The 144,179-nt window shown below is 45.2% G+C and overlaps 2 protein-coding genes across 18 annotated transcripts in view; one reads left to right on the plus strand and one right to left on the minus strand.

Moving 5' to 3' along the window:
• Positions 1-28,561: 28,561 nt before the first annotated feature.
• On the minus strand, positions 28,562-114,245 carry EFCAB5 (EF-hand calcium binding domain 5). Of its 14 annotated transcripts, XR_012800420.1 has the most exons (23): positions 106,661-106,836; positions 104,737-104,797; positions 83,664-84,223; positions 80,906-81,062; positions 78,423-78,486; positions 72,440-72,507; positions 71,633-71,788; positions 70,062-70,164; positions 68,566-69,894; positions 67,530-67,622; positions 66,098-66,190; positions 56,834-57,048; positions 55,220-55,376; positions 48,560-48,846; positions 47,940-48,109; positions 47,423-47,651; positions 46,964-47,116; positions 45,442-45,548; positions 39,927-40,183; positions 34,986-35,215; positions 34,027-34,123; positions 30,788-30,860; positions 29,906-29,967 (listed from the first exon to the last, which is right to left on the minus strand). XR_012800420.1 is itself a non-coding variant. In XM_075594219.1 (22 exons), exons 3-22 carry the CDS (start codon positions 84,215-84,217, stop codon positions 29,792-29,794), a joined length of 4,695 nt encoding a protein of 1,564 aa, XP_075450334.1. In that variant the 5' UTR covers positions 84,218-84,223; positions 104,737-104,797; positions 113,436-114,245; the 3' UTR covers positions 28,562-29,791. The 14 variants fall into 14 exon arrangements, 13 of the variants coding, with proteins under 13 accessions (XP_075450334.1, XP_075450333.1, XP_075450337.1 ...); XM_075594219.1 differs by lacking the exons at positions 30,788-30,860; positions 106,661-106,836 and adding an exon at positions 113,436-114,245 and having other exon boundaries at positions 28,562-29,967; XM_075594218.1 differs by lacking the exons at positions 30,788-30,860; positions 106,661-106,836 and adding an exon at positions 107,038-107,057 and having other exon boundaries at positions 28,562-29,967.
• A 4,758-nt stretch (positions 114,246-119,003) lies between these two features.
• SSH2 (slingshot protein phosphatase 2) overlaps positions 119,004-144,179 on the plus strand; it is a 227,903-nt gene continuing 202,727 nt past the window's right edge. For all 4 annotated transcript variants that reach the window (XM_075594229.1, XM_075594231.1, XM_075594232.1 and 1 more), the window contains exon 1: positions 119,004-119,261. In XM_075594229.1, the coding sequence (XP_075450344.1) occupies positions 119,199-119,261 (63 nt within the window). In that variant the 5' untranslated portion in view covers positions 119,004-119,198. The remainder of the gene's footprint in view (positions 119,262-144,179) is intronic.

Below are 144,179 nucleotides of genomic sequence, written 5' to 3' on the forward strand. Positions count from 1 at the left end.
CAGGCTTTAATGTGCAAGCTATTTAAGTATATGGCTATTTAAGTGGTCCTCACTCTCCGTCGGTCCGTTATCCATCGAATGGATTATCCGACGCCAGAAAATGCATGCCGCTGGCTCCGCAATCAGACGGTCTGCCATCCGGGACGGATTCCGGCAGATAACCGAGGACCGCCTGTATAGTAAAGCATCCATATTCAAAATAGATAAGCAGTAAAAGTGATACTCTCAGGGTGCTTGTTTTGTAAGCCTTCACGTAGAATACATCTGCAGTTTAACGACTGTATGATATTTAGAGGCTCTTTGTGAAAGACATACACATGCATTCATGAGTTTTCTGTATTTGCTAGGAAATTTCCCTAATAAGACTTGAGATATACTGTATGCAATCCCATGTAATTGGCAAAAAAACTTTTTTTTTTTTACGCAACTAAGCCATTTCATTGGCTTCCTTCAACCAATGTACCATGCTAAATGTAAGATTTTGTTTGTTTGTACATGAATGACAAATTGCATCTCTCAGGGGCCTCTGAGTGGGGGAGTGTTTGTCATTCAATTGTTTTCATTACCATTAGCCCACCTGGTCTTTATCCCAGAGCCAATAAAGATAAGGAGCAGTAGAAAGAGGGAGCTCTGGCTGTTGTGTATACATTCGATGAACATTGGGACAGTATACAAAAGGGAGTAGCCAACGGAAATCAAACCCCTCACAAGTCTATGTTTATCATGTACTAACTTTTTTTTAAAGTATCTAAAATACTTATAAGCTTAATTCTATCAGTTCGCATGACTGTCTGCGCGACTGTCTGAGAAGCACACAAAGCATTTATTAGAGGTACGTTCATTAAAAAAATGAATGAAGATTGTAGAGTTAATCTCACAGCAATCCTAGTTGGAAGCTGGCCACAAACGCAATCACTCTGGGGACCTCCTAGCACAAATAATTAAGGTTTGAGGAGGATTACATTTGTGTCTATCAGATAAAACTGAACAGGCCCTGAGATGGACCGCCCAGAAATGTTATGATAGGGAGAAAAAAAACCATACTATGTTAGCCAGGAAATTTAGGAACACCTTCTCTGCTCACAACATACATGCCCTCCTCTGCTCACAACATACATGCCCTCCTCCACTCACAACATACATGCCCTCCTCCACTCACAACATACATACACTCCTCCGCTAACAACATACATGCCCTTCTCAAAAATAGTACCCTGACATACGATCCTGTCCAGATTGTAGAGGAATTTCAACAATTCTACCAAGGTCTCTACAATGGTGTAATAAAAATGGCAGGGGATATTAGGTATATTAATCAATCTGGTACTTCAGAGGTTAATGTTAGGGACTCTGGGGGCCTCAAGCCCATGGGGGTCTGCTCCAGGGAGAATTGGAGGATGCCATGCTGTATGCCCAATAAACATGCCATTGTACCAGCTATAATGTGTGGTCATTGTGAAGGAGAATTGCCTGTGGGGACCGTCCTGCTTCCAGCAGGATCCTCATGGGATGGAGGCGCTGCACCCTGAGAAGGAAAAGCCTGCCCTGTTGCCGCTCCCACACAACACCCGCGGAGTCCCACACAACTCAGACCTCCTGTAACCAGCATGTGAGCTACAGCACCAGGGAAACACCCATGTAGTGGCCAGATCTCCATTGGGAGGGGGGAATAGGTGCTACATTTGGAGGCGCTGCTGAGATGAGCAACAGGGGCAGCTAATATGGCTGGGATACATGCTGAAGGAGAAGTGAATGGGGGCACTCACCGTATCCAGGCCAGAGTACTCCCAGCTGTTTGCTAGAGGGGTACCCACAGATGGTACCCGCTCATGATGGAAACCCCACCCGCTACCGCATGAGAGGTGTCTGAGCCACACTGTATCAAGGCCATCAGGCATGCTAATGCTGCTTGACAGGGAAGAGAAGTTCCTGCATTACGTCTGTCTCATTTGCGGTGGTCCAGGAGGTGAGATAGGAGATGATGCCAATTGCCAACGGTGCGATGTAGCCTATCTGCAACCATGGCTGCCATCCAGCGACTGGCCCATATCAGCCCTATCCCTGGCGGAGGTGCGGAGTTGGGTCAAACTGATTCGTGCGTTCCAGCGGGTGGCAGAGAATTCTTCTGCAGACGCAGAGAGGGACTGCCTAACAATGCTGTCTGATCTCTTCCACTCCAGCCGCAACGCTCCCAGCATCGTCCTTCGTGGGAAGTACTGCAACTCCAGCCCGGACTCAGGAGCGGAGTCCCTGGGCGCTCACCACCTCCAAGAGAGCGGTGTTACCAGCCCGGTGGAGCCACGAGAAGCTAAGCAGGACTTACCTGTTTCCACGTTGGCCGGCGTGAGAGGCCCCGAGTCCTTCTCGTTCACTTTGGTGGAGTCGTTGCCCAGCTGTGCCCACCCTGCAGCCTGTGATCGATCTCCAGCTTGAGGTAAACCCGACGGTGATCCCAGCATCCAGGTGGACGATCGGCGAGGATGCGTCCATCATCGAGGTAACGGACGGTGCCTCCATCACTCCCGATATGACGACCGTCTCCGTGAATTCAGCTCCAGATGACTATCCGGCAATGGTGATCCAGGATACCAATCCAGCATGGGCAGCAGGACACGAGAACGCCCACCGCTTCCTACAGCGGCACCAGGAGATGCAGCAGGCACAAGTCCCTGCGGAAGCCTACATGGCCGCCGCTGAGGAGAGCGTGTGGAGGAATACCTATGACGCGAGCAGGCCGTGAGCGTGCTTCAGCGCTGCAGACCGATGCAGAGGTGTCTCCGATCATAGTACTGGCCGGTACTACTTCTGTTGCTGCTTCTACAACTCCTCCGGCGCTGCCAGTGGGGACTATTCCGTCTGATGCCTTCATTCATCAGGATCTTCCGAGTGACCCTCCTGCTCCGGTGAGTTCTTCCGCAGTACAACCTGTGGTGTTGCGGTTGTGGGAGCGAGACCAATTGCTGGTTAAGGCCAGTACTGAGGCCGTGGTCCCAGAGACTCGGGGCCTGAAAGGCCCGGACCAGAACTGTCCAATGTCCAAAGCCACTCGAGGGCGTGGACAAAAGAGCGCTTTTATTCTCGCAAGCTGTGCACGCTATGTAGCGGAGTGTGATCCGTTTGAACTGTCCTGTTTTTCTGCTGACCAAGATGGGGTCCAGAACACTGTTCTTTCTCCGGGTACGGAGGTGGCTGATGCTACTCCAGTCATGGACAAAAAGGTGCCAGCCCAATCCTGTTCTGCCCATTCTACTGTCCCCACCATCTGCCCAGAGACCTAATAAATGGTCCCTTCGGCCACAATCACCCACCATGCCCGTGGCACCCAAGTGTAATGTTGAAAATGTATATAATATGTATGTTTCTTCTGAAGTTAATGATTTTTACCGGTGGTGGGATCCTATGTTCAGGGGTTATGTGCCGCACTTAGACGGGCGAGCCGGTAGATCACTGGTGGGAGAACGGAAAATTTAACCCAGAGCATGAGGCAGAGATTATGGAAAGCGTAGCCAACGTATGGACCAGGGGCTGTTAGCGCAACCAGAGAAGGAGGAGGATTTTTATGCTTTCCCCCGGGAGGGACCACTATTCTGGGTGTTGCCAGGCAGGGTGTGTGGGCAGAATCCCATGAAGAGTAGCCGTGCAGAGCTAGGTCAGCGGTTCAGGCACTCTCATGGGTATGACTACCCTTATCTCCCTGAAGCACTCATGAGAACCACAGAAGCTCATAGGGATGAGTGGGTAAGGGCGGCAGTAGTAGAATATATGGCTCCTAAATATAATACCTTGGTATTCAGGGAGGGTCGTGCAGAATACCTGGTCAAGGTCTGGCAGGTGGGAAGAAATATTCACGTGGATAGTGTGGAATATTTTAGTGAGTACCGCAAGAAGAGGTACGGCAGTGACAGTGCCTGATAAGAGGGTAAGCTTGTACAGAAGCCAGACCCTGATCACTACTATTGATACGGCAGGGGCGGTGCTGCAAATTGTAAAGGGAGATTCAGCAGGAAATGTACTGCATGTTGAGGCAGGAGGTACCTACAGCAGTAACTGTACTGCAACCGGGCGAAAGGTTCTCTTGGCTAAGAGGAACCAATTATGCTGCAAATGTTATTGTATTGTATTCTATGTGTTTTGTATTTCTCTGGGCCGGCACAATTATTGGTGGTGCATAATTATGCTCCTCATATGGGGTCGTGAGGAGATTTTCACAAGAGGGAGGATTTAGCCTTGTGCCCCTGGCTATAGCCTTCCACTGGCCTCAACACTATAAGTCCTGCTGGAACAGGCAGTGTTTGGGTTAAACTCCTGCGCAGGGCCTAGCCTGCAGTTGCAGCCTGGATGGGTACTATGTTGCCTTATCCAGGGGCAGGCCTAAACCGGCAGTTGGAGTGTCATACCTGGGGAGGGTACAGACTGGGTCACATGTATATGGTGTGATGCCTGTCAGTACCTGGACCTGCCCTGTTATGAGGCGGGGTTACAAGCCTTTCCCCCCAGGTATAAAAGCTGACACTCCACCAAATTGAAGGAGCTGTGTGTTAGGTGGGGTATGGTGTGATTCCCTTTTCCCTGCAAGAGGGTAAAAGAGCTGAGGAGGGACTCTGGGGGGCCTCAAGCCCATGGGGGTCTGCTCCAGGGAGAATTGGAGGATGCCATGCTGTATGCCCAATAAACATGCCGTTGTACCAGCTATAATGTGTGGTCATTGTGAAGGAGAATTGCTTGTGGGGACCATTCTGCTTCCAGCAGGATCCTCATGGGATGGAGGCGCTGCACCCTGAGAAGGAAAAGCCTGTCCTGTTGCTGCTCCCACATTACATCCGCGGAGCAACTCAGACCTCCTGTAACCAGCAGGTGAGCAAAAGCACCATAGAAACACCCATGTAGTGGCCAGATCTCCCGTGGGAGGGGGGAACAGGTGCTACATAGACAAGGGTTTAATCTTCATTACTCAACTTATATTATTGTGCTCTCATTCATATAGCAAATGTGCATACATGCCGAAATGGGAGGAAGAGCTGGGCGACATGTTGGACGTAGAGGACTGGGGTAGGGTTGCCAGGTGTCCGGTATTGAACCGAACTGTCCTGTATTTGGGGACACTGTAGAGTAGAAAATGAGAGGTAATATTGGACATGTATGTGTCCGGTATTACCTCTCTGGACATACTGTAGTGACCTGACTGGGTTGGGGGGCTGCAGGATTTCCCTGAGCAGGGAGAGAGCTGGGCTGTTGCTAGGGGGCAGGGCAGCTTCCTCCATCCTGGTTGACTGCTGGGTAATACAGCCAATCAGGAGGAGGTGTCAGGAGCCTGGAAGTGGGGCCAAGAAGAGGAGGAAACAGCATGGAGTGGAGAGACGTGTGTGTGTCTCGAGCGCGTGGCACATTTCACCATTGTGTCCAGTATTTTTGGAGAAGCCACCTGGCATCCCTAGACTGGGGGGATATCTGGGAGGCGGTGGCCAGCTCAATATGCACGGTTATTAATGAAAACACTTATAAATGATTATTTTTATGGTATTTAACTCCGTCATGTTTACACGCCATCAACAACACGAATTCCTCTGCCTGTTTTAGAGGCCGTGGCCAAAATGGATCCCTCTCTTACCACCTCTCTGGGTGGTTCTGCCCAGTTGTAGCTCCAATTTGGAGATAAGTACTTCACCTTCATTAATTCCTTATTGAATACTTATGTAGCCAGGTCCCACCTTCCGTTGCAGACCCCCCCCTCCTCGTACTCACTGCGGCCGTTCGCGGGGAGGTGTTGGAGCATGTGCGCGAGCAGCGCGCTATCCTCCGACGCGGCTGGTTGCCGGGGATGCGTGCGGGCGGTTGCCGGGGACGCGATCGCGTAGCGAGGCTCCCTGCGGTTCCCGAAGCAGGGCGCCGCCATTTCGCATTGCCTTGTGCATGCGCAGTGAGAGCCAAGCGCCGGGAGGCCCACAAACAGCTTGCGCATGCGCAGTGATAAGCGCACGAACGCTAGCCTACCAGGGAAGGCTCTTGGAAGGGACTACAAGTCCCATGAGCCTCAGCCGCGCCCCACGTGACCCCAGGGAGCCAATAGGGCTACAGCATCTCCCTGCAGGGGAGAATAGATACATTTCGCGGGCTTGGAGCACACTAGTCAGTCAGTGCCAGGAGCAGCCAGGGGAAGGAGGTAGGGTGCAGGAGTCAGTGACTCCCTGCACTAGGCCAGTAGCCCAGAGGCCCGAGATAGCCCTGAGCCACCCAGTAGTGTAAGTTGTGTCAGGGACAGGCCCCAGGTTAGGGAACCTGCCCCTTACTATTCAGAGTCAGTTAGGGACTCAGCAGATGCTGCGCGTCCGTCCAGAGGTTTGAGCGCAGACCTTCGTTGTTGCTGCAGCAGTCATCCGGGTGGGATCTCCCCAGACGGCAGTTCCTGTGTTCAGCAGACATCAGGATCCTTTGTGAAGTTCCGTTGCAGGCCCGGGCACCGGAGTGCCCGGCAGGTAACAATCAACAAGTGCACCAACGAGTCATATCACATTCTCACGGGACATAGTGGCTGCGCAGTCACGCATATCTATCTCACTTGAGGGTGGGGTGATACTGTGTGGGGGTACTGGACACTGGGTGAAATCATCCGGTGGAGGTGCAGGTGGAGGTAGCGTCCTGCGAGACGCATTAGTTAGTGTCTCCTCTAGGGAGGGACACCTGTTGAATTGTTGTATTGTGATGCATGAGTACGGTCATCTAGTAAAGGCATTAGTTGTTATCCATACTGTGTGTTGAGTGATATATATTGTCCTGCGAGGAACCACTTCCCCTCTGGTGGGAGCCATCGCAGGTGGAGGCGCTGCACAGAGTAAAGGGTTACTCATATTATACTTGCCCCAGGTTTCCCACGGCGGAAGCTCAGCCCTCCTGTGAGCCTAACAGGTAAAGCACCACACCAGGTAACATTTGGTTCCCCTTACATACGCCATATATGCGATTGGCTGGGGAAATACCCATTACATTTGGAGGCGCTGCTGAGATAATCAGGACAGGCTTTCAGCGACGCAAAACAGAAAGATTGAAAGTATGCTTCCAGAACAAGTGCTGTTGAAAGGGGGAAGTCTATGGGTAGTCAGGAGAACGAAAAACCTCGCAAAGCACGCCCTAGACTGCCCTAAAGGGTGAATATGTCTGGAGATAAGGCTATTGCTGTTCTAGTCAAACCTGAGGTGGGTAGTCAGGATGCCTAGGGGGTGGCCTGGTTAACGCAGTTAAGAGGGACCCCTGGATAGGATCCACGATACGGGCAGCAAAGGGGGGAGACACGAGTACTGCACAGGGAAGAGCCCAGAGTACTACTAGCCAGTAGCCAGACTATGAACCACAGAGCACGTGTATGGACTGTCATCGTGTGCAGTATACAAAGGAAGAGTTTTGCCTAGCCTGGGGTATGCCGAGTTTACCACTTGCCAGAGGCTACATGTATTGCAGTGTTCACAAGAGAGCGAATTTCCTGCCAAACAGTGAGGGTTGCGCTACAGTGAAAATTGTGGGTTCACCTAAGATGGCGGCTGCTATATGCGATAGTGCACCGCGCGGTGCGAAGAAGCTAAAATGGCGGTTCCTGCCGAGTCTGGATGGCGCACGTGCTGCGTGCAAAAAGACTGTGAGCAGAGTATTTGCAGAGATTTGTCCGGGTCTGGCGCAAAAGCTAGAGCCCCGCCTATGTGCAGGAAGTAGCGCGAAAGCAGGAGCCGCGGCCCCCTGCCCTGTGACTGGCTCAGCGAAGAGTCCACGTCATGAGGTAACACCCAGTGACCCTCCTCTAATCTCCACCAGAGGGAGGGGTCACAGTGAAAGCCAGAGTCACGCCTTACTACCTAGAGCCCCTCCTCTGATCTCCACCAGAGGGAGGGGGCACAATGAGAGACAATCCCAGAGCTTTACCCAAACCAAAGGAGGAGCTGGATGCGAGCTGCCTCAACCTCAGACTGATGGAACATGACGGGCCAGAGGAGTGAGTTACCTCTTTCTTTTGTGCCTGTGTATACATAAAGTAAGAGCAGGCGATATGGACTTTGCCTATTACTCGCTGCCAGAAGGTTTCCTGGATGTACTCACTGATGGGATCACCAGCTTGCGGTGTTTGGGCCCTGACTGTGCATGCCTGGGAGAAGACCTTGTTTGGGGGGCTATTTTCTTTGTGAATGGGGCAAGCCATCTTGTGTCTAGCCCGCTAATGCCTACCATTGGGGTGTACCAAGCCCCGACGACTGAGACAAGGCCCGAGCCGGTTCCAGAGACCGCAACCCAAATGCTACCGGGTGAGGTGATCGAACCTGATGAGGCCAGAGCCGGTGACCCAGCGGTTATGCTATGCGATGTGGGCCATGTCGATGCTACCCATGCGGAGGGCCCGTGCGCCCCAACAAACGTTCCAGGGGGTCCATGCACTCCGGTTCCAGAAGCGGAACTCACGATGGTGGAACCCAAGGAAGAGACAGTGACTGCCCAGGGAGGATGGGGATCGCTATCGCTGGTGGCGCAGAAGCGGGACCGCTTCGTGCCGATTGCCGCCAGTGACTGCGAGGGGCCCCAATGTCATTCCCCTGCGGAGATGTCCCTACCTGCCTCGTCGGACGACGAGCGTTATAGCAGTTCAGCGGGGGTGATGCGCCTACCGGCGGACCCCTGCAGCGGTGCTGCAAGAAGAGAGCCACTTGCCTGTGATGTGGAGCGGGTGAGCCCAGATGTCTCCCGACAGCAGGCGCTGGTGCGGCCGGAGCTGCGTAGCAGTCCCACGGCCGTGGTGAGTCCCAGTGTGTCGGAGGAGTCCGGAGACGAGGCTCATCCCAGCGCCTACTTCCGCATGAAGGACAGCGTTGAGCTCCCGGTACCCCATCCTGCGGATGACGTACTTCCTGTGCGGGACCTGACACAAGATGACGCGACCTCGCGAGAGGATGACGTAACTTACAAGGCGACCTCCGGAGCGGACTGGGACTGTGCTGCGACCGCTCCGGTGAGTAGCACCCTCTCCAGGCGAGAAATGGACCACTACATTTACATCTACTCGGTGGTAGACCGAGGGAAACGCTGGCCTGTCGTGGCTGCGTCCAAGCAGCACCCGTCCCCTGCGGTAGGCCGTGGCCTTGCTGAAGCCAAGGACTGTTGCTTCCTATGCCCCAGTCTCTGGCCCCATTACCCCTGCCATTGCCCCTGTCCCTGTCCCATCTGGTTCGGATTCCAGATACAGTCACCACGGGTCACTGGGTGAACAGCGGGTCCCCAAGCCAATCACTGATTACAGGGACTGGCTGGGTTTGGTTCAGGACTCTGGGGATTTGGGTAATGATGTTGTTCATATTGTGCCTGTTGCTCGGGTAAAACCCTATGTGCCTCCAGTGTCTGACAGAGTTGTCAGAAATCCCCAAAAGTCATTACTTTATTTTCACCACTCAGTAGAGGGGGGGGATTGCGTTTGAAATGGGTGCCACTGATGAGGACAGGGGATATAGTTCTGATGATGAGGAAAGATCAGACGAGGAAAATTGGGATACTAATAGCTCCCTAGAGAATTGGTATAATGAAGAAAGGGTGCCTTACATCTCCAGGAGATGCCTTGAGAAAGTGTATGGGCATGATCCTCTCCGACCATTAGCACCCATGTCTAAATTATGGGATGGTTGTAGGTGTTCAGTATGCCACCCATAGTGTTATGGTACTTCTGCTCTAAACCCAGTGGACCATGCTGTGCGCACGCCACCCTAAAAGGGTATAGCTAGTACAAGTGAATACATATCCTGAGGGTAGTAAAGGAACCTGATCCCAGGTATTACTGTTAGTAGCGGATTCCCCACGTTGGGAGTAATCCTAGTTCTTTTGTGTCACCATCTAAGGAGGGTGTATTGTGACGATCGAGAGGATTTGGCCAGGGATTAAAGGGGTTACACCCCAATTGGCCACCCTCTAACCTCATCAGGGAGGCAAGGGGTTAACTGGGCTGAGGTCCAGAAATGTGATTTAACCCTTGTTATAACATGAAAATGTATATTCCCCTGTGTAAATGTATTGTGTTATCCTAGTGTTTGCACCCACACATACACTAGGGTTGCTGCGGGAGGGAAAGGGTTAATGTTAAAACAGTGATTCTAGCCCTTTGTTTAAATTACCCTCAAAGATGCCTGCCTACTAAATGCAAATGGTCAGGAGAGCTACCAAATGGTTAGGAAACAGCCCTGATCAAAGGCCCAGCCACTCTACCTGTTTGCAGAAAGCTAGAGTGGGGGGTGAGCGTTATAACTCACACTTACAAACCATAGTATCCTGCCATGTGGTAGACTGGCCAAACGCCTCTGATTTAGGAGTGGGGCTACAGAATAAGTGACCTTATTAAATATAAGAATATTATGAGATGTCCTTGGCTGAACGTGCTAAGAGTTACATAGGTGTATTCGTGGGATTTACCCGCAACTAACGGATACAGACACCTAAGGTTTAACAGATACTAAGAGGCAGATATTAATATCTCTTAATTTTAGTATTACGCGGTAATATTTAGTCTCGTTGGGAGCGTCATGTGTGACGGAATGTATTAATATGTCTCGCGTGCCAGTAAGTAATACTGAACTGAAGTTATGAAGTTATTTACAGTGTATATGGGATTTTGAATCTGTTGTGAAAACTGCAAACTCCCTCTGTTATGGTAATAGGCAAGCAGAACATCTTGCTAGAATTTACATAGCCTGGTGATCAAAGGCTAAATTGCCTAATTGTTTATGTTGGAGGCAGGAACCAAGAAACTGAATGTTTTTTTAAATGTGATACTTCACACTAAACAAGGGAAGTCCAAAAGCTGCTTCAGGAAGCTTCAAAGACTTTTGCTAGCCTTTTTGGCATCTAGGGTTAAGAGATGAGTTTGACATGGTATTTAAGTCAGAGTCACCCTTACTCAAATGTCTTTCATGCCTGTGTCTTCATGCATGAGTCTTCATTCATGGGCTGCATGTATTGCTGTGATGTCAACTGAAATATGGAAGAAATGGCCCATCCTGTATCCTGATGGCTTTCTTGTCATAATCTTTAAGTAAGTGTCTATATTTTGCCTGTTATTTGTATATTTTGTGTGTTCACCTTTATCAAGGAATAAATTACATTTTATCATATCTAAGTCTCGTACCAGTTCAACCCAGTTATATATATTTTTGGTGTATTATTAATAGCCTGTCGCAAAGCTCCCGTCACATGTATAACCTGCAAATGTAATAACACTGTATTATGGTGAATAATATGTCATGTCATTTTGTTTTGTACAGGTTGTTCACCTGCAGGATGGACCCACAAATTTAGGTCCAAGTGGGGACCATTGGATTCCACCAGAGGGAGAGTATAGCCCTGGTAGGTTTGGGCTATTATTCTGTCCTCCTTCTGTGCAATAATCCCTGGTAAGGGCAGGTTTGCCAGAAGTTAAAATGGGTTCTCCCCACTCACTGCAGATCAGTGAGGCAGAGAAAGCAGTGCAGTCAGGCCTGTGTCCAATAAGGGACAGGGGCAGGCTCTTGTTGTATCTGTCTTAATGATCTGCATTTCCTGTATTGAGTCAGTTGCTCCTACCCTGAGAGGAGCTGAGTCTTACCTAACCGAGCTGTCAGGGACCTGGCAGGCTTGAGGCCCTCCCCCTGGGAGAGGCTGGTAGACTTTTCCCACTACTCTGATAGGGGGTAGTGGAAGAGCTAGGCCTGCTTCCAGGGCCCTGACTGGGAGTGAAGGGCCAGGGTCATCCTGAGGGAGAACTTCTGAGAAGTACTGCTGTGACTGTGTATGCTGTACAGTGTGCTGTAGAGGAAATAAAGTGTTCCTGATTATAAAGAAGCGGTTGTGAGACTGGAGTCTCTCATCCCTGAGTGGGACGTTCTATTCCAGGGATTCCACCCCATATCCTGGGGCCTGCAATAGATGGAGGCACTGTCACCGTGAGTACGTACTGGGTATGTCCCCAGAAGCCTGTCCTGACCTTCCCCATAATACCATCAAGCGGGAGACTCAGGAGTCCTGTAAGCCAGCAGGTGCGCCACACTATTATGCCTTGTAACCAGAGTAGCATTTCCCCTAGGAGACCCTATTTGCGATTGGGTGGGGGAATACCCGTTACACTTATTTGAAGCCAAATTCATGGACCACCTGGCTTGGCAAAACACCGCCCGATTTACTTAAATACACATCTAGACTTGTCACTCTTATTCTCCCTGCAATCAGATGTTGTAGTGCAGCCTTCTGGAGCAAACAATTGATCCCTGATCTAAGGCCTGGATTATACTCCACGCTGGCATGCGTCCGCGCACGCTCATCGCATAGCAGGTGCCTCTTGCCCGAGCGATGTGTGAATATAAGCAGGAAGCGATTGGGGAGGCGTGGCGAACGCGTCACAAGGCTGGCTCGCCGTGATTGGCTGAACCGCTCACGTGACGCGGCCACCGACGTGGTAATTGCTTTATGTCTTTTCAAAACGCGATCCTGCCATCGCGCTCCGTCATGCTCACGCTCTACGGGCGGCAACATAGGGATTCAGCAATTCGTTCTTGTGGTGCGAGCGCCATCACATGGACTATAATCCCAGCCAAAGGCTGCATCCCCGCTAGCGCTGAGCGGGCGGCGCTTGCGGCGGTTACTTACATACATAGATATATGTAAGTCCCCGCTCACGCTGTGCGCGTGCGCTCGTGCACACACGCTCAGTGCTTAGGTAAACAAAAAAATTATACTTTCCAGCACGTTCAACTACCCGCAATGCCCCCCCCCCTCCGCGCGCGCTTACATGCAGGACACCTGGCGCTCATGCTTGGAGCGCTCTCCAAGCATGAGCGTGCTCAGCGCCATCGGGGGCTCAGCCTTAGTCTCATTAAACACAGAATTTGGCATGTGTTGATCATGGAGAGAATCACAACCTTTCTGAGAGAGAAGTGCCATAAATTCATAGGAATCCCTGATCTCTGATGAATCGCATGTTGTGGCTGCATTTTCCCCCTTTTCCAGATACCCACTCTTTTGGTATAACTTGTTATATTTTTATTATGTATGTTTGTTTTCCTTAGGTTGGGGCCATGGTGCCTTCTCCCGTGTGGAGGCGCACGGAGGCTGAGGGAAAGCGGGTGCTTTCCCTGGCCATGCTAGACGGGCCATGGTGGGCGTTCCTGGGGGCGTTTCTAGTGACATCACGGTGCTGATTCGCCCTCATTGAGCGAACCGCTCACGTGACCTATCGGTCTCGCTGAAAAATCAGTTTAACTGATTTCTCACGCAATGCGCGCCCCCTCCCACTTTCGCCCGCACGCCGCATGGACGCAAACACTGCCTTAAGGCAGTCTGTTCACGCGTCTGCACGGTCTGTCCATGTCCGAGGCCTTATTCCTCTTTTCTTATGTACCCCATAAAATATGCAAATGTATAAACAGTTAAATAATAATAATAAAAAGATATCTACTTATAGGTGTTAGCTTTTATTTAAAAAAAAACATCCGTTACCACCTTAAATGTCACTGCCATCAGGACACTTTGGTTCTAGGATGGATTGCCTGTTTATGAGCCCAGTGCTTCTATGCAGTTAATAATGCAATATCTGCCATGGAAAGTTTCCATTCATCCTCCTTGCACCCACAAATTACTTGTCTGCGTTGTGTTGACATTACAATTCATTCTTAGAATATGGAAGAAAAGAGAGAAATCCCTGGTTGTTCTCAGATTGATGTTCTGTGATTGCAGGCTCCACTCCTGACGTCATCCATACAGGGGCCCCTGGAAGATACAGTGCAAGATGGGCACACTCCGAAAAGGAAATAAATAATGACATTTCCTATAAACTGTGAGCTTTCGCTTGTTTATTTTTGTATCATCTTGTTGATTAATGTGCATATGTTCGAAGGTTAGGGAGCCTCTGCAGAGTTCAGTTCACTTTTAACTGAATCACTGCTGAATTTTATGAAATGAGGTGTATTTGTAGTGCACACATGCATTTATTTTTGGGCTACATAGAGGTCAATTCTTATTCATTTTCCATTCAGTCTATAACTCTGGAATCCAATTGCTTTTAAATCAATACACGTATTATTGATGTTAACATGTTAGCGACGCTTAACTCATTCGCAGGGAATTAAATCAATTGGAATAACTTAACCCTTTCTTTGCCAGCGGGGCCAGCAATGCATTGCTTTGAAGTGCCTTGGAGGCGCCTGTGACAGGGTGAAGTCCGCCTGGACAGCCTAGGCCTCACCCCAGAGACCTACCGACAGCGATTCCGCACAGTAAAATATACGACCAAAGACAGATCCCGGGTCAGAGCACACCGCTTAGCGGACTTATGTACCAAGTGGATACAACCCGAACAGTTTGTGCTTGAACAGTTCATTCAGATACTGACCCCCTCCTCCCGCTCATGGGTAAAATGGCATGCTGCCTCTTCTCTTCTTCTCTGAACGTAGCAGTCCGCCTGGTGGAACATTTTCTTGGGGATGACAACCAAGAGGGTAGCGGGGACCTACCCGCGCAAACACCAGCTGCTTCCAAAGACGCCAGACGGAGGAGAGCAGATAATCATGGAATCTACCACCCGCTAGATCGTGGTCACCAAGCAACCCGGTCGGAAGACCCTTTCCCATCATGGAGGAGTCCTGATTCAAATATTCTCTGACCCGCGTGTCCGGCATCAGACGTCGGATCACCAGAGGAAGGAAGCTCCAGGGGACCGCCAACCCAAGTACCCCCCAAGACCCTGGAGTTCAGTCGCCTATCCGGTGGAGAGGAATCCACAACCAACCCGAAGGGAGGATACCAACCCGAAGGGAGGATCCCTTCCACAGCGGAAAGTTCCGAATACCGATTTCCATTGAGAGATCCGGCTAACGACCGAGTTTGCGACTTGGGGGAGGATGAGAGAGATTGTTCATACGGCAGGACAATTGTCAGTGCTTCTCTCTGAGGAGACTATGAGCCGTGGTTGGTCCCAGCATCGGTGAAGGGGAAAACAGTAAAAGGTCTGGTCGACTCAGGATCTGGAAAAAAAACATATCTTACAGGGTCTACTCCCACTCGAACGACTATCCTATGACTCTCCATGGAGTATTGCGTGTATCCATGGCGATACATAAAGATACCCAACGGCGGATATCATCCTCCAGGTTAATGGTCGACAGGCTTGGCTCCTAGTTGGAGTCGCTCCCTGGCTCCCTGCTCCTGTTCTGCTTGGCCAAGACTGGCCCTACTTTAGGTCATTGTTGGCCCCTGCTCAGAAGGAGCTACTTCTCCGGTACCGGAAAAGCCCGGGGACTTGTTCCCCTTTTCCTCAGAGCTCTACCCCCATAGACACAGGGTCCCAAAAATGCATAAAACGGGACTGGTTAAGAAAGTCTGGGACTCTGGGTAAACTTAGTCAGCCCAACAGACTTCAAGTAATGGCGGGAAATGACCAGGATGGGGAACAGACAGATATGGGAATTTTGCCAGACCTGGCTCTTCCTGACTTCCGTCAGAGGCAAAGGGAAGACCCAGCTCTGGCTAGACAATATGAGAAGGTGGTACGGGTCAACGATAACATAGTGAATGAACAAGGTTTAAGAGCGTTCCCACATTTCGAATGACATCCTATATCAAGTGAATAAGGTTACACAAACAGGGGAGGTCGTTCGACAAATATTAGTCCCTAGGGTCTTTATTTAAACAGTGTTTACCCTAGCCCATATTCTCTCATGATGTGGTCATCTGGGCAGAGATAAGACCACGGACCGGATCTCGTCCAGGTTCTACTGGCCAATTATACACTGTGATATCATGAAACTATGTGAGACATGGCCTGAATGCAAGTTGACTATCCAGAAGGGACAGAAGCCGGCCCCCTTGGTTCCTCTACCCTTGGTCTCGGCCCTATTTGAGAGGATTGGTGTAGATCTGGTAGGACCTTTCAAACCCTCTGCGAATTGACATAAATTCATACTAGTTGTTGTGGATTATGCCACCAGATATTCTGAGGCCTTCCCTCTGAGAACAGCAGCTGCTAAACAGGTGGCTCACAGGCTGTTAGAGCTGTTCTCTCAGGTCAGATTGCCCCAGGCAAGTTGACCGAACAGGGAACTAACTTCATGATGAAGTTAATGCAGGATGTCCTGAATTATGTTAAATGCGTCAGGACCTCGGTCTACCCATCCTCAGACTGATGCATTGGTAGAGAGGTTTAACCGAACTTTAAAAAATGTGTTTAGAAAGTTTGTGGACACTGAAAAGCGAGTTTGGGATGAATTTCCCCCTTTCCTATTGTTTGCAGTACGAGAAGTTCCCCAAGCCTCCACAGGTTTCTCCCCGTTTGAGCTCCTATATGGACACCAACCCCGGGGTATTCTGGACCTACTAAAGGAATCCTGGGAGGAAGAGCCCCCCCTTCAAAGTATGTAATAGACCTTAGAAATCGCCTAGACATGGTAGGTCGGTTTGCTAAGGAAAATCTTAAGTCTGCTCAAGAATGTCAAGAGAGGCAAAATGCTCCTATTGGAGGTAGCTCTTCCTTTTAATATGGTACACATTATTGCTATTTACTAGGCTTCTAATGTCTCATATTAGTCAGATTTCTTTCTAGCAATGTTTAGCTATTGTTATCGAATGTATTTATTGGCGCTACTCCCCCTTTCGTTTTTTTAAATATATATATACATACATACATACACACAAGGGAGAGTGATAACAGTAGGATAAAATCTACAAGGCTTAATCAAGTGGGCAGGTGAGCGAGTAATCATAATTTAGTAAGGGGAGGATGTAGGAGATGTGTGCAGAGATTTAATCCAGGAGACTGCTTTTCAAAAATAAATGTAGTCCTTATTTCGCCCCAAAGCTTTAACCACAAAAATAGAGGCTTTTCCTAGAAAATAAAATGCAGCAACAAAAAGAGCAGAATCCAATAGCAGATTAAAGTCTACAGGCATCTGTGCAGGTACCTGGTGTCCCTATGTATCAAGGACACGCACCTGTGGTCTGCACGGCTCAGCCATCCTTGCCCGAGTTCCTGAGGCCAGAGTCTAGCAGCATAAAGTCCGGGGTTTTCAATGGCCAAAGTTCCTCTGCATCAATAACTCGCAGGTACAGATGGGATGTCCTGGTGTCCCTCTGTATCAAGGACATGTACATGTGGTCTGCACGCCCTGGTATGCCTCTGTATCAAGGACATGTACATGTGGTCTGCACGCAGACCAGGGATGAGAGACACAAACACTTCCCTTACCTCCCTTTTAAACCATTGCTACACTCAAGTGGTTCGTTAGGCGCCCTACCTTCCTGCAGACATGGATTAACTACTACCTGGCAGACACCCGACAGCTCTATCTGTTGGTATCAGGCTTGCCACTGTTACAGAGGGTATCAGTAGTGTGGTGTAGTAGAAAGATGATAAAGGAAGATGCAGTAGAGAAAAGTGAAACATTCACCAACAATCGCAAACTTGAATCCATTATAACCTTTCGCAACTTTAGAATTAGTTAATTATAAACTTCAGCAAAATAGCCCAACGTTGATATCTTACTCGGATCAAATGTAAAAATTGCAAAACTTTTGGCAAAACTCGCCGTGGCAAATATTAGTTTATGCCAAGGTAAAAAAAAAAAAAACGGCTATTTCACCTCGGTGCAATTTTCTCAGGACACTTGAAGAAAATACTTTGGGGTTTCAAAAGTTCTGCACACTATTATTTAATCTATGAAGAACTGTAATGTTGCTCCCATATAAGGAGCCACAGCCTACAACATATCTACATTTCGCCAGGACCATTTCAATTCTAAATTACTCAAAACTTCCTGGGACAATTTGGCATATATCTTCTTCTCGGGTATAGTGTATAATAAATCCTAAAAGCAGTGTCTTGGTATTGTTTTTTTTTTTTTAATTATTATTTTTATTTAAATATAAGCACAATGGCATTTTCAGGTACGTCTTTCTTGTGTGCTTTTGGAGTTACCTTTCCAAATGAATGTACATTAGGAAACATATTCGCCCACAGGTCTACTATCATTAGGGTCTTCCTCGTGTCCTTTCCTCCGTTCCCAGTGTCCACATCTTTCCTATACTTCTTCATGAAGTCCATGGTTCCTTTTTGTGTTCTCTTCACATTTGAACGTCTGGTTTTTACCTAACATGAGCCAGATTTTTTCATTTTGGAAAGAAAAGCCTCGTAAGAACTTCAAATAATTTTTTTTCTACTCATTGGAAAATCAGACAGATACGTTCTTATAGGCATACGTTCTTCTTCTTTCTACAGGAAACCACATCTGTCAAGATTAATTTGGGGGTTATAGCCTGTGGGATAGAAAGTTAAGAAAGAGACATTCAGACGTAGAGTTATAGTGATTTTATGTCATTTTCCATAGGAAACTAAGCTAAAATGTGACTGTTTATATAATTCTTTCTCTCACTCTTTGTAAATATATGTATCCATCAATGAGCAGCTCATTTATTATTTTTTATATTAGTCACATTCTTGCTTCCCCCCTCACCCCCACCCTTATTCTTAACTACAGAAACCATAATATGGAGAAAACAAATATTTCTGAAGTTATGAAGACATAATTAACCTTTTGCCACTTACTTGGATTGGGGTTTATCGTCTAACATAAAGCTTTTTTCGTCATGGAGTTGTCATTGGCCAACTTGCTGACTCTGGCTCAGATCCAAAAGAAAAAGGTGCTAAGCTTTAGCACGCCATCCATGGGAATGGGAGTGGAGGCGTGCTAAAGCTTAGCACCCTATTGTGGACCTGGGCCTATGAGAGCAGTATAATAGTTGGAAAAATCAATACTGAAAGGTTTTATACACAGCTTTGAGAAAACCTTTAACGCAGCATCCCAGTTCCACCACAGAACTTAGTGTTCCCATAAGATATTTTACTCCCACCATAAAACACCTTCTGGTGTCAGAGGACAACTCATGACCCCTTCACCTGAAAGAGCCCAGAGGTGTCTTCCGGATGAGCCCCACTTAGTAGATATGGGCCAAAATGGTCATGAATTCAAGCACAAAAAAAATAAGTTTTGTAGCAGGGAAGAAAGTGAAAGAAATCATTCCGCCATATAAATTGTAACATATTTTTGGGTGCTCATTTGCACATCCGTGCCCAGGATCTTGATAACGGTTTAAACACGATGTGATGTTTGGGGGCCAGTAACAGTTGGTGAACACGCGTAAAACGGCAAAACATTTTTTTGTAGCTCTACCATATTCATTGGCAGGTACAATATTCTCCTTTTTTCTCACCCACAATATGACTGTATCTGGTTTGCTTCCGGTTTAGATTCAGGCCTCGGCCAGGGTGGCGCTGAGCGGTAACTTGTGATAGGATATAATATACACCAAATATCTGGGTTGAATTGAACACGACTTAGATATAATAAATATAGTTTATTCCTTAAAGAAAGAGAACACACAAGATGATACAAATAACAGACAAGAAATAGCACTTACTTAAGGGTTGGACAATGAAGCAATCAGGTACAGGATTGGCAATTCATTCAGCAATACAGGTTCAAATGAAGACATCACGAAAGACACTGGGCATAGAGCTTACACTCGTTTATATGGAGTTTCAGCCCCATACCCTAACAGGAGGTGCAAGACATTGGATGACAATTATCTGCACCCAATCCCTCCTTGCCACCTCACTTGAGAGGCAAAGTAATACCTGCCCTCTGGGTGAGCATTATTCTAATCAGGGGCTCATTTCCCTAGCCCCCCTTCCACAAGGCTGGCGTCGCCCAGTCTGCTTGGGACAGGAAACTTTTGTCCCAAGGTGTGAAACACAACACTTATCACAAGTACCCACGTCCTGCTTTCCTTTGTGCTAGCATACACAAGCAGGGTGAGGGAGCCTTTGATCAGGGGGTTTATTGTAGACCACTTGTCTCCCCTCTGAGCATTAACATACCATATGGGCTCTAGCCTTCCCGGGCTTTTACCCTGGACCCAAAATACAATACATTCCTTAATATCTAAATATATTAAAATAATCAGTTCTGTGGGTCTGAGCGGGCTAAAATTTCCAGGTCCTCAAGCCGGAGGACCCTTGCCATAGTGGCCAAATATTAGCCTTCCATGACCCCCAGAACCGGAGATACAAAAATCAAGTTAAAATCCCCTATTAACTTTAATGCAGGATTCTCCGCTATAAGCTCAAAGAAATCTCTGCGTTTCACTCTCCCATTGAAATCAATGGGCTCCGCCGCTATAGGCTTTCAATAGAGCAACTCCGCCATTGAAGTCAATGGAAAAACCACAATTTTCACATTTGCCCATACTCCGTCTGGTTGATCGGAGAGGGCTGGAAATGGCCATGCAGTCATGCCGGAGCAGTGACTACATGCGACCAAAATCCCAGCCCTCTGGTACTCACAGAACCGGAGATATAGGTTTACACTTTATACACTTTCGGACTTAGCCGTTTCAAAGCCACGCGGCTTTCCTCCATTAGAATCAATATGGCCGGCGCCTCCTTACGAAATGCATGGGCCGGCACCGCCATAGGATTCAATGGGACCTCCGCTACCATTAGAGTCACTGGCGCGACCCTCGTGGCAAGCGCGACCCTTTACAGGGGTCCTTAATCCTCGGACCCGGTGGTGGTCGAGTGTGGGGGTTCCTAGGGTCTAGGGGCAAAAATAATTTTATTCCTGGATGCCCTAGAACCTAAGTTTCCCACGCCAATTGTATTTGAACTTGAACTAGTGTGATCAAAAGCTCTTTTTTAGATATTGTATCCGCTTCTGCGGTTTGCGGTTTGGATGTCTGCCAACTCGTTCATGGAGGTCGGCGTCGAGGAATCCCATTGAAATTAATGGCTCCATTGACTTACAATGGGGAACCGCCGCTCCTCCTCTCGGGCACCACCTGCAGGTCTTCTCTAAGAATGCAGACAAAAAAATCACCCTTACCGGAGGGGGGGGGGGGGGGGGGTGGATCAGTAGGCACCACTATGTAGGAAAGAGATGCAGACGGCTGGACTGGGCTAAAAAATACTTTATCTCTTTGAGAAAGCCCAAACTTGGGTGAAACGCGTTAGAGGTGCAGGGGATTGCTCCCCTCCTCTTGGTTTTTTAATCCATGTTCCAATAAAGTATTTTTAGCACAGTCTAGCCGTCTGCATCTCTTTCCTGCATAGTGGTGCCTGCTGATCCACCCTCCCCCCCACCCCCCCTCCGGTAAGGGTGATTTTTTTGTCTGCATCTATCTACAGCAAGGAGCACACTGATCCGGTTGCAACAATGGACTAATGTGAGTACATCACGTTTATTATTTGTGGGAGCTGCCCCAGGTTCATTTGATCATATAGCTGCTGGAATTACCAAGGGGTCTGGGAGGGTCTCAGGACCTCTCCCTGACATCCCTTATTCCCTAGCCAGATCGTGTTCCAACTAGGGGTCAATGCATATAGCTCCACACAGCACTTTAATACAACTACAATCCGGATGCAGCATTCATCTCCACAAGTGGGTTATATGCTTTGCAGCACCAGTAATTGAGGGTCTACCTCAATTTGCTTCTCTGAGAATGGGCCCAAATCGCCGGAATCCCCATAGGATTGTATGGAGCTGCCATGGCGGCCTATGGGGAAACTGCAAAATGGGAAAAGGGACAAAGGGCCACAAACACAAAATTAACGTTAACCCTTTCCCTCCCGCATAGATCCCAGTGTAGGTGGTGGTGCAGACACTGGAATGGGAACAATGCATATTCACAGGGGGATACACAGTTGGTGCTGAAGCAGTGGCATAACTACAGTACTGGACATCATTCCAGTTAAACCCTCGCCTCCCAGGTGAGAGCAGGGGGTGGCCAAATGGGGTGTAACCCCTTTAATACCAGGCCAAACCCCCTCTCCCATGACAGGCGCTGAGTGGCCGCGATGAAACACATTGAGGCAATGTGTGTGGCCAGCGTGAGCCTGTGCCCGCTCCGCGCTTAGCTGCTTGCAGAGCATGCAAATTTAAATTTGCCGCTCGCAAGCGTGTCACGTGAGAGGTTCGCCCAATGAGGGCGAACTAGCTCAGTGATGTCGTGGCCGCGCCCCCAGGCGAGCATGCAACTAGCCGGCCACAAGTCGCCCGGCCAAGCAGGGCTCAGCGCACGAGCGCCAGAGCGCACGCACCCTGCCTGGCCGCAGCCTCAGGCTTCAGAGTACAGAGGCAGATTGACAAGTGTAAAATATGCGTAACAGCTATTTCTAATTAGTTTGCGCAAAAAGGTTCTTAAAAGCTGTTGTTTTTTATGCTTTCAGTTTTCATACATTTAACCTAACCTATGAATAGCAGAAAAAATGCAGTTTGGAGAGATCATTATCTTCAGATTTGCAGGATTCTCAATTTGTGTCAACGTTGGATAGAGTTACTGTATACTCGCCGCAGGGACATCTTTCCGCCGGCCATTTCGCTGCCAAGGTAAGAGCCTAACTTTACCGTTAAATCCCTAATCTTAACCCCTAATAGTAACGCTTCCACCTGCCTTAAAAACCCTAATACTAACGCTACCCCTACCCTAAAGACCTTACCCTAATTCCCTACCCTAAACCCCCTATTCTTAAGCCCCTACCCTACCCGCTATATCCCTTTAAATTAACTTGACTTATTTGCAAAACGGCTGGCCGCTGTGTCCAACGGTGGAGCGGTTGCGGCCAAGAGTCCACTGGTGACCAAACATCAGCGCCGACGGCCGCGGAAAAACGGCCACGACCAAATGTCAGATTCCGTTCTGGGAGTTCAACTATAGATCAGTTAATGTGCATAGTGTTGGGATTGTAACAGTTTTGTCCTATTTTGCAGCAATTAAGGAGTCTTTCAGATGGGGTCCCTTCCATTCTCGGATTCCACTCGCCACTTTGCGTGTGTTTATTGGATTCACAGTGACCGGTAAGGGCACAACATCCACATCTCAGCATTATTATCTTTCTCTTTTCACATGATTCCATTTCACAAATTTGTAGTGTCACTGTTGTGTTGTGTGCACAGTATGTGTAGTTTCAATTCAAACTATTTGTTTGATTTAAAGCAATTCACAGTGCACAAAGATTTAAGAGATTTGTTATTACGATTTCACAGTCTGGGGTAGAGAATGGCAATTATAGTCCTAACACTAGCTATTCAAGCAGCAAAACGTGAAATCTTATGGGGTTTTTTAATGAATCAGTTCTGTAGTAATAGTCATTTTTAATGAGTTTTAAATAGTGATGTACCCGGCGTTACCCGGCACTTTTCAGCTACCCGGAAATTACCCGGACCCGGCAGCTGGAAAGTGGACCTGGCGCCGGGTATCCGGGTAATGTCAGGGTAGGTGAAAAGTATAACTTACTTACCTGCTGGAAGCCGGCGGTGACATCTTAACAGGTAAGCAGAGGTGCGGGGGCGGTGCGGCGGCATCAGCGTCAGTGTGGAGCCCGCGCGGCAGCTGCAGGACTCCATACTGCACTGTGAGCTGGGACCATGTGACCGGAGCAGGAGACAGCCGGCTGTCCAATAGGAAAGCTTCTTCTCCTGCTCCGGTCACATGGTCCCAGCTCACAGTGCAGTATGGAGTCCTGCAGCTCCCGCGTGGGCTCCACACTGACGCTGATGGTGCCCCACCACCCCCGCACCTCTGCTTACCTGTTCAGATGTCGCCACGGGCCTCCTCCACCCCATGTACGTTTCCTCCACCCCCAGGTAAGTGAAAAACCGGGTTGTCGGGTACCCGGCCGGGTACAAGGTGCCAAATCCTCCGGGTACCCGTTACCCGGTTTTAAAAAAATGTAGGACCCGGTCCAACACTAGTTTTAAAGCATCCTTTGATTTCTATAGCAGGCTTTAGCCCACCTCCCAAGCAGTGCAAGATCTTTGTAACACTTTCTTGTTTGGGATAATTGGTTGCAAATGTTCCCAGCAGTTGGAGCTGTAAACTGTAACAATAGATAATGTTACCTTAGTAATATAAGGATACAGTGTAGCTGCTGAGTTAGGCTGCGTCCATAGTGGAATGCGCTAGCTTCCGCGCTCTCCTCGTGACCCGGCGTTGCGCTTGAAATGCAAACTTGTTTGGTTTGCGAAGTGCCGCTCTCCCTGTAGTGCATGTGCACGCGCTAGGGTGCGCGCACTATCCGCATATGCATTAGTGTCATAGTGTTTGTTTCGGCGCAAGCTACATAGCTCGCGCCGTATCCTGCACTATGGACGCGGCCTTACACTAATTGAAGCTGCCATTATGTTAGTCACACAATCAGGATTTTTACAGATTTAGGCTGCGATTATAGTATCTGCACGACATCGCGCACCGCGAACAAAAGGCTGTACCTATATGAAGCAAGCCATAGAGTGCTCAACCAAGCTAACCCCACCCTCTGCAGCAGACTCAGACGCGGCTTCCGCTCTCCTCCCTGTCGACATTCTCTGTTCTCTGCTGCCCCCCCCTCCACTGATGGTCAAAACTGGAACAGTCAGAAAAAAACGGGACATTTTAAAGAATGTCAGGCAGCTGGGACAAACCTTAAAAAAACGTGACTGTCCCGGCTAAACCGGGACATCTGGTCACCCTAGGCAGGCGCCAAACCTGGCATGGGACCCCCGGGAGAGATGAACAGGGGAAGCCCATCCAGTCACAGTACAGGAGATTATATTTTAACAATGGGCAGTTAGGAGGCTACATGGCCGGGTGGGGGAGGGGCAAAGGCCTATTTGAGGCTGGTGACAGGGCACCTGATCAAAGAAGCAGACTGGCGAGGTGTGCACATAGGACATTATCCCGCGCCCTGCTCCCCTCTCCCTGCCGTTTCATTTAATCCCCCACCCCTCTCGGGTAAACGTTCCACGGTCGCCGGTAACGAGGCCGCCTGAGGAAATGAACGAACACGCCCTGGATGCGGGCCCTTGCCTTTTGCCGGACGATGGCTCATCCTCTGCGGCAACCGCAGGACGGCACCTCCAGGCGGCGACCCCTATCCGGAGATCAGCCGTCGTGGCGCCGTGGCAGAGCCGGCCCCAGCCACCTACAAAAGCCGGAGGGTTCGCTCTCTGCACCCGGATTCTTCCGAGCAGCCTCTTCACGCCTCAGCCTGGCCTGAGGATGGCGCTGCAGGCTGGCCCTGGACCATGCCCCTCCAGCAGAGGAGCAACAACTGGACCTGCTGCTGCACCCCAGCTACACACCGAGCGGGGAGTACCTCACTGCTCAGCCCGGCCCGAGCATGACACTGCAGGCCGGCCAGCCCTGGATCCTGCTCCTCCAGTAGAGAAGCAACAACTGGACCAGCTTCCTGCACCCCAGGAACACACTGAGCAGGGGGGGGGGGCTGCATGCATGGCGGGGCAACCTATCCTAGTTCCCCAGTCCACAACAGGGGGACAAAACAACCCCTGCCATGGCAGCCACTCTACCTGGCCAGCTTCCCTGCCTCTGGGTCAGACTGGGACTGCTCCCCTTGGGCAAGCCTGGACTGCTTCCTTCCCCCCCCCACCCCCCCCCACCCCACCACAAATTAGGCACTTTCCCACACTTCCGGCCGGGCCTGAGACACTTCTCCGACCAATTTGGGCAGTGCAGGGCCCCTCCTTATCCCTTACCCAGACCCACTTCTCCTGGACAGGTAGCAACAGTCTCGCCCCCAGCCATGGACCAATGGACCACCAACAACCGTGGCAGCACAGTTATTGGCCCAATCCATATTACTGTGGGCTTAATTGGGGCTACCCACAGGATACTAGTAGGGCACAGCCAACAACTTGTGAGCATGAATCTTCTTTGCCACTTCATACTAATAACGATAGCCCAGATGAATGTGTTACAGACAATTCATTGTCTGCGTCTGAAGAGCTGTCGGACAACGAGCAGCCATATAGGCAAATGGAAAGACCGCTTCAAGTTACTGTCCAGACAATACAAACATGGCACAATGGCAAAGAAGTGAGAGCCCATCCACCACCGGCAAAACAAAGAGTGTCACAAACGAGAAGCAAAAGCGTGGCATGCGCTGGTACCAATCTCATCTACACTAAGGGCTCACTCTGCTCGCATCTACAAAGTGAAACTAGGAAGAAAATATTAAGTGGGATATTTTTCAGTTATCCGAAGAAAAGGCAGAGGTAATGGGGGAAGAGAGTGAAGAAATAGATTCTGAATACAAAACTTGTGACAATTGGCTGCGTGGTTTCTTGGTTTTAGGTTACTGCATATTAGCGCAATACCCAGAACAAGGTTCAGATTTGTTTAAATGAATTCATTTAATTTTCCATCTGCATGCAACACATGGGGATTCCGCATGGCATCAGTATGATGAGCAATTTAGACACAAAATGTCAGGCAGCAAAGTATTAAACTTTGGTACAAGAGATGTTGATCTATGGGTGACTTGTCACTACAGAAGCACCAATCCTTTACAAGAAGGCTGGGGAATCCATCACGGACAAGAAGCAGGAAAGGGAAATGCTGGGATTATAATTTGAGGCAGTGTACCAGTGGGAGAAACTGTAAATTCAGGCACGCCTGCACACACTGCATCAGAGCAAACCCCGACAACAAATGTTACAAGAAGCTAGGCTGCAACAAACACGGACACTCTTTTGGAGTATAATTTGCTGTGTGCTGTCTCTCTGTCATCAGGACTGTTTCTGGTAACTATCTGTTTATTCCATTCCTATGGGACAAGCATAAGGATTTCTTGGAGACCGTGAGTGCAAACTGTAAACCATTGACAAATATATATATATATATTTATTATATATATTTATTATATATATTTATTATATATATATAAATATATATATATATATATATATATATATATATATCTCAACCAAAAAGTTTAAACAAGGGTGTCCCAGATGAAGAGTAGTACAGATTCAAAGTAGACGTCCAGCATACTTGGGATTTTTAAAAATATATATGAATTTATTAGGTGATCTAATAAATTCAAATTTTAAGAAAATACCAAGTGGGCTGGGCATTTACTTTTGAATCTATATATATAAGTCTGAAAAAATGTTTGTGTGTGTATTTGTGCCCCACACCTCATTGGCCTGCGGGGTGGGGTGATGTCACGGCCACGCCTACGCAGGCCGTGACATTCAGACCACACTCAGACCGCGTGCGCCTCTGGACCGACCCGCACTCACCAGCACCTGCTTCCTCCCGCCTCTCACCCCTGCGCCGCACTCACCACCCTGCCGTACTCACGCCGCCGCCTCCTGCTCGCCACCACACTCACCGCACTCATGCCGATGCCGCCTCTCATATCACGCCGCTGCCTTCCGCACGCCCACTCGGCACTTCTCCGCCTGGAGCGCTGGGGGGGGGGGGGGAGGGGACAGGGGTAAGGGGAAAAAGCCAGCGGTGAGGACAGGCCGGGGTCCTGCGAGCGTTAGCACTCCCCCCCCACCCACCCAATCAGCAGCTCCGCGCAGGGGGGGGGGTGAAGGGGGAAGAGTCAGGACAAACACAGCCTCCCCGTGTCCCCCTTCCTCTGCACCTCTGCGGGGGGGGGGGGGGAGGGCACAGTCAAGAGAGAGGGGGGGGCAACACCAGACTGACTGCCACACACACACACACACTGACTGCCTGACACACACACTGACTGCCTGACACACACACTGCCTGACACACACACTGACTGACGCGCACACACACTGACTGACGCGCACACACACTGACTGACACACACACACACACTGATTGATTGACACACACACACTGACTGAAGCGCACACACACACTGACTGACTGAAGCGCACACACACTGACTGAAGAGCACACACACACACACACTTACTGACGCGCACACACACACACACACTGACTAACGCTGGATAGGAACTCCTCCGTAAATGTGCTGGCCTGGCAACTTTTCTTTCTGTGTTTTTGGTGTATTGATGTTTTATTAATAAAGCTGTGACCTTTTTATCTGAACGAAAGCAGTGTCAGACTCCAAGGGAACAGGGATGGGTCTGATATTGGCAGAATAAGCTCATGTAGCCTGGTAGAAGAGAGCATGGGCGTGGCATATTGATGTTTTATTAATAAAGATGTGACCCTTTTTTATCTCAACAAAAGCAGTGTCAGAGACCTTTTAATGTTATCCAAAAACCAAGTGGGACGGGCCAGAGATTGACATCCTAGGCCGTTAATATATGATATTGGGCACTGATGGTAAATCCAGTTGGATTCTAGTGGCCATAACTTAAGCCCTCCGATCAAATCTAAGAAGCACCCAATCATTTTGGGAGGACAGTAGCGCTTCTCCCACGGTTGGCACTTCATTGTGTATTTTTCGGCCCTGTGTTTTTGCAGGGAAGAGAGAAGCCTTTAGGGAAAGCCGTTATATTGATGCATTTTTGTAAGAAATAATGTTTTGTAAAAAACAGTTTAATATCTTTTAGAACAGTGTTCCTGGAAATATGATGGTGCTGCCCTAATTGCCCCTTCATAGAAATACAAAGCCATCCACAGATAATCCTAGGGAACAGACAGCATAATAACAACTGAATATTATCAGAGAGGGATCAGCACAGCAGTTCTGACCTGGCATTGTGAAACTCTGTGTTATCTGCTAAATAAAATAACAGAAATGTAATTTTCCAAATGTTGCCTTTATTAAAAAAAAAAAAAACCTTCTCTTGGGATGTGTTATTACACAGATTGGAATCTTTCCCCAGAGTGAGGAGTGACGCTTTGCTCAATGTTAATACACAATATCTTAACCACTTCATTGCAAAAGAACTGCAGAGAGGTTAAATGAAGGAAGATTAGCAACCGCGTAATACAATATTGGGAAGACTAATTGGTGAATGGCAGAACAGGGTTATTATATCACTGTGGAGCCACTGTGCTAACGACTCTCGCGCTCTCGTGCAGTACAATAACATCTGTTCTGTCGTCACGAGTTCCTTAGCTCCGGTAGTGATGCTGATTACGGCTACGTTTTTAATCAGCATGCCCCAGTGTCGTTCCTTTTCAAGGGAAGAAGACATTGGTTTAATAGAAAATTGGGTAGAATGAGTGTTGCCCCATTAATCTCTCCTGGAATTAAGTACAGTTTGGTTCTGTGCCGGTACATCCACAACTGCCTAGTTCTTCCATTGTGGAATGATGCTCAAAGGAGAACTCTTTTTTTTTAAATTGTTTTTATAGGTTTTCAAGTAGGGGGTCACTGGAGCTGAACTGCATTGATTTTATAGAAGGGGAAGCCGGTATCTCTGCTCAGTTTAAATGGCCTGCAGGACTTTTAAGCTGCCATTATGATAGCGCAAACTATCCCAGCTGGAGCTGCTGCCAGCACTATTTTCCATGGTTTGTATCTCGGGAAGCAAGAGGTCCCGGAGCTGAAATCAACACGGTTCAGGTCTGGACACTCCTGGCTTACAACCTATTTTTTATAAAATGTAATGCCAGGAGTGCTGCTTTAATTGACCCCTATATTCACAGAAGCAGCAGTTTGGGACATTTTAAGGCAAAATCCCTGTTGCTTTGGGCCCAAAACCAGCCCAAATTGCCTTTGCGGTGGATATAGAATTACCCCCTTAGGTAATGGAGGGCATACTCTCCTTAATCTCCTAGTGTAATCAGCATTACAACATCCTTTTCACTGGACAAATTGATTTAAACATTTCAGTGCTTGAAGAATTAAAAATGTTTCTCTGCCTCTTCCCAGCTAGCAAGATATTCAATGTATTGTATTCTTACAGCATTCTGTGACCGCAATACAGCAGGTGCACCTCTAAAACATAAAGCAAAATGACTAACTAAACATTTTTTTAATACTCCTCTTAGCTAAAAACAGAAAAATAAACACAAATCAGTTCTATACTATATTTTGAGTCAAGCTAACATTAGGGGCTGGCAGCGTCACCCGTGCTGCTCTGTGTGTGTCCTGCAGTTTCTGAGTAAGTTCTAGCAGGGACAGACAGGTGAAAGCCCAGTTATAGAGATGTTCAGCCGGGATGGAGCCATGTTTCCAGACTGCTCCTCTGGGAATACCTGTAACACACATGTGCAGAGTTATACAGCTATCTGCCTTCATGCAGCACTGTAACATGTACATCAAGCTGTAGTCTTGCTTAAAAACAGGTTTGCCTTCCCGGGCTGTTACAAAATCGATTTTCCGATCCCTACATTAAAAGGAAGATGACTACCAGTGTTCTGGTCCATACCGTGAGAAAGCATTTGCCTATTTACACCACCTCCTGCTCTGCATGAAAAGGCGTTACACGTTACTCAAGGTGCAATCCCACATAGTTGGCCGGTTAAATTTCCTAGGGGCCTCTGAACTGTCAATCAAGTGTTTTCTTTACCCTTATCCCACCCCACCCTTACTCGAGAACCAATAAGGATAACGGGGGCAGGGGAAGGAGACTCTGCTGTACAAACCGTTGCTGAACACACAGTGATGTCACACAAAAGAGCGAGCCAGACAAAATAAAACCCCTTCCAAAAACATTCCCAAAAAACTAGGTGTCAGCTGTGGGCACATTTTTTTGTTAGCAATTATTCCTTTAAATACTGCACTGGAATTAGTTCAATTTGATCATATCAGGGATTGGCCCCTTACCAGGGTAATTCCATATATGCCATACATCCCTGTTGATGTCTATGTTTTTATTTTTAGACCAAAACAGCCCAAACAACCGTTTTGGCAAATATAAAATTACCCCCTAAGTGTTCACTAAGGGCTGACAGAAGTAACCTTTCCGAACATTTTTTTTGTGTCCAAGTATTTGGGAAGAAAGCTTCAATGTTAGGTAAGAAAGTTCATCATTATATATTTTCTATATCTTTAAACACGGTGAATACTGAATACCTGGACTAACATTCTGAATCATTTCTTCACACGGGTATGTCTGTCTGAGTTGAATACTTCTATCAATTTAACCCTAATTGACAAAAAACGTATCTAATTAACATCTCCTAGGTATGTCTGTCTGAGCTGAATACTTCTATCAATTTAACCCTAATTGACAAAAAACGTATCTAATTAACATCTCCCAGGTATGTCTGTCTGAGTTGAAAAGGCACAACCCCTCCCTTAATTATTAGTCATGTGAATCTGTTTATAGAGCATTTTAGTCAGTCTATCTTGGCTGTGTAATATCTTAAGTGTCACATATGAAGTGTTTGTGGAGTTAATATTGGAGTTGACTTGTAGATGAAGTGCAGAGTCTAGTTCCTCTTGTATTCTTCAACAACAACCCTGCAACTGTAAGAACTTGACTTTCTAGATGCTCTGACAATTTGTACATAATCTATAGACTGTGTTTCTAAACTGCTGCTTAATCTTCAGTGCTACACTGCCCTGCCAGGCCTGATTTATAAACCTTCTCTTTTAATTCCTACTCTTCTTATCCTCCAATACCAGGGAACTCTCTCCTCCTACCTCTCTCCCTGCCTCTCACTATGCCCTCCCTATTGCCTTTTCTGTTTTCTCACTCCTTTGTAAACTTCTCTGTTCTCTCCAACTTCCCCACTCTCATCCTTCTATCCACATTTCCTCACCTCTCCTCCCCTCCACCTATGCATGTGCCCATACACTGCACCAATATTTACAGACCTCTTTCCCAACAACTTCTACACCCCTCAACAAAAATCAGCCCCAGAAATCCTCTATTCACCCACCCCCTCTCTCTTTACTCAACCTCCTTGGTGCTGGGGATATCTCACCATATCCTGGACCCAGCCATATACATACCTGTTCTCGCCTCCCTGCCACCTCTTTCCCTGCTAATCATATTAATCCATCTATTTTAATAGTGGCCCACCTTAAAACACATCTCGCAAAATAAGTATCCCAATAGCCTACACTCATGGCTACTATCCCACACCCAATGTCACTCCTAACAACCATTGTGGCCAAGCACTACCATCTACTGCACTTATTACCTCACCTCCTGTTTCTGTAAGTCTGACGACATACCACTGTTCTGGGACTTGCTTTTGGCTGCATTACCTGTGGACCTTCACGGTTAAGCCCCGATCACTTTTCATGGTTCAGCCACTTTTTGACGGGTACTCTCCCTACCTATACAATACCAGCACGCGCTGAGTGCATGCTACTGGAACGTTCCTGGCAGTTTCCCATCCCAGTGGGGTACTCCCTGCCTTGTATCTCCCCCCTTACCCAAAGAATAAAGTAGTAACTTAATTCATTCAGGTACTTATTCTGCATGCTGTGGAGCTTCTGAGCGCCATTCATTTGAAAGTAGATTTGGCTTCACAGCATGTTGAGTGAGGCAGTGAGTGTGGGGATGGCCCTTTGAATCTTATTAACACAAAACTTTTTATATACAATAAGTGTGAGGGAAATTGTTTGAGTTAAATACTGTACATGTAAATGCTCTGACAATAAAAGACAAGGGATGGTAATTCACTAAGTAAGGTGTGACAGATATTGCTATGCAATCAATGAAATGGCCTATAGTATTGGTAACAGCTGGTACATTTGAGTGTATTGTATGTCTTTATTTATATAGCGCCATAAATGTACATAGCGCTTCACAGTAGTAATACATATCATATAAATAACAAATAATATAAATAACAGGTCATGGGAATAAGTGCTTCAGACATAAAAGTAACATTAAGGAAGACGAGTCCCTGCTACGAGGAGCTTACAATCTAATTGGTAGGTAGGGAGAACGTACAGAGACAGTAGGAGGGAATTCTAGTAAGTGCGTCTGCAGGGGGCCAAGCTTTATGTATCATGTGTCCAGGATTATCCAGTGCTATTCATATGCTTCTTTAAGCAGATGTGTCTTAAGGTGGGTCTTAAAGGTGGATAGAGAGGGTGCTAGTCGGGTACTGAGGGGAAGGGCATTCCAGAGGTGCGGGGCAGAAAGTGAGAAAGGTTTAAGGCGGGAGAGAGCTTTAGATACAAAGGGGGTAGAAAGAAGACATCCTTAAGAAGAATGCAAGAGTCGGGGTGGTGCATAGCGAGAAATTAGGGCTGAGATGTAAGGAGGGGCAGAAGAATGTAAAGCTGTAAAAGTGAGGAGGAGAATTGAGTGCGAGATACGGAATTTGATCGGAAGCCAGGAGAGGGATTTTAGGAGGGGAGATGCGGAGACAGATTTAGGAAAGAGTAGAGTGATTCTGGCAGCAGCGTTTAGGATAGATTGTAGGGGAGACAGGTGAGAGGCAGGAAGGCCGGACAGCAGGAGGTTGCAATAATCGAGACGGGAGAGAATGAGGGCCTGAGTCAGAGTTTTAGCAGTCGAGTAACAGAGAAAAGGGCGTATCTTTGTGATATTGCGGAGGAAAAAGCGACAAGTTTTAGAAACGTTTTGAATATGAGAGGAGAATGAGAGAGAGGAATCAAGTGTAACCCCTAGGCAGCGTGCTTGGGCTACTGGGTGAATGATCGTATTTCCAATAGTCATGTGGAAGGCGGTAGTAGGGCCAGGTTTGGGAGGAAGTATAAGGAGCTCTGTTTTTGCCATGTTAAGTTTCAGTCAGCGGATGGCCATCCAGGATGATATTCCAGAGAGGCATTCAGAAACTTTGGTCTGTATAGCAGGTGTAAGGTCAGGGGTTGAAAGGTAAATTTGTGTGTCGTCAGCATAGAGGTGATATTTAAACCCAAAAGATGTGATTAGGTCACCTAGAGAGAGTGTGTAAAGAGAAAAGAGAAGGAGTCCTAGGACAGAGCCATGGGGTACCCCCACAGAGAGATCAATAGAGGAGGAGGAGGTGTTAGCAAAAGTGACACTGAAAGTACGATGGGAGAGGTAAGAGGAGATCCAGGATAGAGCTTTATTCCAAATACCAAGAGTATGGAGAATGTGAAGGAGAAGAGGGTGGTCCACGGTGTCGAATGCTGCAGAGAGGTCGAGTAATATGAGCAGAGTGTAATGACCTCTGTCTTTGGCAGCATGGAGGTCGTCAGTTATTTTAGTGAGGGCTGTTTCAGTAGAGTGAGCAGTGCGGAAGCCACATTGTAGAGGGTCTAGAAGAGAAGAGAACCCTGTCTATGTGAAGTAGACCATGCTGTACCTGTTGCACAAATACACCATGTACATAGGACAGCACAAACTCTCATATATTTACCTTTAATATGTTTGGCCAGGATCTCTGGCTGGACCTGTACAGATTGGGCAGTTGGGTCGAACGATGAAATCTTCCGAATCAAATCACTATTAACTTTCTAAAAACGTGGAAAAAAATTATTTTGAAGTAACAGATGGTTGGCGGAGGGAGTGAAAGTCTGTCCTTTGTGCCACAAGTGGAGTGCTGTGCTTACTATAAAAGAGAGCTCAGCTCGGGATGGAGCACACAGCTGTGCTTTATTTGGTGAGGGGGCACTTTGTGCAGTACAATGTGAGCGGTTGCAGGATTGTACTTGCTCCAGTGTTGAAATACTGTGCCATAAATATACAGTGCTTTGCTGGTTATAGAGAAAAATGCTATGCTGATGGTAGAGTATACTTCTGTGAAGAATGTAGGCTACAAAAATAGTGCTCAGGACAAGGGGTGGCAGGGCCGTTTTTAGACTGTCACTGCCCATAGGCAGTTTTTGCCACCCTGGCCACCTCCTCATGCAGCGTCCCAATGTCACGTGGTGATGTGTTTCCATGACAACAGGATGCCATATGATGTCACATTGTCATGCCAATGCGTCGCCACGTGGCTACGCGGCGTCAATTGACGCTGCAGGAGAACGGCAATGCTGCAGGAGGAGGTAAGAGACCTTTACAGAGGCCCCACACTCTCCCCTGGCAATCCATTTAATTGTTGTGGCGAAGAGAGCGGGGCCTCTATCTGCCACAACACTGACTCCAGCTGTGAACATCTTCCAGTTCGGCCCAGTCTGGCCAAAAGAAGAGCAACACAGCCTTGAGGATTCTATGCCCAAATACGGGCATGGGGGCATTGCTGAGCAGAAAGAGTGCAGTGCTCATTGTGGGCGTTGGGGAGCACAGTACTGTACTCAGTGAAGGAAGCCTAAACACTGTCACTGTAAGAGTACGGTGCAGATGGTTGCAAGGGCCAAAAAAGGTTAGGCTTACCAGTTTACACTGACTCCAGCTGTGAACTTCTTCCGATTCGGCCCAGTCAGGCCAAAAGAGGAGCAGCACAGCCTTGAGGATACTGTGCACTATGGCTGGGGGCTCCTTGTAACTCTTCAGCTCTGCGAAAGACTTGTGGTCCAGCTTGCTGACACACTGACGCAGGTCCTGCAGCATGAGGCGATGGAACAGAACTCCGACCTGTCTCTGCCCAGACATGTTTTCTGCCTCTGCAACCACATAACAGCATGCTTAGGGATGAGTGTTAAGAGTTGGGAAATGTAGAGCGGTCATGTAACTAAACCTACATGGATCACTATATATGTATGTATGTCTTTATTTATACAGCGCCATTAATGTACATAGCGCTTCACAGCAGTAATACATGTGACAATCATATAAATAACAAATAATATAAATAACACATAAAGGGGAGAAGTGCTTCAGACATAAAAGTAACATTTAGGAAAAGGAGCTTCTGCTCCGAAGAGCTTACAATCTAATTGGTTGGTAGGAAGGACGTACAGAGACAGTAGGAGAGTATTCTGGTAAGCGCGTCTGTAAGGGGCCAAGGTTTATGTATGCAATGTAAAACTATCACTCATAGAATTACTCATATGCTTTACTGTGGAGGGTTTTTGTAACTTTTTTTACCCACCATAACTTAACTAAGTGTGTTTGTAGGTGTGTGTGTGTGTGTGTGTGTGTGTGTGTGTGTGTGTGTGTGTGTGTGTGTGTGTGTGTGTGTGTGTGTGTGTGTGTGTGTGTGTGAATATATATATATATATATATATATATATATTGTGACAGAAACCAGGGGATGGTAATAAATTCCATATATAGGGCTCCCAGGATACTGAACAGTTTCTATCCTGTTTGGCCTGGGAGTGCAGCCTTATAATACATGCACTCCATCCCACAGTTTGGCAAGCGCTGGAACTGAGGGATGAGAGATCCAGACCAGAGTTTGTCTGCTGCCTGATTTCTGTCACCTGTCATGCTAATTAGAAATCAGGTATGTAAGACTGATTTCCTGTTTGCTCTCCCCAAGAGCCTGGAAGGTTGCTGAACTACAGTGGGGAGAAGCCTCTTCCCCAAACAGGTTCAATCATTCTGTTCGTTTGTCTAAGACTGCAAAGGTACTTATTTTGTTGGTGGAAGTGGACAAGCCACTTCCAACTCTGAGTCAGGGATATCTAAGTTTAAGTTATCGCTCAGACGAGCAGCTTTTTGTTTGGCTTTGTTTTCTGTTTGCACTGTGGCAGTCTCAGTGCCTGGGACTAAATAAACCAGACATAGCCTGTTTAAAGGAACAGTACGTGACGTCTCATCATTTAACCTACCCTAAAAGACCGTGTTCTAATAGTCCCGGACAGACGGCGGAGCCCCGGAGTAAGACGTTTGTCACAATATATATATATAAATATATAAAATGTGTGTGTGTGTCAAAAGGAGTGCTACTGAGCGTGGAAAAATGTATACCATTGGTGTTGGGGTTTGAGCTTACTGGGAATGTGTGTGTTAATTACATTTCTAACTGGCAACAGTTGTTTGGAGGTAGGTGGCCCCTCCTCCCAGAGCTCACCCCTCCCCACCTTACATTTCGCTTTATGAACAAGACCTACTATGGTTTTCCCTCATACAGAGGTAAAAGGAAAGGTTCACAGTTTAGTGTTATGACCTGCAAAATTTGGTTATACCTTGACGTGGTATGCAGGCTTATGACGCTTTGGCCAAAGGGTTTAACTAAATAACCAAAAAAAATATTATTATTGAGGTATTTACACTTTATACTTATTACCATATATGTTTTGTCAATTGTATGTAGCATTGGGCGACCCCTGTCTTTTGTTGAAGACTTGGGAAAAAAACAGGAATCAAAATCAACGGTTAATCCCTGAGTGACCTACGAGTTTCAGACAACATTATTATTTTTGTCACAAGTCCAGAAGACCTCTAGCAACAAATCAGAGACCTGTCCAAAGCAAATAAAAATGTAGTCCTCCATATGAACCTGAGCAAGACCAAAGATGTCAGCTCTGCAAAGATCGAAATAAATGGAATCGAACTAGAAAAAGTCTAAAACTATATCTACTTTGGCCGGCAAGTAAAAATGTATGGGAACCTTTTGCATTAAGTTAATAGGAGAATGAAGATGGAATGGAGCGCATTTGGAAGAAACAAGATAAACTTCCACTGTGCCTCAAGAAAAGATTTCAACCAGTGTATTCTGCCCGTGCTCACATATTGATGTGAAACTTAGTCCTTTAGTCCCATAATTCAGAACCTTCAGACAACTCAAAGAAGTATGGAGAGATGTATGCTGGGTATTACCTGAAGAGACAGGAATAAGAATGAATGGGTTTGAAACAAGTCTGTGACATCATCACAAGTGTGAAGACATTAAAGTGGCAGTAGGCCGGACATATCAGAAGAAGAAATTACCATCATTGGACAAAGACGGTAGACAAGTGGATTCCAAGGGAAACAAAAAGACCAAGATGACAACCAAAAAGTTGGAGGGGAGCATGAAATCAGAAAATCTGTTGGAGCAAAGTGCAGAAGAGAGGCTTGTAACCACAATATCTGGAAGGTCATTGGTGAGGCCTTCATCCAGCAGTGGATCGACAAGGGCTAAATATGATGATGATGAGATAGATTTGATGTTGCATATATATTGTATTTTTATATACCGTATAATATTTATGCTGCAGGATGAAAATTCTAATCAACAGTTATAAAAGAGGGAGAATGATTTTCAACACAGGATGAAAAAGGCAGGAGCCGTTCACCACCACTATGTCAGGCCCTGATAATGCTCTACACCAGGGGTACGCAACATTTTCGGTCTGCGCCCCGCTGCCTGCTCTCCCCCCCCCTGCTCACGCCCTCCCCCTTACCTGGTGTCTGGCGTTGTTACCATGGCAATGCGTCGCTGGAAGCCACCGGAGACCAGATAAGGGAAGTTACAGAGGCCTCGTGACGCTCCCCGGCATTTCATTTAAATACCTTGAGGAAGAGCGCTGGGCCTCTGTAACCGCTGCGCCCCCTCCCCCCAATTTGCACACCCCTGCACTACTCGAACAGTAATTAGTGTCCCTGCTCCCCTTGTATCATAGTTGGTAACCCCTAAACAAAAATTCTGTAAAAGTACCAAGGATCACATTCTGAAGCATGGGATGTGTCTGTTTTACTTCAGTTGATGTGGAATAGGTAAGTGGATACACGGAGGCTCCTGCTACTCGCTAAGGCAGTGATTCTCAACCAGGGTTCCACGGAGGTGGTGGGGGTCTTTTTAATATGTATTGGCGGGGGCGGGGTATTTTTATTATGTATTGCGGGGTGGGGTTATATTTATTTAGGGGGTGGGCTTTTTTGGTATGTATTTTGTGGGGGGGGATTGAGTGAGAGTGGGGTAATTGACGGAAGGAGGAGTGAGTGAGGAAAAGAGGGAGTAAGGCTATGGCCCCGCTGCCTGCGCTGCATGCGCGCCTGCCAGCCTGGTGGCGCATGCAGCCGAGTTCCCCGGTCTGCAGTTAGCGTCAGGGGGAAAGACAGGGGGGGGGGGGGCGTGACGGGGGCACGGCCATGACGTCACCCGGCAGGTTCGCCCTCATTGGCTGAACCGCCGGGGGGGCTTGGCCTAGCGCTCCGTCGCTACTACTAATAACAATTTTCCTGTCTGCAGGAAAAACGCACCGCGGCGGCCGCCCCTCACACGGGCGCGGCTCCATTGAGGGGCGACTCTTGTCCCCGCCATAGCTAGTGCTGCAGTGGCCAGCAGGGACCAAGCCTTAGAGAGACCCAGGGGAGAAATAAATGTGAGGCGGGAGGGGGGAGAGTGAGTGAGATGGATGGGAGAGAAATACATAGGTAGAGGGTGGGAAATAGAGGGGGTTCGTGAGGTGTGAAATGAGCCTAATAGGTGTCCGCCAGATAGGGGTTCCCCGAGATTTTTCTAAATACTTCAAGGGTTCCTCCAAACAAAAAAGGTTGGGAATCACTGCGCTAAGGAGTTTGAGACTATGGTTTTGAGTCTAATGTGTTGCACTCTAAGGCTGCTACCACCATCTAGTGGTAGAAATCAAAATCACTCCCTAACCTTTTAAAGTCATCTGATCAGCCAACTGCAGTTAAATTAAATCATTTTAGCATATGATTCATTAGGCAACTTGGTAAGTACAGCAAAGAAACATTTCCTTTTTCCTCTTTAGGCAATCACAGCCTAAATATTAATGCAATGTACAGGCATACCTCGGTTTAAGGACACTCACTTTAAGTACACTCGTGAGTAAGGCCATATCGCCCAATAGGCAAACAGCAGCTCGCGCATGCGCCTGTCAGCATGTCCTGAACAGCAATACCGGCTCCCTACCTGTACCAAAGCTGTGTGCAAGCTGGGAGACTATAGAGCCTGTTACAAATGCGTTATTTACATCAGTTATGCCCGTATATGACGATTTCAGTACAGTACATGCATCAATAAGTGGGGAAAATGTAGTGCTTCACTTTAAGTACTTTTTCGCTTTACATGCATGCTCTGGACCCATTGCGTACGTTAATGCGGGGTATGCCTGTACTGTGTTAGTAGTAGCCCTAACACAGACCTTTGCCACATCAAACACGCCAATTATGTGTGATCCCTACACACTCACTGCCTATCTCACATTAACTGCTGATAGGATATTGGTAACTTCAGTAGATAACAGGACTTTTTTTCTGTGAATAAAACAGATTAAACTGATCAAGTAATATACCAGAAGGGTGTATGCATGTCTTAGCCACTTTGATTAAAATAAACCAATAAACTGATAACGGAGATACATTCAGCCACTGATTAAAATCTCTAATGTTTTACAGCAGACCTTTATGCCACAAACCCATCTCATACCGAGAAAAGTCTGGGTCATTGGGTAAAGGGGCTTGTGACTCCTACAGTACCTAGGACAGCCTTTTTCTGGGTCTCCCTGAACGGTTCCTCCTCCAGCATTTCATAGCATGCTGCTTGCAGCATCTGTAACATCTTTTGCAAGTCCTGGTGTTCATGGGCAGGTAACTCCCTGCACTGCCCGGTGCTCAGGTCCAGCACTCCTAGAGCCCGCCCTGCTGGGTCACGGATGGGTACAGCGATGTGGTGCTCTCCATAGGCATCTGTTGTGATTACTTCTGAGCTATCTGCACACTTAAAAAGGTAATCCCTGTCCATGAGAGAGCAGAGGTCACAATTACAGTAACAATTATCTGTCTCATAGAATTATACTTAACATGCTAATGGAGAACGCTAAACATTGCAAGGTACTTTGTAATAAAGTTACATTAAGATCTTTATAGAAGTTGTTGTGCATGAGCTTTAAAGGAGCAATCAATGCAATAGCCTACATGTGTTTTTAAATCAATCAGTTCTGTAGTATTTAAATTCAACTCAATACCATTTTAAATGCGTTTTAATATACTGAGCAGCCATTGATTTCTATGACAGGTTTTAGCACACTTCCCCAACAGTGCAAGATATTTATAAAACTTTCCTGATTGTGATAATTTGTTGCCAATGTTCCCAGCAGTTTGAGCTGTAAACTAACAATAGATAATGCTACCTTAGTAATATATGAGTACATTGTAGCTGCTGAGTTACACTGACTGAAGGATTTTTAATTTATTTATTTATAAAATGTTTTGCCAGGAAGTAATACATTGAGAGTTACCTCTCGTTTCCAGTATGTCCTGGGCACAGAGTTAGAAAAATACATGGTAACATTAAACTAACATGGTTAAACAGTAAATTCACAGACATTTCATGGACAGATAGAGTTGGAAAATTGGGTACAGGGGATAAAGGGCATGTGATTTTCCAATTGAAATAGAGCAGCTTTAACTTCACTTTAGCATCACCAAACAGCAGCGAAGGGCAGCAAATGGTTCACACCCTTTGGCTGCCCATCGGTTGCGCCAAAGGCTGTCCGCCGTTGGGGCAACGCAGATGTACACTGGGGTGGTTGATTTTAAATGCAGCTGTGAACAAACAGTTCTTTGTTCTCTTGGCTCATTAACATTCCAGTGGGTGGGGTTGACGTTCCACAAAGTACAAGCAAATGTTAACCCTTAGCACGCTGGTCCTATGCAGAGGGGAGCAGCTCTTGGGGAGCCCCATCAGGCTGTCCGCCTTTGGGGCAACGCAGATGTACACTGGCTGGATTGAAACTGAAAGATAGTCACTTAGTGAACCCTGGGAAGCAAGATTGTTGCTGATCGATCATGGGAGAACTAATTGATCGGCAGTTTAGGTCATTCGTTTTCAATAAAGGTAATCAAGGCAAACCAGCTCCGTGACGCATTCGTCACGCCCCCCAATCGCTGCGACCCAACTCCTGCAGCTAGCTCACAGATCGCTGGGCTGCAGGAGCGCGTGGCGGAGGCGCTTGTGGGAAAATTATTTATTTATTCATCAAATGTGTTACCAGGAAGTAATACATTGACAGTTACCTCTGATTTTCAAGTATGTCCTGGGCACAGAGTTATGGGGACAACACATGGTTATATTAAATGTACAGAGGATATACATTCAATGTACAGCATTTCATGGACAATTACAGATATGACTATGGGCGTATGTAACAGTTACAGACAAGATTATGACGAGAGACAGCTGAAGTCTTGAAATTACTTATAATGGAAGCGGTTTTGAGAGTCTCTGGTAGGTTTTTCCAGTCACATCTAGTTAGACCACATCAGGGGTATCAAACTCAGTACTCAAGGGCCACAAACAGGCCAGCTTTTATGGATATCCCTGCTTCAGCACAGGTGGCTCAATCAGTCGAAGACTGAGCCACTGATTGAGTCACCTGTGCGGAAGCAGGGATATTCATAAAAGCTGGCTTGCTGGTGGCCCTTGAGAACGGAGTTTGATACCCCTGATGTAAATACATCCTGGTTGCTACCAATACTCTCTATTCCAATATGAATCTGCTGAGATACATAAATAGCGCAATAAATGTCTTTAAACCTATGAGAAGAGTATCTTGAAAGTCATCAACTTGTCTATTGGAACCTTCCCATTGCAGCCAGATTATTTTGCATGTGTATGTGGAATGCTAGGCACTGTAGTCACACCCAAAAAGGTTTCCCCAGGGGACAAAAATATGTTACTACCATGTTCTTCTAGATCAACAAATGTCATTAAAACGTATTCATTTGTCAGTGAAATTAACTTTATGCTGCTATGCATGTATTAAGATAAACGTCAAGAAGTTTATGGTGTGCTTTATTTAGTAAAACTGTTCTATTGATCTACGTTAAAGAAGCATTTCACTCAACATCCTATATGTGTTTTGTAGTTTTGATGTAATATTAGATAATACTTACTGCATTTGTTTTTCCCTTGTTATGCCCTTTGTAATGGTAATGGAATGCCCTATTCATTAAATGGTAATGGAATGCCCTATGCATTAAATGGTAATGGAATGCCCTATGCATTCAATGGTAATGGAATGCCCTATGCATTAAATGGTAATGGAATGCCCTATTCATTAAATGGTAATGAAATGCCCTATGCATTAAATGGTAATGGAATGCCCTATGCATTCAATGGTAATGGAATGCCCTATGCATTAAATGGTAATGGAATGCCCTATGCATTAAATGTCCTTGGGTTGCTATAGGGACCATTTAGGAAGCCACACCACTTTCCTTTTTGGAATAGGCAGCTATATTCCATTCCCGGTGAAGCAGGATTTTCGCCGATCGATCACAGGAGAACAGATCAGATAATTGCATAGCGGAATATGTAAGGAACGGCGGCATTTACTAAAACAAAACCACAACAAAGCGGGTAAGAGGATATGCTGCTTTAACCCTTGTGAGTCCTCCATGATATTGGGGCAACATTAAATCAGCTGGTAGTCTGGTGGTCTTACAACTTTGCGCTAACGTCATTGACGTTTTGCTTGTTTCGAGAAAAGACGGTGACCGCAGCTAAGATTATGATCAGAATGGAATCAGGGGAGGACTGTTCCTGACGTTGGGGCAGATTGAGGTCCTGATCGCTATACTAGTAATCAGGGCCGGTGCTACCACTAGGCGAATTAGGCGGTCGTCTTGGGCGGCACATTTTGGGGGGCGGTGGCAGCAGAGGAGGATGGCAAGTGGCAGAGGCAGAGGAGGACGACGGGAGAAGAGAAGGATGGCAGGTGCGGAGCAGGGCAGCAGAGGAGGATGGCAGGTGTCAGCGGGACAAGAGGGCAGAGGAGGATGACGGGAGAAGAGAAGGATGGCAGGTGCGGAGCAGGGCAGCAGAGGAGGAGGACGTCAGGCGGCGGGAGAAGAGGACTGAGGACCATGTGTGCGGAGCAGGGAAGCACAGGATGACAGCCATGGAGGGTGCCCCAGCGGTCCGACCCGGAAGTCTTCACTGACTTCCGGTGTCTGTCGCTGCTACAGCATAGCTCCTCCCCAGCCGTTGTTCTGTGCTATCCTGCTTTGCTCCCGCGGTCCTCAGTCTTCTTCTCCCACAGCCGTCTTCCTCCTCTGCCGCCCTGCTCCTGCTGCTCTGTCCTCTTCTCCCGCTGCTGCCTGACTTCTTCCTCCTCTGCTGCCCTGCTCCGCCTCAGGCAACCGAAGCCAGGTAGGCGATAGGAGGTGTGTGGGGGGGTGGGGGTGAGAGAGGAGAAGGAGGGGGTGAGAGTAGGGGAGAAGGGGGTGAGAGAAGGAGGGGTGAGAGGAGGAAGAGAAGGTGGGGGTGATTGAGGAAGAGGAGGGGGAAGATTGAGGAGGAATGGGAGAGTAGGGTGAGAGGAGTAGTAGGATGGGGGTGAGATGAGAGAGGATGAGGAGGGGGGATGAGAGAGAATGGGGCTATAGTAACAACAATAATAAAAGTTAGGGGGGGGAGCGCAGGGCTGGTGGTTCGCCTAGGCCCTAGGGTGACAAATACTGTACCATTGCACCGGACCTGCTAGTAATCACTTGACCCGAAAGCCAGAAGGAATGTGGCGCAGATTGCTGCGAACCAGCCAGGCACCCAAAAAGTTAAAAGGCAGTCCCACCAAAATGTTCACAAAGAACTTATCAATGTATTTGGCTTTCTTAGAAAGATTCAATAAATTCCTATTGTCTTTAAATCCGTTTAATAACGATATTATCTGGTAATTCTTCTTCCCTATTATCTCTTTAGGCTATATATGCTGCCAATGTAAGCAACAACAAAAAAGGGAAACGTGTAAATCATCATCAACAGCATACAACCGTTCCCATACTCCGTCTTATCAGCACAAAAGAGATTAGCTAAACATCATTAAAACTAACTGAGGTTTACTCTGGAGACATTAAACACTTATACAATTATTTAGAATACCTTTACTTGTCTAGTTGTCAATCACCTATATTTAACCTACTGAACACTGCTATTATTTCCCTTTGATGCTAGAGAGGGACGTTTCCATTAAAAAGGGTAGCCTCAGCTATTTTAGGTCTTTTATCCAATTCTACTGCCTCACTGGCCCGAATGGCCCATGAGAGCCCCCGCTCAGAACTTAGTTTTGTCACACTAAGGCACTCTCTTCTCCTAAAATGAAGGGACGAAACCTGACAAGTTTCTGTTACTGGAATCCAGATTGTGTCTGGCTGGGGAAAAGTTCATTTGAAGCTTGTGCAAAGCCTTAAATCACTTGAGATCATCAAAGAGCTATAAAGAGGATTACCTTGACAAAGAGTATGTGCCAGGCTAAAAAGCCTGCCAAAAAGACAGTGCAGCTGTGAGCTTGTGAGTGATGCTCCAGAACCAGGATTAGAGATATCTGGTGTGGCTTAGAGTCTGCAAAGTGTTTTGGCTGAAGCCAACAAGACTATTTAGCAAAACAGAATTAAATGAGCTCACAATTACACCTACAGAATAACAGAATGTATGAGTAACACTAACTTTCAATACCTCTATGGAGTATGCTGCTAGGGAAAGAGAATTGGCCATACATTTATGGAAAACAAAATTTTTTTTAAACGTGCGCTTCTTCCAAATTGGCTTGCAATTTATTAGTGACATTTTCCATTTTTATTCCAAGTCTTAAAACAAAAAAATGCATCTAGTTGCATCTTTTGATTAAAACATTATTCAAGCCTGCTAACCCCGCTAAGGTAAACTCAATTTTAGCAGGTACTTACAATAAAAGCATTAAAAAAAAAATGATGGTCTTGTGGACTGAACATCGTAAAATGTGAATGTGCCTAAAGGGTTAAATGAATGAAGCATTTGTGCTATCTGCAATTCATTACAGAACATGTGAAGAGACTTTATATGTCTGTGTGCTTTGACAGTGTGAAATGAGTACACCCACGAGTCGCTAATATAGTTCGGTCTATCCTGTATACAGAAATATGTTTAAGCTACATGAAGCCACCTCTCATCGAGTAGAACTCTATCTGTGACCTGCTCTTCCTTTCCAGCTTCCCCCGGAATGAAGATGCTAACCTGAAGAGGTTATCACGCCTGCGCAGAGTAGCTGGAGGGCTGGAGGTGTCAGACACCCCTGTGTTGTTGTCTGTGCGCATCATGTTACGGAAGACGTAATCCTGTGCCTAGAGAATAAGGAAACGTATGCAAAACTGTGAGGGAAGCTTCACTCAGGGTTGCTTTATTGTTTTTATATTACCAACATTTCCAAATAAATGTCAGTGCCCAGGTATTGAAACCTTCTTTAGAAAGATACTAGTCAAGTTAACAAAAGACCAAAATTCACAATGCTACATCCAATATGACAAAAAATATATTGTTAAATACTTAACTGTATGTCTTCTCATAAGTAAGACTAAGGCCCCGTTGCACGTGCTGGTGCGCCCGCCATGCGTCCTGGCGGCGCATGCACGGCGATTCACTGCGATCTGTAGGTACCTTTTTTGTGCGGGGGGCATGGCCAAGATAGGTCGGGTGGGTGGGCGCGGCCATGATGGAGGGGGGCGGGGCCATCACTGCTGGGAGACATAGGGCTCACTGCGCTTCCAGACCGCTCTGCTCCCCCTGCCTCCCCCGTTGCCAGCAGTGTTCAACGGACACCTGCAGATATCGGCAGAGGCTTCTAGACTGGCGGGGGGAAGCGGAGCAGCGGTCCCTGCCACAGGACGCACAGATCACACATAGCGCTGGTCTAGGATTACTGGGGGGGAGGTGGGGGGTGTTCCCGACTGGTTCCATGCCAGAAACGTTTGACAAGACAGTAGCGTGTTTATTTGCTAGTAATAAACAGTGAAAGCTGTGTGCAGAAACTCCGTACTCCGTGTCAACATCAGTGACAGAAAGCTGATGCATTTACTGAGCGTTGGAAAAGGTTGGAGTGTTCAGTGTAGTTTATTTCAATGCTTAGGTTGCAGGGGCAGGGCAGGAGCAACCCTCCTCTCTGATTGGCTCCCTGGCACACCATGTGACGCGTCGCCGCTTGGGATCACAATCCTGTTGTAGCCCCTGCTGGCTGACGTGTCAAAGTACGCAGTGAGCAAGGGAGCGAGGAGGCACTCGGGACAGCCAGGTAGAAGGTAAGGGGCTGGCGGGCACAGTGTAAGGGGCACAGTGGAGCGCGCCGCCGACTGCAGCGGGGACCTAGCCTAAAGGTCATCCAGTTAAACTCTTTCCCAGTTAGTGTTAAGACCTGCAAAGGGGCCATGCCGTGACGTGGCTGCAGGCTTATAATGCTTTGGCCGAAGAGTTTAACTAAATTACCCTTACTTATGAGAAGACAAACAAATACGTATTTAACTACGTGTATATAGTGTTTGTCATATTGGATGTAGCATTGGGAATTTTTGTCTTTTGTTGTATACATTTGGTCACACCCAATAGCACTCCTTTTGACACAAATATATATTATGTGGTGGGTGTTTGGGGTGGAGCTTGCATGGGATTATGTATGTTTGTAAATTGTCTACTAGTAAAGTCACACTGATTTGCGGAGTCTTTAGTTGGTGCAAAGTTGGTACATTGAATACTGAGCACTGGTTACCTTGTCTGCACTTGGCTCCATCAGGTAAGTGTTAATGATGTGGATGTTGGGAGCCCGGCTGTAGATCCAGGCGAGTGCACTGCTTACCAGCTGCAGAATGTCGCTTTGAATTTGGACGTGATGATACGCTTTGCTGAAAACGTTTGTAACTCCCTGGGGAAACATGCTCAAATAAGCCAAAGGCGAAGACATAACCGCAACAGTATTGTGAAAAATCTAAACTAGTTGGGAACCTCAAACAACACAAATACAAATTACTCAGGTGTATGGTTATTCAAAAATTGCAGCACTGAACATTTTTCGCCTTGCTTTGCAGCTGAGAACTGCTTAGTTCGACAAAGTGATCTCTTAAACGACACCTGAAGTTGGTGGGGAATGTCCCCATATCAAACGTAGGTAGTCCTGCCTAAGAAACATACTTTTTACTGTACGCTTTCTTGCATTCCTAAGGACACATGCCTGATAAAAGCTGATTTCATGTGTGAGGAAGATATTTCTCTCTCGGGGTTCCTTCAGGGTATCGATGCTGAGGGTCCCAAAGACCCGTAGATCTGCATCTATGAGGGGCAGTACAATTAGGGATCCCTTCCTCTCTTCTTTTGGCCGATCTGTGTTCCAAAACTGGATGTTACCATGGTACTGAACTCGTGGCACATGCATCGGTGTCCCACTGTCCACGGCTGCAAAGCTGCAACAAATTATACGAGTCAACGTGTAGGTCAAGTAAGATACAAGGACAAGAGTAAATAAGAGCATCACATAGAAAATGAGAGCTGAAAAAACAGGGAGTCTCATAGGTGAGAGAGATGTGACCTCTGTTTTAAAGAGAAAGGAGGACATTGGGAAAGTGTGAGTAACTATGGGGGCAAAACAGCACCTGAAAGAGACTAGGTAATGCTAGAGGTGACAGTGTGGGAGAGAGAAGAGTTAGCATGGTTGGTTGGAAGTGGGAGAGGGTATGTAGTCACTTTCTTACCTCACACCCTTCATGTCTCTTTGCAAGGTTCTGTTTAATACATAAGGAGCATCGTCCGAGGTACACGCCACATAACGTAGGACCTCTATCCACCCTTCTCCTGCTGTGCTCTGCTCCAGGAGGCCAATGTTGGCGCTGATCTTCTTGTTGTTCCCATGAGACTCTGCATCCTTTAAGTAAAGAGAGTGTATTGTGTCTTTTGCCAGACACTCCTTCAATGTGAGAAGTGTGTGTGTGTGTGTGTGTGTGTGTGTGTGTGTGTGTGTGTGTGTGTGTGTGTGTGTGTGTGTGTGTGTGTGTGTGTAAGAGGTGCTCCTTGTCTCTGAGCTATGTAGAACTGTCCAGACTAACCCTAACCCTAGAGAATTTCCCTGCCTTTGAGGTGTATGTTACAGAAGCTCCTTGACTCTGAGGTGTGTGGTGCCTGTGCTCCTCCTTGCCTATGTGATTTTTTTTTTTAAATAAAAGGTCTTTGTCTCTCAGTGTGTGTTACAAAAACTCTATGTTTGTGTGTGTGTGTGGGGGGGAGGGGTGTAGTAGTAGAACCTTGCTGCCTCTGGAGTGTGTATGTATTACAAAAGCTCATTGCCTCGAAGTGTCTCCCATTTTGGGGTTTGCACCTTATAAAGGGCCTCAAACACGGCTCTGTACACTGGCTTCAGACTCCCCCCACTGGTTTCAGCTGCTGCCTGGATCTGTTGTAGCCATTTCCTGCGGGAGGCTCCTCGTAGCCTCTCAGCCTGAGTGAGCGCCACGCTGGTGGACAGGAAATCCACCAAGCTTTCATACACCTCGTCCTCGGGCCCAGGCAGTTTGCTCAGCACGCCCATGATGTACCTGCAGAACTCAGAGGCCGACAGCCTCTGAACTCCCCTCTGGGACTGCGACGAGCTCAGGTTTTCCCTTCCTGGTGAGGGAGAAGCAACTCGTAAACACAACACATTCCCAGTATTCTGTCAACATTTTATTTCATCCATATGCAATAAACTCCTTTATTTGATCCCTTGTTTCCTGGCATCCCTACGGGGTGTCAAAAAAATAATTTAAAAAATCTTCCATTATTATATTTGGGTTTTTACTACTTGGGTAGTTTCTATTGAAGACTCCCCATTGGTTCTGCAGCTACTATTTTGGTTTACAACCGGACCCATGTTTTTTGGTCTGACTCACATACTGACAATTCCAGCTCTTATGCCACTAAATAGGCTCTTTTTGTGCATTAGTGGAAACAGAGCTGACAGCTTTCACCAATTTGGAGTCACTAATTTTTAGCATCAGCCCTTTCATAGACTTCAAAGACTTTTGACTGATAAAAGTCCTTGGAGGTTAACATCTCTGGGCTAATAGAAGCAACATTTTTAGAGAGCAGAAATAATCTGAGGCCACATCTGCTTTTCCCTTGCTAATAGTAAAATGACTGAAAATCCCTGAGTATTGAAATGTGTAAGATCTTGTTGCAAAATGTCCATTCTGGCCTGGTATACGTGCTACTTTTTGAGACAATAGAAATACAATTTATTCAAATTAAAAATAATATGGCTGGCAAGGTACTGCATTGCATACCACAACCTGCTCAACCCCAGATTAATCATATGGTGTATCAGCTAAGCCAATGCATTCCAGAAAGATCTACCAGAAGCCAAGGGCTACTTTTTTTTTTTGCGAAGACAAAAAAAAAAAGTTTAAACTTTAACACTTTGTGTCATGATAATATCATGACATATTGCAGGCCTGCACAACATACGGCCCGCCTGGCCTCTCTGTACGGACCGCGATGACTCCGGCGGGCGCCAGTTAATTAAATAAATAAAAAAAAGTTTTAAAAAATGGCTGCGATTCATCCCCCCCGCCCCCCCTCCTCCCTCTCCCCCGCCCCCCCCACCTCCCTCTCCCCCCTCCACCCTCTCCCCCTCCCTCCTCCCGCCCCCGGGTTTTGCGGTGCGCGGGGGCAGCAGCAGCATGAGGAGGATGCGGCAGCCCTGAGTATTTTTTTTCCCAATAGCAGGATGCCGGGGGGCGGGGCTTAGTACCAGGGAGAGAGGATGTGCTTAGCGTGTGTGTGTGTGTGTGTGTGTGTGTGTGTGTGTGTGTGTGTGTGTGTGTGTGTGTGTGTGTGTGTGTGTGTGTGTGTGTGTGTGTGTGTGTGTGTGTGTGTGTGTGTGTGTGTGTGTGTGTGTGTGTGTGTGTGTCGGGCTGGTGGGGGAGGGGGGGTGTGAAAAACGGGCTGGGGGGTGAAAAACGGGCTGGGGGGGTGAAAAACGGGCTGGGGGGTGAAAAACGGGCTGGGGGGGTGTGAAAAACGGGCTGGCGGGGTGTGAAAAACGGGCTGGGGGGGTGTGTGAAAAACGGGCTGGGGGTGTGAAAAACGGGCTGGGGGTGTGTGAAAAACGGGCTGGGGGACGTGTGAAAAACGGGCTGGGGGGGGTGTGAAAAACGGGCTGGGGGGGGTGTGAAAAACGGGCTGGGGGGGTGTGAAAAACGGGCTGGGGGTGTGTGAAAAACGGGCTGGGGGGTGTGAAAAACGGGCAGGGGGGATGTGTGAAAAACGGGCTGGGGGGATGTGTGAAAAACGGCTGGTGGGGGGGTGGGCTGCTGACATGTGAGGGGGGGTGGGCTGCTGACATGTGAGGGGGGTGGGCTGCTGACATGTGAGGGGGGGTGGGCTGCTGACATGTGAGGGGGGTGGGCTGCTGACATTTGAGGGGGGGTGGGCTGCTGACATGTGAGGGGCAGGGGGGGAGTGATGTGAGGTGCAGGGGGGGAGAGTGATGTGAGTTGCAGGGGGGGAGTGATGTGAGTTGCAGGGGGGGGGGGAGTGATGTGAGTTGCAGGGGGGGGAGTGATGTGAGTTGCAGGGGGGGGAGTGATGTGAGTTGCAGTGGGGGAGTGATGTGAGTTGCAGGGGGGAGAGTGATGTGAGTTGCAGGGGGGGAGAGAGTGTCATATTGAGGGGAGGGGGAAAGAGTGTCATATTGAGGGGAGGCGGAGAGTGTGTCATATTGAGGGGAGGGGGAGAGTGTGTCATATTGAGGGGAGGGGGAGAGTGTGTCATATTGAGGGGAGGGGGAAAGAGTGTCATATTGAGGGGAGGGGGAGAGAGTGTCATCTTGAGGGGAGGGGGAGAGCGTGTCATTTAGGGGAGGGAGAGAGAGTGTGTCATATTGAGGGGAGGGGGAGAGTGTGTCATATTGAGGGGAGGGGGAGAGTGTGTCATATTGAGGGGAGGGGGAAAGAGTGTCATATTGAGGGGAGGGGGAGAGAGTGTCATCTTGAGGGGAGGGGGAGAGCGTGTCATTTAGGGGAGGGAGAGAGAGAGTGTCATATTGAGGGGAGGGGGAGACTGTGTCATATTGAGGGGAGGGGGAGAGTGTGTCATATTGAGGGGAGCGGAGAGTGTGTCACATTGAGGGGAGGGGGAGAGTGTGTCATATTGAGGGGAGGGGGAGAGTGTGTCATATTGAGGGGAGGGGGAGAGTGTCATTGAAGGGAGGGGGAAAGAGTGTCATATTGAGGGGAGGGGGAGAGAGTGTCATATTGAGGGGAGGGGGAGAGCGTGTCATTTAGGGGGGGAGAGAGAGAGTGTCATTGAGGGGAGGGAGAGAGAGTGTCATATTGAGGGGAGGGGGAGAGTGTGTCATATTGAGGGGAGGGGGAGAGTGTGTCATATTGAGGGGAGGGGGAGAGAGTGTCATCTTGAGGGGAGGGGGAGAGCGTGTCATTTAGGGGAGGGAGAGAGAGTGTGTCATATTGAGGGGAGGGGGAGAGTGTGTCATATTGAGGGGAGGGGGAGAGTGTGTCATATTGAGGGGAGGGGGAAAGAGTGTCATATTGAGGGGAGGGGGAGAGAGTGTCATCTTGAGGGGAGGGGGAGAGCGTGTCATTTAGGGGAGGGAGAGAGAGAGTGTCATATTGAGGGGAGGGGGAGACTGTGTCATATTGAGGGGAGGGGGAGAGTGTGTCATATTGAGGGGAGCGGAGAGTGTGTCACATTGAGGGGAGGGGGAGAGTGTGTCATATTGAGGGGAGGGGGAGAGTGTGTCATATTGAGGGGAGGGGGAGAGTGTCATATTGAAGGGAGGGGGAAAGAGTGTCATATTGAGGGGAGGGGGAGAGAGTGTCATATTGAGGGGAGGGGGAGAGCGTGTCATTTAGGGGGGGAGAGAGAGAGTGTCATTGAGGGGAGGGAGAGAGAGTGTCATATTGAGGGGAGGGGGAGAGTGTGTCATATTGAGGGGAGGGGGAGAGTGTGTCATATTGAGGGGAGGGGGAGAGTGTGTCATTGAGGGGAGGGGGAGAGAGTCATATTGAGAGGATGGGGAGAGAGTGTCATTTAGGGGAGGGGGAGAGAGTGTCATATTGAGGGAAGAGAGACATGGGAGGGATGCTGACTTGTGGGGGGGATGCTGACATGGGATGCTGACTTGGGGGGGGGCTGCTCACATGGAATGGGCTGGGGGGATGTGGAGGGGGTATTGTGTGTTTGATGTGGAGGGGGTATTGTGTGTTTGATGTGGAGGGGGGTATTGTGTGGGTGAGGGGGAGAAATGGGGGTATGAGAGATAGATGGGGAGTATCGTAAAGGTTGATACTGAGGGGTTCTGGGGGAGATATGAGGATGATGATGATGATGAGAGGTGCTGGAGAAGAGATGATGATGATGATGATGATGATGATGATGATGATGATTTAACCCGTGCTGCCCAATTTTTTTTCCCTTGGAGCAGTTCGGCCCTTCTCACTTTACGAGTTGGGCAGGCCTGACATATTGGGTATTTTGGTCAATCTGGTGCTTCAGGGGTTAATGAGCTATAGCTTGAGTTTAGAAATACAAAATGCTTGGTTTCAAACAGCACTTAATTGGTTGGATTTTAAATGTACAAAGACATATTTTATTGCCTGTTAACGCCTCGGCCAGGACTAGGGTTAAACTGATATTATTTTGAGATAAGGACCTATGTTCTGTCAGAGATGAGTTCTCTGACCAAAACAAAAGGTTTTTCAAAGCATTCTCTGGAAGAGGTTTATGGATTACCAGAGGGGTGGGACTATCCCACACCATCCAAAAGATATGAAATATGGAATCATGGACTTGACAGCAATGCTGAAGTATACCATTTTGATATTTGCATTCATGACAGAGAGATGAACGCTATAAGACCAGATATGGGAGGTCTAGCACGTATTAAGGGACAGATATTAATTTGTCGCTCAGGTTTAGGGGTAAGACGGTCATGTTTCGTCTTGTCGTATCCGCCATGAGCGCGTGAATGTAATAATGTAGCTCACGTGGGTGTAAGTATTACAGAAGTGAAATTATGTGTGTGTCTACTGAGGCAAAGTTTTAAAATGCTGGTGGGTAAAGTTTTTTTTTTACTGTCATAAAACTGTCAATTTCACAGCCAATTTACGATAGAAGGTGAGATATATGGTTTCCATGAGAAAAAAATAATATTTAAGTCTGGGCAATGTATGAGATTTTTAGATTTCAACAGAGGTGTATTTGGACCAAACATGTGAGTCTCACTTCCATACCAGTGACCACTCTGGGAGAAAACATATGACTTATGGTAATGTATAGGGTTTTATTTTATGCTTTATACTTTTTATTTTGAGAAACTGTTCTGCATTTATTGTAACTGTATGTTGTTTGGTAAATAGCAAAGAAGCAAGAACCCAGGTGTAGCACTCAAAGTTTAAAGGTGTTAGTGACAATCTTAAAAAATCTTTAATGTTAAACTGATTAAAATAATGGGTTATTACCCATTATTTTAATCAGTTTAACATTAAAGATTTTTTAAGATTGTCACTAACACCTTTAAACTTTGAGTGTTACATCTGGGTTCTTGCTTCTTTGCTATTTACCTATCATATTACCCATAGCACCTTACTTTTCATACATACTCAGTATTTAGCTGTAGCGGGGTTCACACTTTGATAACTGTATGTTGTTGTAATCCTTTTTTCTGTAACCTAAGCACTGTATGTTTACATATATTAAAAAATGTCATAAGTAATGCTTTGGGCTCTGAATGAACTGTTGCACGCTCTGGAGAGAGTATTTATGTTTTCGGACACTAGGCCTGCCAAGGCGTTAACAGGCAATAAAATATATGGCTTTGTACTTTTCAAATCAAACTCCAATAATGTTGTTTGACGACCCAGCATATGGTATTTCTAAACTCAAGCTCATTAACCCCTGAAGCACCAGATTGACCAAAATACCCAATATCGCATGATATTATCATGACACTTTGGGTAACAAAACCTCAAAAAGTAAAAAAATTAAATAAACCATAAACATTGTTGAGCAGTCTCAATATCAAGCAGCCTTGTGTAGCATCCAAGAGAAGCTTAGTGCTAAGAGCAAAGCAATTTGCAAGTGACCAGCAAAGCATATAAAATGGTGGGACATTGTTCATCTAAAACTCACAAAATAGTGACTTTCTTAGATAAAAGTACTGTAATCGCCAATCATGCCAAAATGCTAAGATTCTTCCATGGGATTGGAACAAGCTACTCCAAGTGACTATGTCCCTGATCCACAAAGCTTCGTTAAGGGACTTAACGTGTCATTAACCCAATTTAACCTCCGTTTAGCCTTCCCACATATCTTCAAAGGCTAATAACATAACGTTAACGGGCATTGCCTTAACTATAAAGTCTGTTAATGATAATGAAATACAAATTATATACAAAATGAGGCATCATAACATTGTTATCTACTCAAGTCTGTTAAGGTTAACGCATGGACTTAACATTACGTTAGTTGTAATACCTTAACTTGGTGTTACTCCTATCCAGACCCTGAAAGAGGATGTTTGTGGTGGTAGCAGTGCCTCCTCCTCCTCTTCACCACCACCACCATTTTCCAGTGTCTGGGTGGGAGTAAAACATCCTTAATGTCACATTATCGGAAGCTAACGCACCATTGCGCTACAATAACGTCCGTTAAGCATATGCTCATAACATGTAGAACTGCCGTTGTGTTTGCATATACTTAGCTTTGTGGATATGCAGTACCCACAGGGAAAATAATGTCTGTTTCTGGTTTAGGTAACACTAGATAATGTCATGTTATGAGCACTGATTTAACAGAGCTTTGTGGCTCTCACCCTAAGTATATAGCTGTCTTGAATATTATGTCTGTGGTGTTCAGATTCTTGGTGTTGTTCCACAGACTTCCAATATAGAAGACATTGTGACAATTAGATTTTAAATTTCAAATCCTAGGAGATGTAAATGAGTATGTTGTGATTTTAGGATTGGAGCTGCTCACACACCTCTTACCACCACCTCTGATTCCATGCCCTCCTTGTATTTGGCCAGTACTGCCGTCACCTCGTCCAATTCCAGGAAACCAGACCCATTATTGTCCCATTTCTCAAAGAGTGCCTGCAGCACCAGCTTCTGTCGCGCAATAACGGCATCATGACGGACCTGAGTCATCAAGACAAGATTCATTAACCCAACAAAGCTGTACCAGTACCTTTCTCCTGCCACCTATACAGTTCCTCTGCAGTGTTTTGCTGGCCCTTGTATCAGTGAAAGGAAAGAAGGTGCAACTAGGGAACCAGAATAAACATCAACTATATGTACGTTTATTTTGCTAATCCTGAGCTGGTTTCATTAAAGCCACTGGTTTACTATTGCAAAGTTCTATGGAACTGAAAGCTGTTATATAAATGTAACATTATAAACTAAAAACAATTGTAAGTTATCATTATTAGGCCGCGTTTATAGTGCCGGGCCGCGACCGATGACGTCACCTGTCGCCACTAGCGAAAGTTAAACTTTAGTTTTAAGCGACATCGCTGGCGACAAGGCCAGTGACGTCACGAAGGGGGCGGGGAGCGCTCTGTGATTGGTTTAGAGACAGTCACATGTGGCGACTGTCTCTAAAAAATTAAATTTACCCGGCTTCAAAATTTTTGGTCGCTCCGTCGCGCTTACTTTAAGTGCTTGCGACGGAGTCAATAGATTTGTTTTGGAGCGACGTCGCATCGCAAGGCACTATAAGCGCAGCCTTAAGCACTACATTGAGACAGCCAGTCTCCCCACTCCCCACTTAAGTGGTGACATTTGGAAAGCTTATGCTATCTTTATGATCTATCCGCCCTGTCGTTGTTACATTAGGTATATTATGTGTAGCTGTGCAGAAAGTAAATATCTTCACTGCAAAGATGATTGTTACATGACACTGCATGCGCACGCCACAATATACATTGTACAAAAACACGTGCATTAGGAATACATATCACGGAGATCTTACACTTAACTTTTTAGCAGCCGAGTCATAATGAGATCATAATGAGATATAGTAACATGGCTAAGGCTGCAATGAGCTGGCACTGGGTCATATTAACATTTCACGCACCATAAACAGTGCAAAAACTCTGGGGCAAAGTTGTGTCAGTGCCACTAACTTACGTAATACAGTGCCAGCAGTGATTCATGAAGGATAAATTATATACCTACGTGATACATTCACAAGGCTATATTGGCTGGTGTCTGCCCAATAAGCCCATTGAAGTTAATCGCATACAAAATTCACTATAGCTAGCGCTGCTTTGTACCTTCATGTTTTTTAAGTACAATGCAAATTTGATCCTAGAGTACCTATTTAATTGAGTTGAAGAAGAAACAGTGGAGTAGCACAGACACTTGATCTTGTTATGTTTGCGGTTTGGTGCCCGCTCTTTTTATGTTAGAGGGATCGGAAACACTTTTATATACAATATGTTGCCGGCATCTACACCACCTCCCTTCCAATGGTTTAATCATCCCAGGGCCATGTTTCCATGCAGCAGTGTGATAAATGTACACTGTTCCTTCCTGTCCTTGGTAAACATGTTTCTTCATAGCAGGAGGTGGGGGGGCAGGAAGTCAGACATTACTTTAGATAACATCGCCATTTTCTCCTGTTCTGTCTCAACGTATTTCGTCTGTATAAAGGCCGCTAGCTTGTTCACAATTGGAAGGGGGGTTCCCTTCCCCAGGAATGTCTCCATCAGCTGCACAAACTGCGGTAAGTTGAGGACGCTGCCACTGAATGCACTCAGAATGCGCGACGGGCCACGGGAATTAATATCCACAATAATAGGGCGTAAATCTAAGGGGGAAAAACAAATGCATTCATATTGTGAAGATTGCTTAATCAGTGGGGACTATGTATAAAGAACTGTTTCCCAAAAAGGAATTGAAAGAGTACATTGCGACAAAAAAAACTATTTGGTGCGTTAAATCATTGGCGCTGAAAATTTGATGCACGTTTTTTTTTTAAATAAAATATTAGTACATAGACCCCATTCTGTTTCCGTGTGTCCGACTCTTACACGGCATGGCTCCTTCTTTCTCCTCACACCACTACACAAATCCAACTAGGTGGTTAACTAAGTTAATGAATCTTTAACTGTGCGTTAATCCACGTCACAACATATTACATAGGTGCTAGTGAGTGTTACTCTCTCATACAGTGAGGGCCACTCTCGTCTAGACCAGGGGTGAGCAAACTTTTTACCCCGAGCCCCCCTTTTCATCTGTTATATTAGTCGGGCCCCCACTGCCTGATGTAATCCAAATCACATGAAAAAAAAAACTTTATTAATAGGTATACAATATAAATGTGAATTAAAATACGTAAAAATACAAATTTTATGTTTAAAAAGAAAAACACGGTGTAGATAAGATAATACTGACTGCAATTTTTTATAAATTATTTAAACTCCTAATGCATTTTTTTTCTCACCCCCTCTTCATCTCCTTCCCCTTTCTCCCCCCTCATCACCCCTCATCCCTCTCCCCCGCACACCTTCTCTCTCACTCCCCTTGTCTCCTCTCACCCCTCACCTCCTCCACTCTCACCCCTCTTCCTCTTAATCTTCCTCTCTCACTACTCTCCTCCTCTTCTGAGCCACTCTCTTCCTCCTCTCTCCTCCCTCTCCTCTCACCCCCTTCTCTCACTTCCTTAACAATGCCTACCTGGCTTTGGTAGTGGAGGACAGTGGGAGAGGAGAACCGCGGGAGTGGAGCAGGGCGGTGGCAGAAGAGGGCGTGGCGGGAGAAGAGGACGGGAGACCGCCAGAGTGAAGAAGGGCGGCAGCAGAGGAGGAGGACGGCCGGGGAGGAGCATGCTATAGCAGCATCAGACATGGAAACTCAGTGAAAACTGCCAGGTCGGACTGCTGGGGCGTGTTCCTCCCAGGTCGTTCTGCTTCACTCCCGCCATCCAACTCCTCTGTTGCCCTGCTCCGCTCTGGCAGTCCTCCGTCCTCTTCTTTCGCCGTCCTCCTCGCCTGGCGCCCCCCTTAATAAATCTTGTAGCCCCCCAGTTTGCATACCCCTGTTTTCGACAACAAGAAAACACAATGGAGCCTATTCACAAATCAGTGATAAGTGGTTAAATTGGCGATAAATGCTTTTATAGCATGATACTGCCTGCTCTGCTATTCACAAAGCAGTGATAACAGTGCAGTATCGCGCTATAATGGCTTTTTATCGGCCCTAAACAGTCAGAGACCAAAAAGTCGTCCGATAGGGCAAAGAATGGCAAACCTCCTGTTTTTTGCAGTAACCGCTATAGTCATTAAGGGGTTAACCCACCCTCCCACGCTACCCACCCAGGAGGCATAACCACTCTACCCGGGACACCACCCCTGCTACACATTGATTGGCACAGTTTTAAAGCATGCCCATATAATATGGGCATGCTTTAACACTATAGCAATAAATGGGGAAGCAAAAAAAAAAAAAAAAACAGGCCCAAAATAAAACACATTACATAGAAAAATAAAAACATTTCAAATGCCAATAAACCAATTGATTGGTACAGTATCACAGTCAATGGTCAACCTAAAAAAAAAACTACCACCAACAATGTCAAATTCAGTCAAAACAATCACCAAATAAACAACAATAAAAAAAGTAAACACAACAAATACAAGAAATCAATAAAGCAATAACCAAATAAGCACCCGAATTAAAAATCCAAACACCAAAAAAACATAAATAAATAAAAGAAAACACAAAATAAACACTATTACTAAAAAGCATAAGACCAAAAATAAACCACAATTACCAAGCAAACACCGAAAAAATTACAGAAATAAACTATTGAAAACACAACAAAAAATCCCATAATTCAAAATCAAAACACAAAATTAATAACAGCAATATTTAAAATCAAACAACCAAAATACATTTAAAAGAAATAAAAGCAAGCACTTGCCAAAATATATATATATATATATATATATATATATATATATATATATATATATATATATATATATCCCTAAAGGGGAATACATTGACAATCAATGGGCAATGAAAAAAATACAAATAAAAAAAAAATACAATGAAAAAACCTGCAAAATTAAAATAACACACATTCAATGGTTTTTCTTACCTTTAGATGTCTTCACCCTCCGATTCCAGGGGTCTCCGGAAGCTCTCGAACAAAGCCAGGATCCTGAACAGCCACGGTCCTCAGGTAAAGTACTGTACAAAGTCCTTTTCTACTTTCTTTTTTTCTTTATCTTCATCTGTTAACTGTAATCCAATTGTGGGTCTTCTTTCTTCTTCTTTAGCTTCATCCATCTTCATCTGTACAACCCTTACAATCCAATTGGGGGGGAGATCTTGCTCCTTGAGCTTCTTTCCTTCAAATGAGACTGGCTTTTATACGGCCTGTGACGTCACATTTGAGTGAGAAATGGTTCCCGCACCATCTGATTGGCTGGGATAACCATGTGACTATTTATTTAACTTTTTTGGATGTGATGTCATGTAAAGGATGTCAAGCCAGCCAATCAGAAAGGCTGTGCTTCCTTTCCCTTTAAGATGAGGTCATCAAAACCAAGATGGCTGCTGTCACGTTACTTCAACCAAATCAGATTGTGAGATGTACATCCCCAATCTTATTGGTTGTATGAAACCATGTGACAGAGTAAATTTTTGGAAAGGATGTGACGTCACTCCCTTTGGATGACGTCACATCTTCGGTTGATCCCCGCAGGTGTCCCTTAACCGCTAAGCAATGAAGGAGTTAAGGAACAGCAGTAGCTTTATTGGGGGAATAAGGGGTGAGACAAGCGGGTACTTGGCCCTTCACTCACCCCCTCTTCCCCCAATAAACATTACAATATGTACTAACCACCAATAAACAACCCACCCACCCCCTGTGCCCCCACATAAATGCATTTTTTATTCTTTTATACTAAGGATTGATACCAGAGGCCGGTGAGGGTCCCCTGGAGGTCCCTGCGAGTGTCCGTGGGCCTCCAGGTGGTCCCTGCGGGTGTCTGGGGGCCCTCGGGAGGTTCCAGCAGGTGTCTGGTGGCCCTCGGGTGGTTTCCGCGGGTGAGTGAAGGGCCAAGTACCTGCTTCACCCACCCCCTCTGCCCTCAATAAATCTGCTATTGTGTCTTAACCCCTTCATTGCCTTTGCGGCTATCCGTTAAGGCAGCGGTGCGCAAACTGGGTGACGCACCCCCAGGGTGGGCGTGGGAATTTATAAGGGGGGCACTCGGTTGCAGAGCCCCCGCGCTTTTCCCCCAGGTATGTAAATTAAATGCTGGAGGAGGCTTGAGGCCTGTAGCAACTGAGGCAACGTCACTTAGCTGCTCTCAGCCGGCTCTTTCCTGACGCGTCACCATGACAACGCGGCATCAAATGACACCGCGGGGTCAAATAGCAATGCATCACATGATGTCGTGACATCATATGATGCGTGGAGCCTGAGAGCAGGTAAGGACGGGGGGCATAGGTAAGGGGGAGCGGAGACAGGGGGACGCAAACTTAAACGTTTGCGCACCTCTGCGCTAAGGTAATGAAGCTGCTTTAATGTAATTTTTACTAATAGTGTGCGGGAGCAGGGGGTCTCCTGAGCTGAACCGCTTTGATTTCTGCCTCAGGGACCCCCTGCTTCCCGAGTTACAGGCCCCGATGGGGCATCGGGTGCCGGTATTGCCGCCATTTTTAAATCATCCGCGTCACGTGACCGTGGGATTTAAATACTGGAGGAGATACCGGCCCCCCATACGAGGGAGGGCCTGTAACTAGGGAAGCAGGGGGTACCCGAGGCTGAAATCAATGCGGTTCATCTCAGGAGACCCCCTACTCCTGCACACTATAAATAAAAATGACATTAAAGCAGCTTAATTACGATAGCAGGTAGCCGCTACGGTAACAAATGTATTCAATTTTTTATTTGGGTTGTAATACTAGTGTATTGTAGCAGGGGGTCTCCGAAGCAGAACCTCGTTGATTTGAGGTCCGGGGACGCCCTGCTTCCCGAAATACAGGCCCCGTTATGGGGTGCCAGTATCTCCTATGCAGTTAAATGTCCCGCGTCACGTAACCGTGAGAATAAAATGCATAGGAAATACCGGCACCCCTTAACAGGGCCTGTATCTCAGGTAGCAGGGGTCCCCGGACCTCAAATCAACGAGGTTCTGCTCCGGAGACCCCCTACTACAATACACTAGCATTACATTTTACAGTAAAAATGTTTGATCTCTGCCGAGATTTGCGCAGGGAGAGGCGTCTCTCTCTCTGCAGCAGAAATAAATCATAAATCGCCGGATGAGCGCTTTTCAGAGAGGTGATCATCAGGTCGCCGGCTACTCGCCAGTTTTGCAAATGTTGCTATCACAGGTATTCTGGGCTTTATACATACTGTGATAGCAACGCTGTAAAAACTGCCGATTTAAACAGACAGGCGATTTTTTTTCTGGCGTTTAGTGCATAGGCCCCATAGTCGGGTGCTAATGCACTGATTTTATCACTGCTTTGTGAATAGGCCCCAGAGTTTTGAAAGTGACAGACACTCTTACAATTAGTTTGCATTATTGGTATTTGTATGTTTAATGAATTAAATATGTAGTTAATGGTTGTCTTCTTATAAGAAAAAAGTATAAGTAATTGTATATCTCTTTAAAAAAAATGTATGTTTCCATGGTAACTAAATGCCTTAGAGGATTTTTTTTAAATGTTTTAACTAATTATTTTTTTTTAGAAAACTGAAATCTTGCATCTACAGATTGAGAAAGGCTACATTTTCCCTTTGCTCTTTCATAGAAAGTAATTATGATGCCATCATTAGACAAACAGAGAAAGGTACAAATACATTGTGTATCTAATCAGAACTTATTTCACAAGACACTGGATACAAATTCATAAAAGTATCACTTTAAAGTAGATTGAATCTTTCCAAATCAAGCCATGAAAAATATGTTTTTGAAGTGAAACGTCTTCGCTGGCTCCTGCACCTAAAATTTCATGGCACAAATCTCCTTCATGGAGACGGAAGTGACGTCATTGTAGCTTTGTCACAGAAATTGTATTTGTGATGGTGAAGTTTTTAATTCAATTAAAGAGATTTGAGTATAATTTATTTTTGTGTTGAAATGTCCATACTTTCACTTGGAATACATTATATAATTGACTTATAATAACTAAAGTAAGATACTTTACAATCCAAAATAAATGTATCTAAATGCCATTACTCTCAAAAGTCTTTAATTCAATCTAAATCATAAAAATCAAAACACAATTTAATTGACAAAACCCAAAGAAGTTTGACTTAGAACGCGCATGCTCGGCGCACACACACCCTAGTTTTTTTTTATAATCATCACAGTTACTATATTATATTAATGTATATACAATTCATTTACACACCTTGCATGTTTTCCACTTCTGTCTTGTATCTATATTTATACTCATTGGGAATGTGTGTGTTGGTGTGTATATACAGTATGTACACATACACAAACAAACAGTGTGTGTGTGTGTATATATATATATATATACATTTAGAGGTATCAGTACCGTGTTAGCCGAGCTTCAATAATCAAAAAATAAATAGATGATACCGTTCTGTGGCTAACGAAATGCTTTTATTTGTGCGAGCTTTCGAGATACACTGATCTCTTCTTCCGGCGATGTTACAATGAATGAAGCAAAAGGTATACTTAAAAACAGTGTCTCTTGGAATGTTATCTGTGCTGTTCCTTCCCCCGGTGTGGATGTGTTTTATGGCTAGAGGTGTCAAAAGGTGACTCTGGCCATAAGATGAACGATCTGAGGGTTGCCATACTCAAAGGTAATCTTAAAACCCCGAAAGAGAGACGGTTGCATGAATACAAATTTATGCAACTGTTCGGGACACTTAGCAGTGGCCTAAACAGAGATCGAAATTTTATGAGTCATTACTGACACTAGTGAACTCTCGTCCCATGAGCGTTAAAGGCCATGTCTGTACATACTGTGCTATATGTATGCACACACATCTGTCTCTCACACATACTAATACTCCTTGTTTTTCCATCCCTATACACCAATAGGGACCACTTAGTATCCACACACACTTTTAGTTGCGCTACAAACTCTCACATTTCCACACCCACCCACACCATTTATATCCACTCCCACTCCACACACACCTTGTGTAAAGCACTATATATTCTGTGGGCTCTCCATTCATTTTTATTCACACTGATACACATACACACTCTTCCTTCACTTGCTTTCAGTAACCTTTTGACACCTCTAGCCATAAAACACATCCACACCGGGGGAAGTAACAGCACAGATAACATTCCAAGAGACACTGTTTTTAAGTATACCTTTTGCTTCATTCATTGTAACATCGCCGGAAGAAGAGATCAGTGTATCTCGAAAGCTCGCACAAATAAAAGCATTTCGTTAGCCACAGAACGGTAACATCTATTTATTTTTTGATTATATATATATATATATATAAAAACTTCTAGGACTTGACAGCGTACAAAGACTGAAGTACAGTGCCTGTCATCTATAGCTGGGGTTGATTGGACTTGTAGTCACTCGGACCTTCCCTTCTGATTTCCTTTGGATGCTTGACATCCGGCCCCCGAACTACAACTCCCAGCAGGCAGTCAACAAACTACAATGACGTCACTTCTGTCTCCATGAAGGAGATTTGTGCCATGAAATCTTAGTAGGTGCAGGTGCCAGCGAAGATGTTTCACTTCAAAAACATTTTCATGGAAAAGTACTGTTTTTTTATTAGTGATATTCCATGGAAGTCTATGAGATACAACTTTTTACAATGAAGAAATACATACATACAATGAGAGTTGACATACATGCTTCTGTGTAGGACTGCACCTTTAATGCAGTATACTACCCATGTTACCTGTCAGTTATCACAAGCACCTGTTTTTGGAGCATTGATACTTAATGTACCTTCTTCCAGGGCACACTTTAAAGGAACGGGCTTCTGCTTTTATACAAAATTGTACTCTGGTTATTTCTGGAGTATAGTCTACTTTTCCAGTCACTTTATAATAAATAAAACATGCAAGACCTACATAAAGTACAGAAACAAATAACAGCATGAATCGCATCTCTCGAGGATGGTGGTTTAAAGAAATTCTGAATATTTTAGGAGGCTAATGAGGAATATGAATAATGTATAAAAATATAAACCAAAGCAAACATTGGGAACAATTGAATGCCATATGTTACTACACATATACAGATAAATGACGTTATGCAAATCTGTTGAGATTTAGATTAATACTTTTAAATGTTGCTTGGTAATTGAAAAGTAATGCTGTTCAACATTGGTTTTTTTTGGTATGTGTAACAGGGGAGTAATCCCTGTTCAAGTAATGTGCCTTTAATCTAGCAGTGTTGTGGTTAACTGCTGGTAGTCAATTAATAAACACCACCTGCCTGATTTAGATTGCTTACAAAAGCCTGTCTTTTGAGACAGGAAGGGTGTCTCCTTAGCTCATACTGAGCTGAACTTTGGAGAGAGAGGAGAGATTGTCTTTACTCTCACAACCTGTCTTGAGCTCTGCCAGAAGACACAGCATAGCTGCTTTCAAGACACAGGGAAAACTTCTAAACCTGAATGCTGACACACCCTGAGGGAAGGGAGCTGAACCAGGAACAGAGAAGATTTTCCCTCCAAGGAACAGATAAGACTTTCATTCTTAAGAGACTTCGTATATCTGCTTATTTCATGCTATATGTTTTGGGGCTGAGAGACATGCTTATCTAGGGGAGTTGTGAACTCCATAGTGTTTCACTAGAAATACTCCCAAATAAATAGAAGCTTTGTTTACCCCATGTTTGGATGGTTTCCTGATGTTGAGGAAATAGGCGCAATAAAAAGCCTTCTTTAATTTCACAATAATCAGTCTCTCTTGCATACCTCTATGAACGTCCGTCTACAGTATGCCACTGGATCGATATTAGAAATCAGAAACCCAAAGCATGACCTGGTCAATTCCGATGATCTCTTTAAATACATCATGTTGGAAGGTTAGGATTTTGGGCTCCCCGCGCTCCCTCCTTTTCTCATTCCAGTCGGCGCTGGGATCCAACTTCCACCCGACCAGAGGCAGGAGCTGGAGGAGGGGGCTGGGGGTCCCCCCCTCCTCCAGCTCTCCTGGAACTGGATCCTAGAGCCGACAGGATGATGGGGAGGGAGCGCGGGGCCCCTGGACCGACAGGACTGTTTCTCACCTAGAGATAGGTGTGTGTTCTTTGAGAGGTTGGTCTTACCTTCTCCGGCCCGCCTCCTGTAGCGTCTCGTTGCCATGATGACCGACGTAAAATTACGATGTGATGTAATATGACGTCGCGTTGCCATCGCCACGTGACATCACATGCCGTCGTGACTTCATAACGCCGCAACACTGCCAGGGGGGCGCTCTTCAGGGTAAATCCCCTTAACATTTTACACGGGGGTGTAGGGGGCGCCACCTTCGACCCTGCAAAGCCTAAAGCCAGCACACTGCCAAGCAAGCTAAAACCAAAGTCAAGGCATAATGAAATTGTGTGAATTGTTTGACCTTGACTGGTCATCATGGTATGAAGAGAGTCTTGTTGTTTACATTTAATACATGAACTCTTCTACTAAAGGTTCCTGAGTGTAACACAGCATTGAGGATTGTGAGAGCTTCCTGTTTTCCTTAGCTGGAAACCAGAGAGCTCCTAAATTCAGTGAATATAAAGTTGGCACAATGCACAAATAGCCCTGAGAGATTCTGAATTCACAAACACAACAGGCTTGTCTCCGCTGGAAATCTGCCACTGATCTGGGAAGCCCAAGGAATGCCCCATATTCACATGGCACAAAGTAACCTTATTCTGTACCCCTTTACCTGTAAATTTGGAGGCTGCTGCACTGCACACTTCCTGGCTTCTGTCACCATATGAGCTGTATCTGAGTGCCAGATCAGTGGTCAGAAGGTCACCTATAAAAGAAACATCATCATCTGGTGGTCAAGCTGTATGAAAAATATGAGGTCTTACCGGTTTGAGTCTAGTAGTAAAATGAGGTAGATCCTATAGTGATATTACTAATATTGTGACTTACCCTGCTTCCTGAGTCCACAAATATGTGTAACCCCCTGTGTATTGCAAGCAACACATGCACACTGCCCCCTAGCAGGTTCCTCTCCAATGGACATTTGACTATGATGAGCCAGCAGAGAGGCTGGTGAAGGAGGGACTAAGAGGGAGAGGAGTTGTTAAAAGGGGGAAGCCATGACAGTTACAGTCAGATCCGCGTGGGCCCGAAGGACTTCAGGCTCAATCCAGAGTGACCTGTGAGATAGGATTTACACGTGTCACGCAACGGGCGAGTGCAAAGTGGCCAAAGCGAGAGAGATGGAGCGAGAGCCCAAGAGAGTGACCGGGAGCCATTCCGAGGAGTGACAACCGACGGAGGGGATTCCCCAATCGTCATAGGAGACAGTGGCACTGAAGTAAACTTTGCGAAGAACAGAACTGCTACATTCAATTATAGACACGAGCTCCGACAGTGTTCCTGCACCTCACTTGTAGGCCTGAATACCCAGTATTGGGAGACCTCCTAGGTTGACATTAACACAAACACACCCGTGCAGCGCTTATGTGTAATGTGTATAGAGGTATTGTGATTTGTGTGTAGTGATCCTGGTTGCAGGGAGAACAAAGTACTTATTTATTTATAAAATATTTTACCAGGAAGTAGTACTTGCTATTCATTAATATATCAACTTCAATTATATAGTAAATGCTGTTGTAGTTGTGTCCCGTTGTTTAACTCCACGCACGTGGAGCACATATTACAGGAGTAAGGACTCAGCACCCTATAGTGAAGTCTGAGGTACAGAAAAATAGAAGGGTTACATATGTTCGCATAATTAGTCTCTTTTTGTATTAAATTAAACCTGAGCTTAAACAATCTTGCACTTGCCCCTTTACCCACCTCCACACTGATACAGAATCCACCCCCCCCCCCCTTCACTGGATAGTGTTCACGTGAATGGGGCTTTTCATTGATTCTGCACATATTGTGCAGAAATAGCCGTGGGGTATCTGCCAAAAAGCCACTTGGTGTGGAGAAAACAAACAAAAATCCAAACATTCTGTTATTATATCTAAGGGGCTTACTCTTTATACGCCGATTCGGCATTTCACATTGTTTTCGTCTGGAATTCCCCCTTGACTACAATGAGGAATTTTGGCCAAGGACTCCACTTCGGCAGATATAGAATATAAGCCCCTAAATGTGGTACCCTTGTAGTTAGCATATATTAGAACATTCACCTGACCAGGGCTTGCCCTCAATAAAGTATGACTCTCTGCTATCACCGCGTTCGGTAGGAGGAGTCCCTGCTTCCATTGCTGGGAGTGTTGAACCTACAAACACACAAGGTTATCAGTAAAGAGCAATAGAAAATGTAGTTTCACTGGAAATGTATCAAATGGGTGAAGAGGGGGAAATCCTGTGAACAATAATCCTTTGCTGCCAGAGGAGATAACTAATCATTGCAGAGCATTGGGATGTGGGTCCCTGAAGCAGCAAAAGAATAAAGCTGCGTTTCTCCAAATCATTTTGTTTTAACTGAAAGCACTACAGTATTTACCAGTTTAGTAAAAAGGAATAATAAATGATGTCAAATGTAGGCTGCTGCTACGCTAACCCATGTTCCTATTACCATGACCCTTCAAACTGAGTCAAGCATTGTGCTGCAACTTATCTGAATGATTCAAATACACTTAAGACAGGAAGAAAACAAGACGCAAGCATAATGGGCCATGTCTACTAAGCAGTCTTTTGCCATAATGCACCTTTTAGTGCTGTAAGACACCTTACAAGTTAATGGGTGTTCTCCAGGGCCAGAAGGTGTCTTATGGAAGAAGACCGCTTCGTAAATGTGTCAATATGTATATGTTATTGCTAATTTATAAATGAAACATTCACTGTATAGTATGTAAATGTCCCGTTAAGCTGTATGATCAGTCTTAAGCTCTGCTAAGGTAATGCAGCTATAACCCATCTGCCGTCAGAGGTCTGCAGTGAAAGGCTCTACTATATCATATGTTTGTCAACAGTCAGTGTTGCCCACTCTATAGGACCCTGCATAAAAAGAGGTTTCCTTGTGGTCTGTGCACAGCACTAAAAATGTAGAGTTTCATATTGCAGACAAGATCGGCAGTGATGTGCTGCTGCCAGCATCCAAAGCCAGAAGTTTTAACATGAATGCACCTGGAACACATACTGTACACTAAGTATAATGTGTCTGTAAGTAATGTGGCTCTCATGGAATGTAATACGTTAAATAATGCAAATTGTTATTACCTGTGCCTTGGTCATGTGAGAGGGATGGCTCCTTTGATAGGTATGGTGCCAATCCTGCACACAGCATTTGTTCTGTGCTTATGACTGGTAAAAGTTCGGTCTCTGCATGTGGCAGCGGTTCTTTCTCTCCTTGTGGCTGTGATTCTGTCTCTGTTTGTGAGAGCAGTTCTTTCACTGACTGTTGTACTGTTTCTATCTGTCCTTGTGACAGAGGGTCTCTCTCTCTCTGTGACAGTGGGTCTCTCTCTCTCTGTGACATTGGGTCTGTCTCTCTCTGTGACAGTGGGTCTGTCTCTCTCTGTGACAGTGGGTCTGTCTCTCTCTGTGACAGTGGGTCTGTCTCTCTCTGTGACAATGGGTCTGTCTCTCTCTGTGACAGTGTGTCTGTCTCTCTCTGTGACAGTGGGTCTGTCTCTCCCTGAGACAGTGGGTCTCTCTCTCTCTGTGACATTGGATCTGTCTCTCTCTGTGACAGTGGGTCTGTCTCTCCCTGAGACAGTGGGTCTGTCTCTCCCTGAGACAGTGAGCCTTTCCTTGTGTCTACAACTGGCTCTGAATGTGACAATGGTTCTGTTCCTCCTTGTAGCAGCTCTTCTGTGCTTCTGTATGGACTTTCTGACACTTGACTCTCTCTATGCATGGCTAATGACTCTATCTGTGGGGCGCTCTCCAGTTCCTCCGATATTTCCTTTATTTTGGTTTGGATTGTCCCATTGTCTAAGTCCAAGATCTCTGCCCCAGGGTTCCATCCCCGATCCATCTGGTCTGCAGCTGCCATCACACTCTCTATAATAGCCTGCTTTTCTATTATTTTCTCATCCAGCACCACTCTCTGCTCGTCCATCTGGCCTCTGGGAGCAATATCTTTATCTGTCAGCTTTTCCTGCAACAGTTGTCTCTCCTGTCCATCCCCCCTTACAGCTGTAGTATCTATTTCAATAAGCTCACCCATTTCCATCTTTTTCTTCTGAACCGTGTGCTCCTCAGAAGCACTTTCATGTTCTCCGATCTTCACTCCCAACAGCTCTCTGTCTCTTTCAATAGCATCCTCCTGCTCAACGACCGGTATTAAAGAGACACTCTTTCTAAGCTCAGATGTGACTTGTTCTTGTTGAATGATCTGTTCAGTTTCTTTTTCTGCCCCACCGTCTGCTAATTCCTCTGGAGCTATGACCCCTTTGCGCCCTTCCTCGGCTGGCAAACAAATTTCTGTTGTTTTTAAGACTGTAGTGGTGGATCCATCTTCTTTCTCCTCCACAGCATTTACCCCTTCCTGAAAGTCAGCCCAGAAGTCTGCAGGGTCCATTTCACCTAGCTCAATTACAGGCCCTAATTGAAAAAAATTGCTTTAATTAGAGGTCGCACAAATACATTATAACTTCTATCTCTCTGCTGCTGAAGGTGCCAGTTACCCCCTGCAGGGCAATGTATCTAAGGGCTCTGCATCAGACATCAGGATAAGTGCTGAGGTTCCCCAAAATATCCCCCATTCTCACATTGTCGGGGGTTTCGTGGCTGCCATTCCTCTGTCTCAGAGATGGTTTTGTCATAGAAAGTTTCCATCATAGCCAGGACCCTCTGTCTGTCAAGGAAGCCAACCTAAAAACCAGAAGAGCAGAAGTTGAAGCTAAAGGGATAGAAAGAATATACACTCCGGGCCATATTTGCTTAGTGGTGCTATGCCATAAGACACTTTGCGCCACTGGCACACACTTTACCGCCCATTCACTTCAATGGGCCATCATGTGTCTTCTGAAACTGGAAGGTGTCTTATGGCATAGCACCACTGAGTAAATAGTGGCCTGAGAGTCTATGAATAATTATAGCTCTAGTTTACCAATGTAAACCCATTTGCTGCCATGAGGGTCTGTAATTTGTTTCTTTGCAATGCAGTGAAATCTTCTTTGGCAATGAAGGGGTTAAACATATTATTGTGCCCTCTGTAGACTGCTGGGATATCAAACTGCTAACACTGCCCTGCAGTGAACATGGGCTCAGAGACAACTGGGGCACTCCCCTTAGTCTATGAAATACAGGCAATAACACATTCACATTTTAGTGATGAATGCCTGTCTGTCTGTGCACTTCATGCCATATCTGGCATTGAATTTTGAAAGCTTAAACAGTTTAAGGATGCTTCTTCCTGGCATCATAATTATAAGGTTTCATCAAGGATACAACATCTTTTCAATGTGACATTATACAATGACTTGTCTTGTACTTGAAATTCTAAATAGCTGCTGCAGTGCATCAATACCAATCTTTTTCTCCAGCAGCTGCAAAATCTATGAGAGAACCAATGCTGTATGGTGCTCCAAAACAAAAAGCAGCAATTTATTTTCGTTGTATAAGCAAAGTCTTATGTGGAATACCCCTCCAAGAGTTAGTGATAAGGCTGGAAAATGACTGTCCCCAACAGATGTGTGACTGGTACAATGAAATCCCACGTGGCAATGAAGTAAGGATATATATCAAACACCTGCCGGTGTCCAGTACTATTAAAACATCTGAATGTTGGGGGAAGATAGCCAAATCACAAGGTAAAGAACAAAGGAATGGACTCACATGGAATGTATATCCTCAGGTGAATGTTGAGCCAACTGTGTCCAATGGTCCTGGGGTAAAGGTGTGCATCCGTCTGCAGGAATCAATGAACAGGAAGAAGAGAAAAAGACGGAGCACTACATCGAGTGCTAGCTTGCCAAAAAACAACAGAGGTGCGTTCCTACAATAAAAATAAAAAATTTATTGGATCATAGTAACAAATAGCACACCAACGCGTTTCGGACTATACAGCGCTTCATCAAGGTGAATGTGAACCTTGATAAAGGGCTGTATAGTCCAAAACACGTTGGTGTGCTGTTTGGTACTCTGATCCAATAAATTTTTTATTTTTATCGTGGGAACGCACCTCTGTTGTTTTTTGGCAAGCTAGCACTGGATGTAGTGCTCTGTCTTTTTCTCTTCTTCCTGCGCAAAATCTATGAGCCCTGGTGTTTCTCTGTGTTGTGAACTGAAATGCCATACGGTTGATGCTCCCATAAACTACTTAAGGGGAATGACCAACCTTTCCGTGGTCACATTTAAGGAAGAGATCCGAAAATATCTGTCTCCAAATGTCATGTTGGATAGTTTCATGAAACATGTCAGCGCACTGTGCAAGGTTTTGCAGGAACTCCTGGAATAAGTCTGTGCTGAAGTGCCGGATATAGGGATATATGAACTGCAGAGAGAAGAAGAGGTTGGATAGGTTTCTAGTTTAATGTAACTGAAAGGTTTCAACAGAGATACCAAGGCGTTAAGTAATTGAGATATACTCACTAGAGGATTACTGTGAAATAACCATACCTCAATGTGGTGAAAAGCTTTCAGAGACTAAATGTATGAGCAATGGGCCCATTACATCCATCAGAGAAGGTCAAATATATCTACGGTATATTACTAGCTTTAACTGGATGGCAAGGGTAGTAGGTTGGAGTGGTGCAGTGGAGGTACAACAGTTTTTAGAAAATTATTTTGTACTGGGCCACACTGGAGACTATTAAACTAGTTATAAAACATAACGGAAGGGACTAAATAATTTAAATGTAGAGAAGGGTATGTGAGGTAAAGATGAGGAGGAAAGCATCATCTATAAAAAAGTAAACTTGAGACTTGAGGGTGAGTGATGAAAATATGAAAATAAATACTTCCATTGGTTAAGTCTCTTTAATACTTTATATTTTTCATTATTTTCATTGTAAGATCAGGTAATTCCAGAAGTTATATTCTAATTCCTTTGATGGTGACATTCCGAAGTATCATTACATACTTCTAAGACTTGTTTCACATCTCAGTTCTAAATAAAAAACTGGGTGCTGTGGTTATTTTTCACCTCTATAAATTCCTCGCCATTTATCTTCTGTTCCAGGGATTTGACCGTCTCCAGCTCCTTGTCATACACTATTCGGGAAAAGACGAGGCATTCGTTGAAATATTCATGCCTATGCAGAACTGAAAATCCTAGGAACATTTCACTTCTAAAATGGACCAAAAACAGAAATCGGATGACAAGTTGCAAAGATCTTGACAACATTCAGATTGTCAGTAACGGGGAAATAAAACACTTAGGGGCCTATTCACGTAGCTTCGATAAAATTGCTGCTATCTCGAACGGTGTGGCATGACCCCATCGAACGGTTTGATATTTGTGTTATTATGGTATTCAGAAAGAATCAGAAACCATTTCAACAAGTCTGAAACCATGAGGTAGGAAAATGCCAATACCGTACGGGTGTAGCAGCGATGCTATCTCAGCCTCTTTCAAAGTTCTGCTCTGTGCGATCTGGCCGCAGTCTGTAAGAGCTGCATCGAGAGAGCTGCACAGAGAGAGCCGCATCTCCCTGCAGAGCTCTCACAGGCAATCGCACTGTTTTTATTTACATTTTAATAACAATGTACTGTAGCAGGGGGTCTCCGGAGCAGAACCGCATTAATTTCAGGTCCGGGGACCCCTGCATCCCGAGATACAGGCCCCGGTGTGGGGTGCCAGTATCTCCTATGCATTTAAATGTCCCGGTCACGTGATGCGGGAGAATTAAACATTGCAGGGGGATACCAGCCCCACATACCAGGGCCTGCATCTCGGGAATCTGGGGGTCCCCAGGGCTGAAATCAATGCGGTTCTGCTCCGGAGACCCCCTGCTACAGTACACTGTTATTAAAATGTAAACAAAAACAGCTTCATTACCTTAGCGGCTAACCGCTAAGGCAATGAAGGGGTTAAACATGAGTACCTGTTTTTTGGGGGGTACAGAGGGTGGGTGAAGGGGGTAGTTACCCCAGGGTGGGTGGTTAGGCATGCCGGGAAGGTTGCGGGATAAGTTAACACCTTTACTACCATAGCGGTGGAAACCGCTATGGTAATGAAGTCGTCAACCACTCCCGCTATCCACCCGAGAAGCCTAACCACCCACCTTTGGGGCAACTACCCCCTTTACCCAATCCCTCTACCCCCAAGAAACATTAAAATACAACAACCCTATTACCCACCTCCTCTACTCCCAACAACTTTCCCCCCCAACACATACATTCCAATAATGGGCACAATTACTATTATCCAGATCTGGATTACAGTATAGCTCATTTGTTCATTAAATATAACAGTATCCAGCAAGCATAAAGTAAATAAAAGTTCTACTTATCCCTGCCAGGATGAAGGCTGTCCTCATCACCGTTCTCCGTTTCCATGTCCTCCATGGGCAGCAACATTATATTAAAAAAACAAACTAATGGCCACTGACCCCTTAATCACCGTAGCAGTTAGTAACTGCTGTAGTAATTAAGGGATTAACCCTCCTCCCCTGCTACCCACCCGGGATGCCTAACCACCCTCCTCGGGTCATAATATGGCCATGGTTTGCCACTATAGCAAGGAATGGGCCATTTACCAATAAAAAAAAACAAGCACCAAATAAAATACATTACATTTCATTCAAAATAAAAAACATGCCAATAAACCAATTGATTGGCACAGTGGTACACCGCGCCCATATAATATGGTATGGTTTGCCACTATGGCAATGAATGGGCAATCTAAGAAAAAAAAACAGGCATAAAATAAAACACATGACATTTAAATAAAACAAGCATTTCACAATAAAGCCATTGATTGGGACTGTGGTAAATCATGCCCACAATATATGGGCATGGATTGCCACACTGACAATGTATGGGCAACCTAAATAAAACCATAACACAAAATACAATACATAACAAATAAAAACAAGAACCAAAAATACAAAACATAATTAAATAAAAACAAGCATTTGCCCAAAAAAATGCATTGCTTGTCACTGTGCTTATCTATGGCCTGAAAGGGGCATAAATAAACACAATGGCAGTCAATGGGCAACCTCAAAAAAAAACATGCAATGAAATTAAATACAATCAATGTTTTTATTACCATTGCTGCTTCACCCCCGTCCTACGCAAGCAACAACTCTTGACCCTCGATGCATGATCCTCAACAGTCGATGCAAAGAAGTCCATGATCAAATGTTGATTGAAGAGACGTCTCCCCGGTGAGTTCTTCATTCTTTTCTTCTTTCTTTTCTTCAGTCTTCTATTCTTGCTTTGTAATCTAATGGGGCGGATGTTGTCCCATCCGCTTCTTAAGCTCAAATGAGACGTGACAGGCCTTATATAAGGCCTGTGACGTCACATTTGAGTGTCAAATGGTACACCCCCAATCCGATTGGCTGGTGTACCATGTGACAGGGTTTATTATTATTTTTTTAAAGGATGTGAGGTCATCTTAAGGGGAAGGAAGCCAGCCTATCAAGAAGGCTATGCTTCCCTACCTTTAAATTGACGTCACCAGAAAAAAAATGGCTGCCATCACATGGTGATCTAACCAATCAGATTAGGAGATGTACACCCCCAATCTGATTGGTTGTAGTACCATGTGACAGCTTCCATTTTTTTAAAGGATGTGACGTCATCTTAAAGTCAAATCCTTAAAAAAAAAATGGCTGCCATCACATGGTATTATAACCAATCAGATTGGGGGTTTACCATGTGATGCCTCACATGGTATATCTCCCAATCTGATTGGTTGGATTACTATGTGATGGCAGCCATTTTTTTCTGATAACGTGGGGGTAGTTGCCCCAGGGAGGGTGGTTAGGCATCCCGGGTGGGTAGCGGGGGAGGATTGGTTATCACCTTAATTACTATAGTGGTTACTAACCGCTAAAGTGATTAAGGGGTTAGTAGCCATTAGTTTGTTTTTTCATTGTGCTGTTGCTGCCTACGGAGGACAAGGACGCGGAGGACGGTGATGAGGATGGCCTTCATACTTGCTGGGGTAAGTGCAACTGTAATTTACTTTATGCTGGCTGGATAATGTTTTATTTTTTAAATGGGCAAATTAGATATTATCCAGATCTGGATAATAGGGATTTTTCCCATTACTACTGTATGTGTTGAGGGGGCAGGGGGTTGGGGGTAGAGAGGGTGGGTGGTAGGGTGCCCATTTATTGCTATTTGGGTTATCTTTGCTCCCATTGAGGGCATAGGTAACCACACTGACAATCAATGGGTGTATTGGCTAGTATTGTGTTTTAACGTTTATTGTTGGCAGCGGGGGTGGGTGAAGGTGGTATTTGGCCCGCGGTGGGTGTTTATGCCTACCGGGTGGGTGGCAGGAGGGGTTAACTCCTTTATTACCTTAGTGGTAGTAACCGCGTAGGTAATGAAGGGGTTAACTCCTCCCGCAGGGCCTACACACCCACCATGAGCCAAATACCACCTTCACCCACCCCCGCTGCCCACAATAAACAGCGAACTTGTATTTAACCCCTTCATTGCCTTAGCCGCTATGGTAATGAAGCTGCCTATAAATGTATTTTTATTACATTGGATTGAAGCAGGGGTCTCTGGAGCTGGTATTTATAACGGTGCTCGTCTCAGATAGGAACTGGACCCGCAGAGCTGAGGTAGGGGTAAAATATTACCAATCAGAGCCAGGGGACAGAGTCCTGTTACAGTAGTCGTGATCCAGGCAGAGGTCAAGGCAGGTGGCAAAGATACAAGTCCAGATACAGGCTGGGGTCTAGGCAGGTGGCTCAGTAGCGGTGTTCGGGGTCACAGGCTGAGGTCGGCAACAGGCAATTCAAAGAACAGGGAGGGCTCAGGAACAGGGCATGCAAGAACTCAAGGGGACCAGGAACACATAGCAAACATTCTACGCTCAGGCAGGGGCTGGAAGTCACTGACTGCTATTTAAGCCCTGGCACAGGTGCAGCCAATAACCAAGTTCAGGAAGGGGTTGCCAGGAACCAATATGTCCACAACAGTCATGCAAGGGCAAGCTCCAGCAAAACCCTGGACTGGAACCCTTACAGTATTTATGTGTATCAGCTCCGGAGACTCCCGGCTTCAATCCGATGCAGGAAAAATAAAAAAAATATATAAATCCTCCCGCAAATCTGGCGAGATGAAATGTGTTATAAACTCTCTAATTCAGAGCCTCGGTGATCTCATCGGAGGTACTAGAATAGGGTGATTTTCTCAAAAACGCGAGTTGGAGCTGTTTTTCAGCTCCCGCTCGGTGTGTTTGAGCAGGAGCGCTACCACTCGGGGTGATGCACTTCCCGTACAAGTTTGGCAGGTGTTCGGAGATTTCTGAATAGCAAGATTGCCAAATCGTAAGGGAACTGCTCAAAGAGCTCGATTAGTTAGTTATCGAAGCTACTAGAATAGGCCTCATAGAAACATTTGGATTCGTTGATGAAAAGGAACATATCTGTTTCCATCTCTCATTGTGATCTTCATGGTGTGTAGAGCATCCACTGAAGCTACTGTATGGATATAGTTTAATGAATATATCTATTGCGCAAGTGATTTTGATTGATCCCAGTCGCATGATTTTCCATTAAAGTATCACAGCAGCCTACTTTGCTACTTTTTCGGTTAAATCAGGCAGATACTGTAGCAGTATAAAAGTGAATGCAATCTGAAACAGTTAAACCTCTGGTATTAACATGGGTCACACATAACGCTTTCCATAATCTTAATCCAGGAGGTATGTTGTTCTGAGTCTTGCCTGTGCTTTGATGATTATCAACACTAAACTTCCCCCACGGTTTGTGTGCCCCATGGGATTAGTTGGATTGTAGGTGGCACGGAACTTTAAAATGGGAATGCCCTACAAGATGTGAATCACTGCAGAGTCCTGGAATATCTCTGCAAAGAGATTTAAGATACCAATTACACATTTGATGTATTCCTTTGCGGGTGCACACCCACAATCCATTCATGTCGCATCCATTACATTGCGCTAAGTAATATTTCTGTAATATCAAAGTTAATATTTTGTTCACTGTGTTTCTTTATTCTGATTTCCTACCGGAGGACATTCACAAAAATATTCATGTCTCAATGTATGTCTCCTGGTGAAACATTTTATAAATAAATACTTTAATCAACTCTGAAATAGAAATTGACAGGTGGCTCCATTTATAATGAGGTACATGAGTACCTCAGGACTCATTTCCAAAACAGGGACATCTGGATTAGGATAGAAACAGCTGGTGCACTCCACTGCGGCTAGTTATTCCCACCAAATCTCTCCCTGTGCTGAGCGTTACGTTATTATGTTTTGTTAGTCCTCTCAGAAGCAAAAAGGGTAGCATTCACACATTTGTTGAAGGATCTCGCACCTAATAACAATACTAATGCAACTGTGGCTTTTCCTAGTACTAAGCGCTGTCAGAAATGAGCTAAGTTCCAGTCCATGAACCCCAGAAGGTCGCTTAACAAGGTCCTACATATCCTGCTCTATGAGGGGTGGATAATTGTATTTCCCCTGATTAGAACAGTCCCTGCTGTAACAGAGGGGGCTCAAATTAGGTTACCCAGACATTTAACTCCTTTATCAGTGTTGTAGGAGTTTGCCACTAGATAATCACCCATGAAGAAACTGTTTGGAGAGTGATCTGATGGTAGAACAGCCCTCCTAGAGTCCTCAGTCAGATGTCCCACTTGAAGAATGGGAAAAGTTCATGTGAGAGAGGAATTAGTCATCTCTGCCAATCTCAGTTTTCCAGTGGCTGAACTATAAGAAATGCTAGACAGACCAGGCATACAGAGAAAGTAAGAGCGAACAAGTGGCTTCAGTTTCAACAAACACTGATAAAGCTATGACAGGAGAATATTATCACACAGTGACATGGACATTATTGTGAGCATCATAACATGTTTGGGCTCCAGTCTTTGGGGCTCACTTTAGCCTTAATCATCTTCAGTAAAGTAGTGCAAATAATAAGGAACAATCATTCTGCTAACTCCTACTTAGTTACACTACTGACTCTCACCTGGTTTAGCTTCCAATGAAAGTGGGGCCATCTCTTCTAAAAATGATCTTAGAGCACTTTGTACCTGCAAACAGAGTAACACAGCATCACAGGCTTATTCTTTCGAAACTTGTTTTTATTCCCTTTAACTTTTCATATTAATTACCTAGAAAGGAATTGCCACAATGGTCATTATTATAAAGAATAACAAATTAAATGCTACCGTGTGTATTATTCTATCTACGTTTCAGTGACTCGAGACCCTCATCAGGGTTAAATTTGAATTGAGTGAGACCAGAACATTTATAGAATAAATGAACAATCTAGCAGTTAGTGTAGTGTTTGTTATTCTCTATAATTGGATATTTTGGATGCCACATTAGAGATTTTGATTTGATACAGAATTGTCGTCAGATATTTAAAGGTGCGTTTCCGTCTAGGTTTTTTGCACTACGTGGGAAGCATGGGGTCTCCGGAGCTGAACCACGTCACTTTTAGCTCTGGGGACCCCTGTTTCCTGAGATACTTGCCTCCCTACGTAATGTACAGTAGGTAGCAACCCTGGCTGGGAAAGCAATATGGCAGTTTTAAGGTCACGTGGGTCATCAGGAAGCCACACATGATTCGTCACGGCTTCCTATTGGCCCATATGAAACAGAACTTTTAAATATGCACGAGATACCGGCAGCACCTACAGAGGAATCGGGGGACGCAGCGGGTCCCCGGAGCTGACATAACGTGATTCAGCTCTAGAGACCGTCAGCTTCCCATCTACAGGAACCAAACACAGGAATGAATGTCCTCTCAGTCATGGCAGATTTAAATGGTTTAATTACAAAATAAAAACTGTACCATTTACAGACACACACATTAATCCCTCCCATTAAGGAAAGAGAGTTTGACACAAAGTACCTTGATATATTAACACAGACAGATGCCACATGGAAAGATGCTCTTAGCAAGCACCAACTTACCCTCATTTATAATGTATATTTGCAACGTTGGAGACATATTTCCCTGATCTTTTTTTTTTAGCAATCAGCAGAGTAAGCAATGTTCTGCAGGACAATAACAGCGACATGCTACATTAATGTTATGCATTAAAGGAGCAGTTCCTCCTACTCAGTTTGTTTTAGCCCATATTTTTTCTACAAGGTGGTTACACGGGATCCCCCTGAGCCAAACACCACTATTTTTAACTTCAGAAAAATCTTCAATTCCTAAGATACTTCCCGGTGAAGTTACCGGATAGAAATCTCCCGCAGGGGAAACAAAATGGCAGCAAAATCTCAGGCCAATAGGAAGCTGCAACATCGGCTGTGGCTTCTTATTGGATGAAGAAAACATCCACTATGAGGAGCCATATGTTATTAGATTTTTGGTGACTAATATCCCAACATTTATATAGCATAGAATATTCACTCCCAATTAAGGGAAGGATAAAACAAATTGTAAATAGTAATCCACTTATCTGAATCCAGTTTACATTCCGCTATATATCACATGGTTGGTTTGTAGGTATTTTTGCAGCCATCCAAATAAATAGAAAAACCATAGTACCCTCGAGCCCGGGCGATTTCGGCGTTACAGAAGGGCGCATGAGAATGGTGTGTGTACCGCGGAAACCGGTTGGGCTCTACGGTGGTATCCTGTTAATATTCTTTTTTGTCTTAATAAATTAGTTTTTTATCTTCAGAGCAGTCTATGGGTCGTTTATCGTAAGTTCTGCAGTCCTTTTTCTTCTACCATCAGACACTGTTTACACAGGGAGAGGGAGTGGCTCAGTGAGTAAAGACACTGACTGGCACTGAGAGTTTGAAGCAGGGGAGCCTGGTTCAATTCCCGGTGTCGGCTCCTTGTGACCTTGGGCAAGTCACTTTATCTCCCTATGCCTCAGGCACCAAAAAACATAGATTGTAAGCTCCATGGGGCAGGGACCTGTGCCTGCAAAATGTCTCTGTAAAGCGCTACGTAAAACTAGCAGCGCTTTACAAGAACATGTTATTATTATTATTATGTCACTGCTCCGCATTAGATTCTATGACATTACACACATCGGCGCCCTGGTAGAGCGTTTTCGCAGCACGGAGGAGGGGACGGCCCCGCATTCTATATCTGCAGCGCCGCAGGACAGCGGCAACAATACCGTCAGATAAATAACAGAACGTAAACTGGATTCAGATAAGAGGCTTACTATTTATACTGCTGTCTGTATTTGTTTCTTAAAGCGAGTGCCGGTCAATGTGTTTGGTCCTTCCCTTAATAGGGAACGGATACTCTATGCTTCTTTTAGGATAGCAATTTAAATCCCCTTTAAAAACCACTACGTATCTCGGGAACAAAGTTAGTTAGGGTAGCTTGCTCCGTTAAGTAGCCATTCAGGTTTTTGGGAAATGCCTGAATAAGTACCTGGTGTTTATTGAGACACAGTGAATGGGGCATTAAACAAGTTAGTTTTGGGATTTTTTAGTGCTCTTATTCTACTCATTTATAATAACACTCACCAGCGCAAGGGGGATCCTCCCACTGCTATCTAAGGTCCATTCCTGAAACTGCAGAGCAAGGGCTTGTTTTCTCATCTGCTTCACCTGAACCTGGATGCTTTCCACTTCTACTCTTTGGTCCCGGGTTTCCCTCATTTCTTCCTTTAGTTGAGCAAGCCTGTCATACAGAAGGGTACCATTTTACTGACATTGTGTATAGAAGAAAATGCCACACTCTTATATCTACAGTTAGTTCGACGATATGGAAACTGTGGATCATGATTTTAATAAAAAATGGGTTGGCAAAAAAGTCCGTAGCCAAGGATTTCCAGCCCTATGATAAGGTGTTGGTGAATGACTCATATAAAAGGGTACATATCACTCACCCCAACTCTTCATATCTTCTCTACATAATATACAATAATCATATTTAGCTCTGAAGTGTACAGAGCACTGTATATAACATTGTTCACATGTCGCCGCCAAACAGTGCTGCCTGACAATCTAACTTTGTGGTGCCTCAGGCAAAGGAAGATAAATTGTTATATCCATGGTCTGATACCGGGCGCTCAACCGGTTGCAACGCTTTAAAGGCAGTGACGGCACTACGGTGTAGCGGTAATCATTTATCCGTATTAGAATAGAGTTTCGCTCTGAAATCTCACTTGCGAGCGCATTCACGTCTCAGACAGGTCTGCAACCCTGCATTTCCTCACACTGAAAGCTAGATGAAGATAACTATTTTCCAAACGCCAATTATGGACCGTTTTCTTAAATAGCCATCCATACAAACACGATAGCCCCGTGCTTGGTTTGTTCTGGATTATTTCACAGAATTTAACCCACAGATTTGTATTCTTAGCAGCACACTGAATCTGAAAATATTTTATTGACTTACCCCAACAATTTTCCATCATCGACGTACACATTTTAACTTTAATTCCAATTCTACTTTTGCACATAGCAATGTGTTATTGGAGCAATATCTGCTCATAATTACTTTACTCAATTTGGACATATGGTGGATATGAAGAAATACTCATTAAAGGAGCAATCCAAGCCGGTTTATATCTCTTCATTTTTTAATACAGGCTTGAAGCAAGTGGTCTCCTTGTTAATTTAAGCTCTGGGACCCCCTGCTTCCAGAGATACTTACCTCTGAAGGGGGTGCCGGTATCTCCTGCAGTTTAAAGCTCCTGCATCACATGAGCCAGTAGGAAACTGCACCAGATGACATCACAGCTTCCTATTGGCCGGCAGGACCCGGGAGCTTTGAAAAGGAGCCATAATGTGAACCCTGGAGTGACTTCCGGCACCCACAACGGAGGTAAGTATCTCTGTAAGAATGGTATCCCCAGAGCTGAAATTAATGGGGAGCTCCGAAGACCCCCTGCTTCAATCCTGTGTTAAAAAGATCCACTGCTGAAGATGACTATTTACTAATGTGCTGTCAAAAGGAATCATACTAGTTTAATTATGCACCACAAACTTCATCACAGCTAAAATCTGCATCCCTCTCTTTTTCCCCTCCTCTACCATATTGGGATAGAATTAGATCTGTACTCCCCATATCCCCCTTGCTTTCTGCTAAAAAAAAAAAAAGTTAAAATACTATATTAGGCACTACTTTGAAATAGGAGATTATGTAGTACTGGATATGATTTATCAACTTTAGTAACATGAGATCATAAAGGAAAGTTACTACTGAGAAAAGCTATATTATGCTATGCGTTTTACTATAATATTGAATGTGTGCCGTATGTTGAACTATATGATATACAGTACTATGTCGCGTGATAATATGTTAAACAAGATTAAAAAGGAGAATACGGACAATGTGACCATTTGAAGGCATAAAGGATCCAATAGTATTGAGGCAGCTATTGAGTGTGTTTGCTATTATATATTGATTTTATTGAATTTATTTGCTGAAACTCAGAATATAAAATTGTCAGCATTGCTCGTGCTGTTTTTGTATTTCATTATTTTCATAGCCATGGGTGTTGTTATTGCAGCTTTTATGACAAAACAAACATGGACTGAAAGAGATCAAAGTAATCATTTGGAAAACTACTGCCATTAGTTAGCACGTGGCAAGATTCTAATGGGCATGGAATTAGGGCAATTGAATAATGCATAATGCAGCACACATAGGCGCATAAATTACATGCAGTAGAACAGGAAACCGAAAAATCATTCATCACAGAGGATCTCAGTGAAAGACGCTATTAACCCTATCCTAGTAAGACCCTTTCTCTGGGTCTATAAAGGTGACTCATTATTTAAACATGTCTAAAATGTATATCTGGGATTACAAAAGATGAAGCGGTACATTTGGCAACTCAGAAACTGTATAAAGCAAAAATCCTCTAGGCCAGGGGTGGTCAACTCCTGTCCTCAAAGGCCACCAACAGGTCAGGTTTCCAGGATATCCCTGCTTCAGCACACCTGTGCTGAAGCAGGGATATCCTGTAAACCTGACCTGTTTGTTGGTGGCCCTTGAGGACTGGAGTTGGCCACCCCTGCTCTGCATTGTAAGTGCTCACGAGCAGGGCCCTCGTTACCTTTTGTACCTGTTTGCTCTTGTTTGGCCTTATCTGGTATGTCATTCTGTTTCTGTAATTTATATTATTATAATATATTATATTAATGTTCCGCCCATTGTACCGCGCTGCGGAATATGTTGGCGCTTTATAAATTAAACGACAATAGTAACAATGCTACCATTACCAGGCAGAATGTTTCTTCTGTCCAGTATGCTTTCTTTAGAGGTACTCACCTGTTTAACTCTATGTCGAATACATGGTCTTTGAGATCTGCAACTACCTCCTTTAGGCCTCTGACATAGGGAGGCGCTGTAGAGCTGCATCCAAACTCAGGGTTATGTCTCATGAGGTGCTCTCCAAGAAAATTGATGGGGTCAAACTTGATGGAGTGATCTTCCAGGACCTTTTTCTTCTCCGCTTCCTTTAGCAGAGCCTCCACCCCAGGCACAATGGAGGGCATCAACTTGTCAAGCAGATAAGCCCTGGTGTCCACAGTCAGTTGATCCTGGCTGAACCACTCCCTGGTCAGTTCATCAGGGGGAGCTGTCTTTTTTACTTTCTCCTCTTGTGCCCTTTGCTGTTGAGTCTTCTCCAGGGTTTTCTGCTGCAGTTTTAATCCTCTCTGTTGCATCTTTTCCAAGAATGTCCTCTTCCAGTCAGCATCCACCTCTTGGGATCGGAACAGAATGTCTCTTTTATCTTCGATGGTGACTGCACTCTCACAAGAATCTGCTACTGGATACTCCAGGATGGAGGCCTGAGAAGCGTGTTCTGATTCAGTAGCCATATTTCACTGGGGGGGGGGGGAGAGAAAGAAAAACAAATACACAGTGCAGACTCGTCAGCAAAGCACCCAGACCAATATTTCAGATTAAGTCACAACAAGTCTTGCAACTACCGTTTAACGTCTCTCAATGACTTTCAAAGAAACTCTTGAAAATATATTCATAAGGGAATGGGGGAAAGAAGGAAATAACTCCCGCATCAGCTTAATAGAAGTTAGTTTAGATATAAAAGGTGCAACAGGGATAAAGGCATGTATATAACAAAACAAAGAAAAGAATCCCTTCAGAATGCACTCTGAATATAGTGAGGATGTATTATTGTAATGTGATTTAAAAATACAATGTATTATTAATTTTGATAAACTGCAGGGGGCGAGGTAACAAACTCAATCCTCTAGTTATCATCACACACTTTTATTTATGGGACACTAGCTGAGAGACCCGGCGTTGCCCGTGAGTTACATTTAGAGCTAGGAAAAGGGGGGGGGGGAAGGGGGGGGAGGGGGGGAAACGGGGGAAGGGAGGGGAAAGGGGGGGGAGGGGGGGAAAAGGAGGGGAGGGGGACGGGGGAAAAGGAGGGGGGGACAGTGGACAGGAGGGGGGGGACAGTGGACAGGAGGGGGGGGACAGTGGACAGGAGGGGGGGACAGTGGCCGGGGGGAGGGGGGGGACAGTGGCCGGGGGGAGGGGGGGGGGACAGTGGCCGGGGGGAGGGGGGGGGGACAGTGGCCGGGGGGGGGACAGTCGCCGGGGAGGTGAGTGGAGGGAGCGGGAGGTGAGTGGAGGCAGCGGCAGGCTGCCCTGCCCACTGCCTGTCCCCGCGCCGGGGAGGTGAGTGGAGGGAGCGGGAGGTGAGTGGAGGCAGCGGCAGGCTGCCCTGCCCACTGCCTGTCCCCGCGCCGGGGAGGTGAGTGGAGGGAGCGGGAGGTGAGTGGAGGGAGGGGGAGGTGAGTGGAGGGAGCGGGAGGTGAGTGGAGGGAGCGGGAGGTGAGTGGAGGCAGCGGCAGGCTGCCCTGCCCACGCCTGTCCCCGCGCCAGGGAGGTGAGTGGAGGGAGCGGGAGGTGAGTGGAGGGAGGGGGAGGTGAGTGGAGGGAGCGGGAGGTGAGTGGAGGCAGCGGCAGGCTGCCCTGCCCACTGCCTGTCCCCGCGCCAGGGAGGGAGTTGAGCGGCAGGGAGGTGAGTGGAGAGGGAGGTGAGTGGAGCGGGAGGTGAGTGTGATGGGGGGGGGGAGAGGACAGAGAGAGAGGTGTGTGTGTGTGTGTGTGTGTGTGTGTGTGTGTGTGTGTGTGTGTGTGTGTGTGTGTGTGTGTGTGTCCCTGTGTGTCCTTTGGCCCGTCACTCCGCCTCAGGCCAATGAGAGGTGTGCGGGGGCGGGCGGGCCAAGGGACCAATGAGATTGTCGCTAGGGACACAGGCCATGCAGACATACAGTGCTTTCAGAAATATATAGTAGATAAGGCCCCTTTCTTACTAATTCATGGATCATTTATAGATCATTACAAAGTTTCAGCGATAAACCCTTACCTCATAACAGGGCATTCAATGTTATAGCTGCCATAAAAATGCTGGGCACAATAAGTCTAAGTATCATAGGGTGACACAATTAAGCTCGAAGGGAGACAAAGAAGTTAACCTCCATATAGTGACATATCGTGCATACAGTATCATCACCTGGAGTCACCCCAAGGGAGTTTGGGAAGCCAGATTGAACCCAGAGGGGCTTGCAGTGCATTACAATTATTTAATAAAAAATGATTTCACTGAATCAATAAATCTGAGATGAATACATTTGAGATGCTGTGTGAAGGCCGTACTTTTAATACTGTTTATAAAATATGCATTAAATTTCAATGAGATGCTTCTGAAGTCCATTTGTTCACACACTCTATAGAACTAGGTAATTGCATTGGGAGAGAAAACATAATCCCTTGTGAACCCAGAATGGCCCCGAGCTTCAATCCTCCAGTGCTGCGAGATTTAAGCAAATATTAGTGGAATATTTTGCAATGCAAATTTAAAGATACGTTATGCAAAAATTGAGTTGATGACCACAAAAAGCACGAATGTAAATGCAACCTCAAATGTGCCTCGGGTCATATGGAAAACAATAGAGGAGATTGCTGGGTGCGTGTGATGCCAAACTGCTGTTTTTCCTAATCCCCCTAATTCAGTGTTTCCCAACCTGGCAGCCCAGCAGGGGGGTCCGAGTGACAGGAGAGACAAACACACTGGGAGATAAGAGTGGGAGAGGACAAAGCGTGAGACTGGCAGTTTTCCAGCATCGATAACCACATTAACCTATTCAACTAAAGGAAATCCGGATTGTTTTAATATAGTTTTTTAAGGGCTGATATCTAAACTTTGCTCAACTTGCATTATGCACTGAATAGTTTTTTTTTTGGGGGGGGGGGGTGCTGCTTTAAAAAGATTGGGAACCACTGCCCTGATTGAAAAGGGAGCTTCTTTTAATGGAGCAACATGACAATTCATGTGTATTCACATCTCACGAGAAAACCTTCTGTAGCTCATATATAGAGAAAAATATATCACAACTAATAAAAACAGGTTATATAGTACAGAAAATCAACGTAGGATGGGCTGGACGAAGAGACTGTGCAAAAAACTATGCAAAAGCACTCAGCAACTCACCAGGTGGGTGAAAAATAAAAGAAATTGATTAAACGACATAAAACAAAGATACATATTAAAACAAAACAGGGGAAAAGCACTCCCACTAGTTTCACGCTTCTACAGAGCTTTCTCAAGGAGTAAATAGTACATTTAACTAATAAATATAACACAAACTTCAGAGCCACAGACAACACAAGAATCACATCGTACATCAAGAGTGGCCAAGTCCAGTCGTCATGGGCCAACAACAGGTCAGGTTTTCAGGATATCCCTGCTTCAGCACAGGTGGCTCAATCAGTGGCTCAGTCTTTGACTGAACCCCCTGTGCTGAAGCAGGGAAATCCTGAAAACCTGACCTGTTAGTGGCCACTCCTGTTTACATCATTTAAAAAGGGAAACATTCTTAGTAAAGGCCACATTAACAAAGTAATGTTTTTAAAATACACCTAGCCGGCCACAAATCTCCCGGCCGAGCAGGGAGCGTGACGTCACCGCGCATGAGCGCCAGCGCACTCGCTGCCTGGCCGCGGCCTGAAGCAGCAGGTAACTCTACAACTGCAGGGGAGGGAATTCAATGTGCCGCATATTCACTTACATACAAACACTGCACCGCTTACCTTCCAAGTCCGCAAGGTACTTACAGCTCTCGCCTACAGCTGACTTCCAAAGTAGCTATTTTATTTTTGCCTTTCATTAATAATAAAACTCAGCAGCAGCGATAGGCGGTCTTTCTATTTCATGCCTGTGCCATGCAGCCTGCAGTGTGCTCCTGTGTGTTTAGCTAGCACAGGTTGCTAAGCAATAGTCTAGGAAGGAGCATTGTACAGTCACACTAAACCACATTCCTGTTTCATTCCCTGACTCCACTCCTGGTTTTAGGCCCCTGCTGCTTTAAACGCCACAAACACATCAGTCACTTGCACGAGTGAAGGAAATAGCCATCAATATCCATTTCTTAAAGGTTCAACCCTGCCTACTCTGTTTTATTCATACTTTTATTTGTAGCCCTGTTTCCTAGTGAATACAGTACGCTACCAATGCTGTGTAATCTGTTGGCTCGCAGGGCCTGAGCCTCCGCCACGGAGAGCCTGGGGCACGCGTAGGAATATTGATAACCTCTTCATTGGTGCAGCGCCTCCACCTGCGATGGCTCCCACCAGAGGGGGAGTGGTTCCTCGCAGGACAACCGTATATCACTTCACACACACAGCATGTAAAATAACCAATGACTTTACTATTGCAACCAGCAGTACGCATATATCAACAGGTGTCCCTCCCTAGAGGAGACACTAACTACTGCGTCTCGCAGGACGCTACTCCCCTTCACCGGGTGCTCCCACCCCGTGTCCAGTACCACACTCAATGTTCCCCCACCCTCAAGTGAGATATATGTGTGTGACTGCGCAGCCACTATGTCCTGATATGATATGTGGTATAGTTGGTGCACTTGATGATAATGTTACCTGCCGAGCACTCCAGTGCCCGGGCCTGCCAAGGAACTTCACAAAGGAGCAGACGACGGTTGAAGACTGGAACTACCTTCCGGGGCGATCCCACCCGGTCGGCTGCTGCTGCTGCCACGGAGGTCTGAGCCCAAACCTCTGACCAGATACTGCAACTGTCTCTGTATTTATGCTGCTCCGATGCACAGTAAAGGGGTCTGTAACCTGACTGGGGCCAGTCCCTATATCCGCTCTGCTCTACGGGGACTCAGGGCCTAACTGGGCCGGGGTATAAGGCCTAGTGCACGGGCGATTGGCCTCCCCACACCTTGAGCGCCTTCTCCTTCCTCCTCCCGCTCGGTTCTGCCCAACGTGCTCCCCCTGCGCAACCTCTAACCTTCCTCCCGATGTTCTGGCCACCCTATTGGTTCCCTAACATCACCTGGTCTCGCGGTGCCTGCTGGAACTCGTAGACCCGTACACTCCACCCTATAGGAGCCTTCCCTCTTTCGCGGGCTTACAACCTGTGGCCGCGCATGCGCGACCTCTGCTCCCTAGCCACCTCCACGGCCCGCCGCGCCTGCGCGAGCATTCAACATGGCGGCGACCTGATACTGCGGAGCCTCCGGTACGCCGAGGCGTCCCCCCCCCCCCCCCGCACTGCTGCAACCTCTCCTACGCTCCTCACACCTAAGCAATGGGGTGAGTCTGGGGAGCTTGGCTACATATTAATAAAACCCACCAGGAGTTCCAGGATTGTGCTTCGATGTCAGTGACTGGTTGTGGAAGAAATTGCCATCTGAATGACAAAAGTTTGCTATGTAAGGTTTGTAATATAGTACACGCTGGTGCGTGTACGGGCACGTGGCGCAACGTATAAATTACATTTTACTAATAAATTAAATATAGGTATTAAGCATAATTAAAACACATTCTAAATATACATGTCAACAATGACTAAAGAAATCCCACACAGGGATAATGGAAAATACCAGATAAATGATAATAATCAGAGTTATTATTAATTAAAATACGTTCCCATATAGCTGAGCTTTTTATATTGCGCTATGCTTAACCCTTTGAGTGCTGGAGGGGTCGCGGTACGGGAGTACGACTGCCCCTCCGGCGGCACAGTGACCAATTTCAATACCGGTCAAGTGACCGCAGCTGCCATTTTCCAGGAAACTAAAGAGTACGAGTCCTGCTCCATTTCACCAATGGGCAGATCACGTCCTGTGTGCCATGGGAACGCAGGACATGATCTAAGTAGGGAAAACTAGCCTCTTTCGGCACGACGTAGTCACTACATCATGCAGCTCCCAGAGTGCCAATATCCCATGTATGTATGTATCTTTATTTATATAGCTCCAACAGCTGGGACAATACTGTACAGTACAGGGAATTATAATACAATTAGTGCAACAAGCGGAATCAGACCATATGAAAGGAAATTCCTGTCCCGGAGAGCTTGCAATCGAAATGGTATGATGGGAAACTTACTGAGACAGCAGGTGAGGGAAGAAGTGCAGTAGATGGCAGTGCTTGGCCAGAATGGTTGGTAGGAGCGACTGTGGGTGTAGGACAGTAGTCATGAGTCTGGGCTATTGAAATGCTTAATTTAAGAGGTGAGTTTTAAGGTTGAAATTAAAGGTGGGGAGAGAAGGTGCTTGGCGTATGCTACGTGTGAGTTCCACAGGAAAGGGGCAGCAAGGGAAAACGGTTTAAGGCAAGAGATTGAGCAGTAGAGGTGAAAGGGGTGGATAGGAGACAGTTGTGGGTAGAAAGCAGGAGATGAACAGGGGCATAACGAGAGATCAAAGCTGATATGTAGAGAGGAGCAGATGAGTGGAGAGCCTTGAAGGTAAGGAGGAGAACTGTGCGGTTTATCCGAAATTTGATGGGAAGCCAGGAGAAGGATTTAAGGAGTTGATGAGCAAAAACAGATGTATGTCCCCATGACGTAATGATTATGTCCTGGGGCACCCAAAGGCTTAAAGGAGCCCCACCCCTTTTTTACATAGTAACAGGGGGTCTCCGGAGCAAAGCCGCATTCATTTGAGCTCCTGGGACCTCATGGTTAACCAGATACTTAGCGGGTATGGTGCTGCTAGTAGCAGCCCCCCCAGGGGAAACAATATGGCGTTTAAATCTCCTGTATAAAGCAGGCCAATAGGAAGCCGTTGGTCGCAGCATCCTATAGGCCCACATGACGCTGGCGATTTAAATACCAGAAAGTAATTGGCGACACCTTCTGCTGTATGTATATCAGGAACCATATGAACAAGCTGAAATGAACGCAGTGTACCTCGGGAGACCCCCTGCTTCTCACCTATACATAAAAAAAAGGGGCGCCAAAAGGGAGTGCTACTTTAGGATGAGACAACTTGGATAAAGTGGTGATTATAGTCCATTATGTATATCTTTATTTATATAGTCCCATCTAAAAAAGGGAAAAAAGGGAAGCAAAGCTCCCAAAAAACGATGTTCCAAAGTATACCAACAACAACCACTTAATAGAGTGTAAGTATTCATGAGATAAAGATCAATCCGGATAACCATATGGTGTACTGGAGTTTTAGAGTGTAGTCAATAATGCTCCCAGGGTTGGAGATACATGCACTAAAAATACTATTGTCCAGAGGGGATGCCCCCGATGAACCACAAAGTGCACCTATGTGCGAAATGCCTCAGAGTTCTCTCTGCCAGTTCATCTCCAATTCTGCCTTTGCCGAATAAATAATTTTTTAACATTTATTTGGAGCGATCTAGCCTTATCGTCTTTTTGCTGCAGTGCACCGCTTACTCTTCCCCATGGGGATCCACTTCCAGTAATCTATGTGGTAATTAGGGAGAACTTACAGAGACAGTAAGAGGGTGTAATGGTTTAGTACAGAGGTGAGCAAACTTTTTATGCCGAGCCCCCCTTTTCATCAATGATATTTGTCGGGCCCCCCCCCCTGCCTGATGTGAACAAAAATCACATGAAAAAAAAAAACAAGTTTAAACGGTATACAATACAAATGTGACTACAAATACATTTAAATACTTACATATTTCAACATTATATCGATATGTACGATATCATGTGTGACAATCTCAAATAGATTCTCATCATCTTCTCTCCTCAACCCCCTTTGACTGCGGCCCCGCTGGTGCTGAGCGCGCAGTAATTGCCGCTTTTACTTACATAAATCTATATGTGTAAGTCCCCGCTCACGTGGTGTGCGGGAACGCACGCTCACTCAAGTTAGGTGCTTGAGTAAACAAAAAATTAACTTTCAAGCGTGCTCAACTTGCCCGCAACATCATCCCCACCTCCACGCGCGCTTGCGAAATAGCCAGGACACCCAGCGCTCATGCTTAGAGAGCTGGTAACATCACCGCTTTCAAGCATGAGCGCGGTCAGCGCCAGCGGGGCCGCAGTTTTCTATTGACGTCTATAGACGCCTGCTGCAAATGCATTCTTTAATATTGTTTACATTTTCAATGCTTAGTTAAGGACATTAATTATTATCCCCCATGGACTGTAAAGTGTCTGTAGAACTGCAGGGTTATAGCGACCAGAAGACAGTAGGACAGGGATGAGAGAACCATGAATGCACTCAAATCTTATTCTCAAATTCATTGCACTTATCATAACATTTGGAGCTGTAACATGTTTATGAGATGGATCACTATCTGTTTATTTGGCTGGTATCTGGTAATATTTGTTTCTTTTGGTGCACTGTCAATATCACATAGGCAATTATTTGGGGGGGGGGGCATTCATTCCACCCCATATCTACCTCCCTTCCCTCTTCCCCCCCCCCCTTTTTGTCATCCACCCTCCTACTTAGCAGTATTATTTTGTATATCTTTTTTTACTGTTATGGGGTGTTTTTCCTTGTGTTTCAGTAATATTAGAGTACATTGGGTAAAATTCAGATAGCCTACCCTTTCTTGCAATTTCAGCTGTGCCTCCTGTCCTGTGTTGCTGAAGAGAATTGCAAAGCAGGGTGCCAGGTCAGGAGCATTAGCAGGAGCAGAGTGCTGCAGGGCAAGCCCCAGAAGCAGGGACATTCCACGTCAGACATGCCTGCTCCTCCCCTGCAGTCCTCCTGCATTCTTTCCCTCTTCTTCCGATCCACCAGCTACTCTAACACGGTTCTTTTGCAGCTGGCTGTCCTGCCCTCATAACCAGACTAATATATCCCCCCTTATAGACCAGGACTACAAAACACTGAGCCAGAACATACAGCTACATACATATAGAGAGGGTACATTCCCTGATATATGAAAAGTTAGTAGATGTTTCTTTAATCCTGAAACAATCGGTGCACTCTGTGCATGTTGAGTGATTTCACTTTATTGTAGTGGATCTCTGGACTGTGACTGCACCTTTAACTGGATGCCGTAAGGGCGAGGGGGGGGGTGATGGAGTTCGAGTTTATTTATTAGCAGTCTGTGCTCTGTCACTGACTAAACAACTCTTCCAATTCCACACAATGTACACAGAATGCTGACCTACCTTATGCAGCAAGCTCAGTACACACAGCGCTGCTACACACACCTGACCAGCCCCTGATCTGTCCTCTTCCTGCTCTGTCTGCACAGCGCTGCTACAGGGCAGACACAGGAAGCAGGGACATTCCACGTCAGACCGCTGGGGCATGCTCCTCCCCTGCAGTCCTCCTGCGTTCTGGCCCTCTTCTTCCGATCCTCTAGCAGCTCTGACAGGGTTATTTTGCAGCTGCTGTACCTCCGCCCCCCCCTCCATCATGTTCTGCCGCCGCCTGCACACAGCATGTTTCGCCACCCCCAGGCTGCAGCGGCCGTGCGCGACCCCCTTAAAAGATCTTGCGCGCCCCCCAGTTTGCGCACTACTGGTTTAGTACATCTGCAAGTGGTCAAAGTCAGTGCATTCGAGATGTATAGTATCAGCCAACGGAGCTACCGATATGCTTCGTTAATGAGGTGTGTTTTTAGATCGGTCTTAAAGATGGAGAGAGGGTGTTGGTCGGATATTGAAGGGAAGGGCATTCCAGAGACGTGGGGCAGTAACTGAGAAAGGCTTTAGGCAGGAGATGGCTTTAGATACAAAAGGGGTAGGCAGAAGACATCCTTGAGAAGAACGCAAGAGTCGGGCAGGTGTAATAGCGAGAAGTTAGGGCTGAGATGCACGGAGCGGCAGAAGAGGGTATATATAGCCTTAAAAGTGTGGAGAATTTTATAAGTTATATTGAGTTTAATAGGAAACCAGGAGGGCTATTCCATAAGACACCCAACAGCGCTGGAAGACACCATTTTCTGGCCCATTGACTTTGATGGGTTGTAAGGGGTTTTATGACATAGCATTGCTCAGTAAATATGGTCCTATATATGTTAAAGGGGCAGTTCCTCTGCCTTTAATGTTGTTTATTGACACCTTTTTTTTAATAGAAAATCATAAAAGTATATGTAGCAGGGTCCCCCCTGACTACTATTCTGCCCAATGGGCTGGTAGTAAACCCTGGTACTATCAGGTTGCCAGTAGTTGGTATGGGGTTTTCCCCCTCACCTTTGGTACTGCATTTGAGTGACAGCAGGGGGTGGTAGCTGGGACAACGGGGTGCCCGCCTTCTGGCTGTACTTAAGGACAGGATCGCCCTAAATTTAGGGTGTTCCTTCCCTCTGAGGAAGGCAGGTCCCACAACCGGGAGCCTGAGATTGGGGCCTTCCCTTGTGCTCTTCCCTCCGGGGGAGAGTGAGTGTGGACCATACCTCTGTCTCTGCTAGGCAGGTGGGGAAGAGCTAGGAAGGCTGCGGGTGCCCTTGGCCTGTAGTGACAGTCCAGGGGCCATCTTCAGTGATAGCTGACCTGACAAACTGTATCCGGCAGAATACTGCTGTGTAACTGTTACTGCAGAGTGTAGTAATAAACCCGTTCCTGTTTTGCAATATACCTCCTGCCTGGTGCGTAACCTTACTGGGGGGAGAGATAATAGTTATACCGTGGGAGATCACCTTCACTTCCTGAAGTGCACAGCAGATGGAGGCGCTACACTGCTAAAGAGATATGTGGGGTATGAACCCCAAAAGCCTGTTCCTGTGTCCCCACTACCATCGGCGGACGACTCAGCCCTTCTGTTGCCAGCAGGTATATGCACCATACACCCTTTAATGGCCCATATCTGCGATTGGGTGGGGGAAACACTGTTACATATACATACTTTTTAAACTTACTGTCTCTATAGTGACCACATGCTTTGTATTGTTTTAATCTTATCTCTTAAAATGTGATAAGACTGTTTGTACTTTTTTTGTATATACAGTTGATCCAGACTGTTTCACTTGTGCTGCTAAATTGAAAGGGATAAAGATTTAGAAAGAACAATAACAACCAGATAAGATAACAATTAAATAAACCTGGAGTGAATATAAATAGAGTCATTTTACACCATAAGCAAATAAGTGGGAAAATGTACTTTAAGGGGGATGGAATCTTCCAAGAAAACTGATTATATTATATTGATAAATTTAAAAAAAAATGGTCTCCCCTCATCATGAAACTGCCCCTAAGGTACTATATAGACAATTTTCAAAATGACTAAGAATAGTCATATATACAGCTATATTTGCATATTTGCTTTCCTGTGGAGGGTTTTTGTCACTTTTTTTTACTCACCATAACTTAACTCAGTATTATGGTTTAGCCTATCCCATAGCCTCTTGCATTCCCAGTAAAATCAACCCCACACTGATGAGACCCATCAAGGTCGAAACAGCTGTCTGTGGGTGGTTTTCTGGGTATGCACCTTAACCCTGGCTGTGCTCAAAGCTATGACCATGCAGCAAGCTTAAGCCTATAGGGAACCATGTTAAAAATGGTTATTGAGGCAAAAAGTGACAGTGTGCTCATTTGCATGTCATTTCCCAGAATCCCTTGCTGCAGTGGAAGTGCTGTATGCTGGGTGATAATGGGGAAAGGCGGGGTTGCAGACCTGCCTAAGACATGCAGATGAGCATACAGCTATATTTGCATATATATATACATACATACAGTATATATATATATATATATATATATATATATATATATATACATACATACAGTATATATATATATATATATATATATATATATATATATATATATATATATATATATATATATATATATATATGCAAATATAGCTGTATGCTCATCTGCATGTCTTAGGCAGGTCTGCAACCCCGCCTTTCCCCATTATCACCCAGCATACAGCACTTCCACTGCAGCAAGGGATTCTGGGAAATGACATGCAAATGAGCACACTGTCACTTTTTGCCTCAATAACCATTTTTAACATGGTTCCCTATAGGCTTAAGCTTGCTGCATGGTCATAGCTTTGAGCACAGCCAGGGTTAAGGTGCATACCCAGAAAACCACCCACAGACACCTGTTTCGACCTTGATGGGTCTCATCAGTGTGGGGTTGATTTTACTGGGAATGCAAGAGGCTATGGGATAGGCTAAACCATAATACTGAGTTAAGTTATGGTGAGTAAAAAAAAGTGACAAAAACCCTCCACAGGAAAGCAAATATGCAAATATAGCTGTATGCTCATCTGCATGTCTTAGGCAGGTCTGCAACCCCGCCTTTCCCCATTATCACCCAGCATACAGCACTTCCACTGCAGCAAGGGATTCTGGGAAATGACATGCAAATGAGCACACAGTGTCACTTTTTGCCTCAATAACCATTACATTACATTATTTTATATATATATATATATATATATATATTTATTAGTACCTAATTAAAAAAGTAGGCTTAATGATGTACATAAAGATGAATGCATGCCATATGCGTTTGTAGAGTGTAAAATGTTTGATAAATAGATTAACCAACAAAAATATTGCTTTAAAAATGGCATCAACATTTAGGCTACATTAGCCCTTTTAAACAGGACAAAAAAAACAATCTCAGCCAGCACAGATGAAATAATTATCTGACAGTCTCCCAACTAATCCCAGATCTACCTTCCCAACGCAGCCCATTGTGCTGGGCAACGAGATTATGTGTATTGAGCTCTTTACAGGTGTATCATTTAACCCAGATGTTATAAAAAAGAAAATACAGTGCTAACCCCTGCACTGCTTTGCAATGTGGCGTGGGCCCTTCTGGCAGCTAAAGGGTTAATATCTTAGACCGGGATCAGCATAAACAACAATGCAAATTTGAATCGCCACTATAAATTACAAAAAAAAGGGGAGCTGGCTTTAAGATTTAAAGGTGTCGTTCTGCCTACTTGCTGGGGGGTCTCCAGAGCTGAACCACGATCATTTCAGCTCCGGTGACCCCCTAGTGCAGGGGTGGGCAACTCCAGTCCTCAAGAGCCACAAGGTCAGGTTTTCATGATATCACTGCTTCAGCACAGGTGGCTCAATCTTGTGCTGAAGCAGGGATATACTGAAAACCTGACCTGTTGATGACCCTTGAGGACTGGAGTTGCCCACCCCTGTACTAGTTCCTGAGATACTTACCTCTGAAGGTGCATCGGTAACACCCCCAGCAGAGGAAACAAAATGGTGGTTTAAATCTTCCTATTGGCCAACGTGCTGCGGGAGGTTTAGGAACTGCAAAGTAAACGGCAGCAGCTCCAGAGATATCTTGGGAAGCACGGGTCCTCGCAACTGAAATGGCCATGGTTCAGACCAGGAGACCCCACTGCTTCATAACCATTATTTTTTGTTATATGACCCTAGCAGGGTGTAACGATGCTCATCTCAAGCAGGAAGCGACCCACAGGGCTGAGGTAGGAAGGTGACAGAACCGACCTGAGCCGAGGGACAGTGTCCTGATAGTGTAGTGAGTCGTAAGCCGCAGGTCAGGGCTGGCAGCAGAGTTGCGTAGTCGTGTGGATGCAGAGGTCGAGGCAGGCTGAAAACAAGGATAGTCGAGGTAAGTGAGCCGGGTCTGGTAACGAGGAAGACAATAGGTAAGCGCGTTGCATGAACTGGAACTTTGCTCGGCAACTTCCTGCTTACAGGGCTGTCCTTTTAAATGAAGTTGCCAGTAGCAAAAATAGACGATTCTGCCACAGAGTGCGAGCAAGAGCAAAATCTCGGACTGGACTCTGAAAACCCGGCACAGATTTTGCCAAACCTCATAGTACCCCCCCTCCAGAATTAATCTCCGGACGATTAAACTGGTTTGTCGAGAACCTCCGATGGAAACCTCTGATCAAGGAGGAAGCCAGCCTTCACCCAGGAATTCTCCTCTGGAACATATCCCTTCCAAGATACAAGGTACTGGAGACTACCTCGAGATTTACGGGAATCCAGAATCTTGCGAATTATATACTCCTCTTCACCATCCACCAGGACCGGTCCGGGAAGGGTGGTAGCAGCAGAGAAGTTGTTGTGGACCACAGCCTTTAGTAGTGACACATGGAAGACCGGGGGAATCCTTAAGGTATCCAGTAGCTCCAATTTAAACGCAACCGGATTTACTTGTTTCGCAATGTTGTAGGGACCTATAAATCTGGGCCCGAGCTTCAGGAAAGGAATCTTCAGGCGGATGTTCCTGGTAGATATCCAGACGTGGTCTCCAACCTGGAACTGCAGAGCTGACCGCTGATGCTTATCCGCATGATCCTTCTGCTGAAGGGAAGCTTTAGTTAGGTTGTCATGAATCCTCTTCCACAGAGACTGTCGCTCCTGGACTTCGTCATCCGCCGCAGGAACTCCAGAAAGGGAGACAGATGATGGGAGGGCAGAAGGATGGTACCTGTAGGCACAGAAGAACGGGACTCTTGTGTAAAGTTGTGTTTCAATGAGTTTCGCGCAAATTCTGCCCAAGGAAGAAGATCCACCCAGTTATCCTGACTTTCAGAGACAAAGCAACATAGAAATTGCTCCTAGGATTGATTAGTCCTCTCCGTGAGGCCACTGGACTGAGGGTGGTATGATGACGAGAAGTGGAGTGAGGTCCCCATTGATTTGCAGAATGCTCTCCAAAATTTGGCAATTAACTGGGAGCCACAGTCTGAGACTATTTCAGTTGGAATACCATGAAGGCAAAATATCTCCTTGGTGAAAATTTCAGAAAGTTCGTAGGCAGTAGGTAACTTCCTGAGTGGTACAAAATGGGCCTGTCTTGTGAAGTGATCGACCACTACTAGAATGGTCGTCATACCCTTAGATGGCGGTAACTCTACGATAAAGTCCATAGACAAGTGGGTCTATGGTCTGGTAGGAACCGTCAGAGGATGGAGCAACCCACAAGGCAGACTCCATGGTACCTTTGTTTGAGCGCAGACAGCACAAGCGGCCTCAAAGTCCTTAATGTCCTTACGAATATCTGGCCACCAGAAGAGTCGTTCTATGACATCCAAGGTCTTCCTAACTCCCAGATGACCAGGCACCTTAGATTGGTGACCCCAAATCAAAATTTCCGGAGGCGGCGGAGAAACTACGTTTGGGACCAACCGAGTAGTCAGACTCTTATCAGCAGGTCAACTCATCTTTTAGGGGTTCCGATAGTCCCTGCCAAAAGGCCGCTACCAGGGCTTAATTATTCCTGCCGGTTTCAGCCTCGAGGGTGCGAAAGTCAATGGCGTACTGGCCTACCATGCAAGTTTCCTGGCAGATCCGCAGGAGTGAAGCTAAAGCTGAAGATACCTGTCCTGGAGCGTCAAACACCAATTTGAAAGTACATATGAAGGCAGGGGAGTCGCTGATCAGGGGCGAATCCCTCTCCCAGAGCGGAGAGGCCTAGGCCAGTGCCTCGTCAGTGAGAAGAGAAATGATGTAGGCCACCCGGGCTTGGTGAGTGGTGAACATGGACGGTTGCAAATTCAAATTGGATAGAGCATTGATTAAAATTAAAATTTGGGCCGAGCAAAATGTAACGATGCTCATCTCAAGCAGGAAGCGACCCGCAGGACTGAGGTAGGAAGGTGAAAGAACCGACTTGAGCCGAGGACAGTGTCCTGATAGAGTAGTGAGTCGTAAGCTGAAGGGTAGGGCTGGCAGCAGAGTTACGTAGTTGGTGTGGATGCTGAGTCGAGGCAGGCTGAAGACAAGGATAGTCGAGGTACTTGAGCCAGGTCTGGTAACGAGGAAGACAATAGGGAAGAGCGTTGTATGTACTCAGCATGAACTGGAACTTTGCTCGCCAACTTCCTGCTTACAAGGCTGTCCTTTTAAAGGAAGTTGCCAGGAGCAAAAATGGACGATTCTGCCACAGAGAGCAAGCAAGAGCAAAATCCTGGACCGGATCCTGAAAACCCGGCATGGATTTTGACAAACCTCATAGAAGGAATGTTGCTTTAACGTGTACAGTTCACATTCCCATAATTATACCATGTCAGAAAATCAATACTTATCTGAACCCAACATATTGAAAGCAGTAACATTACTCTACCCCAGGTAGCCTATATAGGGTTGCCAGGTGGCTTCTCCAAAAATACTGGACACAATGGTAAAAGATGCGAAACCCCCCCCCAAATACATATAAAAAATATTCCCCCAATACATATAAAAATATTCCAACCCCCCAATACATATAAAAAATACACTCCCAATACACATTAAAAATACCCCCCCAATACATATTAAAAATGCCCCCCAATACATATTAAAAATACATCAACAATACATATTAAAAATACCCCCAATACATATAAAAATAACCCCCCAATACATCAATACATATTAAAAATACCCCTGAATATATATTAAAAATACCCCCCAATACATATTTAAAATACCCCCAAATACATATTAAAAATACCCCCCAAAACATATTAAAAATACCCCTCAAAACATATTAAACATAACCTCCCACCCCCCCCCCCCCCAATCAGGGTTGGCCTTCAGTAGAATTTATTTTTTAAATGCCGCTCTTACCTTCAGCCTCGTGTCTCAGCATCTGTTCTCAATATGGCCGCGCGGCGTCACATGGCGCCACGTTGTCATGACAACGTGACACGGCACCGCATTACATCATGACGTCACATAGTGTCCCGTTGTCATGGCAACGGACATCACGTGACGCTGATACATCACGTAGCGTTCCCGTTGTCATGGCAACGTGGCACCATTTGACGCTGGGTGGCCATATTGAGAACAGTTGCAGGGTGAAGATGCCGGAGCAAGTCGGGAGACGCCGCCCACCGCAGGTTGCCACCACCCGGAGGTTTACTAGGTAAACTCGTAGCCCAGAGATACAAAGCAAAACTTGTAGTGTCCGGGTGAAACCCGGAGTGGTGGCAACCCTGCCCCCAATACATATTACAAATAACCCCCCAATACATATTACAAATACCCCCCCCCCCATTACATATAAAATTCAGACTTACCTCGGGGATGGTCTCAGGCCCGGTGGCTGCGTGGTTCCCGGTTCTCCCCCAGCTGAAGGCATCTCCCTCACTTTGTTGATGCTGGCACGTGCCGGGCCTCCCTCTCATGTTGGCACGCGCAGGAAGCTGAGGCCCAGCTTACTTCCGTGCACAACGATGTCAGAGAGGCCCGGCACGCACCAGAATCAGATGCTCGGCATGGGACAAAGTGAGGGAGAGGCCTGCAGCTGAGGGAGAGCCGGGCTGGCGGCAACTGCTTTGTTCTGCTGCAGGGCCACCTGCAGCCACCGGGGTGCTTGTCCCAGCTCTGCCGCAGCACGTTCAGAGAGGTAATACTGGACACTTACATATCCGGTATTACCTCTCATTTTTTACCGGACGCAGGGGCATAATACCGGTCTGTCCGGTTCAAAACCGGACATCTGGCAACTCTAAGCTTATATAAGTGTAACCCATGTTCCCCCCCGGGAGAAGGACTGAATTACTGAGTGTGGTGCTGAGGCATACCTGCTAGTACAGAAGAGCTGAGTCTGCCGCGGTGGTAAGGGGCAACAGGACAGGCTTCTGGGTTATCTCTGGGTTCTGCTCATGGTCTCAGCGCCTCCAGCGGTGATGGGATCCTTGATGTATGGATGTCAGTCCCCACCACTGCACTCCTCACCCCTCCTGCCCAGGAACTGACACCCAGTCAGAGGTATACACTACATCGGGATACAGGTATTTCTCCCTCAGACTCCTCAGAGCTTTCACTCAACCATCTCCCCTCCTCCACATCCTCGAAAACCTGGTTACAAAAGGCTGTACAGTAGGATCTACATGTATTACACTTTGTGAACCACAAGGTGATGATGGGACAGTGGCAGGGGCAGAATGAGCCTGAGCACAGTCCTGAATGTCCAGCACAGGGGTAGTGCCAGTGAATGGGGCTTAAACACATCCAGCAACTGGGGTATGGAAAGGGGCTTCCCTTTCCTTTCAACTGGGGACTTTGCCTGAGATGCGGTCACTCGTTGACCCCCTCCCCGCCCTGCAAGGGGCGGCATCAGTGTAGGGATACGCTTCTCCTCCGTGGCATGGTCAGCCTTCACCAGGCTGGTGACTTCAGTCAGGGGCAGGCCCACACTCACCGATTCTGGGCCCAGCGGTGGTGCGACCGGCTCTGCGGATGCCATTTTGGTGGCGTCATAGCTGCGCGCCAGTCTTGCGAGACCACCGGAACAGCTCACGCCCGGCGCCATTGATGACGTCACTTCCGGTGAGATCGGAAGTTCGTCAACGAGCTGCACACCAAACGAGGCCGCAACCGGCGCATCAGGCCCGTAGACCGCAACTGTAGCAGCTGAAAAGTAAGAGCTGGACGGCTCACCCACAGCAAGGTAGGGAACGTCCACCGGATCCTCCGCAGGCAGCCCACGGACAGCTCCGACATCATCTGGGATGGCGGATCTAGTCAGACGCTCCAGAATCTCTGCAGCCTCATGGACGGACGCCTCTCGAATAGAACTCATCAGGGATGGACAGGTACGTGCAGATCTCTACTCCGCAGGGTCTGCCAGGTATAGGTCTTCATCTAGGGGGGACTCCTCCGCTAGGACGCGATAACGGGGCGAGCCAATCGCCCCGGCAACCAGGCTTATGGAGCTACCGTGCTCCGCGGTCACTCGGGGACTCACACCTGACACCCCTGGGGCAGTCAACTCACCCTGGTTGGCATAGAGAGGTACCGGTCCCAAGCCTGGGACCGTCGGTACCGTCATGGTAGGCCGGACTGGCCATGGCAGGGCCCACGGGCCCACCGCAGGGTCCGCAACCACAGCTGAGGTAGAATTAAGTGGTACGGAACCACTAGCGCTTCCACACACATCTATAAGGACGCACGGGCCCACAGCATCTTTGGCAGGAAACAGAAACGGAACCGCCCCCGTCGGGGTGACGGCTCGCGAGGTAGGCACAGGGCTGGCAGGCTGCAAGTAATAGGTGCCACAGTGTTGGCACCGCGCATTTAGGCTCACAGGGCCACCAGGCAGGCAACAGTGCACACACACACAGCGCAGGTGGATCTGATCTCCAACCCTCACCATCAGGTAGCCACCTGGGAGTAGTTGGAAACATCTAAATCCACTGATTCATGAGAGCAGCCATTGTACAGGGATATCTCACGTTGGTAAGACAGCTCGTCTTACTTTCACAGCTCACTGATCAATGAGCCTTCAGAGGCAGGGCAAACTCCTCCCAGCTCTAGCTTCACTAGGATTGGCTGATGGACTCGCTGATAGCTCCTCCCCTGGGTGGAAGTAGAGGCAGGGCTGGAACTGAGTATGACCTACTCTAACTATGCCAAGCACGTTTAGGGGCGGGGCCAAGCTTTGGCGCCGAAGGGATGCAACTGAGCTTTGCAACTTTTGCAAGGTTTTGCAACTGCAAGCCTATGCGGTCTACTGCTCTGGCAGGAGCGCGATTTTGGAAGTCTTAAGTGCGCACTCACCACGCGGTGGCAGCCATTTTAGCTCGCACATAAAGTACAGAGGATCCCTGCCACATACAACAGAGCCTGTCCCTTTTAAGCAGGCAGAAATTGGGGTACACGCTCCCAGGACAATATTCCCTTCTGGGAGCCCCCAATACAGAACACAGCATTAGCAAAGTGGGAGTCATGTTACCACGGACACACCGTACGGTACAACTCCCCCACAGTATGGGGTATGCACAGCACAGTGGTGGTGGTTGGATGTACCCCAAAAATCCCTTTTACTCCCTAAGGAAGTCAGGATGCCACAGGGTGCCCCATTCCTCAACAACATTTGCAGTAGGTGGTCCCCTTAACTGCAGCATGCACCAATCAGGGTATACGCTCCCAGGACACGCAGCCCTGGTGGGAGCCCCCTCAGATAACCCAAACATGAAACGTGGGGTCAGGCATATGGACGGCAGGCCCGTGCGACTCCCCCACACCACAATGTACACGCAGCACAAGTGCTATTTTCCACATATCCTGTTTTATCCCCTCTGAGGGTCAGGATGCTACCAGGGCCCTGATCTCGGCATTAATGCAACAGGGGTTCCCTTAATGGCAGCTCGCACCTATTGGGGTACACGCTCCCAGGACACACAGCCTTCAATATAGAACATAATGGGTAAAGGGTCTATACGCACCCTGATGCTGAATGTCACCAGGGGGTGCCCCAACACCATCCATTAAAGGAAAGGATTAGGGATTTCAGTATCTCTTATCAGGCTAGCCTAGTAAGGATTCCCCCTTTCCCCGCACAGTCTATGTGTTTGGTGCCTAGGGGCCCCCCATACATTGTGGGGGCTTACCTCTGGCCCTCTTGCTCCAAAGTAAACTATGGGTGCCCAAGGGTCCCTGGCATTATACCATCAGGGGTCCTGGCCCCTCTCTGCATCTGCTGCTGTCTGAAAGCCTGTCTTGCATACTGCCTCAGCAGCGCCTCCAATTGTAACCCATGTCCCCCTCCCCTGGGAGAAGGACTGACTTACTAACTGAGTGTGGTGCTGAGGCATACCTGCTAGTACAGAAGAGCTGAGTCTGCCGTGGTGGTAAGGGGCAACAGGACAGACTTTTGGGTTATCTCTGGGTTCTGCTCATGGTCTCAGCGCCTCCAGCGGTGATGGGATCCTTGATATATGGATGTCAGTCCCCACCACTGCACTCCTCACCTCTCCTGCCCAGGAACTGAGACCCAGGCAGAGGTATAGTTTATTGGACATGCTGCACAGCTCACATAAAGCATAAAATGTTACTTCAATATCCCAGGACTTCAGATGGTGCTGCCCCGGTAGTATGGGGCCTGTAGTCTAGTTGTTCCCTAGGTCTTTCGGCCTAGGGTGGGCCAGCTCATCCTCGTGATGGGCGAGTCTGACAGCCCATGCTCTCACCTCAAAGGGCAGAGCTAGATTAACTTTGGGACACTCCTCTGATTATGATTATTCCAGAAGGGGCAGGCTCATGATCTGCTGTACACATCCTGATAGGCCAACACAGGTCATGAGTCACCACCTCACTCCTGTCCATCACAGAGGAGGATACAGGGGGGTGTAATACTCAAATAATTAACCTGTTACTGCCCTGAACTTACTAGAGGCTTACGTAACAGTGAGAGAGACAGGTAGAATGTACTTACCATGTTACATAAGTATAACTCCTATAATGTTAATATCTTGTCCCATAAGCATGTCCTGCTCCTAAAAAATAAATAAAAAATGTTAGTGTTAGAAATCAGCAAATATAAATAGCACTTGTTAGCACAGTCACATGTCTCAGACAGGTCAGGTTGTTTTAGGGGCTGCACTGCCCACCCCGTCACATCTAGGCCCCACGTGCGGAACAGAAAACTCATGTGATCACGCCATGCCGATGATGACGAACGGTTCCGTGGCTACATAAGTGGCACAGCCCTCAAGAACTGAAAGGGTTAACCTCGTGGACACTTAATATTTTCAAACTTTAACATCTCCCAAACTCAAGGAGCATCAGATTTTACAAATAAAAAAACGTTCCAGCAAATACAAATGTAATAAAAATTCCGACCATCGCATACTGCTGCTTTAACCCTTTGATTGTCATAGGGGCTGAGTGCACTTCTACTGGTAAGTATCTGGGGATCCCCAGTGCTTAAATGCAGGCTTTTCAGTTTTGGGGACCCCCCTGCTTCCCATCATGGTAAAAAATGACCAAAGAGACCTTTAACCCATTGGGTTCCCCAAGACGTAGTCACTATTTCATGGGGTCTGGTGCTCGGGGGGCTGTGTCCTGTCCGAGCGGGGCCGGTGCAACCAGTAGGCAAGTTAGGCCTAGGGCGGCACATTTTTGGGGAGCGGCAGGAGAGGAGGATGGCAGGAGCGGAGCAGGGTGGCAGAGGACGGCATGCTGCGGCGGTAGAAGAGGATGGATGGCCGCGGGAGTGGAGTAGAGTGGCCGAGGAGGACGGCATGGGAGGAGTGTGCGCCCCAGTGGTCCTAGCGGGAAGTCTTCACTGACTTCCGGTGTCTGCTGCTGCTACAGCACAGCTCCTCCCTCAGTGGAGTGATTGAGGAGGAGGAGTGGGGTGAGAGAGAGAGCGAGGAGGAGGAGTGCGAGGAGGAGGGGGTGAGAGAGGACGAGTGGAAGGGGGTTAGAGAATGAGTCATGAGAAAGGATGAGGGGGTGGGTGAGAGTGGATGAGGAGGGTGGAGAGAGGATGGGGAAAGGGGAGAGAGGATGAAGAGGGTGCAGGAAGAGACAGACGAGGAGGGAGGATGAGGAGGTGGGAAAGAGGATGAGGGGGGGGGAGAGAGGATGAGCAGGGGGGAGAGGGAGGATGAGGAGGGGACTGAGAGAGGGAAGATGAGGAGGGGCTGAGAGAGGGAAGATGAGGAGGGGGTGAGTGAGGGAGGATTAGGAGAGGATAGTGAAAGAGGGAGGATGAGAATGGGGAAGGTGAGAGGGAGGATAAGGAGGGTGAGAGAGTGAGGATGGGAGGGTGAGAGAGGGAGGATGAAGAGAGGAGAGAGGAGGGGAGGGTGAGAGGGAGGAGAGGGAGAATGAGGGGGGTTAGAGAAAGGATGAGGAGGGAGGTTGAGAGGATGAGAAGCGTGGAGAGAGCGAGTATGAGGGGGTGAGAGAAAGACTGAGGAGGGGGTGAGACAGAATGAGCAGGGGGGTTGAGAGAATGATGAGGGGGGTTGAGAGGATGAGGAGGGGGAGAGAGCGAGGATGAGGAGGGGGTGAGAGAAAGACTGAGAAGGGGGGAGAGAGCGAGGATGAGGAGGGGGTGGGAGAAAGAATGAAGGGTTGGGTTGAGAGACTGATGAGGGGGGTTGAGAGGATGAGGGGGAGAGAGCGAGGATGAGGAGGGGGGTTGAGAGAATGAGGAGGGGGGTTGAGCGGATGAGGAGAGAGAGCGAGGATAAGGAGGGGATGAGAGAAAGAATGAGGAGGGGGTGAGAGCGAGGATGAGGAGGGAGGGTGAGAATGGGGTTGTGTATTTTTTATTTCTTTTTTTAAGTTCAGGGAGGGGGGCACAGGGCAGATGGTTCGCCCAGGATGCCGGGTACACTTGCACTGACCCTGTGCCAGACGTAACCTTTTTTTTTCCGGTGTCCCGCGTCCCTTCAGAAGGACGCAATCTGAAGTTAAACGGTCAAGGAGGACTCTACCATTTCCGGGTTAGGAGCCGTCGCAGTCACGTGACTGCGCTGTGCCGGAGGGCATGTGGCACTCTTAGTGCCGCGGCCCCTCCGGCACTCAAAGCGTTAAAGTGGCCTTGTGACGTATGGGGCGCGCGCTTGTTTTTTTGGGTGCGGAGGAACGGACGGTCCGATTCCACGATGCGGAAATGGGGGGGTCCTGCACTGTATGGGTTACACTGGTTACCAAACTCAACATCTAAAGTTAATGTAAACTAAACAAATACGTCCAGTTTTATGCAGCAAACGTCACACACCTGCAGCCTCCTCTATAGCAGCAGTTCATATGGCACCGAGACAGAGTGCCTGTGACTGCTAGGGTTAGGAGTGAACCATTCATGTAACGGGGGTGCGCTATACTTCAACACGTATTTTAATACTTCTGTGTTGTATTGCTGCTGGTAAACAGAGATATGAACGTGATCAATTATCCGTTAGAAAATAACAAACAGAAGGAGGGAACAGATATTATTTATTTGTAACATCAACTGTTCGTTTGATGAGACACGTCCCCCTGCAGGGAGCATGTTTGACAGATGCCAACTGCCAATTTGTGGAGCGACACTTGGAATTGTCACATTGTAGTCCGGTGTTTATTGACTTGTTTATGTGATTGCTGATGCTAAGGCCCCCCCGCCCCTCGCATAGCCGCGGAGGCCCGACGCCCCCACACAAATACTTATAACAGCTACAAATAAATACGCAACACTACATTACATATAACTTAGAGGGGTGTGGCCACAGTTTTTTTTAACAATATAATAAATAACAAACCATACGTCCAGTATAACTCCCGTATCTAAGGCCTCGTCCCCAATGATCGCGACCGCGCGCGCGACGCGAACAAAGAGAGGGCCCTCTATGGGGCCGGCCACAGAGCGCATGTGCGCGCGCTTGCACAAAGCGCGACCGCATTTCCAAGATCCAAGAATTTAGTATTTTGGCGCGGTGGCCAAGCCACGGCGGCGGTCCAGCCACTGAGGGCAAAACAACCACGTGACGTCATGGCCGCACCCCCGCCCACGCCTCACCGTCGCGAGCAATCTGAAGTCCACTGATCACTGCAGATACGGGTGCACGCGCCGCCAGGCTGGGGCAGTAGCCTAAAGTATATATGCCATGAGCCCACCACCCCATGTGGCTGGAAGACTCACAATAAAAAATTTACATTGAATAATGAAGGCTTAGTTACACCATGACTAGCCTTCGAAACGTAACAGAATCAATCAATTAAATAAATAAGACCACTCTGGTAGGAAATGCACGATGTGACAATAAAATCCAGTTATTATATATAGATATATAGTCTCAAATTGCAAAGCCAGTACAAACAACCTCACACTGGTGAGGCCCAAGAGGTCGAAACAGCTATCAGTGAGTGGGTTCGCTGGCTTTGCATCGCATCCCAGGCTATGTTTAAAAGTTGTGTTTAAAACAGCGAGCGTTGGCTTAAGGGTTCCATGTAATAATGGACTTGACAAAAGGTGGCACTGTGTGCTCATTTGCATGTAATTTCCCAGAATTCATCATCACAAACCTCCACCATAAATTGTACAGCAAATAAAAATATCACTGATGAGCACAGTCACATCTCGGCCAGGTCTGCAACCCTGTTTTCCCCCATTATCTCTTAGCATTCAATGCTTTCTCTGCAGCCAGGGATTCTGGGAAACGACATGCAAATAAGCTCACCGTGTTACAAACACACAGGATTCTTCTACCTTGACCTCCCTGATTTAGTGCACTTTATGTTGTTTTACAGTACACTACAACCTGGTTTGTAATTTATTAGTTTATGCCAGTAGTCTGCTCTCATTGGGTAAAACCAATGAGTTTTCTGTTCCTCACATGTGTTAGGCTGCGCTTATAGTGCCGGCGACGTCACGTCAAAACAAATGCATTGCCGCCGTCGCGTGCGCTTATAGTAAGCGCGACGCAACGGCTTGGTCGCGATCGCTGGAAGTCATCTCAATTTGATTTTTCCAGCGACCGCAGCCTGACGTCGCCGGCACTATAAACGTCGCCTAAAACAGGCTGTATGATCCAGTGCCGTTTTATTCATTTCAATTGTTCCAGTGATAGACAGCTGCTGCTATCCGCCAGCAGGAGGCGAGATCTGGCTACAGCCAGCTGCATTAAGATCAACTTGCAACGTTAGACGCTTTCACATTTATAAATAGAGCAATGCCACAGCAATCTCTAATGTCTTCCACATCAAAACATCCCCAGGGCAGAGATTACAGAATGGGAGTAGAAGACAAGTGATTTCTAGTGTAATGTCAGAAACCCTCACTCAAAGCAAATAGATCAGTTTCCTAATGCATGGATGTGACAGAACATTAATATTTACAAGGTCAATACTACTGGAAGCTCATAATGTCCCATACATTGCAAGGTTAAAAAGACTTGCGTTCATAAGCAAATCACTGCATACACTGGGAGCCTTAACGTGTAGTTACTCAGGTAAATGTCATTTGTGGAAGATTATTAACTAAAGCACAGAAAAAAGTGACATAGTATAAACAATAATAACAATAACTTTATTTCATATAGCGCCTTTCTCCCAATGGGACTCACAGCGCTTCACAATTACAGTATAGTGCGTGGTACGAGAACACAGTTCAATGATAGTGCTCTAATGACCATAGGTAATAGACATGTTATCAGTAACAGTTTCTTGATTGAAGAAGAATAATCAAACGGGTGTGGTAATATGCAGGTGAGTACTTAGGTATATAGGTGGGCGTACAATATAGACATATGTGTAATGTCCTGGGAGTGTTGTAAATGGAGATAAATAAGCCCCACCACATCACTCCCAATGTGGACCAAGTCTTGAAACGCCTATGAACACCTGTAGTATACCTCCCAATGCAGTGGTGATGTTCAGTAACTCACGTGAACCATGCCCGTTTTCTTCTTGTAGGCGTGCTTCTGCGGGGTTGAGTAGAATGTCAGGTATCCACAGGATGCGGCAATGCAGAGCACAGCAGAACAACAGGACTCCACAGGACAGCAGCGGTGTAGTAAAAAGTTTCTTTATTAATACATCATGGTGCAGACAGGAATGGGTGCAAAAATCTCCTTCTCTTACGCGTTTCACGCCTGTGCGGCGCTTCGTCAGAGAGTGAAGATAGGTGTGCTGTGTTCCTCCTCTTATTGAGAATGCTGATTGCAAGAAATTGCAATCAGCCGCCCTAACCGGAAACCGGAAGTGACGCGGCTTCACCCGAACACCGGAAGTGACGTAACGCAGTATATGCGGTTCAATGTTTGTTTACAAACCACCCATGTTGTCATGGTGATTATTACGTCATCTCCTGTTGTGGAGCGGGAGGGGAGGGGGGAGAAAGGAATGATCTACAGAAGGGAACACAGCACAGATATCTCGCTAAACAACTAATTACGCTAAAAAGCGCGAGGTATGATAAAAATAAATATTAGTATAAAACAGTTCATCAGAGGACATATAGAAAAGCATATAACGTATGTAAATATGTTAGTTCTTAAACGCAATGGAATACGTTCATTCTTAAACAGACAAAACCCAAGTACAATGACACAAAAATTCATATCATACATATAATATGTCTGGTACATAAATTGTTGAAAAAACACGTATATAGGACAACAGAATATATGGAACCACACATGAAAAGAGAGTCTGGATTTGCAATGTTGAATTAATGACCATATGAAAAGATATATAAATCTATAAGTGTGTATACATAATAACTATTATTTACAGTTTATACACAATTGTTATCATAAGAAATGTTTAAGCTCCCAATCAGTATTTATTCCCCCGGGTGATAATGACCCGAGGGTATAAATCCAATACATTTCTCTTTGATTGAGTTTGCCTTCTCTGTTTCCTCCCCTAGTATGTTTAGGGATATGTTCCAGGGCATTAAATGTAAATGTATCAATTGAGCCGTGAAGGCAATCATGGAAATGTTTTGATACAGGTAAATTTAAGTCATTCTTTTTTATTGAACGTAGATGTTCTGAAATTCTAATGTTCAGTGGACGAATCGTCCTTCCAATGTATGTACTGCCACATGCACAGTTCAACCTGTACACTACATAATTAGTTTTACACGTCATAAAGTGATTAATTTTGTATTTTTGACCTGTGTGTTTACTAATAACTTCTTACTGGTACACAGCACATAGGAATTTTTACAGACACTGTCTTTAAAATATATGATGTTTACACCAGATTTTATGGGTCCTATAAAATCTGGCACAAATGCCCAAAACTTTAGCAAATTACTTGTGCTAGTGTTTTCCCAGTGCAATTTACTAAAGGTTTTGCTATCATCTTTATACCATATTTTGTGCTCTGCGCCTCTTTGTAACGTACGCTTTTTAATTACATGCAAATAAACCACAGGAGGTGTGTTTTATGCAAATGTAATGAGCCTCTCCTAAAGCAACAATTTTAGAGCAACTAGTAAATACTGGCAAGTTTTCTTGCTTGTTAATATTAGAGTTTGAACCCTTTTTTTACCACCAGGTATTAGCTGATCTACAAAGCAAGGCAAATTTATCAAGTTGCTTCAATTGCAGCCAGGATGGTCAATCATGTCTTTCTAAAACCAGGGAAAATGTGATAAATCAATTAGCAAGAAAAAATGGCCAGATTAAGTATACTAACCACTAATGTTAGTAAATAACCCTTTTTGGGTTGCTATTTATCAGTTTCAGCAAATTTGGTGTGAATAATAGCACAGGATTGATCAAAGAAAAAACTATTACTTGAAAGCAGAATCATACTTCATTAACAAAAAAAAAATAACTTTTAATAAATCCGCCCTTTGCTTTTCTTAATCCATGACTAAAGATGGACGACATTTTCACCGTAATTCGAGACCGTCGCCGATTGGCCAGTTCTTTTGAGTCGCGTAATCTGCCCGGTTGATTTGGATTATGAATAAACTCATCCACTATGTACCAAGCGTAAGCCGCATCTGCTAACATAAACCGCATCTGCAAGCGTAAACCGCATCTGCTAACGTAAGGCGCATCTGCAAGTGTAAGCCGCATCTGCTAACATAAACCGCATCTGCAAGCGTAAACCGCATCTGCTAACGTAAGGCGCATCTGCAAGCGTAAGCCGCATGCGCAAATTATTATGGGATGAGTATATAAATACGGGCGTAGCTTCAAGTTTAAACCATTGTGTTGCAGGGTGCGTTAGGTTGTGGTGGCTTACAGAAAGGCTTGCTCTCTTTATTAATAACAGTGGCTGTGGTTATAGGGGAACGGCTGTGGTTATCGGGGTCATGCAAAGATGCTACAGCAAATGGCAAAATGTAAGCAAATGTCTTTTAAATCTTGCTAGCTGTTTACCTTTGCGATGTACCAAATGTTTTCCAGTAAATTTTTTAGTCAAATCTAAAAGCACACCTTTCCAACGAAGCATTTCAATGGTCTAGGCTCATGGTATTTTCTATGTTTTAAAGTCTCCCGACGGCAAAATCAGGAGACAAACTAGTGCAAAACCTGCGCTAGATTTATCAATCAAAATCCCATTGATTTCAATGGAAATGCTTTTCCTAACAGATCAGGTGCAGGAGACTGATAAATAACCCAAGTCATTTCTTTGTTTTATTCCCATGTTATTGGAGGAGAACTCCTCTATTAGTAGAGAGTTTATATGGTGTGTCTGCATCACTATGACCCTATTGTCTGCAGGATCATCCTGTAAGGATGTGGTTAATAATCTTGTTAAATTTTTATCTTTGCCACCTAATATAATCTGTCGTTATTTATATTCATTCATTGCAAAATTTCTTCCTCTGGGAGATATGTATAGTGCAAAAATTGAAACCGAAATGTTATGAGACAGCAATGCAAACATGCTACAGTACAATACAGTATATCGCTGTCTGCAATAGTTCTGCTTTGAGCAAGTCCCAACCATTCTTTACCAGTGTCTGTAAAAAGATGTCCCTGTATTTTTTTAGCAATCCCTACACTAATCTTAAACCAATCCCTGTCTGCACTTTTCAAGTTAGAATAACTGCTGGGAAACTCCCCAATTACCACATTTCCTCCCCTTTGTGCCACCGCACCTTCTAAAAACAATTATGTATGCTATACATTTTATTGGGTTTCTCTAAGGGCACGAGAGAAGAAGCCCTGTTATACATGTAACGGGTATTCCACCCCACCCAAATCTCATATGTAGTGTGGGTGAGTAGAACATGTGGTGTTACCGGTGTGGTGCGTATACCTGCAGGCTCACAGGAGGTCTGAGCCTCCGCTAATGAGAGCCTGGGGTGAATCCTCTGGAACGGATCTTCGTTTACAGCGCCTCCACCTATGTAGGATTCTAGGGAAGTGTAGAATGACCCTACATAGGAACCCAATAAGAAACTACACACACAGTGATTATATATAACTAAGGGCTTTACTACGAACATAGAGAATATCATAATCCATTACATAACATCATAACCTGTGTCCCTCTCACGAGGAGACACTACCCGTGGTGACGTCTCGCAGGACGATTCCCCGACACCAGGTGATCCCACCCAGTGTCCCAAGAACCCCACCCAATGTCCCGTACTCCTACAGAGATAGTCACTGGGTGACTGCGCAGTCACTAAAACCTCTAGGCCTGTTGGTGCACATATAATATTGATACCTTCCGAGCACTCCGATGCTCGGGCCTGCAACACTCTTCTCAAAGGGTCAGACCCTTTCCAGGTATTCTGCCGGTGGACCCCAACGAGGGTCCCACCGCTCCACGGGAACTGCAACCGATCACGGCAACACCAACCGCATGGGAACAGCAACCGCCGTTATCAGCTTTCTGCCTAACTACTTCTATATTGACAGCAACCCTAACCTAGGGCCTGTCCCTGAGGAACCGCAACCTGGGATGGCTTGGGGAAAACTCATAGGGCCTGTGGAACATTAACCTGCCCCCCTTCCCCTAGCTACCCAGTCTCAACTGTAACTGCTAATCCTAACAGCCTAACGCACCTGCAGCCAACACTCAGCTCACACTGTCAGCCTGCAGGGATCCACACACACTTCACACACACTGCGCCCAGCACATGCAGCGACACACACACAGACAGCTGCAATCACACACAGCCACCTGGATCCCGTAGCAATCCACTACTAGCACACTGTGCCTATTTGCCAGTGCCCACAGCCCTCTCCGCTGTGGCACTGCCAAACCTGCACCTTACACACACTAAGGGTGACCTCCCTATCTAGGGCCGTCCCTTATCAGTTACCCACTAACCTGGTGGGGAGTTGGGGCCTACCTGGAGGGTGAGGGTACCTATCAGGATGCAGGAGCTGCACTCACTCCCCGCATCCTTCCTTCCCCTTCAGCTCCTCTGCTCCAACTGACAAACGTGCTGCAGCCCAAACAATGTATCTCTTTCCTCCAGGCCTTCCTAAGCCCTATTGGCTCCCTGGTATCACATGGGGCGTGCAAAGGCTCTTGGGATATGTAGTCCCAGCTCAGAGCCTTCCCTGGTAGGCTAGGGGTTCGAGGGCTTTTCCTACCCTGCACTGCGCGTGCGCAAGCTCTCCCGGGCTTTCTCTCTTCTCCCCGAGCTATCCCTAGCTCTGGGGCTTTCCCTGCGCCTACGCGTCCCTGCGCATGCGCAACGCTGTCTTCAATGGCGGCGCCCTGCACCACCGGCCGCCGGGACCTTAGAGACGCGATCGCGGCCTTAGCAACGGCCCGATCGCGTCCCCGGCAACCGGCCGCAGGCAGGAGAAGCCGCGCTGCTCCCTGCTCCAGCCCCCACCCTTGGAAGCAGCCGTCGGGTTGTTCAGTACCCGCGATCGAGCTGCGCCAGGGGAGGGGGGTCTCCAGGAGCTGCTGGGGACCAGGGTTACATACAACATATCAGATCCTGGGGGACACATCTTAATTACATTATAATGAAAAACCCTAGTGTGTTTCTTTCTCAGAATCCATAAATGTCTACGTGTCCCTAGTATGTCCTACTGCAGGGGTGCGCAAACTTCCTGCTCTGCGCCCCCCCCTGCCTGCTCTCCTCCTGGGTCGCGCCCCCCCTTACGTCTAATGTGGCGTAAAATGACGGCACGTGACCCGCGGCGTCATTTGCCGTCATGTCTCCATGGCAACTGGCGTAATTTGATGTCGCGTTGCCATGGAGAGGCGTGACTGAAGCCGGGTAAGTTTACAGAGGCCTCCCGCTCTCAGCGCAGGGCCTCTGTAACCGCCGCACCCACCAAAAAGGTCCGCCCCCCCCCCCAGTTTGTGCACCCCTGTCCTACTGTGTCAAATAATAAATACAGTGGTAATGCTGCACACCATAAGCTTAATAATAGATACTTGCTGTTACCGGTGCTCCTGGTACAGGGGAGTTCCTGACAATGTGAAAACCCCAAAGTAAGCAAAAATGGAAGGTTCCAGGGCACTGCGGATTTGAATTTTTTTTTATTGAACAGGCAAGAAGGGTGAAACGCGTAGAGTGAAGGGGATTCACAGCCACTTCGCCAACCGGATCTCCCCAACCTAGCGGACGTCACATCCGCACCTGCTGGAACGCAGTCGTGAGACGCACGCTGAGGAGAAGGGAAGCTGAAAGCTTAAAGACACCGGAGGCGAGATCGATTGTGTATTTAAATGCTTTTAAACAGCATACATCATGTGAGTGTATTGTAATACAATTACCATTATAATACAGTTTTTATCCAGATCGCACTATGTTTGGTTCTCTGTGTTTAACCATTTAAGGGACTTACCTTTACATCACGGTTGAAGCTAATCCCTCCTCACCGAAGAGAACTACTTAAAGATACCTTTATGTACACAGATTCATCCTCACATTTGTGAGTATAATATTCCTAGACCTAGAGAAGACCACTTACCTGTTATATGACAATATTGCATCATCAGTTATATCTTTTGTTTCCACATGTTTGCGCTTCCCTTTGATCGTCACGTCGCCACACCGTTTCAACCACCAGACGTGGTCTTTCTCAAGTGAAGATATCTTAACTTGAGAAAGACCACGTCTGGTGGTTGAAACGTTGTGCCTGGTCAATAATTTTTTTTCAAATCCGCAGTGCCCTGGAACCTTCCATTTTTGCCTACTGTGTCAAATCCCATGTGGCTCAGTGAGTAAAGGCACTGATGCTTAAAGCAGTGAGACTCAATAGGGGAGCATGGTTCACATTCTTGTGTCAGCTACTTTTGACCTTGGGTAAGTCACTTTATCTCTCTGTGCTTCAGGCACCAAGCAATATATTGCAAGCTCTAACTATGGGACAGGAACCTGTGCCTGCAAAAAAAAAAAATATATAATGTAAGTACAGCACCGGGCACTGTCCGTGTTACACAAGGAAAAAAAATATTATTATTTAGCAAACACACCAAAATACACATACAAAACCCCCCATTTGAATTGATGCAACACCAATCATGCATATACCCTTATGCACCTACACATTGTTTTGTTTCCATTACAGTTGCATCATATTGGTTGGATTCTGCATGTCTTGTTACTTTATCTTTTACCTTCCAGGTTTTATTTCCCCTGGTCTTTTCTTGTGTGTTTTTGATAATCCACCATTAATTGCATGTGATCTCTGCCAATGATCCTTAACTTTAAGTGTGCATGCAATATCTTGTATATAATGTATACCCTGTTCACTTTTGTAACTATGTATTTGTAACCATGTATTATTTGTCATCATAACTCTGTGCCCAGGACATACTTGAAAACGAGAGGTAACTCTCAATGTATTACTTCCTGGTAACACATTTTATAAAAAAAATAAATAAACCTGTCATTGTTTTGTGATTTTTATGTAAGGGTGTTTCCCGATGGGAGATTCTGCCATTACAGCGTGTGTGGTGCATGCTACCTGTTTGTAAGCAGGAGGGCTGAGTCGTGAGCCGATGTTTGTGGTGACACAGGACAAGCTTCTGGGGTACATACCCAACATAGATCTCTAGTGGTACAGCTCCTCCATCTGCCGCAGATGTATGGAGGCGATCTCCTACGGTAGAACACAATCCCCTATCCTTCCCCAGAAAGATCACACACCAGGCAGGAGGTATAATAAATGGAACGGTTTATTCTGTTCAGCTCAATGCAGTCATAGCGGGCCTCTGCCCTATGCAGTCTCTAGTGTTGTATCCAGCTGTAGGATGGTCCCTGGACCTGCACTACGGGTCAAGAGCCCCCCAGCAGTCCTTGCTCTTCCCTGATCCTCTATCAGGATTAGGGGAAAGGTGCACACTCACTCTCCCCCAAGGGGAAGAGGAACAGGGAAGGCCAGTATTCAGGCAACCTGCGTGTGACCTGCATCTCTCAAGTGGGGCGGCACTCCCCTTAACTACAGCCAGGAGGAGGGCACCAGGTCTGACCCAGGATTGGGTGATCCCAGGCCTGGTTCCACCTCCCCCCCTTGTCACTCAAGGGCACTGCTGGGAGTGGGGAAAACCCATAATAAGTACTGGCAGGCCTGCTCTTACCAGGGCTTACTGCCAGTGAGGGCAGACTGGTAGCCAAGAACCAGTCCTGGCTACATTTAGAATACACTTGACTCCCTTTTTCTCATGTATGTATATCTTTATTTATATAGCGCCATTAATGTACATAGCGTTTCACAGCAGTATTATCTGTGACAATCATATAGATGTAACAAGGTCCCCTCCGGTTTTCCTTCCCCCCCCCCCCTCCTTACTTTCGCCACCAGGGGGATGTTGTGTGGCGGTGCAGGAGGCTCACCGGCGGCGCCCTATGCAGGGCGCCGCCATGTTGGATGTGCGTGCGCACTCGCGGAGGTTTGCGCATGCGCAGGAAGAGTTGCGGCGGCCATTGTGGTTCACACATGCGCGATACGCTAGGCGCACGCGGCAGCAGTGAAGGGTAGGCTCCGCGGGGACTACAAGCCCCATAAGGCCTAGGAGCAAGACGTCAGATGATGATAAACAGCCAATAGGGCTGCCTGATTCTCCTGGCCTAGGAAGTGATAGTGTTCGCGCGCTGGGGGTTGCGCAGTTGTGATCCGGACAGAGAGGGTGCAGGTAGGGTCAAGGGAGCAGTGCTCCCTTGGACTAGGCCAGATTCCCCCCAAGGTCCAAGTTAGATCCCCTGAGTCACAGTAGTTGTTGTAAGCTGTGCATGCAGCAGGGAAAGGCCTTAGATAGGGAACCTTTCCCAGTAGTGAGACAGTGAGGGGCATATGCTGCAGGACTTTACCTCTGAAGGAGAAGCGCGGCCTGTTGCCTGTAAGCAAACCAAGGACTCTTCAACAGAGACTAGTTAAGGGGTACACTCAAGCTGGAAGCCCCTCCAGAGGCATCCGTCTAAGGAGTCTCACCGCTGATGAGTCGGAGGATTTCGGAGTGAATCACGCCGTAGATCAACGGAGTCTTTCACTAATTTACCAAGTCAAGACTGAGACCAGGGATGCATTGTTTAAGTGCACCAACGGGCCCCAACACACAGAGGGAAGCGCGCTATCCCACACATACTCTTTGGGGGAGGGACTGGCTTGTGGACATTATAGGGTTAAGTGCCCAGGCACTCCAGTACTTTGGTTGTTCCACCCGGGAGGTGTCATTGCGGGGCAAGGCCTTGTATGGCTGGGTTATGTTGGTGGTGCATTATCTGGGTTAAGTAAATACTGTTATCATATATCAGTGTGTGATTATTGTGTATATTGGTTCCGGTGAGGGGCTCCTCCCACTACGTTGGGATCCCTCCTGGTGGAGGCGCTGCACCGAGACGATAAGTATACCCCAGGCTCCCAGTGGCGGAGGCTCAGACCTCTGGTAAACTAAACAGGTGACAGCAGCACGTGTGGTTTCTGTTCCCAGGCGGTACAAGGGCTACATAAATAACAAATAATACACAACACATACAGGGAAGAAGCGCTTCAGACATAAAAGTAACATTTAGGAAAAAGAGTCCCTGCTACGAAGAGCTTACAATCTAATTGGGAAGTGCCAGCTTACAGTCACAGGTTCCCTTTACTGAACATCCACGTGATCTATGTATCTTTTAGTTAAGTTACTTCCATTCTTCCCTCCTGTCCTGCCCAGAGACACTCAGCCACGGGCTGTGACACACCGAGGAGTCACCGTGATACTGTGCTCGGGAAATCACACGCCAGGCAGCACTGCTGCAGAGCAATGAACCCTCCGGCGCTGCAGGGGTTAAGAGCGGGTGTGGCTTGGTGACGGGATGACCATTCTGCGCATGCGCAGCTCGGGGAACACACACAGACACACACAGCCCGGTGAGCTGCTCGCGCGCTGGGGTCGGTTGACAGGCAGCGGTTGGTGATAACGCCTCGGAGGCGGATAACCGGCGGCCCTTCTGTGTGGGATACCCCCGTTACCCGACCCCCTCTCCCCGGAATAATGACAGCCCGGCCGCCGCCACCCTCCAGCTCCTAAATGGCTCTGGTAACGGTGCAGAGATCCCCCACCCCCAGCACCACCTCCAGCCCCTGCGTGTCGGTGAGTGACGGTGACTTCTCTCCCCCCCCCCAGGTCTTCCTGTCAGTGCGGCTGCCAGAGAGTGTCCGCCGGTGCCTGACTGCGCATGCGCAGAGCTGCTGCCTCGCCATCCTTTCCAGGCCTGTCACATAGGGAGCTGCACGGGGCGGTGGGACAATGTGCGAGCCATTATCTTATTGTAAGGGGCATTCATTCATTGGAGATGTAGTATCCCTCCTAAAGCTGAGCGTTCAGTCCCCCCCTCAAAGAGCTATAAACCATTTATCACACTGCATTGCAGGTTGATTTCACTATGACTGTGATGAGGGCTCCATAGGGTGCCATCTATTTGTAGGGTTACTCAGGCACTTGGCCTTGTGTCCCCCATTGAGGTATACGGTATATTAGCATTGTTACAGGCAGATCAGTTCAGGATGTTGTGACCAAGGTCTGTCTGTCTATGATGAGGGCCGTGTCACGTCTCATAATGACCCTACTGTGGAGTACCCCAAGTTGTGTGCAGTATCTAGCATTTAGCAGATTAGGTTGGATTTAATACCCCAACTCGGGGGTCTCTGATGTCCTAACGTGACAGGCACCTGGCGGAGATTGCCTGAGGAGATCTCAGCAGAGTGAATGAGGAAGCACAATTTGATCCTGTATGGAAGCTGTGCTCCTGAATAGGTCACTTCCCATATACCGGTCTTGTGTTTACTTTTGCAGACCACTCTTTTACACTCCAAACATTAAAGGGAGGTTTTTTTAATTTATTTTTTTATTACCACATTGGGACTTTTTATTGGACCTAGCGACTTGTTTTCACTCTCTGAGAGAATCCTTTTAATTAACCCCATGACTACCATTGCATTGCAGTCTCTGGCAGCCATGGGGTTAAGCTCCCCTGCTACCTCAATTCTTTTTCCTTGCTGCAGCATATTTGACTCTGTGGTTCTCCATTAATTCAGCTTGTGCTTTGCTTTGACATGTTCTTCTTTCCGATGTGACACAGATTTTGGTGGGCTGTTATTTCCTTGTATGTATGTAGGTATATCTTTTATATAGCGCTATCCGGGTACATAGCGCTAAACAGCAGCAATACACGTGCATAATATAACACAATGGGAATAGGCGCTTCAGACATGACAGTAACAATAGCAAATGGAGCCCCTGCCCTAAAGAATTTACAATCTAAGTGGTAATTAGGGAGGCTTTACAGAGACAGTAGGAGGGTGTTATGGTGAGTGCGTCTGCAAGGGGTCAAGGTCTCTAGGATGCCATCAATATAATCACACTAAGGCTTTTACAGATAAGTCGAGAAAGAATATGTTGGGAATCCACCCGTGTCTGGCTTGAATGTGGTGTATAATTCTTTTAAATTCAATGTCTAATTGCTAAAACATTTCGCAGATTTTAATCCGTACAGTATATAAATGAGCGTTTTTGTTGAGATGCTCAGAACAAAGGAGCAAGCTGATGAGTTGTACAATTAGGAAATATGAGCATGTACTCCTCTGATAAAGTAGTTGTCGCATGGAGCCGTCTCAACACAGTGGGTAGGAGCAAATACAGTAAAGGGATTGACAAATGCATGTGTTAGTCTCAATGGAATAGTAAATATAGGGCGTATAGCTTGATGGGGACCACGTTTGCAAAGTAACTGTTGAACACGACCAAATAGTCCTCATTTTGCTGAAGATGTTTGTGTTCTTGGAAAACGATGAAAAATCTTTTTAGATGTTATAATATAAAAGCTTAAGGAGTGGCTCGGTGAGTAAAGGCATTGACACTGAAAATAATGACAGAGCTTGAAGCAAGGGAACTTGGTTCAAATCCTGGTGTCAACTTGTGACATTGGGCAAGTCACTTTTATCTCCTTGTGCCTCAGGCACCAAAAACATAGATTGTAAGCTGGGCAGGGACTGTGTCTGTAAAATTCCTATGTGCTGCTTGTGAAGCACTTTGAGTCCCATTGGGAGAAAAGTATTACGCTGTATATGAAAATAATGTTATTATTATTAGAAGTCAGGATTGTTTATATAACCGCTTTTATGTCATTGACTTTTTGCCATTGTAAACATCTGCGCCACTATAGAAGTGAGCAGTGCATTGTAGAGATGGACATTACAGCAATGAATAAGACCTTTCCCATTCACCCCCCCCCCCTTTATTTATAGATGCATATGCGTGTTATTTATGCATTGAAGAAAGAGAGCATATTTGTCAGTTTTCCTGTAGGTCACTAGATCTGAAAAGCACTTCTAAACGAGGCTCTGCATTGTTCTGCAGTGAATTACTTCCCACACAATTGCCCCATCTGGCATGCTCATTTCATTTTCCTCACCATGTTGGCATCCATCCTGGTTAGATGAGGCCTAAGTGGTGAAACGTGTGCAGAACAGTAAGAGGTTGGCCATTTATCACGATTTTCAACCTCATTCTAATGCCCCACCTTTGTAAAGAAGCACCAGTAAATAAAAGATGACCAGCAAAACAATTCAGTAACAAAGTGCTTCTTTGTGTGTGCAATTTATATATGGAATCTATTGTTGGGAAGGTACCCTGGGGACTCATTTATTTATTTTTCTGCTTAGTTGTAAATGTACAGGTTGCGATCACTTACATTGCTATTCATGTAGACAGGATCCCAGAGAGCATTAACATTATGAGCAGCTGTTTGTGTTCAGAAAATGAATTTGCAATTTGGGGGACAACTGCTAGTCTATCCATTTTGTTTACTTCCTTATGAAACACACACACACACACACACACACACACACACACACACACACACACACACACACACACACACACACACTGTATGCAGTGAGTGTATATTTGTATGAATATCAGTGTTCTATTTGTAAGAGCATAAAATATGGTAATTGCAATGGTGCAATCCACTACTACTTTCTATTGCTTTAACCTATACACTCCTGTATTAGTAATGCATGCCTCTGTCTTGCAAGTATCTATCATCAGAGTATCAATCCAAGGGAATTCTTGTTGTCTAGGATTTGGAGATAGGGAGGGGAAAGATGAGTTGTAATAATATAGTGAGCAACGTATTCTAGCATTGCCTTAATAACCAAGCACTTGTAGTAAATAGATTAGTACAGTGTAAGATGTCCTAAGTATTCAGTAGAGAGAAGCAAATTGGTCAACATTCAATCTGCAAATTATTTGCAGCGTTTCACACAAAATTAAATTAGCAGACAAATATTCGAATGCAAAGAGGTAAAACATTTGAGCGAATATATGCAATTTGACCTGCGGTCTCAATTCGATTCGACCTGAAATTCGATTTGCACAGAAATTCGAGACTCCGAATCTTATTTTACTAGAGGTCGAAGTGCTTTATATATCCCTTCAAACAATACGTGGAGAAACGCCCATACTTGACAAGCAGCACACCTGGGATATATGCTAACAGGAGTCATTTAAATATAGATTGCCAGAGGTATTGCATATATTCAAAGAAAGCTAGTTACTGTAAATGTCACTTTTTTTTTTAAAAACAAAGCCGCAGCAAAGTTGAATGTTGGCGAAAATGTTGCACGTCTCTAGTGATCAGAGCTTTTGTGGATGTGACAGGAAAGAAAATCTAAAAATAATTTACTCTAGCAATATGTTTGGTGCGTTGATGCGCATGGAAAGGTATTTGGCTGCATTACCAGTCTCCCAGAATGTGGACAATAGCAAGTGCAGGTTCACATTTTCCCCTCCTTCAAAATACAATCTGGCAATGTAATACATCTAACCAATTCACTTTATTCTCTTGGCTCCTCTTCAGTTTGTTATCCTTGTCTGATGCAGACTGTGAATCCGTAGCGACTTGCTTCTGTAAGTCCGTGCAGTGGTTTTATTTACTCTACAGAATGTTTTAAATAGATCAAAATAAATAGTTTTAAAATAGATCAAAACAGTAAATATTATTGTGTTAGACACATTTTCAAGTTTTATTTTTTTTAGAATGAAGACTCCACTTATTGCTTATGTTGATCCCTAAATAAGAAGTATTTAGATGGTGGGCTCGTAATTAGTAATTTCTTGGTCACTGTTCACTTTGACTCATACACCAGCTCTCCACCACTGCAGAAGTGGGCCAATCTTGCTGTTTCTGTTTTCAACCAAGCACTTCTTAGCTACTGTAATTTTGCCTTTGCAAAAATGTTGTATACAGTATTTATTTACCACGGTGCGTCATCCACTTACTTGGCCAAAGAGAGAATTGTTCACTGTATTATGGTTTCCTGACCCGTTCTCATGGCAGTAGGCATTGCATCCTCCAGCTGAAAGTAGGAAAGGAACAAAGTCAAAGACCTCACTTCCCATACAGTACAAGACCCTATCCTGCTTGCACCTCAGTCTGTTTCTGTCTTCCCTACCTGAGGGCTATGTTTTGTTGGGGCTGAACTTCCCCGACTGCCAGTGCAGTAGATCCGGAGGGTTTCTTTCTGCCTCTCTCCCCTCTGTAGCTCCTGTGTCTGTTTCTTGGAGGGGAAGGATACTTGACTGATCCAGGTTGATGCCTCAAAGCGCTCTGGTGCATTGCAGGATATTGGTGGACAGTTTTATCCAGGCTGTAAAGCAGCCCTGTACCCCTTTGGAAATGTGTCATCAGGGGAGAGACACATTCTCGTGCATCTGCTCACTTGCTTTCCCGTTTGATTATGGCAGTCTGGTGTGCGTGCTTAGACATAGTTCTGTGCTATGTTATTAGTGTGCTCATGCTATGCGTCATGTCACGAACCCCCAAATCTGGAAGATATCTATTAATGCACGGTAGTATGTCGCTTTCAAACTCATGTTGTTACCACTGGTATTTGGTTAAAGCAGGTACAGGCATACCCCGCATTAACGTACGCAATGGGACCGGAGCATGTATGTAAAGCGAAAATGTACTTAAAGTGAAGCACTACCTTTTTCCCACTAATCGATGCATGTACTGTACTGCAATCATCATATATGTGCATAACTGATCTAAATAACACATGTGTAACAGGCTCTATAGTCTCCCCGCTTGCGCACAGCTTCGGTACAGGTAGGGAGCCGGTATTGCTGTTCAGGACGTGCTGACAGACGCATGCGTGAGCTGCCATTTGCCTATTGAGAGATATGTACTTACTCGCGAGTGTACTTAAAGTGAATGTCCTTAAACCGGGGTATGCCTGTATTCTTTTGGACTATATCTTCTGCAAGCATTGCTGCTTCCATAATGGAGCAAGCTGCTAGAAAAGTGACACTTTTTCTAAGCCTTCTGGGTAAGTCTAGATACAAACAAAAAGTATGTTTGGGGAAAAGCGAGTGCTTGCAGGGGATTTACCAAGTAGGATTTAGTTTTGCATTCCTGCAACCAGAGGAGCAATTTGAATGATGGAATAAGAGTAAGTAAAGGTGAAAGATAGACAGTGCTCACGAGAAGGCAAAAACCTTTTTAGTTCATAAAGTTATAAGATTAATTATATTAATAGACTGGACACAACCAGATTAAGAAAATTGCGGCCCAATGAGGTTTCACAGGATATACCCTTTTCCTGTGAGGAAGACTAGGGATGTACCGCCAAGGGTGAATGCCCTCATTTCCAGAGTTGGAAGGACAACTACAGTTAGGTCCGGAAATAATTGGACACTGATACAATTTTCATAATTTTGGCTCTGTACGCCACCACAATGGGTTTGAAATGAAACAACCGAGATGCAATAGAAGCGCAGACTTTCAGCTCTAATTCAAGGTTGAACAAAAATATCGTATGAAACATTTAGGAATTGCAACCATTTTCATACACAGTCCCCTTATTTCTGGGGCTCAAATGTAATTGGACAAATTACCACAATCATAAAAAAAATGTTCATTTTTAATACTTTGTCGAGAATTCTTTGCAGGCAATGACTGCATGAAGTCTGGAACGCATGGACATCACCAAACGCTGGGTTTCCTCCTTTTGTGATGCTTTGCCAGGCCTTTACTGCAGCTGTCTTCAGTTGTTGTTTGTTCGTGGGTCTCTCTGCCTTTAAGTTTTGTCTTCAGCAAGTGAAATGCATGCTCGATCGGGTTGAGATCAGGTCATTGACTCGGCCATTGCAGAATATTCCACTTCTTTGCCTTAAAAAAAAAAAACACCTGGGTTGCTTTCACAGTATGTTTTGGGTCATTGTCCATCGGTAAAGTGAAGCGCCGTCCAATCAACTTCGCTGAATCTGAGCAGACAATATATCCCTATTCACTTCAGAATCCATCCGGCTCATTGTGTCTTCTGTCACATCATCAATAAACACTATTGACCCAGTGCCATTGTAAGCCATGCATGCCCATGCCATCACACTGCCTCCACCGTGTTTTACAGATGATGTGTTATGCTTCGGATCATGAGCCGCTCCAAGCCTTCTCCATACTTTTTTCTTCCCATCATTCTGGTACAGGTTGATCTTAGTTTCATCTGTCCAAAGAATGCAGTTCCAGAACTGGGCTGGCTTTTTTTTAGATATTGTTTGGCAAAGTCTAATCTGGCCTTTCTATTCTTGAGGCTTATGAATGGTTTGCACCTTGTGGTGAACCCTCTGTATTTGCTCTTGTGAAGTCTTCTCTTTATGGTAGACTTGGATAATGATATGCCTACCTCCTGGAGAGTGTTCTTCACTTGGCTGGATGTTGTGAAGGGGTTTTCTTTACCATGGAAAGAATCCTACGATCATCCACCACTGTTGTCTTCCGTGGACGTCCAGGCCTTTTTGTGTTGCAGAGCTCACAAGTGGTTAAAATAAAGGACAGAACATAGAACAGAGACAATGCTACTTCCAATGACACAAATACACAATAAAGTGTGTATCTATATATTTAGTTACTCTGTGGCAGATCTGTTTTTACATGCACTGAATAAACAACCTTTTTTTCTAATTGCGTTTGGACACATTTGATTGTTCCCCGACAGTGAGCTGTGAACCGCCCAAACCTACACTTTTTTCTTATCTGATTATCCGGCTGGAGCACGCTCTGTAGCGCACCTGATCTACTTCCTATTTGCAGTGCTTGAGGATTGAACTCGACGGGTCAAAATTGTGAGTACTTACTCTCTGCGGGGTTATGGGGCTGTGTATGAGACGCCAGGATGCGTGAGGGTAGTGGCGGAGATTCACTGAGGTGGGCCGATCATATGGTTCCGTGCAGGGAACACGGCATCACGGTTAGCTTGTCTCCTTACCACATTGTGGCCCCGTCCTGATGCTGAGTCTCGTGTACACAGTCCTACTCCACTGTTCATACTTTCATGATTCAGGACATTAATCAAGTAGCGCTTATATTATTGTATCATTATCTTCATTGTGGACATTGTAGAATCTATTTGCACTATTTGGGGCATCGGTATTTTGGAGATTACTCTGCTTGTTTTTCTTTAAAGAAGCAATCCTGCAAAACATGTTATGTATTTTTTTTGCAGGATTGGCTCTTTAAAGGTCTTGTTTTTAAAAAAAGCTTTGATGCGCTTTAAATAGGCATCATGATTGTTTCGTAAATATACACTAATTGCATTGCTTTACTCTGGATAAGTATTACTACTTATTTGCTTATAACAGCAAGTGTCGCAATGAGTAATTTTTTTTTTAAATATCACTTTTAGGTTACTACATTTCTTAAAACTGGCCTTATTGGAAGTATATGCAGTAAATAGTAAAAAAAAAAAAATATTCTTTGGGGATTTTTTTTGAAACCCAAAATATATAATCATGCAGCAAATAATGTTAAATAAATAGATAAATAATGAATTGTTCAGTTACGGGGAGAGAACAACAATCTGTCTTCTTTGCATTAGCACAATTGCACCTTTTTAAAGACATTGCTTTCAGATAAGAGATTCTGGCCGTTATACATTATTCATTAATACAATGCAGTTGAACCCTATTCCTCTCTCCTGACCTTAGTCCTCTGATTGCTTCACTGCTAAATGGAAGGGAGTGGGTTTTAACAGATGAGAAACTGAAACCTTTTGTTTTAGAGCCGCTGAGCTTTTGAAAAACTGTAGAAAATTGCATTTACGTGTTAGACCATTTTTTCCAAATATTTATCCAACTGTGTGGTGACTATTGCGATATGAAGAACTTGTACAAATATGTTATGGAAGATGGTGCATATTTACAATGTAGCGTTATTCACAGGAATTGGACTAAAATATGTTATTTTAGATATTGCTTGAAGCGTGGCCCACTTTGCTGGTATTGCTAACGGCTTTGTTAAGTAAAATATTTCCTCTTTTTTTTAATGAGTTATTTTTTCAAGCTGGTGGAGGGGCTAATGATGGTCGCTTCACGTGCTAAATATCCCTTTAGCACCACCTTAAAAGCTCTAAGGCATCCTTGGTTTTACTGGGGAAGTTCCGTTCTGTTCACAAAACCAGAGACCAGCAAAACATTTTTTTCAATGCTTTGCTATTCCATCTGGCAGTGAAGGGATTTAAAAAATGTAATCATCCTTAAAAGACTGTCCCACAGCTGCAAAATGCTCCAATGCTTAAAAGCATTTACATGTGCATTACGAACATGGAATCTTCTACATGTATGTACTGTGCATTTACCCAATTCCAGGCCATGCTTTATCCACAATTACTTTTATACACCAGAACTGCTTTCTTCTTTAACAAACACACACAGCCCCTGTAAGTTCAGAACCCAAATACACCACGTGTGTGTGTGTGTGTCAAAAAGAGTGCTACTAGGATTGTGACTTCATGTACAGAACAAAAGACAAAAAGCCTCAGTGCTACATCTAGCTTGACATATAGTTCAATATTTATCTGTTTATCTTCTCATAAAGCAAGGGTCATTTAGTACAATTCTTTGGCCAAAGCATTTTAAGCCTACAACCACGTCACAGTATGACCCATCTGTTAAGACCTACAGATGGGCCATACTGTGACATGTTTGTAGGTTTAAAATGCTTTGGCAAAAGATTTTAACTAAATAACCCTTGCTTATGAGAAGATATACAGATAAATATTGAACTATATATAATGTCCTGTTGGATGTAGCACTGAGGCCTTTAATTCTTTGGCACAAAAACCCAGGAAGACTACAAGCAAAATTACTGTGGGCTACTTGTGCTAAAGTGGCATGATACAAAGTTGGGTACTCATGTCAAATCTAAACCTCAAGTCTCCTCAATGCAACAAGAACTGAACTATCCGATGGTACAATTTGTATTGTGAATCACTTAAATGTTAATTGTTTGTAGGGATACCATTTAAACGTATTAATAAAATACTGCACATGTATTTAAAAAAATTATTTGTGATAAAAAAAAAATACTATACAGACTGCGAGGAAGAGGTTTACTAAGTGAATTGTAAGGCTATGATGACCACTACTAAAGTTAGAGGGGACCACGTGTATAGTGAAGCTTCTGGATTCTAGATGCTACATTTTGTACCAAGTTGATATGACCTGATGTTTAAAAGATCCTTTACATGATAAAAGCCCAACAGACATTCTATGAATGGGGTAATGGGTTGGATAGGCACCTTTAAATAAGCTCCAAAAACAGAACGATGGTATACTGTAGATCAGGGGTCTCTAAACTCAGTCCTCCAGGGCCGCCAACAGGCCGGCTTTTATGGCTATCCCTGTTTCTACACAGGTGTCTCAGTCAAAGACTGAGCCACTGATTGAGCCACCTGTGCTGAAACAGGGATATCCATAAAAGCTGGCCTGTTGGCGGCTCGTGAGGATTGAATTTGGAGACCCCTGGTATAGATAAATCTATCAAAAATCATCAAAGTGGTTTGATTGACTAAAGAAATAGCAAATGTCTGCAGACTTTTACAAGAAACTCTACTCCTACACGCATACACACACACACACACACACACACACACACACACACACACACACACACACACACACACACACACACTTTAAAGAACAAATATCTAGACACATGGGATATTTTATGTTTTTCTGGATCCCAAATGGCGCTTCTGGAAAAAGAAACGGAATTACGTGAAGTCACACAAGCTATTAAACAACTTAAAACTTCAGAATGGCCTATAATGTTTTAATCCAAAATTTCCTCCATCTCAACTGCATGAGTGATTTAAAAAAATCCATAATCTAAGACATATAGAGAGGGAGAGATTCTTTATCACCTCAAGACCTATTTCTATATCTGCAAATCAAACCCTGGATTAACTCCACTTCGTAATAACCTAAAGAAGCCCACCGCTCAGCTAGAAATGTAAATGTCTTAGAGCAGTGGTGCTCAAGCCCCCCAACAGGTCAGGTTTTCGGGATATCCCAGCTTCAGCACAGGTGGCTCAATTGGAGGCTCAATCGAAGTCTGCTGAAGCAGGGACTGTGAGACACTTGTGCTGAAGCAGGGATATCCTGAATATCTGACCTGTTGAGGGGCTTGGGGACTGGAGTTGAGCACCCCTGGCTTAGTGGGTGTGCCTAAAGGAAGGTTAAGAGCAGAAAATACCCACGGGGTGGGAGTGGGGGGGGGCGCGGCGCTGAGGTGGACGATGTCCCTTACTCGTAACCACTAATACGCTGCAGTAATTGCTAATGATATAGCCGATAATGGGTCAAAATGCCCCCCCCCCATTAACGCCACTTCAGATAGAAGCGCTATCAGTGGGCATCTTAAATGTGTGGCATCTTTCCGATGTAAGAATAAATAAAAATCAAAGTGAGAGGTGTTATATATTGCCAGTATAACTTACTAATAAATCCATTGTTCTTTGCCAGGAAGCAAGACATTGGTTCTGAAATTGTTGACGAAGCATGGGACAGAATTTGAAATAACACAGCTACCACTTCTGCATCTGGTACCACTAGAGAGGTTCAATATAAGGGGTTTCTTAGGGGTACTACGTTCTTGCTAGGGCTATAATTACTTAAAATGTGTCTAACCTAAGTTGGAAACATTTGTGGCTATAAAGGTTCTTTCATATATGGACAAGAACAAGAACATGCTTAAAAAAAAATATGGGGGGATTTCCCTACTATTCAGTTATAATCAAAATAAGTTAGGGATTCTCAATAGGAAGATATGGGATAAATAATTCTACTTGAACCTAAAATCCTTCTCTTAAATGACTTGCGTAACAATTGATCTAATAATATTAAGACCCTTGTTACCCTTATGCTATATGCAGCCAAACTGAACCTCTCCTTTCATTGGAAGCTCACCAATTAACTCCAGGTATGGCACATTAGTAGCCAAGGAGGAAACCTTTATGTACACAAACACAGATCATCGCCACTTCTTCAAACATGTATTTTTTGCATTTTCTTTCTCTATAATATATAAAGAATTGTTTGTTCCTGGCTTTAATATTCTAAGTTTCTATATAGGAATAATGGACGTGACTCGGCTTCATACTCAATGTACTGTTCTTTACTATTTTGTTTTTCTTTTTTCATTTTATAATAACATTAGGCAATTGTACACAAATGTTTCTTATAAAAAATGCAAAAATCAATACAATACTTAAAGAAAAAAAAAGGTGCGTTGCAGATTATGGCTCGCCAGTTTCTTGATTCTATGCTACGTTACTCTTAATCTTGATCTTAAAGTCTCCTCCTTTTTTATTGTTTGCAGTATGGGATCCTCTGAGCTGAACCGTCCTATTTCCAGCTCAGAGGATCCCCAGGATCTGCAGATCACCGGTAAAGGTATCGGACCTACTTCCTGATGTTTTTAAATCTCCTGCGTCACGTGGGCCAATAGGAAGTCTGTTGCATCTGCGTCATGCAGGAGATTGAAATTGCCATTTTGTTGCCTATTTAGGGGGGGGGGGGCGGAAAAGCCGGTACCTTGACCAGTGCGGCTCAGCTCCGGGGTTACCATCCTGTAAAAAGAAAATGTACAGCCGGGGGTTGCTGCCTTAATTATTGATACATTGATTAAAAACCGGAAAGAAGAAAATGTTACGGTCAAATCGGCAAGTCATAAAGACTCAAATATGGCTTATCGCAGTGCTGGTTTGTATCTGTGACTATTTTATTTGAATAGAATGTACCCTTTTCTTGCCGGAGTTCTGCAACATACAGTATTTTACAACAATAAACTTTTTTTCATTAAATATATTAATGCCTTACAGATCCCTTTCCAGGTTCAAAAAGGTTAATTTTTGCATGATCCGTTTGGGGGTAATGATAGGAAAATAGGGATATAAGGCAACGTTACTGCTATGTGATCATTTTGAGCATATCTCCCTCTGTACTGTTACTTGTATCTTGCATAATGCAGGCGATTCTTCTATGTAAATGCAAATATGCCTAAAAAGGGTTAAATGCTTCAGGAATGAATGCAAAAAGCGTGAGAAAGGAGTTCCTGCCCTGGGGAATGTACATTGGTGCTGTGTGAATCCTAAGATCATTTTTAGGAGCATAGTGCTCCTGTTTTGATTTGTTTTTTCTTGTTTAATTCATATCCCTGACAGTTTAAATACCATATTGTGAATGTGAGTGGTGGATGCAGTAAGGCTGTTTATGGCATGATTAGTTTATATAAATCATACTGCAGTCTATGGTTTTGTATTAATGTGTAGGATGGAATAAAACGGTATTTGCTATTTTGATAGGCTGTCATCCTTGTGCACTAGGCACATGTATCAAATCTTTCATGTCTCCATAACCAAAAGCATTGGAGTGTTTTTTTTTTTCAAACTTTTCTCCAGGACCAATACAGCTTCTAGAACTAGGATACTTACCTAATCTCTTTTGTGATGAGACTGTTTCTAACCAGTTGTCTATAGAGGTAAATTGGTGATTTGTTGTTGCGTGGTTTAACGCCTTGAATGCTGGAGAGTAGGCGGTATTACATGACCATGTTGCGATCATGACTTGCATGTGCCGTGCTGGCCCTTATGATGTACGTTGCATGTCAATAGGGCACTCGGGAGGTTAAACTAATGCCTCTTTTATTAGCAAAGAGGTAGAGATATCAAATTATTAGATACGGTTTAGAATTAAACAGGCCCACAGAAAAATAGAAACCAAACTTTTTTTTTTTTTTTTTTTACCAAGATGCATACAAGTGGAAATGGTACATTAAGCATACAAGTAAAACATTTACTTTTATGGTGAATGAGACCAAGTACATAAAGTTAAAAATAAAAAACAAAAAACTACATTTTTTGGGTCACCTATTAGTTTGCATAACAGGTACTGTAGCTCGACTACATCCAGTAATACTATAAATGTTTTGTAGAAATTCATTGCTGTACATCAGGGTTTTTCAATTGGCGGTCAGCGGGCCAAACTTTACAACTGGAACAATCTACCGGAGACTCTCAAAGCCGGCATCGGTCTAAATTCTTTCAAAACTAAAGCCGTCTCACATTTTAATCTGGTCTGTAGGTGTTACATACGCCTATAACATATATAATCTCTTACTGTGTGTGTGTGTGTGTGTGTATATCTATATTATATATTATACCACTGTTCATTTAATATAACCATTTATTGTCATCATAACTCTATGCCCAGGGCATACTTGAAAACGAGCGGTAACTCTCAATGTATTACTTCATGATAAAACAAAAAGTGAATCCCTGCGCTTCTCCGCTTCTCCCTTTGGGATAGCAGTCAATGGGGAATATATATATGTATGTATGTGTATAGTGTAAATAGCTATAAGAAAAAAGGAGACTTTTGGTATACATCCTTTGATCAAATAATGCCAAGCCTGCTAACCACGTCAAGGTAAGTCACATTATTGCAGGTCCCTTGACGTGGTTAACAGGCTTGGCATTATTTGATCAAAGGATGTATACCAAAAGTCTCCTTTTTTCTTATAGGTATTTACACCATACATATATATGTATTCCCCATTGACTGCTATCCCAAAGGGAGAAGTGCAGGGATTCACTTTTTGTTTTGCACATTTGTATGGCCAAATCCTTCACTAGCTGCATGCTGCTCACATGGAGAAGCGCAGTGATTTATATTTGTTTTACTTCATGGTAACACATTTTATAAATAATATGTGGGCTGCGTAAGGCCTCAAGTGGCCTTTGCACTGTCTGCACATGCTACTTGCAGAGCAGTTTTTCACACTGCAATTCATGTGTTACAGGTGTTATAAATGCTAGCAAAATGTTGAATCATATTTTTATTACAGGAAGAGTGTAGAGCAATATCCATAATCAAGTGTTCTACATGACAAGTTGAAATATTGAGAATAGTATAACTTAAGCAGAACTTTTTACAGTAACCGCTATGCACAACGTTACAATCATAGATATAAACGTATTCCTAACTATATAACCTAACTATGTCTTGAATATTCTGCCAGTTTTACATTCCTTTTTAATCTTTTTTGAACTTTAATAAAAATTCTCTTAAAGAGAGGTAGCAAGGAAACAAATTCAATAAATCGAAATATTTCCACGTTTCTTCTGATAATGGGATGTATGAGGTGTCCGAGTTACCCGAAACAGGGACGTGGGATAGAACCTGTCTATCGGGGATCTATATTAACCTTCTCTCTCTTTTCCTTTTGTTTCTGTACAGTACTCATCTGTATAATAATGTTTACATCTTTAAATATATCAAAAATTACATTAAAATGGCCCTTCTATGCCAATATTTTATTGGGATCTGAACCTGTTACAAAACTAGTTGTTGAGCTCTGATGTACATTTGTTTTGTTTTTGTACGGTGTTTGTGTATGTGATCTTTGTGTACTGCTTGCACACAAGCAACCTATTGAATAGCCTTCAATTATTCACATTGAATTTGAATCCTTGTCGGCAACAATGATCATTTAGTCCAGTGCTCTGCTAAACTGGTTCTCAAGGCTGCCTTGTTTGGAGCAGTTGACTGGAGCTGCTTTGAGTTACTGCGTATGCAGACAATTAGAGGAGTCATCAGATGTAATGATTAAACGGCAGCAGTCATTTCTAAAATTGTGTCCTTGTATTAGAACGTGATCACATCTGAACCACCGTTTTTACAATGTGGTCTTGCTCACAAGGGACGTCTATCAAAGTTCCCCGCAACGCTTACGGAGTAGTTGAACCAAACCAATAGTAAACTTATTTAGTTTAGGAGCACCTTGAACTAGTTTAAAGCATCCAATATGGCCCAGGAATGTCTCGTTGTAGTGTGGCCACCAGTAAGTATTAAACAACCCAGCTGCTGATAGGTTGATGGGCAGTATTCACTTGCTGCACTTGACCACACTATAAATCCCACAGGAAGCATCCCACAGTCCTTGTAGTTGACTTGGGCTGATGACAAGCGTTTCCTTTGCTTGAACATCTCCACCACTCTACATCACTTATGTTTTTGCTCTGTTCATTTCTACATTAAATGATTAGTGCCCCTCTAAATGCATGGCAATGCTACTTTTATGTACCATCCACCTTTTGATTGCGGACATTCACCTATGCCGTGAATGCGCTGCGTCCTTAATCACACATTCAAATTTGTAAATCCAATAAAGCTGTCACTATACATGTATTAATTATACTTGCAGTAACGGCCAAATATGTTGCTCAAGAAGTTTCAAAGAATGCTTCATGCCAAGCAGTAGCTCTCTTGGCTTCTCTCCTGGTTTTTCCTTTCTATACATGGAGTCAGACCCCAGGCTTGCCAGGAAAACATGCATTGTTTTCTGTTGGCTGCTATGTTTTCTTGGTTCTTTCTACTTCTTCCTTACCATTCCAGTTCTTTAACATTCTAGAAATACCAAGATGTCTGTTTTTGCTATTTAAAACCACGCCCCCCCCCCTCTACAATTGTTTTCTATTGTGTTGTAAACAAGTATGTATATCTTTTTTTTTTTTTTTTTTTTTTTTTTTTAATATATATTTGTGAGGCAGGTTTAAGGTTAGTCAGTATTAAATCAGAAGGTTAACACCATTAGCAGGGTAAGAGGTGACAGGGAGGCGTGGGTGAGATCAGGTGTGTGTATATGTCTGGGTTAAGGATTAGGGGAGATCCCCAGCAGCAGGAAGGAGTAGGAAGAGGGTGTGAATAGAGGATTTGTGGGGGTGCTTTTTATTGAGGGGTAAGGACGTTGTTTGGAAAGAGGTGTATAAATAATGGTGCAGTGTATGGGCACAGGAATAGGTGGAGGGGAGGAGGGATGAAGAAATGTGGATATGAGGGGACTGGGGAAGTTGGAGAGAACAGAAACATTTACAAGGGAATGAGAAGACATTAAACAGAAAAAGCAATAGGGAGGGCATAGTGAGATCTAGGAGAAGAGACAAAACCAGGTATTGGAGGATAGGAAGAGTACAAATGATCAGAGCATTTAGAAAGTCAAGTTCTCACAGAGTTGTTGTTGTGCAGAGTCCAGATCTTCATGTATTCTTTGTCTCCAATTCTAACTCCACAGACACTTTTTATATGTGACTTGGGTTCTAAATGTAAAAATGTCACTTGTATATTTTAGCCCAAATTGGTAGGATTGCAGGATCTTTTCTTTTGTTTTCCATATTTGTAAGACCAAAGTAAATAAATAAATATATATATATATAATATAATATATTCTAGTTGAAAGTAAGAGCAGGGGAGAAACAAGCAGACTTTTCTAATTTGCTTGGGATGCAATATAAATATCGACTAGTGGTGCGCTTTAACATTATTTCCCAGCATGTCTTCTTATCACTGTGATTTGAAAGGGTTCAGTTGTATGAAACTGTGCCGCTCATGCTGTTCCAAAGAAAGTCAATCCGGCACTCGCCGATAAATCGGAATAAATAACATACAGCACTATATTTTGAAATCATAACCGTGTCTCCCGTCTCTCTCCTGTCTCTCTCTCTCTCCTCTTGTATCTCTCCCCACTCTGGTCTTTCTCCTCTTGTCTCTTTCTCTTCCTCCCCCCCTCTTTCTCCTCCCCCCCCTCTTTCTCCTCCCCCCTCTCTCTTCCCCCCCCTCTTCTCTCCCCTTCTTAATTCCTCATTTGCATGCTCTGCCATTAAAAATAACGCTGATATCGGCCATGTCAAAAGCCCAGTATCACTGCTTGTGATATTACTTTATTTATATTGCCCCCCCCCCCCTTTTTTTTTTTTTTAATTTATCGACCATTAGTGAATGCACCCTCACTTTGCTAGTTCTTTACATACAGTCTATTACCAATCTAGCAATCCAGTTATGCAGTTAGAGGGATCCGCGTTTCATGGTGGCTTACATCAGGAGGGAATGTAAAAAAAATAAATTTGAAACTTTTTGCAAAACCTGTATTGCTTTCACATATCTTTTTCTAATATCCTCTCTGGAAAAGGTGGATGGTTGAATTCCAACTTGGATGCTGCACAGGAGATATTTGTAGTAAATGAGTCTGCTGTGGTTGGCATTGAATCCGCAATGCTGCATAAAGTGATACAATTCTTTGGCTTTATTCCTAATCTCCTCTTTGACCTCTGGTTCTTACTGAGAATCTTCATAGTTTGCTATGACTGATCGCATTAGCCTATTGTTCGGGTCGTTTCCTTAACGTTAGCAGTGGGTTCAGTTTGTGAAAAAGATGCCGGACATATGCAAAATAGCCCAAAGCATCCGTTTGGGCTTTTTTTCCGGCCGCAAAGTCTGTTTTTTCCCCCCCATTTGCTGCTAGTGAGTGAGGCAACACATTGCAACATGAAGAGCTTATGCACACTTATCAGAAAGCCAAATACCAGGCAACACACAGTTCTCCAGTGCTAGCATTTGGCTCCTGTTGTTAAGCAACAGTTCCACTTGGCAAAATACACTGGATTTTAAATCCAATTAAAGCCCCAACTATATCCCTTTTTATTATTATTATCTATAATAATAATATTATGAACTGAGAAGCTGATCCATTTTTTAGCTCCAGTTCTTGAAAGCAAAGCAATCTTCTTTGCCTTTTTTTCTTTTCGATTTATAAACTTCTCGGAGCTGGGACCTCATTAACTGTTTCATTATGTTTTAAATAAGTTGTATGTACTTTGTGTTCTTATCCTTACTCTCACATTGTACTGAACTGCAGAATATGTCGACACCCTATAAATTAAAAGTGAATGATTTATAATTTTAGGGAAATCCATATGTTCCCTAGCCAGCCAAAAAAATAACAGTGTTTGGGGCCTGGATGTCACCACTTTGTATTGACCCAGGCACTTGATTGTCCATTTCCAGTGTCCGTGAATCATGAAGCTATTGTGAAAAGTTACTTTAAAGGTGCAGTTTCCCCTGAACAACATACATTGCAGTTGCAATAAAGTGGTAGCGTGCATATATTGCCCAATATATTTAATCATTGAAGATATGTCTACGTTTTCATAATTAAACCCAAAGGTCTAATTTCAAACCGCTACGGGCTAGTGTGTTGTGCATGCCATAGGAGCGATGGCACATTTACAGTAATAATGACTGCGTTCACATTGTTCAGCATTGGGAATTCTCCCCATCACAACAGTATTGCTATAGAATTACAATGTCTGCAAAGGAAGAATCTACTGAAACTGGAAAAAACAAAACACTTTGTTGGCAATAAATTGGGTCTAGTAACGGGAACTGTACTTTTGATGGCATTCTGGTGTCTGACACCTGTAAATTGGACTGTTTAAAGGAAGTGTCAGTGGGCTTTTGAAACAGTGGAGAAGCCGTTGGTGCTGCAGCAATATTTTTGATGTAGTAAGCACTATATCTGCAAAATATGATGTACTGTTAATGAATATGAAGGAGAAAATGTATTGTTTATTTACATTCATAGTGTAAATATAGACGTCAGTGTTTGAGTCTACTGCATTGACGTAGGTAAGGAAAGATCTTGTGTAACCATTTAAATGGCAGGAAATTATGTTTAACTGAAGGTGTTGGGTAACAGACTCCAAACCAGGGTGAGTCATCAGGCACACCTATTACCAGTGCTTATACATACAATGATACTACTTTTATGGCATGTACTGTAAATTTAGAAACGCTGACAGATTATATTGTTTTGTTTTTGTAGGGGTGTCTCTTTAACCCAAATAAAAAGTTCATGCACACAAAGACAATCAAAACCACATACCATCTAAGTCAATTTCTCACATTATGGGGCATTGCTAGTGTGGCTTGTGGATCTCTACACATAATGTTGTAACTGGCTGTGTTTTCCATCTATGTTAAAGGATTAATCTCACATAGCCATTACCTCCTCAGCACTCTTCTATCCTATCTATCCACTTTCATCCTGCACACTTACATTCTTTTGATATAAACAGATGGTTCCCTGCTTATGAAGAAATAGAAATCTTGATGTGCACACTTTCTTCTGGGCCTGTTAAAGATGTAAGAGCAGTAGAAAATTTTGGCAGTGGGCACTCTCGCAACTTTGTGATGCAGGGATAAAGGATCTGGTACAGGTACAGGTGACATGAGGATTCGGCCGCATGACGATACTCGAAGAAAAGCGGCAAGCCCTGTCGCACTTCAGATGATGCTCACCGCTGATTGACCCACCTGTGCTGGGGCAGGGATATCCTTAATACCTGACCTGTTTGGGTTCCCTGAGGACTGGAGTTGGGAAACACTGGTCTATTGTAATAAGAGTAGCAGATCACAGATTTATGTAGTGTTTATTTCCTCGGTGATCTGCACGGTCATTAAGCTTATGAAGTGTGTAGTTTTGAATCTGAAAGTGCTTTTGCTTCTGCATCTCAAGTCACTGTCAGAAGTCATTAAACGTTACAGGAGGAATGGCCTTGTGGTGGGGAGCAGGGTTCAGTCTAAGATATTTGCTCGCAGCCTTTTCGCCGCAATTTATCCTGCTGCCGAAAACTGCCGCCTCCGTCCACTTTGCGCACTAAGGTAAGTGCTGTACCATAAAACCCCCATGCCCTTACCCTAAAACCCTGAAATTAACTTCCTACCTTAAACAGTACTTAAACTTACCTTAGAAGCGGGCGGTGGTGACATGGTGAGTCGTAGCGAAGTGCTGGCGGCCATTCGACGCGGCCAAACGGATGCCACCAAATGTCTCATTCCGGCAGGGTTGGCCACTGAAGTAAAAGACTTTTCTTTAATACTAGTACGAGTTTGCAGGTCACATAGTCTCACTGTGTTTCTGGTACTAAATATTTGGTCTCTTATGTATTGTCTTACTTGACTTTCCTAGCATAATGTGTTCAACATGCTTCAATATTCCTTTTTTTTTCCCCCTGTAGAAATGTTGGGTTAAAAAATAATTTTTCTTATTTGTTACTGTTTACAAAGAATGATTTTTTTCCCCCCTGAAGCTTTGGAGATATGAAGCAATGTATCAATATCACACCCCTTTCTCTAGAATGCAGTGCAATGGTTTTCTTTTTGCATCTTGCATTTGTGCAAAGGTTTGAAACCTTTTTGATTCTTACATGCAATACTTCCCATTGCATAACAAAGCGCTAAACCGCTGCTTCAAAAACCACTCCCCATATCGCTCAATGATTTGAAGCAAAGTTTATGCAAAGCACCATGTGGTCACAGAGCTGAAATCCCAGACATTCTAGCACTAATGATTAGGTTGTTAAGCTTTAATTGTACAGTAGTATCATAAACTTTACTGGTGTTCTGGTGTAGCACTACTTTATGGCAACATACAGTGGCGAGAAAAAGTTTGTGAATCCCTTAAGATTTTCACATAGTTCAAACTTAAAATGTTGTTAGATCTTAGTCCTAATAATAGATGAAGATAACCTGATCAAACAAATGACACAAAAACATGATACTTTTTTCAACATCTATTTATCCACAAATAATTCAACATTCAATATCCATGTGTGAAGACGTATGTGAACCCTTAGATTCAGTACCTGGTGGCACCCGCTTGAGCAGCAATGACTTCAACTAAGCATTTCCTGTAACTGCTGGTCAATCTCTCACATCAGTTTTGAGGCAATTTGGCCCATTCCTCCTTACAGAACTGCTTCAACTCGGTGACAGTTGAGGGCTTCCTTGCATGGACCGCTCTCTTCAGGTCCTGCCACAACTTTGGGTTGGGGTTTAGATCTGGACTCTGACAAGGCAATTCTAAAACACGGAATTTCTTCTTCTGCAGCCATTTTTTTGTCGATCTGCTTGTATGTTTAGGAGCATTGTGTTGCTCCATGATCCACTTTCATTTTAGCTCATGGCCTGATATGCTCCTCTAGAATCTTCTGATAAAATACAGAATTCATGGTTGTATCGATGGCAAGCCGTCCAGGTACTGAGGCAGCAAAGCAGCCCCAAAACTCCCACTCCCACAACCATGCTTGACGGTTGGGATGGGGTTCTTCTGTTCGAACGCAGTGTTTAGTTTTCGCCAAACATAAAGTTTCTCATTGAGGACAAAGTTCTACCTTTGACGCCTCTGTCCAGAGAGCATTGTTCTAGAAGTCTTGTGGATCATCTCTGTGCTCTTTGGCGAACTCCAGATGGGCAGCAATGTTCTTTTTAGAGAGCAGTGGTTTCCTCCTGACTATCCTTCCATGAACACCATTCTTGTTCAGTCTTTTTCTGATAGTTGATTCATGAATACTCACATTAGCCAAGGCGAAAATGGCCTGCAGGTCCTTGTATGTTACTCTGGGGTTCTTTGTGACTTCCTGTATGATTTTCTGGTTTGTTCTTAGAGAGATTTTTGTTAGGTCGACTTCTTCATTTGTAGACTGACAGTCTACTATCCGTCTGACAGTGGAGTGGTGGAGCCCCAAATCCTTAGAAATGGTTTTGTACCCCTTTCTAGATTGATGAGCATCAATAGCTGCTTTTCTGAGGTCTTCAGAGATTTATTTTGATCGTGATATGACGTGCTTCAACACACCTGTATGGTGAAAACCAAACTCACAAAGTTTCTGATCTTTATATTTATTTTATTTATTTGTAAAATGTTTTACCAGGAAGTAATACATTGTTACCTCTCGTTTTCAAGTATGTCTTGGGCATAGAGTTATGATGACAAATACATGGTTACAAATACATAGTTACATTAGTGTACAGGGTATACATTATATACAAGACATTGCATGTACAGTTAAAGATAATATATGTTATAGGCGTATGTAACAGTTACAGACAAGATTCAAATGTGAGACGACTTTAGGTTTGAAAGAACGTAGACTGGTGATTGTTCCAGATTTGGGGTGCACGGTAAGAATATAGGATGGGGCCTCCCAAACTCACACCTGAATATCTACCTAATTATTTAAACACCTGATTCTAATTATCCCCTTCAATTTAGCGGGTGAAACCAGGGTTTCACTTACTTTGGCATATACCCTGACTCATAATTACTAATTGTTTATCTAATTCATTATTTTGTTTAGAAAGAAAGGAAATTTCCGTAATTATCATAAGGGTTCACAAACTTTTTCTTGCCACTGTAAGGCTGCGCTTATAGTGCCGTCGACAGCAACGTGACATCTCGTCAAAACAAATGCATTGCTCTTATAGTAAGCGCGACGCTCGGTCGTGATAGCTGGATGTCATCACTATTGATTTTTTCAGCGACCGCAGCGTGACCGCGTCGTCTGCACTAAAAGCGTAGCCTAAGGCCGCGCTTATATTGACGGCGCCCGAAAACAAATACATTGCTGCCGCGTGCGCTTATAGTGCACGTGACGACGACAAGCGAAAATCTGAAGCCGGCAAAATGTGATTTTTCAAGAGCCGGAATAAATCAAATTGCCGGAATCCCGCGAGACCGCCGCCTGGCGAAACATAACTTTCGCCGGTGGCGACGGGTGACGTCACCCGCCGTGTCGTCGTTGCCACCGACGGCACTAGAAGCACAGCCCAAGACTCCTGTAGTCCCCTGTGCCCCATGTAGTGAATTTGTGTCGGAATGACCCAAAAGGTAACAGACTGTGAAAGCGGAGTACTGCAAAGCACAGAGAAAATGGCTACATTCTGTCACCGAGCGAACACATTTCCAATGTTTTTAAATGTATATAATTGTCACCAGTAAATGATTATTGCAGTGCAACCTTATCCTTCCCCAATGCAGCTGTGCTCAGCCTTTTGCTTGCTATTGCTTTTCGTAAGTGGTTGTTGCTGTTAAAGCTTTCAATCTGTGATGTATTAAGTGGCTTTCAGATATGAAGTTATAGAAAGATAAGATTGATTCTCATTATTTTCTGGTTTTCGTATCTTAAACAAGCAAAGATATCTTTTTGCATGCTTTGTTTTACTGTTTATAGCTGCTAACTAATTGAAATACAAGCAGTTTCTATTCAGACAGGCGCTGTCCATCTAAGCAGCCTCTTTATCTCTTGCTAAATCATTAGTGCCAGCTCTTGTAGAGCACATCAGTTCCTGGACTCTTGACTCGCCCATTATGGAAAGATGTAGAAAATGAGCAGTTATAGATTTCTGACTGACGTAATGGAAAAATAGAGTATTAAGCTCCAGTGAATGACCAAACATAAATACATGACCGTATCAAATCTACCTGGGTGATAAAAACAGCATGTTGATGGTGGGTTTTGCATGGCTGAGTGCTGAATGCTGCACTGTATGTATTTATGCATATCTTTATATAGTGCCACATATATACTGTAGTGTACATAGCGCTTCATTGCATTAAAACGTGACATAATGGCAAGAAGCGCTTCAGACATAAAAGTAACATTAGGTAAAGGGAATCCCTGCCCTGCAGAGCTTACAATCTAAGTGTATATAATACATATCAATTGGTTTAATTTGAAAATCTTAATTGTGGCATTTTTTGTTGTTGTCCTGGCTAGTAAGCTTGTGTAATTGCTACAAGAAGTCCCACCATTGTGGGGTAGTTAAATGAACAGAGGTAGAGAAGAAGGTGGTGTTTGCAAACGGTCATACAGGCTGTGCAGGGAGACAGCCACGAGCATTGTGGGAGGTGTACATTGCTGCATGGACTTTTCACGTCAGAGACTATTGTTTTTAACCAGATTTTTCCCCCCAAGGACACAAAAAAGTATTTTTAGAACTTTTTCTTGCCACTTGTACCTTTTTTCTTAAATATATATTAAGAATTTAGTCCGAATTGCAGTTTTGTCGCCAGGTTTTTGATTGCTGCATTGTTTATTTACATTGTCAATTATTTTCATAAAACGTGCATATTTCTTCCAATTAAATAAAAATAATGTAATTTAAAAGTGAAATTGATTGGCATTCAATGCAGCAATTGTATTGTAAGTGGAAAGGTTATCCATGACTTCATTACAACTAACTGCTTTTAAGATTTTGACTCTGTTAAGATTTTACTGAAATGTGTCAGTGACAGTCTGGTTATCCATAGTTGTGCAAAATGTGGTGTCTATTAGAAGCAGAATGTTTTATAATAAATAAATATGCAAATTGGCCAAAACTGTGAATTGATTCTCATAGAAAAATAATGTTGCTATTAAAGTGTTACGGTATACTCTGGTCTAATGGCATTTGCAAACTACCCATAACTTTCTAAATATGTATGTACAGTATGTATAAAACAAAAAGGGAAAGCGCGGGCTCCATAGAGTAAATAGTATAGGTTTAATTCCACACAAACTAAAATCAGTTCACTCACAAGCTTCAGATAGGACATGCGCATCGGGTATGTATGTATGCATATGTGTGTTTTATTTTATTTTATTTTTAACAGTTAATTGTGAAAATGTTCATAAATTATAGCGGTGAAAGGTGAGGGAAACAAAACAATAATAGGGATAAGGGAACGGAGGATGAGTGGGTGGAGCATGGTACAAGTCATATATGTTTCTATTTGATCATAAATTCACAATTCAGATTTACATATTAACATGATCAAATTTCGATATATTGTGTAGATTCCCAACAGAGCCAAATCTCACAGAATTTATAAAAAGATCCATTTAACAAACTTGTGAGATGTTCCGTAAGATTAACTTCTTTTCATTTTTGACAAGAGTCATTGGTGGAGGTTGTTCCTTTTTCCAGAAGTTGGCTACTGTATAGTGTATCTTGGTGGCTGATAGTAAGTGTGAAGTCAATATTTGGTAACGTTTAGGTATGTTTTTGGATATT

This window comes from Ascaphus truei, chromosome 3 (assembly GCF_040206685.1).
Source record: "Ascaphus truei isolate aAscTru1 chromosome 3, aAscTru1.hap1, whole genome shotgun sequence".
NCBI classification, from domain to species: Eukaryota; Metazoa; Chordata; class Amphibia; order Anura; family Ascaphidae; genus Ascaphus; species Ascaphus truei.

Coding starts and splice junctions, on each gene's coding strand:
- EFCAB5 (XM_075594219.1), bottom strand. CDS start 84,217: ATGGCTACTGAATCAGAACACGCTTCTCAGGCCTCCATCCTGGAGTAT. Junction 81,063..83,663: donor TTCGACATAGAGTTAAACAG/GTGAGTACCTCT, acceptor TCTGTATGACAG/GCTTGCTCAACTAAAGGAAG. Junction 47,652..47,939: donor AGAGACATGAAGGGTGTGAG/GTAAGAAAGTGA, acceptor AATTTGTTGCAG/CTTTGCAGCCGTGGACAGTG.